Source organism: Chaetodon auriga, chromosome 9, assembly GCF_051107435.1.
Source record: "Chaetodon auriga isolate fChaAug3 chromosome 9, fChaAug3.hap1, whole genome shotgun sequence".
Taxonomy (NCBI): domain Eukaryota; kingdom Metazoa; phylum Chordata; class Actinopteri; order Chaetodontiformes; family Chaetodontidae; genus Chaetodon; species Chaetodon auriga.
The window spans coordinates 380,446-524,624 of record NC_135082.1 but is presented as its reverse complement, the minus strand read 5'-3'; the positions used below and the strand labels follow the sequence as shown (position 1 = coordinate 524,624).

General features: G+C 42.4%; 3 protein-coding genes and 1 pseudogene across 5 annotated transcripts; 3 read left to right on the top strand and 1 right to left on the bottom strand.

The window, feature by feature from the left end:
* Positions 1-76: 76 nt before the first annotated feature.
* tmem129 (transmembrane protein 129, E3 ubiquitin protein ligase) lies at positions 77-18,187 on the top strand. Its single transcript, XM_076738796.1, has 7 exons — positions 77-336; positions 10,145-10,203; positions 11,982-12,239; positions 13,740-13,900; positions 15,696-15,855; positions 15,952-16,024; positions 16,237-18,187. The coding sequence occupies exons 1-7, from the start codon at positions 132-134 to the stop codon at positions 16,419-16,421; spliced, it is 1,101 nt and encodes a 366-aa protein (XP_076594911.1). The 5' UTR covers positions 77-131; the 3' UTR covers positions 16,422-18,187.
* A 19,329-nt stretch (positions 18,188-37,516) lies between these two features.
* atoh8 (atonal bHLH transcription factor 8) lies at positions 37,517-74,078 on the top strand. 3 transcript variants are annotated; one of them, XM_076738802.1, is made up of 5 exons: positions 37,517-37,744; positions 39,198-39,639; positions 41,795-41,947; positions 45,599-45,790; positions 70,453-74,078. In XM_076738802.1, the coding sequence occupies exons 1-5, from the start codon at positions 37,722-37,724 to the stop codon at positions 70,456-70,458; spliced, it is 816 nt and encodes a 271-aa protein (XP_076594917.1). In that variant the 5' UTR covers positions 37,517-37,721; the 3' UTR covers positions 70,459-74,078. The 3 variants fall into 3 exon arrangements, with proteins under 3 accessions (XP_076594917.1, XP_076594916.1, XP_076594915.1); XM_076738801.1 differs by having other exon boundaries at positions 37,517-39,630; positions 41,792-41,947; XM_076738800.1 differs by having other exon boundaries at positions 37,517-39,639.
* Positions 74,079-106,167: 32,089 nt separating this feature from the next.
* LOC143326067 (fibroblast growth factor 4A-like) lies at positions 106,168-139,578 on the top strand. The gene is made up of 3 exons (XM_076739538.1): positions 106,168-106,459; positions 112,091-112,194; positions 139,394-139,578. The coding sequence occupies exons 1-3, from the start codon at positions 106,168-106,170 to the stop codon at positions 139,568-139,570; spliced, it is 573 nt and encodes a 190-aa protein (XP_076595653.1). The 3' UTR covers positions 139,571-139,578.
* On the bottom strand, positions 107,427-110,842 carry LOC143325667 (uncharacterized; annotated as a pseudogene).
* Positions 139,579-144,179: the final 4,601 nt, after the last annotated feature.

The window sequence follows — 144,179 nt, the reverse complement described above, 5'->3', positions numbered from 1 at the left end:
TCCAGTCCAGAAGGTGGCGGTAATGCGCACCTAACAGTTTGCCAACCGCCATAAAACAACGGAAGAAGCAGAAGCAGAAGAAGAAGAAGAAGAAGAAGAAGAAAAAGAAGAAGAAGAATCGTGGACGTAGTATGGAGAGCCCAGAGTTAACTTTTACTTTGGCCTACTTGGTGTTCTCTTTCTGCTTCGTGTTTACGCCCAGCGAGTTTCAATCGGCCGGTTTAACCATCCAGAATCTGTTTTCATCCTGGCTGGGGAGTGAGGATGTTGGCTTCGCCCAGTACCATATCAGGAGGACCAGCATTACTATACTGGTCCACTCCGCACTGCCTTTAGGTAAAACCTGACATTCTGACGCATATGAGGGCAGGGATATGATCAACATTAAGTCAGTATTCATTAATTAATGGTGAGTTGAATTGTGAGATCTTTGTGTTGCCGATTGCTGCGTTAGTATCGCGAGATCCAGACGACGGAGGTGAGGCGTCATACCCCCAAGGTGTAGACTGCAAGTTCAGCCAGACATTAAAGGAACTCGCATTAAAATAAAACTAGAACGACAGGACTACATGTTTGTTTTTCTATGTCTTTCTAGTGTTTTATGCGGAACGGATTACGCTCACAATGAATCATTTAGTGGACTTTTATCTACCACTACTACTTCAAACAGGACAAGGTGGACACTTATACCAGTAGCTCATCCACCAAATCCATTCAAATAGAGAAACAGGATTCATCAATTGACACAGACCTACAAACCGAGGTATAGGTTATTGTTCTGGACAGTATAAAAAAACTCGGTCTTCTCATTTCTATGCACGAGCCTGTGATTCACCCGTTCGTGGTAAATTAACTTCACATTGACGGCCACCTCCTCGGAAACAGAAAGTTAACCCCACGGCTCTTCAAAACACACCATAGACATAATGATAAACGTAATGCACACTTAAACCTCTCGACGGTTCTCAGATTCCCTCTGGTTTCCCCCGAGTTGGAGTTATATTGTTTGATTTTTTTTTTTCTCTTTCTCTTCTCACTCGCCTATGTTCGCACCGGCTCCGCCGCATACAAGCACACAGCCGCGTGCGCGACAACAGACAGACTGCCGCCCCTCATACAGATGAACAAAAATACACACAAGGATGCACCTTTGTATCATGCGTGTGCACTTACGTGTCACACACACACACACACACACACACAGAGCTCAACATCGGATTCAGAAATGCATAATCTCAAATCTCAAATTACAGGCGTGTCTATTTTAGTAAACAAAATAATCCCTCTAATACACCACTCTAACTGCTGATGCCATCAGCCATCTCTGACAAAGTAAGTCTCAATTATCAACCTGTAAGGTCCCAACAATGATGATCTTTGACACATTTTTCTCTACATCACAAGAACACGGTAAAACTGAAAAATGAAAGCAAAAATTGAAGAAAATAAAAGCCAAACAAAAGCACCCCTGCTGCCCTGCCCCGTACTTTTGCTCCATATAAATTTTATATCATTACTATAATGGTTATTAACATGTAATAATGATGATGACAGTATTATGCTATCTCATATTGCATAATTGTTTTAAGTATATTGCTATTACATCATATATTTATTATCATTATGGCAACACACTAGTTTTTTGCATATTTTTATTTGAAAAAAAGCAATATTGTTTTTATATGTATTTGCAGGAATTTAACAACAAACATTGTCCTTTTTTTCTTCTGTCCCTCCTTCCCCCACTCCTGGCTGCATACACAACATAATAAATCAGAGCTTATCAATATGGGGAGTAATAGTACAAAATACAAGGTAATTAAATAAAACACACATAGATACAAATATGTGTATATATTGAAATAAGTATAAAAAATAATAATGAATTGAAATAAAATATATGTATACACATATTAGGCAATATAAATAAGAGAATCTGTGGACATTTAAGTATAACATGGGCTAATTTACCTCAGTTCTAATCACATTAATTCACACATTTATTTTCTGCCACATACGCCACACTCTTTACACACTAAGCTGTCCAGAATCACCAAACCTGTCATTGTCTCTCATACAAACATCCAAATTTCCACACACACCAACAGACATTACCCACACATACCCTACTTAATGTAGTGTACTCTCTAATTTGGAACTAAAATATTGTCACATACATCATTGTAACTGTTTGGCGTAATTGTGTGTGTGTCTGTCCATTATGTCTATGTTATTTATCTTCTGTGTCATTAATAAGTTAGCTAGTGTACACAGTTTACCAGCAATAGCTATGTTTGGCAATCTAGCATGAAATAATTTGTGTTAAAGTTGAACATTAATTGACGTCCCCAAGTTCCTGGGGATTTGGCTGAACTGTAACAAATCTTTATCCTTCTGTCAGACTGTGGGGCTTGTCTGACTTCCTCATGGACCTGTAACATTAGCATAATGCTCTCAGGGGCATACTACACATGTGTCTAGGTCTTTTCAGGACACTGAGAAAAAGTACAGGGTCAGATCATTGAAACTGCACATACTGTCTGTCATCTGTCTTCCAATTTAGCAAAACTTCAAGGTTTACTTACTCATCCTCGTAATTTTGGACAAAGGGTGAAACCGTTGTCCCATTTGCTGGTTGTTGTAGGTGAAAGTGCATCAATTATATTTATTTGTGCTAAATCTTGCAGGCATCAGAAAAAACATGCCATTGTCAGTAGCATAGGCTATAGCACCAACCTATAGGATCTAAATCTGTGGAATCCAGTACCTTTGACGCAATTTGGACAACATGTAATTGCGTCCTCCATGACCAACTTGTTGATGTATGTGCCTTAGGAGAAGGTCTGAGATGTGGAGCTCTTTGGTCAAGATAGCGGGGTGTTTTGCATCTCCAGGTAGATCCGCCCTACTTAATTGTCCACCAACCCTCAGGATACCATCCTCCAGCACAGGAGGGAGCTTGAAGATGCAACTATTCTTTTTCACACTTCTGCCACTCTGCAGACTGGAGAGTTCATCAGGAAATCTCTTCTTCTGGCAAAATCTGATGATTTCCTTTTCAGCATCCAGCAATTCATCTACTGTGAGCAAACCTCTCAATGTCACATCTTTGACCACTCCATTTTCCTGCTTCGAAGAAGATCTTTGTTATTCCCGTGAGTCAGACTGGGTGGAGGCTGTGTCAGACCATTTCCTTCTTTGACTGAGACACCGCAGCAAGTTCTTTAGCCTGATAACCCAAGCCATAGCCCTTCTCAAACGGGTCCAAGAGGAAAAATGATGGATCAGCCGAGTGGTTGCGTCCACATCCTCTGAGGTCTGCACCGCATTCACTGCAACACTGACCTTGACTTCTGGATCGTTTGGCAGAAGTTTGCCCAAACAATCTGGACTCACAGGCCAGTCCTGTTCAGGCTGCAAAAGATATGCAGGTCCTGACAACCAGGTCTCACTCCTCAGAAACACATAAACCTTCAGCCCTCTGGAGGCCACATCTGCAGGATTGTTTAGGGTGTTTACATACCTCCACTGAGATGGATGCGATACTTTGAGTATTTCTGAGACCCTGTTGGCAACAAAGGTACGGAACCTTGAAGTCTCATTCTTAATGTACTTTAGTACAGAGGTGCTGTCTGTCCAAAACGTTGACTCTGTTAATAACATGTGCAACTCTTTTTTCCAAAAGGTGTCCAAGCGACTCGCCATGGTAGCAGCTGTAAGATCCATGCGAGGTATTGAGATCGACTTCAAAGGCGACACCCTGGATTTTCCCATGACGAAGCTGCTATGCACCCGTGAGTGTGCATTCTGCAGGAGTAGGTAGGTCACTACACCATAACCATTTTCACTTGCGTCTGTAAAGTGGTGCAATTGCGCTGCGGTGACTTCTCCGAAATCTGGGGGCTTTAAGCACCGAGCAACTTGGAAGTGCTCTAGCTGATAGAGCTCCTTTAACCAGTTTGTCCATTTCTGTGCAGCTGATGGTGGTATGGGGTCATCCCAGCTGAGTTGCTGCCTGCACAGCTCCTGCAAGATGATCTTAGCAGAGAGGACAATGGGACTCAGGATTCCTAGGGGATCGTATATTGAACTGATGGCCGAGAGGATCCCCCTTCTTGTCAAAGGCCTGTCCTGCACCATGATCTTAAACTTGAAAGCATCAGACAGAATGCACCATTGCACCCCGGGCACTCTCTCCACAGGCAGTATGTCGTGGTCCAGATCCAAATCTTTTATGCCCTTTGCTCTTTGGTCTTCTGGGATTGCTGCCATCACTGCACGCCTGTTGCTCATCCATTTTGTCAGCTTAAAGCCTCCTTTCGTACATATGCAGACCAGGTCATGGTAAAGCACCACCGCTTCTTCCTCACTGGCTGTTGATACCAGACAGTCGTCCACGTAGAAGCAGTGCAGAATCTTCTCAATGGTCTCCGGACAGAACTGTTCTTCATTGTCCTTAGCACATTTCCTCAATGCAAAGTTAGCACAACTTGGTGAGGAAGTCGCACCAAACGGATGTACCAACATTTTAAAGTCCACCAAGTCTTGGGTGCAATCACCGTCAGGCCACCAGAGAAACCTCAGCAGGTCAGCGTCTTCCCTTGGTACCCTTACTTGGTGAAACATAGACTCTATATCTGCCATGATCACCACCGGTTCCTTCATGAATCTGGCCAGGATGCCAATCAGTGAGCTAGTGAGATCCGGTCCTTGTAGCAGTTGAACATTGAGAGATGTGGACTGGAAAGTGGCTGCACAGTCAAAAACCACACGGATTTTTCCTTTCTGAGGGTGGTCAACACCATGGTGTGGGATATACCACAGTCTCCCATCACTACGTGTCAGCTCACCTGAAGGTACTTGCTCTACGTATCCCTTGGCGATCATGTCATTCATGAAATCTGTGTACTGTTGTTGAAATAATGAGTCTCTTTTGAACCTCCTCTTTAGGTTTAGGGCGCGCTGCTCTGCAACCTTCCTGTTGTTCGGCATGTTCACACAACTGCTCCTCAGAGGCAATGCAATCTGGTAATGGCCACCAATAAGTCGGGCTGAATCCTGGACCAGCTTCATAAAACTCTGATCTTCTCTCGACTGACCAGGTTGTTCATCATAACTACATTCTGGGAAATCCGTTCTGAACTGCTGCTGCCAGAGCTCCTCTAAGTTCAGGACTGAGATTCTGTTAACTGTTGCAACATCCATTCCATCACCACTGCCTTCTCCCAGTGGTCCATTAACAATCCAACCCAGAATAGTCTTAATGGCATAGGGTCCATCGTCCACACTACGGATGACCTGTAGTGGTTCCAGTGCCTTTGGTACATTTGTTCCAATCAACAGCTCAACTTTGGAGTCGATCTCAGGCAAGTGAACATCTCCCAAGTGAGGCCACTTCTGAAGATCCCTTTGACGTGGAATATTTCCCCTATGCACTGGCATACACTCCTGGGTATAGGTATTGGGCAAATCACAGTTGGTCTCCCCATCTAAACCAGCCACCTCCAGTCCTGTAATTACATTGCTATTAACAACCTTTTCTTGACCCATTGTCCGTAAAAGAATTCGTGTCCTTTTCCCTGAGAGGTTGAGCTTGTTCATGAGGTTAACTGTGCAGAAAACAGCCGTACTACCCGGATCCAAGAAGGCATAAGTAACCACTGTGTGGTTACTTTTCTTCGATTTAATCTGTACTGGAACTATAGGAAGCTTGCAGTCACGATCACCAGCCCCAGCAAGCCCACTGGACATCAGAGCACAGCCCACTGCAGTGCTCGGTTCTCCCTCTGTCACTGGATCCTTTTCCTTTGAAGGGATGTGAAGCATTGTGGGGTGTTTCAAACTACACACTTTGCATGAAAGACGCTTTTGACAATCCTTGCTGATGTGTCCTATACACAAACAGCCGAAGCACACTCCCTTTTCCCTTAAGAAGGTGATCTTCTCAGTGTGGGCCCTTTTCTCCAATCGAGGGCAAAACTCCAAAGTGTGTCCACCCTCACAAAACAGACAGACTTTCTTGACTGGTGAGATCGTGTCTGGTCTTCTTCCCTTTGTTGCAATTTTGTTGTTCTCTACAGTAGTCACAGTTGTAGCAAAACTACTGCCCTTTGGCCTAGATCTAGGTTTTAAGCTGGTTCGATTCATGCCTCTGTTTAATGCTGGTGATGCATCTTGAATGTCCCCAAATACTGGGTCTGTTAGAATCCTTGCTTGCCTTTCAATGAAATGAATTCATTCATTGAATGTAGCCCTTTGGTTACGCCTCTCTTGTATTTCACAAGCAGTTGTCCTCCAGCAATCCCTGAGCTTATAAGGCAGCTTCTTTACTACTGTCAGCATATTAGCAGGCACATCCATTTCAAACATGTACTGCACTTCGTTCATTGCGTTCGAGCAGGTTCTGAGAAATAAGCTGTAATTTTGGAGCGCCTTAACATCCTCTGATTTAATCGGGGCCCATGACAATGCCTTGTCCATATAAGCTGCTGCAACCCTTTGTTCATCTCCAAAATGTTCCTGTAGTAGGATTTTAGCCTGAGCGTAGCCCCTTTCTGGGTCCATATGTTGGCAGCTTCTTACAAGATCCCTTGGGCAACCTCTGGTGAATTGCTCGAGGAAGTACAGGCAATCACTATAACTATCGGACTTACTTTCAACACCATTTTCAAAGGCTCTCATAAATGTATGAAACTGCAATGGATCACCATCAAAGACCTGAATCTCTCTTTTGGGCAAGGATGCACATTGCTGTTGTTGTATCAGTAGTGTTGTTATTTCATTCTGTCTTTTCATGATATCAAGAACATTGTTTTGCTCCCCATTGCCTACTGAAACTTCAGTGTTGAGAGCGGTTCCATGTCGCATCTGTTTATTATGAGCACTGGACTGAGGATTGGGCTCAGATAGGTGATGCTTTAAAGCAGGAGGCTGAAAGTGAGCAGCATGGGTCAGCCTATCTGATTTAAGCCTTGTCACCTGATCACTGACCATGATTTTCGATTGTTGTTTAAGTGTTTCCAGCCTCTGAGGAATGAAAGGAGTGGCATCGATATTGAACTTTGTTTTTCCTTGTTCATTCTTAAGGTAAGAATTCATTGCATTTGACCGGTCTGTTCCAGTGTTTTTTGAACCAGAAGTGCTAGCAGCCCTTAGCACATTCACTTTAGCCAAGTGTGCAGCAATTTCTTCATCCAACTTGAGCCTTTCCTTGCGTTTCCGTATTTGCTGCTCTTCCTCTTCCAGTGCATGTTTATCTTGTAAAAGTTTTTGCCGTGCCATCAATGCAACTAGATCAGCTTCTGCTTTAATGCGAGCAGAGGAGGTACTTGATACAGAGGACCATTTACCACTTCCAGAACTTTTTTCACTTGCAGCGCTTTGTGCAGATCATCTACTTTGCACATTTGATACGCTATCACTTGGTTTCACGTCATCCTGTGGACATTCATGAAGTGTCATGTAGCCTGTGTCCTGTGCTGCTGCCTGTGAGGCATCATCCATTTGAAAGTGACACACATCCCTTGTAGCTGTAACCAAATCATTTCCAACAGGATTGGGAACATGTTCTTTTCCATCCAACCACTGAATCACGTCATTCTTGAATGTACAGCTGTACTTTTCAGTACTTGAGAACCAGTCATTCTGTCTTTCCTTTTCATCCTCAGGTAACAGTGGAATTATTGTTTGATGCAAGTTAACAGCAGCCTCAAGGAGTTGAGTGAGAGTTTGCAACTGGCATTTCAACTCTTTTGCATTTTCATTTCGTTTCATAAGCTCTTTCATTGCAGGTATTAAGCCTTTTATTTTATTCACATGTGTTTTACGTTCCTTTTGCAGACTTTCAACTTTATTTGCCCAGGCTTTTGCAGTAAGTTTAACATTTCGTTTAGCAACCACTGCTTCAGACCCATTGTTTTCCACTCGTTCCTTAATTTCGCTCATACTGCCTTTTAAAGTTCAGCAACTCAGTGATTTGCGCAGTGAATCAACAATACACCCAGCATAGTTTTCGTACTTTCCACAGATCGTTTATTTCACATCCATAAGTATTGGAAAACGCCACAGATGATCCCCTCAACGAGCAGGACAGCATGTCTCAGCGGACTTTCGCATACAGGCAGCGCTCCCCAATAGATGCGCTGTCAATCAAACCGCGTTCAATCCAACATACACAGCGTGAATGAATGCAAGTGATACAGGCCTACTGGTCTGAAGTCCGCGTTGCCATCAGTCTCTGGCGTTGCAGTTGTGCACCATTTAGCGTGATCCGTGTGTCCACATATGCCGTTTGGGTGTAGATTTTTTGTTGACAAAGTATAGTGACTCCAAACAAAAGTCGGTGTCACTGAGAGGCTGAGCGAAGGAGCATGGCACTGCTGACTCGCTACACAAACGACAAAGACATTTCCGTATTTGCGAGTGTGGCCGTATTTATTTTTAACGCCAATCCTAACTTGTAGCATAGCAGAATGACGGTGAGAAACTCAGCTAAGAGCCTCTACCAAGCATTGCCACCCAAACGAAACATAATTCATACAGCAGTAAATTATACGCGCATGTAACAAAAGATGAAAAGTGTTGATGAAAAGATTGTCTGCTCATTTCACCACTTCACACAAGCCTGGAATCATATGAAAGCAGAGAGTCTGCTGATCACGAAGATGTCTGCCTCCTCACTGTGCGACGAAAACTCGGCGAGCTAGCAGCCAAACAGTAGCAGAAAAAAACTTCACAAAATCATAAAGTATGTCTTACCTTCGCTGTTTTGTGGTCAAAATTTTATATTCCAGCTTGACAAAATGCTGCTAATGTCTCCTCCTGTGACTCTGCGTTGGTTTGAGATCAAGGTCCTGGTTGTTTACATAAAGAGGAGGGGGTTTCTACAGTGGAGGGAGTGCACTTCATGCGATAACCTATCTCTCGGGTTACTTCTCTCTGAATTGTCATTGGTGTAACTATGGTGAATTTGGGTGCTGCTCCTCGATTCCCTTGACTCTGACTGGTTGATAGAGGTGTCAGTCATCAAAATTGACCAATGGGTTTCTGAGCAATTGACCGGTGAAACTGCGCAGTTAATTTCACCGCTCGGTCTCATTTACACATGAATGAGCAGAGCGCTCACATAGGACACTGAGCAGGGGGAGGTGTTATTGTACTGTTTTATTTTTTTTATCATTTTGTCCTTTTATGAAAGCTAGGAACAATAGCAAGCAGAAAAAAAGGCTGAAAAAGTGTTTTCAACAGAGGAGTTTCTCCGTACGCTAGGACGAGATAACGCTACTCTGCCCAAATAAGCACCTGGACACACCTGTGTTAAAACATCTGTCTTCCAGATGAAAGAAAAAAAAAAATACCGTCATATACCGTGAAACCATTATAATTTTGAAAAATACCGTGATATACATTTTTGGTCATACCGTCCAGCACTAGAAGCAGACCTTATTTTACAATCACTGATGTTGCAAGGTAACATTTGCATTTTGGAAAATTAAACAGCAAACTTAACAAACTCCTCAGTCCTGCATAGCATGATGGGAAATGTGGGCTGTCCGCTGGTGCGGACAGCTATATAGATTAAAATCAGAACATATCTTTTGCATGAGCTGTGCGAGTAGGAAAGATGCATGTGATAAAATGAGAAGATAACATTGGCATAAAGACCAGGTTATGCTGAGCCTATAGTAGATAGTGTTGTTATTACGAACCATAATATCACCGTACATAGCCAAATATAATGCTAGTCATACCTCTGCAGTTATTTTGGTGAAAGCATTGCTAAAGTAATGTAATCAGTGACACTACAGATACTAATAAAGTAATTTATTTCAAATTTAATATGTCGTATATTACATTTTCAAAGTAACTTGTAACAACACTGGTTATCCACATCAGTGTTGTATTACAAATCCAATGTGTTGAAGTACAGACAACAAAAATTATACAACAAAATTATCAGCAAATGTTATCACTGGTTGTATTGTACATTTTTGGTTCCATGTTTGTGTATGGGGCAGGGTGGTGTAGGTTTGTTGTGTGCCTAACATGGGGCTATAGTCGATGTAATCTATTTATGATGGGTCATTTGGTGCTGTCGTTCATATTATGTGAATTTTTATTATGACCATGTTGTTCATCTTTCTAGGTTACTACATAGGAATGTGTATTGCTGCTCCAGAGAAAAACCTGGGATACATTCACAAGGTCAGCCTGTCTATCTGTCGAAGTACAGATTTATTTAACACTTCTCTTGTCCCTTGTCACTCTGCACACAAGCAATTATATCATTTGACACTGCAACTGCAGACTTCACGCTGATGCTGATGGTACTCCTCACATACTCTTAAATAGCCATCTCCATCTCCACAGCTTCAGTGCCGGTGTGTTTCATCTCTCAGTTTATCAGGTTTTCATGTTCAATCATGTGCATACATTTAACTTTAAAAAATAAAGTGATCAATTTGTTAATGTTGATATGGTGACTGATAGCTGAAGTATCAATAAACATCACAATCTTATGATCTTATTCTATAATGACAAGCATCCCCCGTTTCCCAGTTACACCAGTAAAAATGCCTGAAGTCATAGCCTATGGGATTTTAATAAATAGAGGTAAAAGCTTTGTCATTTAAATTAGTCACTCTTTCCTAACCCGGTCATTGCACATCAGTATAAATTAAGTAATTAATCTGGGGCTCACATCGGTGCAGAACTGTGGGGGATGTACGGGTCATGGATCAACAATGTTCTATTACACTACTACTACTATTTTTTTTTATTATTTCTACCTCAGAAATTATATGTATAGTCTTTTACTTATGTAGGGGAATTAGGTCATTAAACCTTTGGTTTTAATGTTTGCACTCGTTAATATAAAAGCTTTAGCTCAGAGGGATTTTATTCATTCATTCATGAAGAAAAATGAGCATGCGAATGTAGTGTTTATTTCTTGAATGAATGACTAAGCGAGTCTAATGAAAATTGAGATTGTTATAGCCTACGACACCAACTCTTATTCAATGCAGCATGAAAAATGCCTTCTTCTGTGCTTCTCACTATGGTCAAATGATTCATTTTCAATCACTTTTCAACATTGTTCACAACATATATGTTGACACTGATATACGTGCATCAGATACATTTCGATGATTAATGGCAACATTCTTCAATACTAATACTAACTTATATGACAACTAATAGTATAACTAACTAATAGAACAAAGAAACAAGGAAATGCAGATTATATTGGCCGAATTAGCATTACTAATTATAATTGTCTAATGTCAAGTATCTAAAACCTAACAGCTAATAGTCTCTAGATGGCAGTATGGTTCCATGGTAGAAACCTGGACAAACATGCTCATGAGATTTAAGATCATAGTTTTGTAAACATTGATACCATACAAATTATGAGTTTAGTGCTGTGGGAATATCCAAAGTTGAATTAAACATATTGTGGTACAAAAGAAGGCATACAGACACACAAAACAGTTTGCTCCAGGAATGTCTGATTTGCAACTTGTCAGTGCCGTGTGGTCCTTGAGGCCTCTTTAGGCCTGTTGATTGTCCATCCTGACTGTTTTAACGTCTTCCTTTGGTGTGGACCTGTAAGAAAAGATTAGTATCTATATGGCAACAGTTTAAATAATAGGTGACCCTTTGTAGTTGACGTGTTCTTCCTCCCAGCAGTCCTGAAGGAATGAGTGGGAAAAGGTGTTAAGGCCAGACATCTCTCTCTACATTAACACCTTCCTGGAAACAGTTTAAATGATAAGTAACTCTTTGTAGTTGGAATGTTTTTCCACTCCAACTCTCCTGAAGGAATGTGGGGGAAAAAGGTCAGTTACAGGGCTTGTTCTCCTACACTTACATATGTCCTTCTCCTGGTGATTTATGTTGCATTTCAGGTGTTCTCCACTACCTTGTTAGCAGTAGTTAAATGTTCCATATGTCTTAGCTGTGCTGTCATGTTGTTTCACCAGGTGAGTGACAGCTGGAGAGCATTTCTCCTCCTCTCCCTCTGCCTCCAGCTGGCCAGCTGGACGCTCATTATCTACTGGTCCCGCCATCACTGGTTCAACCATCCAATCAGTCGGGCACTGCAGGCCCATGTACAGCCTCCTCACTTCAGCTGGGGCTCTGTGGCTACCAGCATCAACAGTGAGTTCAGGCGCATAGATAAGTTTGCAACAGGAGCGCCCGGAGCCAGAGTTATCATTACTGACAGCTGGGTGTTAAAGGTGAGTAACAAGCCATTGCATTCACATTGTTTTGGTGAAATTAATAATGTCCAGACTATGGGCTGAGGGCCATGTGCTGCCCAACACCTTGATTCATATGGCCCTTATACATCAGGAAACACCTGGGTGATGTGATGAATCCTGTGGTGATCTGTTCTAATCAAGAGTGCTTAATCGGCAGGAAATTTTCAGCTTTCACGACCAAAACTGATACACAAGATGGGGACATAATCTGCTTCCAAAATATGTGTTGGCTTGGCTGTGAGATACATCTGGAGCAGTGCTATTCAATGAGATTTTTGAAGAAAAAGGTCAGCCATGGCTTCTGTTGCTCACACAAACAATTTGTAAAACTCCTATTTTTTGAAAGGCAAATCAGTGAAGCAACTCTGGGAAATCCTTTTTTTTTCTTATTCATATACGGTTTCCTTTTTACATGGCAGAGTTTCAACTTGCATTTGTTGATGCAGTGGCAAACTGTATTCACAGACAATAGTTTTTGGAAATGTTCCTGAGCGCACCACAGAATTGTGTCTGTTTTTAATGCAAAGCCATCTGAGGGCCTGAAGATCATGGCCATCCCACCTTGGTTTTCAGCCTTGTCCCTTGTGTACAGAGATTTCTTCAGATTCTCTGAATCTTTTAATGACGTTATGTACTGTAGACAATGAAATCCCCAAATTCTTTTTATTTTTATTCTATATGCCAGTGCAGTCAGTGACAGAATTGTGAAGCATTCCCCATTTTCACCTCAGAAAGACTGAGCCACCTGCTCTTTTGATACTCAATCATGGAAGCCATTTTGTATATTGCCACTCAGAAAAGCTCAAATCACAAAAACATACTGAAAGAAAATGCTTCAGCCAGGCCAAAGGAGCCCGAAGGAAGCACCTTGAGCCCTGCTTCCTCATAACAGTCCAAGAGCTGAAGAAACAACAAGTTACATCGGTGGATATATAGCCAAAGACTTAAGGCCATTTTCTGTGGTTGACAATAGTGGATTTCAGAGGTTAGTAAACACGTTGGAGCCAAAGTGTGCAATTCCATCTTAGACTTTGAGGTCTTGCCATTTCAGAATGAGGTGGCATGTTTTTCTTGTTCGGGTCCAAGACAATAACTCGCTCCTGCTCCAGCACCCGCTCTATTGGAGGATTTTCTGGTGTGCAGGGACACTCAGCTCTGTCCAGAGCTGTGCCCAGGTCTCTTCTGTGCATTCAACTAAAAAGAATCTTATTAAGAAACTGCTCACAACCTAACTTTATAAGGTTTGCTGCTTTAAGGCTCCATGAGAAGGAGTGCACACATAGCAAGGGGCAGACCAGTGCAAGTGCAAGTACATTGAAATTATAACTCTTCACCAGTTAACCACGTTAAACATTTTTGACTATCTTGCCTTCATCAGGGTGGTTGCATCCTGTTTACTGTGTTTTAATTTTGAAGGTATTCTAAGTCTTAAAACGATTTACATTCATCCACATACCTACCTTTGTCTGTCTCTAGGTGACCACTTATCACATCTATATGGCCTTACAGAGTGACTGTCATGTGACAGTGACTGAGTCTAGACAACACCAGCTGAGTTCAGTCTCGGCCTCCCCTGCACAGATCTTGACCTTGAGAGTGGAAAGCATCAACCCTGCTGTCAGACCCTTTGACATCAGGTACGAGTATGTGTTTGTGTTAAGACCAGTTTGGTTAGATTAGATTTAGATTTAGATTGAGATGTATTTGTCCCTCTGCAAGGAGAATTGTTTCCACCTTCCGTACAGCCTCAGAGTACACAAATGCATCAAACACCTTCTCCTTCAATGTTTTTTCTTTATTTTTTTAATTTTCTAAATTGCAGATTAATGCTGAAGACATCCAAACTATGAAGAACACACATGGAATGATGTAGGGAAAAAAAGTGTTAAACAAACCAGAATATGTTTTTATTTAGCTCATTCAAAGTAGCCACCATTTGCTTTGATGACAGCTGTGCATACTCTTGGCATTCTCTCTATCAGCTTCATGAGGTAGTCACCTGGAATGGTTTTCAATTAACAGGTGTGCCTTGTCAAGAGTTATTTTCTGGAATTTCTTGCCTTCTTAATGTGTTTGAGACCATCAGTTGTGAGGTAGGGTTGGTACATATAGTGAATATATAGTGAATAGCTCTATTTAACCACTGTTCTAATCTATATTATGGCAAGAACCACTCAACTAAGTAAAGAAAAACGAAAATCTTTGCTGCAAAGAAACCACTTCTGAGGTAGAATAAGAAGAAGAATGCTTGGGCCAAGAAACACAAGGAATGGACATTAGACCAGTGGAAAACTGTCCTTTGGTCTGATAAGTCCAAATTTGAGATTTTTGGCACCACCCGCCCTGTCTTTGTGAGATGCAGAAAAGATGAGCGGATCGTTTCTATATGTGTGGTTCCCACCGTGAAGCATGGAAGAGAAGGTGTGATGGTGTGGGGGTGCTTTGCAGGTGACACTGTTGGTGATTTATTCACAATTCAAGGCACACAACCAGCATCCTACCACAGCATATGCCATCCCATCTGGTTTGCACTTTCCTTGAGGCTGTGCATGATATGTTGACTAATCCAAGTTTTGAGGATATTTCTTGAAAAATTTAACTGGGATAGTAATGGAAATACAGAAGACCTCATTCAGACTACCATCCAAGAAAATGTCCTAGTCGGTTCGGGTGAGTGAGCCCTGCAATTTCACGATGCTATCCTCTGTCCACTGATAGACGCTGTAGGTGTGGGGTTTGTGATGCTTCAGTTCCGTTCTGTAGTACGGAAGCAGGAAGACAACATTGTGGTCAGAGAAACCAAGCCATGACTGGGCACGAGAGATGTACTCATCTCGCTAATGGTGTTAGCTCGGTGGAACATACACACAGCTGAAGATAACAGTGGGAAATTCCCATGGAAGGTAAAAGGGGCGGAAGGATAGTGTCAACATCTCCACATGTGGAGTGCAGATCTTGCTCTGGATCTTAATATGGGTACACCACCTGTTGTTGACATACATGCAGATCCCTCCACATCTGGGACAGTTTCCACTTCGTTCTGGAGAGACTGCACATTGGATATGATGATGGAGGGAATAGGGGGTTTAGAGGGCCTCAGCCTAGTGTGAACCCCTCCCTGCTTCCTTCTTTTCCTCCGTTGGATTCTTGCCGCAAGACTCCGGTAGTGGCGCCCAACTATTTCTTGTGGTCATTCATAGAATGATTAACATGATCCAAACTGCTTTGTGCTGGTCGATCGAAATAGTGACAACAAACTAACTAGACGATTGACAAAACTAACTTTGACATTTTTGCACAAAAATAACCCCAACAGTCACTCAAGGTAAACAAACATACGGCATATGAGTTGGTATGCAGGTTATTGAGCTGTCAGGACAAAACAGCATTTGACATGTCCAAAAAACCAAGTCAATTTTCCATTGTGTCCAGGCTCAGCTCGACAGAATATGCAGAGCTCCGAGAGAAGGTCCACGCTCCCATAAGAAGTTCTGCCAATGTAGTGATCCACCAAACCATCAGTGAACTCTTCCTGGAAACATTTAGAGCTCAGGTGGACCTAAATCAACCATACACACTGCTGAGTGCACAGGTACCCTACTCTATGTGTTTTTATGCAGCTGCTATGTTTAAAAGGTAAACTTAAGTACCAGAACAAAATGAATCTGAAGAATCTTGCCATACACAGGAGATGGAGCCCTGCATTGGCTGTATGCAGGTTCCAGCAAGCACCAAGCTGGTCAGACTCTGCCACACAGAAGGTAACTCTGTGTGTGTGTGTGTGTGTGTGTGTGTGTGTGTGTGTGTGTGTGTGTGTGTGTGTGTGTGTGTGTGTGTGTGTGTGTGCGCGTGCGTGCGTGCGTGCGTGCGTGCGTGCGTGCGTGCGTGCGTGTGTGTGCATGTGCGTGCGTGTGTGCGCGCGTGTGTCTGCCAACTAATGTGGCTGTGCCTCTCTGACAAATGTGTGTTATAGGAGTTGATAATGAGTCAGACTGCCAGAAGTGTTTCTGCAGACCCATGTGGTGTCTGTCCTGTCTGGGCCGATGGTTTGCCAGCCGCCAAGACCAGCAAAGACCTGACACCTGGTTGTCCAGCACAGTCCCCTGCCCCACCTGTAGAGCCAAATTCTGTATACTGGACATCTGTGTGGTCCGCTGACAAGACCCCCATACTGATCCAGATGAATTTTCTTCTGGTAATAATGTGGAAGTGTGTTTTTACACAACATTCAGCAGAAAGTTTCAGGAAGAGAAGGAGTTGACAGAATTCTATGCCCTCAATAAGGAGCAATGATTAAGAGTAATGATATAACATTGATAAATATTTGGTTTGAACCTCAACATGGTGTTAAGTGCCATGATCAATGTGACATCTTGGGAGATTTGCTACCCAGAAAATCTAATTTGAAAAAATATGCCTTCCAGCAATTATATGATCAGGGCTTAAATCACTGTACATACATAAAGAGCCAACATCACAGGTCAGTCACTCCTGTTCACATCAAAATATAAATGTACCTGATTATTTGCATGTATGCTCTGAGCAGGAATAGTCAATCATACACAAGAATTTAACTTAGACATGCTATGTTGATTATTCTTTCAAAGGTGATAATAGCACTCTGCAAAAGCGACCAAGGTGCTCTGATTTTAAGTTAAATTTGTATCTGTGAATCTTCACTCCAGTCCAAAATGATACTTTTAGCAGTCTGATAAGTGCAGTTGCTCCACTTTCCTCCCACAAGTCCTAAGACATGCAAGTGAGGTAAATTGGAAATGTGTTGGATTTTGTATTAGTAGTGACTGAGACCTGTCCCCATTGTGTGCTGGGAGAGGCTCAAAGCTCAGCAACAGAGTTGTTGAAACGTGTAATTATTAAAGGCATTATAAGCATTTTCACTTAGACTTGTGCTGAGTTTGTAGTTGAACAGAGCTATGGTGGGAATTATGTGAAGTGATCAGACTCCATGTATAAATAAGAATAATGAAAGGTGTTATCAAGCAAAGTCTGTACACAGCTACACAGCCTGGTCAAAAGAATTAAAATCCTCTGTGTGTTTTTTATGGATGTGCATGGCCTCTAACTTTTGCTTTATGTATGCCAGCAGTTCCTGCTGTCTCCAATCTCTGCTAAATTATGCAAACACATCTCAGGCTTACAGTGTCCTTGTACAGGATGCACACATATGAAACTGATATTTGATCCTGTCCTCTGGACCTACATAAGATGGCAAACAAGCACATTTCCCTGAATTTCAGTCTGTGTGTAATCTGAATGTAAACAGTGAAACTCATCTCCTCCTTAAGGGCTGAAGATGCTGTGTAGCATTTTCCCATCAATGGATCATCCCCACATAAGCATCAAGACATTAGCAAGATTGCTGTGAAAAAGTGAAAGTACCACCAAGATAAATAAGCACAGACATAAATTCAGTGGCCACTTTATTCGGTACACCTTTATAACACTGGATAGGAACCCCATTTTGCTTCCATTCCTGTGCTTCTCTTTGTTGACATGACAGCATTTTGGAGTGATTGATTGAAATGTGGTGACTGTGAATGTCATTGGAACTTGTTATCATGTTGATGAAAACAGCTTGAGATGACATGGCACTATCAGAGTTATCCTGCTGGAAGTAGCCATTAGATGATGTGTAGACTGTGGCTATAAAGGGATGCACATGATTAGATTAGATTTAGATTTGTCCTTCTTGCATATGAGTATGGTAAATGTATGACACTATTCTTCGGTATACAGTGCATGTGAAACAAAGCACAAAAATCTTTAAGGGGGTTAGTGGAGATGATGTGCATGGATGTTTTAAGTCTTGGCAACAAACAGCTTTTAATTTTTGAAAAGTGTTGTAATTTCCAATCATGGACAAAAGCGGTCATAACAAATTAAAAGTATACCTGGTAACAATTTGTCTTTGTGCATGAGGTGTTATTCCTTCAGACAATGAAAGAGATTTCAGTTCTTTATACTTTCCAACCTACAGCATATACATGGGTCTACAGTATAGGAGCCATGACAGCAGAGGTGCTGATAGGGACATGATCATATTGCCTCCTCTAGGCAAAGTAATAGCTGTTAATTTAAGTTACATCACGACCTAGTGACAGAATATCCAGCTACCTTAACCAAATATTTAAAGTGAAAGAAAACAAAATCTGTTTAAACCATTTGTCATGTAATTATGTCATTAGCATTAGAAGCTGATTCCAGCTGTTTCCCAAATTGTCTTGCTGTTCACGATTGTGCTCTTAGACTGTGAAAAGACTAAAAATAAGTTGTTGTGATTTTGTAGGATTATAGTCAGGTGTGTGATCAACCAATTATACCAAACAGATGCTAATAATCATCTATTTTACATGTAGTCATTAACTGAAACAGAAACAGCTGTGTAGCAGGCTTAAAACTGGGTGAGGAACAGCCAAACTCTGCTACAAAGGTGAGGTTGTGGAAGACAGTTTCATGTCGGAGGTCAACAAAACACAAGGTAGTTATACTGTATCAGCAACGTCTCTCCCAGACAAAGATTTCAAAGCAGATTGGAGTTTTAAGATGTGCTGTTCAAGCTCTTTTGAAGAAGCAAAAAGAAACGGGCAATGTTGAGGATTGAAGACTTAGATTGTTTCTGTAGCTGTAGGTGTCTGTAGCTTTAAATGTAAATTACACTTTATTGATCCCAATTTGGGAAATGATTCCATTGCAGCAGCAGTTTTAACATACAGACAAACACAAAATAAAAGACTAAGGATGAGAATGAAAAACTAAGAGAAAAAGAATGTTCTCAAGGAATATAATGAAGTGTATAAACATGGAAAAACAGCAATTCTTAAAAATAATAAAAATATAACTAAGTATATGTATTATAGTGTATAATACATATTATATAATATTATAATAATATAATAAAAATACAACATAACTAAATATATAAACACGTATTTACAGTAGTTCCAAAGAGAGACAGTGAGCCAGAGCTATAAACTATATACCAGACAAAAATTGTGCAGATGAAAAATAAATGTAAACGACTGACAGTGTGTGCAATATTGCAGTAGTGCGGATAATATGTAACACTGAAATATTGGAGTTGGTGAGGTTGGTAGATTAACTGTTTAAGTTACTATTGTACAATGTGATGGTTCGTGGCAGGAATGATTTCCTGAAGCGATCTTTGTGACAGCGGAGCTGGAGCAGTCTATTGGAAAAGGAGCTCCACTGTCTGTCCACAAGGTGGTAAAGAGGATGTTCAGGGTTATCCATGATGGATTGCAGCCAATAATGGAACCGGCCTTCCTGATCAGTTTGTTCAGTCTGTTGGTGTCGCCAGCTCTGATTCTGTTTCCCCAGCAAACTACAGCAAAGAGTGCACTGGCAACAACAGACTGGATGGTTGGGATCACCAGGGGGGGTTGAGGGTTGAGAGGAGAAAGCTTGGGCAGAGGGGAGTTATGGAGACCATTGTGGATAGTGGTGAGGTGTGAAGGGGTGGGGGAATGTGAGGCCATTCCTGGCTGTGAGCTAAACCTGTTGAAAAAGTACTTTCGCTCATTGGCCCTCTCAAGGCTGCCGGCTGCCTTCAGAGGGCCAATGAGCGAAAGAGTCCTGTGATCTCCTTAATTCCTGTCTACACATCCTTCACTCTATTCTGCTGGAGTTTGGCCTCCAGCTTCCTCCTGTAGGCATCTCTGCTCTGCCTCAGCTTCTCCCTCAGCTCGTGCTGAACACTCTTCAGTTATTTTTTGTCCCCTGAAAGCTTATTTCTTCCTGTTAAGCAGACTTTCCAGTTCACTGGTGATCCAGGGCTTGTTGGGAAAGCAGAGTACAGTCCTGGTTGGCAGTATGGTCTGTTCTCAGAATTTGATGTACTCTGTGATACACTCTGTCAAGCTGTTGATGTCCTCCCCATGTGGCTCACACAACACATTCCAGTCTGTTGTCTCAAAGCAGTCCTGCAGTGACTAGCCTCCTGAGTCCACCTCCTCCCTGTTCTTGTGGACACAGGCTGCCTCTGGACAAGAGGGACATACTGAGGTGTTAACATCAGGCTGTGATCAGCTATGCCTAGGGGGGGAAGGGCTGTGGCACTGTATGCATCCTTTGCATTAGCACACAGTAGATCTAGTGTGGCATTGTCTCTGGTGGGACACTTAAAGGTCCCATATTATGAAGCTTTTTCAATGAGTTACATAGGTCTATGAGTTCCATAAAACATGTTTTTGAAGCCGTTTGCTGGAAATAGCTTTTAGGAAAAGATTCTTGCCTCCCTCTATTTCCCTGTTTCAGTCCCTTTCTGAATGTGCTGTTTCTGGTGTCTGTAGCTTTAAATGTAAATGAGCTGCTGCTGCCCAACCCATAAAGTGTTACCGTGGTAACGAGGCAGAGCTTAGACTGTAACATAGCACTACCTATATGAAAGTAGCGGACATGGTGGCAATGAACAGACCAAGTGCTTCAGTAGTTCAAATGTGCATGTTAGAATCTGAATCGGATCCTGAAGGGAGGGGAGGCTCCTACAGAACCTCAGACTCAGAGGATTCGGCAGAATGCTTCTGAATGGTTAGTCAAAAAATGTCTTTCTATTTTTTTTTTCTCTTCAACACAAGACCCCCCAGGAGGGTGTTTCTAGAGTGGGGGGAGCACTCTTTATGCGATATATTGTTTGTGGGCTTACTTCCTTCTGGATCGTCATTGGTGTTTCTATGGCAAACTTGGGTGCTGGCCCTCAAACCTCTGGACTCTGACTGGTCGATGGAGGTGTAGATCATCAAATTCGAACTGGTAACATTATCTTTACCTACACTTATGATCGCAGTGTATGATTGCAGATAACATGCCACTGCAGATACTCACCTTATGTTATGCATAATAGGTTACAAGATGGCTGTGGCAGCTGGATGAAAGGCCTCCATGCATGATCAAGCATCCAGGTTTAGAACCTGTTTGCCTAAATGTGTTCTCGCTGCAGAGCACATACAATACTTACAGGGCAAACTATGGTCCTTTACAGCTTTGGGGGACAGAACAGTGACTTTTATCTATAATAACCTACTTAACTTCACTGTTCATACACCATAATGAAACTAAATATCGTCAGCCTATGCCACAAATTCAGATCATATTTTTTCTTGAACATACAGCCAAGTTCTTCCTTAGCAAACACTGTATATTACACATTTAGTCACATGAAACTTTTTACAGATATACAATAAAAATTTATTGACAGCAGTCATTAATATTTGGATTCACTGAATCCAAATTAGAAAAATGTGAACATAGATGTTGACATTATAGAACTACAAACAATCTGTGTGTGTGTGTGTGTGTGTGTGTGTGTGTGTGTGTGTGTGTGTGTGTTGTCTTAGACGTGGATCTAATGCAACAGATGTCACTAACAAACAAGAGAAGAGTCATCACAGAGGTGTCATCTATCTCCTGTTATCCTGACTGGTTTTTGCCAGTTCTGTTATCTTACAACGCTGACTGGTGCAAGGACATTCATGGGTTACACAAGTGCAATAAAAGATCACAGGATGAGAACAAATAAAATCACTTGAAAGGACCAAATCATTACAGAATCTGTTGACTAACATAATGTTCAATTTTCTCAGTTGTTACAGGAGTTTTGTGAGCTGGTGCTGGGGCTTACTTGGCTGAAGATACGTGTAGTCATCCCATCATGCGTTGTACCCGTTGTAATGTCCTGTGACCCATTGTTGTAATGCAGTGCATTACAATATTAGTCCTTCAAGGACACAGTAGCCTGGACAGCTGTAACAAAAGTATATTTTTATGATAACAGGGCATACTTAGGAGTAAAACATGACAGCACTGTTACAGTATCAATTCAAACAGTGCAGCAGTTTGGCTCCAGTTCTGCAGTCCCAATGTCATCTCTTCAGCTTGTCTGGGACAACAATCCTCTCTCTGGGCAGCAGCGTGGGTTTACACAACGCGATCAGTTGCTTGCGTGTGTAGACAATGCCCCCACTCCCCTCTGTACGGCCCTCCATTACTAAGAGTGCAAAAAGTAATAGAAAGGCCACCAAATAAGTTGTAAAACTGCGATAGCATCGCACACAGTTACCAAAAACACAGTTAAGAAACACACAATTATTTTCAAAATAATTTGTGTAATTGCGAACCACAACAGGGCAATATGTATTGAGTCCAATTAAATTTTATATATATAACGGCAGTCACAACAGAAGTTGACTCACAACACTTTTCTGACCATACAGACCATACAGACCATACTTTTTATTTACAATTCCTAACAATTCCCCATGAGCAACCACTTGGCAACAGTGGCACGGAAAAATGTCTTGTAACAGGCAGAAACCTCAAGCAGAACCAGGCTCTGGGTGGGCAGCCATCTGCTCTGACTGGTTGGCATAGGGAGAGAAAGAGAGAGAAGGAGAAAGAGGGGCAGTGGTGGGGGTATGGACAGAAATGCAAGGATCGTAACAATGCTAGCTCTAATTATAGACATTTAACTAATAATAAAATAGAACATGATATATTTTTACATACAGTATAATATGTATAGCATAGTTTGTGTATATATGATATATTTATGCATGTGATATATGTACATATTAGTAAAAGATGGAATATGTACATAATGACACAATGAATGTAAGAGACATAGCCATAATCACAATCCAGGTTCAACCACTATTCACAGGAACCTACTGAAACCACAAAAACTCCAGCAGAGAAGCTAAGTTCATAACATACCTTAGTAGGACATGAATGCATACAGATGGAGAGGGAGAGAAGAATAGAGGATCTTAGATTATCATGGGAAGTCCCCTGGTGCCTAATCCTAGTCCAAAGCAAGCTTGAGCCAGCCCTAACTGTAAGTTTTGTTGAACTGCTGAACAAAATTGACATTATTAAACATTTATACCGTTGCTATTATTTTTCCTAACAAAAAGTTTAACTGAACTCTGACTCCAATTTATGATTAATGACATGTTCATAAACAAAAAAATATATGATTACCATAGTTAAAAAAAACAATATCAACAATATTTGACTTACCTTTTCCTGGCATTTACATTTTGCTGCTGTCTCCATTTTGTGTCAGCATGAAAACAAAGTTCCCCTCATCCCACCCAAACATATATCACTGCAAAGGCCAGAATGTGCTCTACTGAGCACACCAGGACTTAGTAGGGCACACCAGGACTTAGTAGGGCAGCTCAAACAAGTCAAAAGATAAAGACCAAACCAAATGTCCACTACAGAGGACACAAATGAACAGGCTGGGTCTCAAGAGGATATAATAAAATAAAACTTCACTTTCAGTTTGTACGATAACAAAAGACAAAAAATGAAACAAAACATTCTTAAAAGACATTTAAAATCTTAATTTCTCTCAACAGTGAAAAATGTGTTTGTAGTGCCATTTCAGAGGACTATATTGCATTCAGCTCCAAATCGTTACTTTCATCATCTAACTTAACTGCAGGGGGACGATTTGTCCTCTCAGTGTAGCCATAGTTAAATGCCTGTATTCTACCGGCCAGTTGTTTAGCAGTTAAAAAGTTCTTCTGCAATTACTCCAACACAAGTTTTACCTCAAACTGTGCAACTCTTTCTAAAATGTTGTGCATGGTATCGACAGAAAAATTCTCAGCAGTTTTGCAAAGCAAAAGCAATATTGCAAAGAGTTCAATAAACATGAACGCTTGACACCATACACATGAGGTAGTTGTGGAGTGGTTCTATAGTATGGCAATGTTCTGCATGCATGTCTTTGGTTTGTAATATCACACTCATCTTCAGAGAATACAGTTTGAAAATCACTTTTCTCTGTGAGACAAAAACGGCAGCAATTCTGAGCACTGAACGATTCTACAAATCCAAACAGTCCGTGTATACCAAGATTATCCCCAGTGACTTGCACAATGCTACCTTGAACAGGACTTGAGGACATGGGAACTTTAATACCATCAGTTTCAAGCACTTTGAGGTCACTGACAATTGGCTGAAGGATGGTGTCAAACCCATAGGTTTTAATGTCCTGGGCATGAAAAAGTGCACATAAATGTATACTGACTAAAGATGAATTTAACTTTGGTGGAAAATTTCTCAATGTAAAATATATAGCCCCCAATTTATGTATACCTCTTTTGGATCCCAATAGATTAGCAGTCTCAAAATCATCATAAAATAATTGAATTTGCATTGCATTCTTTTCTTTAGCAAATAGAGGATGTGCCTTCATATACAACCCATCTTTAATATTAAAATATACACCGTCCTTGGGCAAGTGGCTAGATGTAAACATTTCTCTGAGGTTTGGATTTATGATAGACTTCAGTGTTTCTAGAATTGGAACATAGGAAAATTTGTCAATTATAACCACTTGATTGTAAGTTCCAGTACTTCTGTTTCTTCTGTTTTCTAATCTAAGACCAAGTACTTTTCAGGTTCAACAGTTTTCAATTTCTGTTCAAAATATTCATTTGGTTTTGACTCTGAATCCAATAAAGTAAAAGGATTTTCAAGTTTTTCAAAGCTTTGTTCAATTTTAGCTTTAACACCTGTATTCTGAGAAGATAAACATTTCAAAGCTGCATCTTTAGCTTGACTCTATACCTCCAGTACTACTTCTTTCACGGATGATATAAAACCATTTAAAGCAAACTGGGCCATACCAGCAACTTTAAGTTGTGCAATAGCAGATGCTCACATATTACAAGCACTTGTGTTGGATACAGGCAGAACTTGAGAACTACTGGTTGCTGCTTCAAAATCTTGCGACTGAGAATTGTCTGTCTACCTCATCATCAGTTTTGTCTTCATGCTCAATTTGCTCAGCATGTTTTGTGTTTAAATGTTTCCTGAAGCCTGAAAATGTACCAAAAACATAACAACATCGTGCCAGAGCACATTTCAAGCAAAGTGGCTTACCAGGCCAGAAACCATGGATCAATCGCATATGCCTTACAGGCATGTTAGTACTCACAAAGTGAGCCTAGCAAACAAAACAAATCATGCCCCTTGTTTTGCAAGACTGGGTGGACAATTACCCCCCCCCCCCCCCCCCCCCCCAAAAAAAAAAAAAAAAAAAAAACGGAAACAAATACAGAACAATGCCATTGCACTGACTGATAAATTGACAAATGGCAAATATGTTGCCCATCCTGTGTGTCAATGTAGCCTTTAACTACTGTAGCAGTCTAACCCTGAGCTCAGCAATACATGGGCTCTCCTGGACTTTGCCACCATCTATATTGTACACAGTTGTCTGTATGAAGGTGTACACGTTGTGGAGCATCTGATTGTAAATGGTACTAAATACAAAGTGTGCCTGGAAGAGTTCATCGAACACTCCAAGAGAACTGGTTGAGTGACAATGGTATAACCTGCGTGTCCAGAACGATGAAGAATGCATGGATGGCACTCCTCTTCATCCCAGTGGCAAGTCGATAGGGTTGAGCTGTATTGTTGATGGCATCAACGTGTTCCTTGATGCACTCTGAGGATAGAAGAAGGAAATAAAATTGAAACATGAAATTCAAAGTTTAAAATGAATTAACAGTTTAAATGGTTCAAGATCATAAATTAATACTTTAGGTATATTAAAAGAAACTTGTTCCAAATCTCTATGGTGTCCTGTATAGAAGATGATTTCTGGGGTGCCTAAGAGTTTAACCAATTTTATTTATTTGGAGGGTCGACCCATCCTTTTCAAGACTTCTGCAATTGGCCCTGGCATGATGTCAATTAACTTCTGGGCCACTTTCGGACTGATGGCAGCCCATTCTTGTATAATCAATGCTTTGCTTGGAGTTTGTCAGAATTTGTGGGTTTTTGTTTGTCCACCCGCCACTTGAGGATTGACCACAAATTCTCAATGGGATTAAGGTCTGGGGAGTTTCCTGGTCATGGACCCAAAATTTCGATGTTTTGTTCCCCGAGCCACTTAGTTATCACTTTTGCCTTATGGCAAGGTGCTCCTTCATGTTGGAAAAGGCATTGTTCGTCCCCGAGCTGTTCTTGGATGGTTGGGAGAAGTTGCTCTCGGAGGACGTTTTGGTACCATTCCTTATTAATGGCTGTGTTCTTAGGCAAAATTGTGAGTGAGGCCACTCCCTTGGCTGAGAAGCAACCCCACACATGAATGGTCTCAGGATGCTTTCCTTTTGGCATGACACAGGACTGGTGGTAGCGCTCACCTTTTTTCCAGATGCCCCAAATAATCGGAGAGGGGATTCATCAGAGAAAATGACTTTACCCCAGTCCTCAGCAGTCCAATCCCTGTACCTTTTGCAAAAATGCAGTGTAAATGTTTTTTTTTTGTGGATTGGGTTCATTTTCATGGCAAGGAGGGACTTTGCAATCATTGCAATTCATCTGATCACTCTTCATAACATTCTGGAGTATATGTAAATTGCCATCATAAAAACTGATGCAGCAGACTTTGTGAAAATGAATATTTGTGTCACTCTCAAAAGAGATACTGTTTTAGTTAAACAAAGAAAGTCCAACACCAGTAGCTGAAATAACACACAAAAGATGGTTAATGTATCAGTGATGAGATTAATAAAAATCCTGTGTCTCTAGAATCAAGACTCGCTACCTTGTCACCAACTTGTGAACAAATTGCATTATATAAACACTGCTAGATCCTGGAGTTTCCTATATGAAGTCCAGATGTGATACAGACAATTAGAATACAACAAAAGTACCAAATGCAACATACTGGGTTTCTGGGCTAGAAGTAATCTGTAGTTGGGACTAACCTCCCCCAAAAACCTGGCATCCTCTCCAAACAGCAGAATGAAATCTTGCTCAATCTGCAACAGATAAATGACATACCATAACCATCAGGTAAGTAAACTACGACAACGTGTGTTTTAGGAGCTGATATGTTTGACAGTCCAGGAAAATTTTCAACTTTTAGGTCTAGCTGTTGACTAAAAATTTTTAAACATTGAATGCTACACAGAAATCATGTCTACAAAATCATATTAGCCCTGAGGCCTTACAAACTGTGTAACTGTCTCAGATTTCTAAAAATAAAGGCAACAGAATATAAAAGTCTCTGTCCTTTTTCTTAAAATGTACCAGGATATATAGAGATACTCTGCAGTCAGAGCAAGTCTGGCTCATTGTCTGAGTTGCCTTATGAAATGTGTACATTCATTTTGGCACAACAAGCAAGTTAAAAATGTATCTATACAGATGCAGTTTACTTCCCATTCAACTGCAAAATATTAAAATGAACTTCAGAAACTGCTATCTTTATGTCGTTATGTTAGCCACAGAAATTTGTGTGTGAGAAATTTTATCTTTGCCTAGCCTTTTTAGGAATGCATTTTTGACTTCCGGAATACACCAAGTGATTTAAGTGACTCAGCATCAACACTTCACATTCACTAATACAGTACCTTTTAATACTCCATATGATTAAGTCATGCATCCACAAATGTCTATGGATTTACATTACTACAATAAGTTTGAAATCTCTGTGTGTAATTTTGAATTTGGCTGGAGTTGAATGGTAATTAAACAGCATACAGACTACATCACTTACCAGGCCTTTGACATCTTTGAAGCGTGGAATTTCAGTCAAGACATCTGTGGATTTCTCTTCATCAAGGACTGTGTAGGTGCGATATTGGAATGTCAGCTTTATCTTATGCCTGATAGCAGCTTCATCAGAGGAACGCTTCATGAAAGATATGGCCTCCCTGGATTGGTCTTCACTCAAGGTCATCTCAGGACTGAATGAGGCTTCTCTCCTCCACCAGTCTGCTGATGTGATGAAGCTCTGCTCTCTGATGAAGCACTCTTCCTCTGGATGGTAACCACTGCCACTCCCAGGATCATAAAAATGTTCCTTAAAATTATAACTGGATAATTAGTCAGAAAAACAGCAGCTGCTAGGTAAAATTAGGAAGTTTGATAAATGTAATAAACTGTATGTTGTGTGATCTAAAATCTTTAGACATCGCAGTATCCAGAAATGGCAATTCATTATTTTCACAGTATGAATCATTCATCAGGTCTCTGACATGAAACCACTTTAGCAACATCTGATCAAATCTGAGGTGATCAAATATGTGAACAAATTTTAAGTCTTAAGTTGTACAACCCAAGAACAATGCTAAATATAAAATGCTTACATATCTATTTTTGGAATATGGATCCTTCAGCTTAGGGAACAAGGACACAATGCCTGGGCATACTTCTCTCTCACATAGTGTGATGATGCCATTCTGAAGATAGCAAAGTGAAAGAGCAATGAGAAGTTAAGTTAATGCCACCTAACTTTACATATATGTGTGTGTGTGTGTGTGTTTTCCACACAGGCAAGAAATGTCACATTATCACAAGCATGGAAGAAAAGTTCTGCTGGCAAAAAAAATTCAAATTACCCATAACTTTCAGTCATGTCAGTATATATGCATGTCAGTTTGACCTTTCATTTGGTTGTACTCCTTGACTATACGGTCTCCACGAGGCTTCATTATAAGTGCAAATTCAACCAGCTGTGAAAGGAAAAATAAGTCGATATAAATTAAAACAAAATTGACAGTAAATTTACTTACAAAATGAACAATGTGCATATAGGACGTTGTCACAACTTACAAATCTGGCATCCTTTTTAGCCTTCTGCTGTTTTCTGGAAGGGCTGTATTCATCATCCATGAGGATTGTATCATCAGAGTTGCAGGCAGAAATTTCCAGCGCTGAACTCGTTACATCAAGCAGTGGTGGACTGGTGGATGAATATGTACCCAGGGAACAGCTGGAAGAAGTATTTCCGGGGAACCTAAGAGTAGTTCAGAGAAAAGATGAAAAACACAGAGAAAAATATGGAAATGAACACCTGTCACTTCCCTTTTTTTTCTCCTGTGTTTTAGTCAACATTCCATGAACTATGCTGAAAGAAATAAGAATCAACGAGTTTACCATTGTCAAATCAAATAGTAAATATGGCTACACTGGGGTGCTGCACAACTTCTTCAAAGACATCTGCATCCACCTCAGTTCCAGTCTCATCATAAACTAGATAAATAGAGTCACCAAATAACCTAATGAGCATGTTTTTGGTCTGTGGGAGGAAGCCGGAGTGCCCGGAGAGAACATGCAAACTTCATACAGAAAGGCCCTGTCCGACCCGGGGATCGAACCAGCGACTTTCTTGCTGTGAGACACGCGCACTACCTGCTGCGCCACCGTGCCACCCTTAAAGGTAATTATTTTCTCCAAAAAAATCTACTCAAGAGTAAAAAGTATCCCACATTAAAACTATTTTGACAAGTGTAATTAACTCAAGTGACTTCAGTACATGAAACATGTTAAATGTAACACGTTACTACCCATCTCTTCTACCATCACACATTAAGATAAATAAGATTAATAAGCAATGGTGAGACACTTAGCATGACATCTCCTTATCATAACTGAACACTCTGGAGTTTGTAAGACATGAGAGCAAATTAAAATATCTCTTTCTAAATGTGAGCATGTTTATGCTTGTTTTAGCATTATTGATAAAGTATTGGCTCTTTACTTATGGAGGTTTAACGCTAGTGAAAGTGGAGAAGCACAGCCCTGAGAGCATGTAATGCAGCTTTCAAGTCTGGGGACAAGGACGCCCTTAGAATTGCTAGGGCCAATTTGAACCTGGGCGTGAGAACAGCCAAACATGCCTATGGACAGAAAATTCAGGCACACTTCACTGACACTATGGACCCCAAGCGCCTGTGGCAAGGCATCCAGTCTGTCACCGACTACAGGCCAACACCCCCACCGTGTGAGGACAACACAGACTTTCTCAACACCCTTAACACATTCTTCGGCTGGTTTGATGAAGACAACACCACCACACCAACAAAAGCTCCTCTCTGCCCGGACCACAAAACACTTCACCTGGACCCAGCTGATGTGCGGAGGACCCTACTCAAGGTGAACCCCAGCAAAGCTGCAGGTCCAGACAACATACTGGGGCATGTGCTCAGAGACTGTGCTGACCAACTCGCTGATGTTCACATGGACATCTACAACATCTCTCTGAGCCAAGCCATTGTACCAGCATGCTTTAAAGCCACCACCATCATACCGCTACCCAAGAAATCCCCAGCCTCAACACCGAATGACTACCGGCCCATAGCACTCACGCCCATCATCATGAAGTGCTTTGAAAGGTTGGTCAAGGCCCACATAACTTCCAGTCTCCCCTCCACACTTGACCCACTCCAGTTTGCATACCATCCAAAACGCTCCACTGATGATGCCATAGCAACAGCACTCCACCTAAGCCTGGCTCACCTGGAAAACAATAACAGTTACGTGCGGATGCTGTTCATCGACTTCAGCTCCACCTTCAACACGGTCATCTCCCAACACCTGGTGAACAAACTCGGTGAAATAGGCATCAGCACCCCACTATGCAACTGGTTACTGGACTTTCTCACTGACAGACCATAGACAGTTAGAGTTGGTAACAACTCTTCAGAGACCACCATCATGAACACCGGGGTCCCCCAGGGATGTGTGCTGAGCCCTCTGTTGTTCACGCTGATGACTCATGACTGTTGTGCCAAACACAATTTGAACCACATCATCAAGTTCGCAGATGACACAACAGTGGTGGGCTTCATCAGCCACAATGACGACTCAGCATACGGAGAGGAAGTACAACAACTCATCAACTGGTGTGACATCAATAACCTTCAACAAAAGAAATAACTATGGACTTTAGGAAGAAACAGACACCATACATCCCACTCACCATCAATGGCAGTGCAGTGGAGTCTGTGAAAAGCACTGAGTTCCTGGGAGTGCACATCACAGATGACCTGACATGGACCACCAACACCACATCCATAGTCAAGAAGGCACAGCAATGCCTCCGCTTCCTTCGCTGGATGAGGAGAGCTGAAAAACGAAAAACAACTTTTTCCATCAGGCCATCAGACTACTCAACTCACTCAAGAAAATCCCATGATCATTACACAAACAAAGACCACCTGTCAAAATAACTTAATGTTTGCACTATGCTCTCTATATGCACAATATCATAAATGTTTACAATTACATCCCCATGCTGCTTCTGCACTTGCACTTTCTATATTGCATCCTTTATTATTGCACCTCAGTAACATACCTCAAAATCTGACTATACTCTTGCACACTGTGAATATTGTATATAAATAATATGTCCATTGTCCGTCTGTATACATTGTGTCCAGTGCTGTTGTCTCTTTGCACTATTATGTTATATGTTGTATGTTATACAACAGGTAGAACCCAGCACCCAGAGATCTGTGATGCAACAGGCTGGCCTGCGTTATCATCCTCCTCAACACCTGTGCAGAGTAAGACACAGCTGTGGATAAAAGCTAAAAGGAAGATGAGCAACAAAGCTCCCAAACCAGCTAGTGTGCAGTTACAAAATCGGTTTGCTCCACTACTGCAGGACCGTGGATCTCCAACTGAAAACCTGGATAACTTCTCGGACTCACAGAGAAGGGTAGGGCCTGACAGGAAGTCAGAACCTAGAAAGCTACAAGGAAAGCTGGTCCTGAGACTCTGGTTGTTGGTGATTCTGCTATTAAAGATGTGGGAAGCATGTACAGCAGAAACACAAAAGTGTTGTGCTTTCCTGATGATACAGTCTCCAACATGACCGACAGAATCCTCGGTATTGTTGCAGAAATTCCAACTTTGAAATACCTTGTACTACACACAGGGGCAAATGATATTGCGAAACGACAATCTGAAGTGCTCAAATGAGATTTAGGTTAACTGCTAAATGCAGTGAGCTCTCTGAATGCTGAAGTCTTCTTCAGTGGGCCTTTACCACCAGTCAGAGGAGGAGGACAGAGATTCAGCAGATTGTTGGCGGTAAACAGATGGCATTCAACTGCATGTGATGTCCACTCAGTGCATTTTATTGACAATTTCAACTTTTTCTGGGACTGCGGACATTTTTTCAAAGGAGATGGACTTTCTCTAAATAAGTCGGGAGTAAAACTTTTTGCCTCCAACCTATCTTTCTTCCTGCGTAACACTGTTCCCACTGCCAAGGACAAGAGACAAGAGGAATCTAAACAAAAGCAGCAAACACCAAAACATGAAGGAGAACCAACTCTCCCCCTGCCTGTATGCTCTAACCATGAGAGATGCCATAGCAAAAAAAAGGGATGCCTCATGTCCTCCACCAGGGGCCACTGCTCGTGAGGATTCACCAACTCCAACCACTAAAACTCCACCAAGGTCATCATCTTCACTGGGTATCCCATCACCCTCCTCCCCCCTGCTGGAGTTTACTGACCAAATGAACAAACTTGTCAGGTATCAGGCTTGCTCCTCGCCCATCTGGGATCCTGTCCCCCCAAATTCCACCCCGCCCCCTACAACCACCCTGTCCCCCTCCACCACCACAGCACCGACGGGCACCACCTCCACCCCCTCCACGGCTTGATCTGAACCTACTCCAGACCCCTAGTAAGAGGCCAGCACAGCCACCTATTTGTGTTGGTAACTGATGTGTTCTGGGTCCAGCTTTTAAGGCAAATGTTATGTCTGACTTTTCCTAGGAAAAGCCAGGGCCCATTGTGCCGGAAGCAAACTCACTGATTCATGTCTCAATAGGCAGAAGGAGAAGATCGGCCCATCTCTCCAGAAACATCACATCATCGAATTTAACATGTATTCCATGTCAGCCACAGTATGTTCTAAAACATGGGGATGTTGGACTTTTTAGCACATTTAAGTTAGCTCTTTTAAATGTTAGGTCTTTGGCAGGCAAATTATCCTTAATCAATGACTTTATCATCTAGCACAAGCTTGATTTTATGTTTTTAACTGAAACTTGGTTAGGACAAGATAACAGCGCAGCAGTTGTCAATGAGTCAGCCCCTCCGAATTTCAGTTTCATAAGTGAAGTAAGAATGCATAAGAGAGAAGGTGGAGTCGCCATTTTGTTTAATGATAGCATTCAATTCAATAGAGTCTCTTATGGTCAATTTGAATCTTTTGAATATGTTGCCATTCAATCAAAGTCTCCCTGTCGATCAGTCTTCGTAACCATCTACAAGCCCCCAAAATACAATGCAAAGTTTTCCGATGAGTTTACCAATCAATGTCTGTTGTTTGTATTGATTTTGACTGTGTTGTGTTAGTGGGTGACTTCAACATTCATGTTGATAATCTCAAAGATGGATGTGCTAAAGAACTTTTAAACATCCTGGATCATTTTGGCCTATCTCAGCACGTAACACATTCAACACATAACAAAGGGCATATATTAGATTTGGTTATTTCCAAAGGGCTTAATATCTCTGAGGTTGTGGTGACGGATGTTGCTCTTTCTGATCATTACTGTGTGTCATTTAAAATGGCCACACCTGCTATTCTTAACAAAAGTGGAACAGAGGTAATCAAAAAGCGTTATATTAATGATAACACCTGTGCAGTCTTCACTCAGTCTTTCACACCATCACCAACACTGCCTTCAGCTTCAACTGATGACCTTGTAAATAGTTTCAGTTCCAAAGTTATGACTATTATTGACTCCATAGCCCCAGTTAAGACAAAAGTTTCGTCAGGAAGGAAAAAGACACCTTGGAGAAACACCACACTGGTCAAAGTCCAGAAAAGAGTCTGCAGACAGGCAGAGCGCAGGTGGCGAAAAACCAAACTCCAGGTTCATTATGAGATTTACAAAAACAGTCTCCACACCTATAACCATGAACTAAAGAAGGCAAGGCAAGCATTCTTCTCAGAGATTATCAACAGAAACTGTAATAATGCCTGCACTTTGTTTTCTGTTGTGGATAGACTGACAAACCCCACAGCATCAGTCCCTCCCGAGCTGCTATCCAACAAGTCATGCAATGATTTTGCAGCCTTTTTTACAGATAAAATTTCAAAGATAAGACAAACAGTGTGCAGCTCCAGCTCAGGCAAAATGACAAGTCCATTGGTGCCTTCTTGTCCTCCAGTTAATCTAGCACATTTTAACCTTCTAGATCACACAAGGCTGACAGAAACTGTATCACAGTTAAAATCCACAACATGCTGCCTTGATATTCTGCCAACAAACTTTTTTAAAAATGTCTTTAATTGCATAGCTCCAGATGTGTTGCAGCTAATAAATAATTCTCTGCCTGGCGAAAGTCTGGTCACTTTCCCCAGGCCTTGAAAACTGCAGTAATAAAACCTCTCCTAAAAAAGACTAATCTGGATGCTTCAGTAATAAGTAACTACAGGCCAACATCAAATCTTACCTCTCTAGGAAAAATTATTGAAAGGGTTGTTTTTCAACAAACGCATGCTTTCATGATGCAGAACAATCTTTTTAAATGCATTTCAGTCTGGATTTCGTCCACACCACAGCGCTGAGACTGTACTTATCAAAGTTTTAAATCACATACATCTGAATAATGATGCTTCCAAAACCTCAGTCTTAGTATTATTAGATCTCAGCCTTTGATACAGTTGATCATGACATACTTCTTGACAGACTGGAAAAGTGGGTGGGACTTACTGGCACTATACTACACTGGTTCAAATCTTATTTACAAGATAGAGACTACTTTGCGTCAATTGGTGAGCATGTGTCTGAACGAAAAAATATGATGTGTGGGGTGCCACAAGGGTCCATTCTCTGACCACTTCTTTTCAATATCTACATGTTGCCCCTAGCTCAGATTATGGAGCATCATAATATTTCGTATCATACTTACACAGATGATAAACAACTTTATATTTCTGTGTCATCACATGACTACAGTCCCTTACTTTCACTGAGTGAGTGTATTCATCAAATCAATGAGTGGATGTGCCAGAATTTTCTTCAGCTTAATGCAGGTAAGACAGAAGTGATTGTATTTGGCCCCAAAAATGAAAGGTCAAAGATCAGTGCTCACCTTAATTCCATGTCATTGACAACAACAGATAAAGCCAGAAATCTTGGTGTAATTATTGATTCTGACCTGAATTTTAACAACCATTTAAAGCTCATTACCAAATCAGCCTACTACCACCTGAAAAATATAACCAGAATTAAGGGATGTCTGTCCAAAGAAGACATGGAAAAACTTGTTCATGCATTTATTTTCAGTAGGTTGGACTATTGCAATGGAGTCTTTACTGGCCTAAACAAAAAATCAATTAGGCAACTACAGCTGTTTCAAAATCCTGCAGTACGAGTCCTTACAAACACCAAAAAAATGGATCATATTACACCAGTCCTCAGATTGGCTTCCTGTGAGTCAAAGAATAGACTTTAAAATCTTACTGTTGGTCTACAAAGCATTAAATGGTCTGGGACCAAAATATATTCTAGATTTATTAACTCCATATGAAGTGTCCAGACCTCTCAGGTCATCAGGGACAGATCTATTGTGTGTTCCCAGAATGAGAACCAAACAAAGTGAAGCAGCTTTCAGTTATTGCTCCTCACCTGTGGAACATTCTCCCTGCACACCTGAGGTCTGCACCAACTGTCAGCTCATTTAAATTAGGGTTGAAAACATTATTATTTGCTACAGCTTTTACTTAAAGTAAATATATTTGCTCAATGACTTTAATCATTCTAAATGCTAAATTATTGTCTTTTACTGGCTCCTGTTTTTAATTTTCCTTTAATTGTATTTTATTTTTATTTTTCTATTCTCTTCTAATCTCTTTTCTTTCTTTCTTTCTTTTTCTCATTCTTTGAAATGTATGATTTTAATGTATTTTTATGCTTCTGTAAAGCACTTTGAATTACCTGGTGTATAAATTGTGCTATACAAATAAATTTGCCTTGCCTTGCCTTATATATTACTTGCACATTGGTGTATGGAGAAAACGCAATTTCAATCCTCTGTGTAACCACCTGTTGCATTGTTTGGTTGACAATAAAGTTCACTTTGACTTTGACTGACCAAGAGAGCACAACAGTTCTCAGAATGAATAATGTTTATGTACTAAAGTTAATTAAAGAACTGGAATGTGGGAGCTCATCAGTTATGTGGTAGTTAATATCAAGGACACAGTTAATAACATAACAGAGTTTTCATCAGAAACATAGCGGCGTTTAGCAACATCACATTTTATTCAAGTCACCTTATCTTAATGTTACTGAGACACATTGTAAATTTAACTAAAGTTGTATTATCATATTAACCTTACTACCAAACACACATATTTCAAGGGCTGTGAAAATAAATAAACAGTAACTTAACGTTATTTGTCAGTTTAATGTAACTTGTACACATCCCTCATGTAACTTTACTTAAACAATCTAAAACATAATCCAATTACACGCAGTAACTAATTCATGTTAACCAAATATGAACACCACGTCACCATTAACGTTACATTGCAGTGCCCCAAATCGCCCCAAAAACTGACTTGAAAATATGGTTAATATCAGTTATTTTAAGATGCTGCTTCTGTTGCAATGAAAAATAAATTGGTTTAATAGGTATTTTAGGAGACATTTACCACAGGCATTGACAACTACAAAATGATGTCTCCAAAAATTCTGTCGATTTGAAACGGGTAGGAGAGGTGGGCGGAGCCTTCCATAGTACTTTGGCTACAGAAATTTTCACCAACACTAGGGGGCGTATGACTCCAGCTGCTGTTATTGTTGTAACTGTCAGAGTCCAAAAACTTTGACAATGGATATTTAACACTGAGAAATGAGCTACTAATTTGATCATATTAGCTAATTGCATTTTGACCAGTTTTCGAGACCACACAGTCATACTGTCATATTACTGGAAAAGAAAGTCCCCTGCTGAATATCTGTGTTCATAATTCCCAATTACACTGCTGTCAGAGTTTTGCTCATTCATTTGTTATACAAAAAGATTTCCATGCCAGGTTAAACAATTTTGAAGATAAGCTGTTGTTCCAAAAATTATGTTAGTTCTGAACAACTGTTTATTGAACAGTTTTAGTTATGTTGCTTAAAATGTATAGAATGACTACAGAGATAAAAATAAAAAAACTTGTTTTTTATTACATAAAATATAGAAAGATTTTCAGTAAGATTAATTATATCATTAATGTTGAATAGATTAATTTCCATTTATCACTTTTACTGTCATAATAAGCCTTGAGTCTCTCACCAGAGCCATGGACCATCGGTTCCACTAAACTACTGAACCAAATGAATGCCAGCACGGGTCCGACCCCGCGTTAATATAAGGCCTAACGCCGCTAAAACCAAACGAATTTTGAACCATTTCGCATTCCATAACTTACAGCAGAGTCAGAGGAACGCCAGACCCCTCTGCCTTGTAACCATTCAGCTATCGGTTCTGTCTTTTGACTGCAGGCTGAGCGCTGCACGCACTGCTGCGTTTCCAGAGAAGCTGGATTATGAGAAAGACGGAGGACCGAATCCGACGCTCAGAAGATACATTAGTAGAGTAATTAACGATTACTGTATGGATAACAAGTAATTTACTGTAGCCAATGCGCACCGTGAAGCCAACTCAGTGAGTACCAAATATCCCGTTGTACAGACTGAAGTGGTAGCGCGATACCAGAGCTCTCTTAAAGAACGGACCTTGAGCGTCAGTGATGGATGTATCGGTACCGGGGCAGCATGTAGATGACATTATCAACTTTGATTAGTTGCCAGCGCCAGTGCTCCCGCTAATGCTGTCACCCGAACCCTGACCTGCTATCGTGACACTTTTTCACAGAGCTGCTGTCGAGTTTGGAAACTTGGAAACGTTACTCTGTGGGTAGATTATGTTTGTATGCGTTTGGAATGTGTTGACACTCATGGGTGTTACCCACGACAAGCCTTTTTTGTTTAACTCTGTAAATAACCGGAAAGATTCTGTCACCTCTGCTTGTTTTGAAATCGTGTGTAAAAACTGTGACTGTCAGAGCTGTTTCTTTGCCATTCTATATGAGTGGTGAGTGTGCCTGACAGCAGAGTTGCCAACAGAGTTGCCATCCTGTTGGTATACTGTTCACTTTATTTTGTCTAGCAGCACTGCAGCCTAGCTGTGCTCAGTGTGCGTATGAGTGTGGGTTATTCTCAGTGCTGCTATGCAGACTGACCGGAGCCACGCTTAGACAGCTTGACTGTAATTCCGATTCTGAGGCATAGGCCTGGTCTTCTATCACAGAGAGAAACCTTTACAGCCGAGTAAAAGTGCTCTGAAAGTCTCCATCCAGAGGGACAACTCATGTGGAATAGCAGATGTTACACAGCTTTGTGTTCTGATGTGGATTGTTCAGGATGCTGCTATGCAGACAGAGTGGAGCCACAGAAAACCTGCTGGTAAAGTTAAAGTAACACAACTGTGCAGCTTCTGTCAGCGCAGTTGAACAGCTTGTGTTACACAGTTGGCAGCTGAATGTTTGTCAGGAAGGTAGGGTTTTTTTTTTTTTGCAGGGTATAGATTTTGTATTCTTGAACCATATGAGTTTTACTGGTTAGGTACGTTCTAAGTTGGAAAGTTTGACATACACTGAGACCAAAACTGGGTCCCCTTTGACTTTTTTATGTTAATGAAGCAAATGCCTCCATCAGCTGAAAGTTCTGAAAGATTACACTCACAAACTTTGTAGAATTAAAACATTTTGTTGGACAGTTTCGTTGGCTCTGATACACGTAGTTCAGTTTTATTTGCTTTTGTTGTTGACAGTTGAAATGACATAAGTTAAATTTATTTCACTTTTGCTTGTTAGTTTGACTAATTGTTGGAACATGAAGAACCCTCATCCACTGAGTAATACCTGGGATAGATCCATTAACAATGACCCAGTAGTGATGACTGTGCCAGGCACTAAAAAGAGGTTCAAGAGGAAGTCCCGGCAGCCTAAAAGGCTCTTCAGCGACCCTGAGCCTGAGAGGATGAAAGCTTACCCAGCAGACATGTCTGATGTGGACTTGGTAGATGACATTCAGACTAAAGCATTTAATGTCAGCAGGTTGGCTCCACTACAGAGACAGCTGATGATGTCACAGGAGGCAATGGCCAGTACTACAGGGATTCTGTCAGGACTACCAGAAGACAGCATGGCTCCAGATCAGAGTGGTGCCTTAGACATGAGAATTGGCATTAACATGTCTGCCATCACTTCCACACTGTCCCAGTTACCTGCCTCTCCATTCCCTAATCCGGAGATCTCCCACTGGCCCACTGCCATCTCCCAGCCTCTGTCCAACAGACTCAAACTGGGCCTCTGCTCCAATTTCCCTCTATCGACATCAACCAGCAGCAGCCACAGCCACTCACCCAGCCACCAGGCCTTCTCGCCGGAGACCTCTCAGTCAGGCCAAACTGCATCTCTGCCTGTCCCTCGAGCCTCCCAGACCTCCCAGTGTCATGAACACATGGAGCCCCAGATCCAGTCACCAAAGGTGTGGTGTGTAACCTGTTGTGAGATTTACATATGAAATATTTATGCATTTTTAAAATAATCTATTAATGGTTTAAGTCTAATTTATAAAGTCCCAAAGACTGACATGTTCTAGTTTCTCCAGTGTGATGATTTGCTGCTTTTATCTCTGTCATGAAATTGTAGAATATCTTTCGATTTTGAAGTATTGGTCAGACAAAACAAGACATTTGAAATGGTCATCTATTTCGTTCTGTGGATCAATGACTTAATTGAAAAAATAATCAATAGTATATCGTGGCAAGTGGTGATTCTGAGTTCAGGCCCTTTTGCACTGAATAGAAAGAAGCAGCTCAATGGGCCAAAATAAAAAAAAATCAGGCCATGAGCAGCAACAAGCAAGTTTCAGACTTCTTAAAGGTGAGCAAAGTCACTTCACTTAGTTTAATTCTGTTTAAAGGAGTGAAACCATTTTTTTTTCATCAAAAACCTGTATAATCAGATTACAGTAAAACTCAGTGTGTATGTTGATGGGATGGCATGGGATGTCTCCAGTGAGTCCAACCAATATTGGTCAAAGGTATCTTGAGTTATGAGAAAATATGTGATAGGCCATGCCAACTTGCACCAATAAATACTGGCATTTCAGATTTTCATTCAAATTTACCTGCAGAGCATATACAACTAAACTGTTGAAAGTTTTTGGTATTTGTATTTGGTATACTGGGCTCAAATTGTTTTGATGGGCCTATTCCCAAACATGGCCTGAAGATATCTACCTAGATTTATGATGATTGCACAAATTGTTAACGAGTTATGGCCCTTTTCCTGCTAAGCCCTGCCCCATGTGAAATTTTTTGGTTGATGGCAGAGATGTTTTTCTATATAATAGAAATGTGCATTTCAGTCCCACAATGCTGTATACACATTTTGACGGTGATACAGTCAAAATCCAAAAAGTGAACGTCACATTACTGTTTTTCAATTTATGCTAATTAGCAAAAACAAGTTACAAATTGTGTCCACTTTCAAGTCAGTCAGACTTATGGTGTGAAGGACATTGCCTTTCCAAAACTGAATTTTTGAGCCTTAATTACAGCACTACCATCAGGTTGATTGGGCTCATATTTCTTAGGAAGCACTTGCACCTCATTCCCAATTACTGGATAAGTTTCATGTTTCCAGCTTATTCCATTTCATGCCAATTTGAGTTTGATCTTGGGTTTAGCTCGAACCCTAATTAATCAGTAATGAAAATAATCATTGTGCAGCTGTAGTTAAATGCAGCTTACCGCTATTCAAGATAATTTATTTAATGTGCACTGATTTCAAGTTGGGATGCTGAGCAAAACACAAGTAAAATCAGAATATACTGATTTTCAAGTGCTTTTCGACATGTGGCTAATTACTATTGAATATAGTACAAAGACAAGATGTTTTATGTTCAGACAGATAAACTTTAGTGTCTCTTATAATGATACAATCATTCTGAATTTGATTGATTGGGACAGGGGCATGTATAACCACTGTGTTACATAACATTTTCTTTCAACAACGCTCATTAAGTGGTTTGGAAGTGCATAAGTTTTGAAAGTGAAATTCTTTGATTCATATATGGCTTTCACTTTGCCTGGTAGAGTCTTTATTTGCACATGTTAACGTTTTAGGTGTTTCCAAGCCAATGTAATATTCATTCATTCATTCATCTTCTATACCCGCGTATCCCTTTCGGGGTTGCGGGGGGCTGGAGCCTATCCCAGCTAGCAATGGGCGAGAGGCGGGGTACACCCTGAACCGGTCGCCAGCTGATCGCAGCAATGTAATATTGTTTATACAATCATGACAGTTTTTGATGCAGAGCTTCCTGAGGGAACAAAGGTTTGTCTGAATGGTGTTTGATGATGATGTGAAATCCCGAAGTTCCTTGCATTTTGGCATTGAGAAACACTGTTCTTCAATTGTTGGACTGTTTCAAATCAAATTGGAGCATCCTGATTGGTGTTGGTTCAATGTTTCACTGTTCCATCAGTGTAAACTGAACCCCCCCCATGAGTGAAAATCAATTTTCGAGAGGACAAGTTTCATATGGTGTGCTGTTTTTTTAGTTCAGTAAAACAGAAAAGCAAATGTGAACTTTGTAATTATGTTCTACAAACTGAGCCTCTCCTGTCTTATGCTCTAAGGAGTCTCCCAGGAAGCGGGTTGGGGTGAGCGATGATGGACCTGGGCGCCTTCCAGAGGTCAAAGCCATCCAGCAGACCAGGAGGCTACTAGCCAACGCCAGAGAGAGGACCCGTGTCCACACCATTAGTGCTGCATTCGAGGCCCTGAGGAAGCAGGTCAAACTAGCTGTCCACACTGAAAACACACATAGAAGACAGAATCACTGCACAGATAAGTTGATGGTAGGGCTGGGCGATAAAACGATAACGATATGTCTCGCAATAGACACGTAGCCAATATCAATAAAAAATGCGTTCGATAGAACATTCGATAATTTTTTTCTTCATCGGAAGAAACCACAAGTTGTGAAGCAAGGTTGGTTGCATGAACAAAGGCACTTGCTCTCAGGTAACCCCAGCAACGTAGGGAGTGATCACTGATCAGTGGGAGTGACACGCTAACAACCAATCATTTAGCAGTATCAAGTTTGGTTGCGCCATCTCGTTGTCTCGTGTTTGATTCTTCACGAGGACTGAGATAAGTAGAAAGTGAGCGCTGCAACGAGCGAAGAAATTGTCGATAAAACAGGGAAAGTCAGCTCGCCAGTATGGCAGTTTTTTGGATTTTATAAGTCGGACCGTAGTCAGACCAATGTGGTCTGTAAAGTATGCAAGACCATTGTCCCCACCAAGACTGGTTAATACCACAAACTTGTTTAACCACCTTAGCCGCGCTCACCCTTTGGAGTGCAGCTGTATTCGCCAACGTCCAACAACATCCGTACCGCAGCACCACCGCACAAGCAGCAGACCACCATGCAGAGGTGCTCTGCTTCAGTGCCTTGTGACAAATCATCTAAAAGGCACAAAGACATAACGGAGGCAGTGGCATATCATATAGCTGAAGATGCTCTGGCTGAGCACTGTGGAGAAGCCAGGTCATAAAAATCTCTTACACTTTTTTTTTTTTAGCGCACTTGCAATAAAAATATAATTGATATAATTGAATAGTTCACATATGTTTAGAGTAAAGCTTGGTTTAGGCTTCTGCGTCGCGGCGACGCCGTACCTACGCCGTCGACGCAGACCCCTACGCGGACCCTACGCCGTAGCCTGACGCGCACCTCCAAAAAATCCTGACTACGCGTCGCGTCGACGCGTAGTGACGTGAACGTCGAGGACTGTGATTGGTCCGTTCAGAACGTAATTTTCGGTTCAGTCGCAGCCCTATGGTCGCAGCACAACAACACCGCCATTTTCAAAGTTTCTGTGGTGAGAGCTACAAGAAAAACTGGACCAAGCCGAAGAAAGAATTATCGAGGAGGTACGCAAGTACGACCACCTCTACAACTCCTCTTCGCGGCAGCAAGAGCCCCCCGAAACCATATAAAGACACAGCCGCACCCCCCTAGCGGCTTGGCGGTGAATTGCGGAGCAACGCGTTCCCTCGACGCAGAACTACGAATGCTCAGTGACGGCGTAGGGTGTACGCCGTAGGTACGGCGTCGCCGCGACGCCGAAGTCTAAACCAAGCTTAAGAGTTACTAAAGTTATTCATATGTCTAGGCTGGTTTTATAGTTCAATCAGTGTTACTGCCTATCATGTTTGTTTTGTTGTATGTTACAGATGTCAAGTCTACCTCAGTTTCTGCTTTGTTTACAAAATGCTGCACATATTTGAAAGCATTTTATTCACCAGAAGGTGAATCAGCTCGTGACCTTCCTGGCACTAAACCTGCAGAAAAAAGTTCTCAGGTTTCTCTCTGTTTACATTTTTACACTTTTATTTACATTTATTATTTGAGTGTTTTCCATGGTTGTTTTGACATTTCCTTTCCTTTCTGCCTTGATAGTTGAGGGGATTATAATCAGAGGAAGGTTAAATTTAAAATAAAAATGTTTAAATTTAATGTATTTTTCTCCTGGTCCTTATTTTAAATAGGTCATTAAAAATATCAATAATTATCGATATCGACCGATATAAAATACTTATATCGTGATACAGTTTTCAGCCATATCACCCAGCCCTAGTTGATGGTGGCCTCAATACACAGATGCTCATTCTACACTGCAGGAAATAAAACAAGAAATAACTTTAATCTATAGTAAAGTCTATCATTTTCCATCTTTAATGTTTTTTCCCATTTTTTCTGCACATAAGTTCACTTACCTTATCATTGCAAGCACTGTATGATATTCAAACTGGCCAGGATGGCCACATACAGTGCAGCAGTATAACCAGTGCAAAAGATCTAAGATCCATAGTCACCCCTGTACAGGAAGTACTGGACCAGCTCTAGTCTAAAGGGTCAGATTCTCAGTCCTACAGAGTTTTACCCTAATAGGTTGTTAATGAGAACTATTTAAGGTGGTGGCAAGAGACACACCTAGACTTCTTACTACTTACATCTGGGTGCCTACCCTGTGTCCTCTGACACTGCACCTGACTGAATAGTCCTTGAGTCAGGAACAAGATATCAGTTAATGACAGCTCTCCTCTAAATGATCTGGTATGGGGCTAGGATGAAATTTAGTGGCTAGGGATAAGCTCCTTTTCAGATTTAAATCTTTTAGGGAATAATACTTGAAAATCAATTAGTAGAAAAATCAACAATTAGAATGTTTAAAAAGCTGTAGTTAAATCATTAATCATCTAACTGAGAGGGAGAGAGAGTGGTTATCTGGCCAGTACAACTTCTCTGGCAGTCTCTTCTTGCAGAAGTGTGGAAAAAAGAAGAAACTCCTCTTGAGTTGACTGAAGATTCTCCTTTGCAATGTCAGGCTCCTCACATACTCCTTCCCTTGAGCTGGCTTGAGGTTGTAGAGATGTAGGAAGAAGAAACCTATTCTCTCTTTTTTGACTTTTTCATACCCTTCTCTCTTAATCCCTCCTCTCTACTGCACATGTCCTTTTTTGGTAATTTTTCCATTAAACTTTCGGCCCCTGCCATGGTTTGGTATAGCCCACTATTCACAGCCAACATGACTTCCTCATTTAGGTGCATATTTGACTTCCTCATTTTTGGGTGTTGCTTAGTCAAAAATTACTCACTTGATTCCACACCCAAGATCGTACATTTTTTTCATGAACTTAGCTCAGCTTGAAAAACCTTGTACTTCACTCTGTCACTCTTATTCCTATGATTTCATTACATTTGGTTATAGTAGCAGCAGCTAAAATTCAATCATTGTTATAACTTAAAATATGACAAAAGGTCATGTGTATTACTTTACCATAGTAGGACAGGGTGATAAAAGTCCTTTTACTCACAGTTCTTATGTGTGTTAGGGGAATTTCTGGAATTTCCCCTCGCGGGACAAATAAAGGAATATTGAATGGAATTGAATTGAACTGAATAGGGATCTCAACCTCTTTTGACACTCTTTATTATCAATTAGTAGACTTGCCTAAGAGTTAAAAAGCCTCGTAAGTCTTCTGCCACCACTCCATAAAACTCTGTTGTGACCCATAACCGACAGAAACATGAAAGAGCCATGCTATTGCACTGGGTGACATATGTTCTTTTCTGTTCCATCCTTTTGTGAGGAAAACAGCTGACAGTTTTTTCTTCCCAGTTTCTCAAAGCAAAGGTGTATAAACACAGAACTACCTCCGACACTTAGTTTATCATGAATAACATGCAGCTGTATTGTACACATATGTTTTTATGTGAAGCACACTGAAATTCCCCTGGAATTAATGAATGAATATAAATAAATAGCCTTATCCTTTTTCACATTCCAGCCAATTGACGGTATGCCAGTCAAGTATGCTAAAAATGTCCTCTGCCCATCTCACTCCCGTCACTCATTTTCTTCTCTCTCCAGGTGCCATGTTACTCCTATGGGCAGAAGCTTTCTAAGCTGGCAATACTACGCATAGCCTGCAACTACATCCTGTCTCTGGCACAGTTGGCTGAGCTGGACTACAGTTCTGACCACAGCAGTCTGAATTTCTCTCAGTGTGTGGAGCAGTGTACCAGGACCCTGCAGGCTGAGGGCAGGAGCAAGAAGAGGAAGGTGAGGCTGCACTCATTCTCTATATGACAAACATTCTCAAATAGTGGCCTTTATTCCTAATTTCCAAACTACTTTATAATTAAATTTGATCAAATTTCAGTAATAAGTCTCCCTGTTTTCTGACGTGTTCCTCTTTTAATTTGCTGTTCATACAAACTCACCACATTCTCTGTCTTTAACTGTTGTCTTGATAAATTAAGTATATTGCTTGTGTACAGCCCCAGTTCAGTTCCATCAGTACAACATCTCTGCTGACAACACTTTCTCTTTTTAGCACAAACACTGTTTTTACCTGCTAATCAATTACAGTCATTTTTATTTTACTGCTGTTTTGTTTGATTTTATGATTTTTTAAATTATTATTGCTCATTATTTTATATCCAACACACATCAAACTTATCGAACAAAAACAATAAAAACTTAAATGGCCTGAGGCATTATGGTTATGAGTTTTCTGTCTATCTGTATGTACGTACGTACATCCTGTTCTTGTGAAAGCAGTATCTCAGGAATGCTGTGACATAATTTCTTCAAATTTGGCACAAATGTTTATTTGGACTCAGGGAATGAACTCTTTAGGTTGTTTGTTGTCAAAAGCCGTGGCCATGTGACCCTCCTCATGAATGCAATATCTCAGGACTGCCTGGAGGAAATTTCTTCAAAATTAGCACAAATCCCGCTTGGACTAATATGAACTGAATAGTTTTTGGCGGACAAAGGTCAGCGGTGAAGGTCACTGTGACCTCTGTTTTATTCTCGTGGCTTGGATTCAAGGATGAACTGATTCGATTTTCGTAGTCAAAAGTCAAGGTTACTGTGAACTCACATTCATCCCATTCTTGTGAACATGACTCAGGGTTAGGGAATTCCGGGAAGGAATTTCAGTACATCTAGTACAAACCTCCACTTGGGCTCATGCCTGGGCTTGTTCACTGTGACCACACACAAAGATCACTGTGACCACACACATAGGTTTGGCCATGACTCAAAAATTCATACACTAATTATGACAGAATTTCACACAAATGTCTCAGAATCAGAATCAGAAAAAGCTTTATTGCCAAGTACGATTTTACACATATGAGGAATTTGTTGTGGTGAAGTTGGTGTATGACACATCTACTAAAAATAAGCTATGAAAGAAGTACAAAATATAACAATATAAATATATATATATATATATACGAGTCTGTTTTTTTTGTTTGTTTTTTCCAGAAACACAGTCTGTTTTTTCAGAAAGAAGTCCAATCTGAGCGTTAATGTAACGCATAGAGTTGTGGATGTCAATGTGAAAGATGAGGCAGAGGTCGAGTGTGAAGAGTGTCGGGGGGGTTCCGGGCCTTGTTGATAAGACTGACAGCAGATGGGAAAAAACTGTTCTTGTGGCGTGAGGTTTTGGTCCTGATGGACCGCAGCCTCCTGCCAGAGGGAAGTGTCTCAAAGAGTTTGTGTCCGGGGTGAGAGGGGTCAGCCACAATCTTTTCTGCACGCCTCAGGGTCCTGGAGGCGTACAGGTCTGGAAGAGATGGGAGATTGCAGCCAATCACCTTCTCTGCAGACCGAATGACATGCTGCAGTCTGCCCTTGTCCTTGGTGGTGGCAGCAGTGTACCAGATGGTGATGGAGGAGGTGAGGATGGAAGTGCACCATCATTGTCTTTGGCAGACTGAATTTATTCAGGTGCCGTACGAAGTACACCCTCTGCTGTGCTTTCTTGATGAGGGATCTGATGTTCGGCTCCCACTTGAGGTCATGGGAGATGATAGTTCCCAGGAAGCGGAAAGACTCCACAGTGTCAATAGTGGAGTCACAGAGGGTGATGGGGCAGGTGAGGCTGAGTTCTTCCTGTTGTCCACAACCATCATCATCCACCAAGTCGTTAAGTCCTGTGGTGCTTGGCTTCTTGGGAACAGGGATGATGGTTGAAGACTTGAATTAGGCTGGCACGTGACATGTCTCCAGTGAGGTGTTAAAAATGTCTGTGAACACTGGAGACAGCTGATCAGCGCAGTGCTTCAAGGCGGATGGGGAGACAGAATCCGGTCCAGCTGCTTTCCGGGGGGTTCTGTCTCCTGAAGAGTTTGTTGACGTCCCTCTCATGGATAGAAAGATTCATCACTGAGGTGGGTGGGGAAGGGGGGGGGACCTTTAAGGTGGGCACTGGTGGAGATGATTGGAGCTGGAGCTGTTGGGAGGTGTCGTGGGGGATGGTTGGTGGACTGTCCCTTTGTCTTTCAAAGCGGCAGTAGAACTTGTTCAGGTCATTGGCTGGCGTCGATCGTTGATGGAGTGGGGGGCTTTAGGCTTGCAGTTGGTGATCTGCCTGAGCCCTTTCCCAACAGACGCAGAGTCGTTAGCTGAGAACTGGTGTTGGAGCTTCTCAGAGTACAGTCATTTAGCCTCTTTCACCGCCTTGCAAAACTTGTACTTCGATTCTTTGAATCTGTGTTTGTCCCCACTCCTGAAGGCCTCTTCCTTTGCCAACCTTAGCTGTCTGAGTTGGGCTGTGAACCAGGGTTTGTCATTGTTCTAACTCACCCTGGTGCATGATGGAACACAGCAGTCCTCACAGAAGCTGATATAGGACGTCACAGCCTCATCCAGACTGTTGGTAGCAGTCCTGAACACATCTCAGTCAGTAGAGTCCAAACATGCCTGGAGATCCTCCACAGCCTCACTGGTCCACTTCCTTGATGTCCTCACTACAGGTTTACAGAGCTTTAGTTTCTGCCTGTACGCAGGAATCAGGTGTATCATGACGTGGTTAGAGTGGCCCAGTGCAGCACAGGGGACGGCATGATAAGCATCCCTGACTGTGGTGTAACAGTGATCCAGAATATTCTCCTCTCTCAGGGCTCTACACTAACTTTTCCACTGGTAGCACTGGTGCGACCAACTTTCTCAGTTGGTCGCACCAGCACATGATTTTCCTATGAACTGGGCACATGCCTTGTCATTGGCATAGGTTGGGTTCACATTCAGCCCGTTTTTTTTTCCATCAGTTGGATCTGGAATTTGAATTGTGTGAACGGGAGTTCCTCTTTCGCTATGTTATAGGCAGTGTTAAACTTAATGACCATTTCGTTCTCTTCTGTTGAGCGATTACTCTCATCCATCCGCTGAAAAAAAGTCGGGAGGGGCTCAGTGTTTCGGGTGATGCATTGGTCCCGACAGGTCGTCTGATTCGGCACCTTTTGCTGGCTCTACCTAACCACCAGTCTCCTCCTCTCTCTCCTTATTTAGTTTTTGGAAAAAAATCAGCAATAGGCCGCTTCATTTTTGAGAATAGCGAAACGCTAGTCTTGGTGTCTTGAAGTTCTGTGCGCTGCGCGTGTACGCGACGGCTTATGTGCACGCGACGGCGCTGTCTCAACAGGAGAGAGTGCAGGTGGAGGCGGCTGACTAAGCTAGTGAAAAAAAAGGACGACTTTCAACCACAATGTCTAACACGGAGCAATAAAACTGATGCGCTCGCACGAACGCGACCAGATGAAATTCTTACTCGCAAACTCTGAAAAAAAGGTCGCATATGCGACCATTTTGGTTGCAGTCTCGAGCCCTGTCTCTGGTCGGCATTTGATAAACTGTCTGTATTTAGGGAGTTCGTGGGTGAGGTTACCTTTGTTAAAGTCGCCAAGGAGAATAACTAAAGAGGTTGGTCCGCTCCACACACAGTATCTGGTCGGCGAGCATACGCTGTGCGTCCTGGATGTTGGCCTGCGGCGGGATGTAAACGCCAACCAGAATGGTGAATAAAAAGGCTTACGGTTAATGATGAAAGATTCCAGGTCAGGAGAACAGTGCTGCTGGATTACTGTCACGCTGTTGCACCAACCACTGTTGATGTAGAAACAGATTCCTCCACCTTTAGTTTTGCCGGAGAGTTCCGTGTCTCTGTTCACGCAGTGGAGTTGGAAGCCAGCTAGCTGCAGCACAGAGTCTGGTATTAATCCACAGAGCCACGTCTCGATGAAGCACAAAACTGCAGATGAAGAAAAGTCCCTGTTTTTACCCAACAGCAGTTGCAATTCCTCCAGTTTGTTGGGCAGTGAACGTACGTTAGAGAGAAATATTCCTGGTAACGGCATGTGTAATCCGTGCTGGCGAAGGCGCACAAGCGCGCCGGCCCGTTTTCCTCTCCTCCGGCGTTCCACTGCATGGGCAAAGGTGAGTGCACCTTTGACCAGTATGTCCAAAATTTCCACTGTTGGGAGCAAAAATTTAGGAAATGAATCCTCTGGTGTTGTTCCCCTGATGTTCATTAGCTCTTCTCTGGTGAAAGAGCTCTGGGTACCGTCACAAAAACAGGTTTAAAACACAAAACAAAACAAAGTGCACTAACACACTGAGGCAGCCGTCCGCGGCGCCATCTTGATGGCGATATGAAGTCTCATTGTATCAAATGATGAGATGACATTTTATATCCAACTGGTCAATGGTCAGCCTCACTGTGACATCATAATATTCTGCAAAAACATTTTTCTGGTCATTATTCAACACCATAACTCAGAAACAGAAGACATTGTGACCCTATTACAAATTTAGTTGGTTATTGAACTGGTGACACTAATCTTGGGTACCCACCATGGAACTGTGGTGATTGAAAAGGTCCTCAGTGCTTTGGGGTTAAAGATGTGTAAGAAGCATCCATATTGACAATTTGTTTTTGCAGTTGCTGGACACAACATCACAAACACCTGTACAAATCCAAAAAACTGATTCACCTAGAGTTCACCTGCATTCTCACGTATCATTTGGTGTCTGGTGTTGTAAAGAAAATATATTGCTACTTTTTGTTATTTGGTCCTCCTTTTGATGATCGACACCTTTATCAACCAGTCAGAGTCAAGAGATTCGAGGGGCAGCACCCAAATTCACCACAGTAACACCAATGACAATCCAGAAGGGAAATAAATCCAGAGATAGGTTATCGCATGGGGAGCGCTCGCTCCACTCTAGAAACCCCCTCCTCTTTATGTAAACAACCAGGACCTTCGTGATTGATCTCAAACTAACGCAGAGACATAGGAGGAGACATTAGCAATGTGTTTTCGAGCTGGAATATAACTTTTGACCACAAAACAGCAAAGGGAAGACTTTATGATTTACAGAAGTTTTTTTTCTGCTCCTCTTTGGCAGCTAGCTTGCCAAGTTTCTGTCGCACAGTGAGGAGACATCTTTGTGATCAGCAGACTCTCTGCTTTCATATGATACCAGGATTGTGTGGTTTGCGTGAAGTGGTGAAATCAGCAGATGATGATGTTATATGAATATGTTTCGTTTGGGTAGCAATACTTGGTAGAAGCTTTTAGCTGAGTTTATTCCTGTCATTCTGATATGCTACAAGTTAGGATTGGTGCTTCCTAGGGTGAGCATTGATCATCTGAACTGCGGGCATCTCACGCTGCCCCCTGTACAGGTGCCGCTGTTATTGAACAGGTTAATTGGTACAAGTTGAGGATTGTAACTTGGCTGAAGTATTTTCTGCTCGGTATTTCATACCTGGGATCCACTGTCTTGATAATTTGCCTGAAGCCTTCTTTTTCTGCAGTGTTAAGTGGGACCACGTCTTTGGCTAGGTGGATAGTAATAGAGTTTGTAATCTCGATCCGCTGTTTGTTTTTTCTGTCGTAGGGAGTCCCTCCAGCAAATGCTGTGGAGGGCGTTGATCTTAACTTCATACATTCTAGATATTCCAAGACATGCTTGCGGCTAAGGTGGTGGAGCAAATTGCTTGTGTTGCTGCCTCTGGCGACAACTTCCCAACAAGACTTGCCTTTTTTTTTTTTTTTTTTTTTTTTTTTTTTTTTTGAAACCAAAAAACCCCAAACAACAGACACAGCTCCTCCTTTTGGCACAAGTTCTTCTGTGTCATCATGTTCTACTTGTTCTGGAGCTTTGATTTCTAAACTTTTCATGTCTATCCCATCCATCTTCACTGTAACGAAACACCAGAGCACTGCATTTTACCCTCACCACGGCCCGCACCATGCATGTTTAGAAGCACAACATTGAAAACGGTTCCGTCTGAAACAGTGTAGTGCTGCGCAGCATTCTGAACGTTGTGCAATCACATACACCGGTGTGGCAATATATTAAAAATTCATATCATAACAAAAATATACACCAGTATTCGGTGTGAACCGGTATACTGGCCAGCCATAACTGATACCAAAACACTGTGAGAGCATGCTTATGACACCATAGGCTCTGCCATATTCCTATTGCTGTCGCCTATTCCATCGCTGCAGTTGCTACCCCCCTTCAGCGCTGGGAAACCAATATTTGCTGGTTTCTGTAAAATGCATCACTACCGGGGGCCAGCACAGGAATCTCTCCACAGGCACTCCAGTAGACAGTGAAATACAGAGATTTACTGCTACCAAGTTTAAACTACTTTGTTAGATTTAGTCACCAAAACTACTCGGTTACATTTAGGCAGCAAAACTGCTTGGTTAAGTGTAGGCATCAAAACTGCTTGGTTAAGTGTAGGCATCAAAACATCAAAACTACTAGGTTAGGTATATGAAAAAATTGTTCACTTTTGGTTTCTTACCAAATACAAACCCTGGTCTCCTGGGTAAGAGTCACTGTTTTGCCCATCCTCCCCCATCCTAAATTGTCACCAATCAGTTGGACTAATATTTCTGACAAGACCATACAGGGGCATGACCAAAAGTGCCCACTGAACACATCCAGCACCCTTGTGGTTAAAATAAATCTATTTACAAAGTTAGTAAACTTGGATGAAAAGCCTCATTTCTAATATTCAGTCGCAGTGTACAGCTCTTACATCCAGCTTCAGGCATATGCAGTTATGTTTCTCTTTTAGATGTAAACTTGCTGGAGGCTTTTTCCCTGTTTCCTTGCTGTTTCTCTCTGTGTGCATATGTGTATGTGTCTGTGTGCCTGTGTGTCTGCGTGTGTTCTCAGAGTCCCAGACACCAGATGTTTAGAGTGGAGGGGAAGTGGAGCTGGCGCCATGAAGGGCAGAGGGCAGAGAGAAGGCACGCGAACTGAAACCACACACACACACACACACACACACACACACACACACACACACACACACACAAAACTCTTGGCACATTCCCCAGCAGCCTCTCCAACACATTCCCCCACTCTGCCTCCTCAGGCCATCTGCTCCAACATACTTTGAAACAAGGAAGGGAAAAAAACAATCATCATCAGCCTGTCAGACAGCAGCAGCAGCTGATGAAAAGACCGAGAGAGAGAGAGAGAGAGAGAGAGAGAGAGAGAGAGAGAGAGAGAAAGGGTTGGAGTGGAGTGTGTGTTTGTGTGTTTGTATGTATGGGGGTGGGTGTCTTGAAGATAAGTTAAAATACATCTTAATTGATCCCACGCCAGGGAAATTATGTTGTTGCATACAGCAATAATAGCAAGAACAAAAAGAATAAAGAATAAAGAATAAAGGAGGAGATGTAGAAAATGAACAAAGGTACAATCAAAAGGAATAAAAAAATAAAGGATGAATCAATAAAAGGATATGGATAATGAAATACAGTGTTTAGTACTTTTGCACAGCAGAAAATATGTAACAGTAGAAATAATACACAGCAATAATAGCACAGTAAAAATGTATGTAATATTGCACAGGATATTTGCACAGATGAAGTGGATATTAGTAAAATGTTAAATCATAAATAACTCAGTAGTGCAAAAACAGTAGGTTTGTGATGTTGTGATGTGAAACAACATAAACACAGTGTTGTGTTAAATGATATTGGAGTTGACAGCTGCGGTTTTCTGAGTCTGAATTTGGCAGTGGGTGGCATTTGTAAACATTAAAAACTACTGGAGAAATGTACAAGAAGTAGTGATTGTAGTGACTTCATTTCAACGAAACAAAAAACCTAAGCCACCTGCTACCGGGATATCTAACTGACACTACGTCATGGCAGCTCCATGTAGTGAATCAAACATCCGCAGACTTGTGCTCAAGATGTATTTATTTACAACACCAACTGGCCATGTACCAATACAGCGTTTATGATCTACACACACTTGTATCAATAACTTGTATGTAAAACAAACAAAAAGGCTTAAAGTTTAGCCACTAAATGGCGGTCAAAAAACTGTGTGCTTCTCCTGGTCAGCAGCACACCTGAAGAGTAATTGCCTCTTCTTCTACGAATGCATTTCCATATGCTCTTGTCCCACCTACTGTGGCAACCAGGGAGTGACTTTGACACACACATAGATACAAATGGCTCTAACACCGATTTATTCATATCCTGGTGCAATAAACACAACTCCATTGGCCAGTTGATAACTGTGATTCTATATTTGGAGCTGAACAAGAGATTTAGGGCTGACAAACAGGCCTAATGTTTACCACTATAAACGGAATGGCTACAGCTATGTGATGACACTCAGAATCAGAAACTGGTTTATTGCCAAGTTTTCACATAATTTGCCTATGTGTTAAATGTATGTGCAATATGCAAAGAGATGGACATTCCCCACAGACACTCAGGGTCACAGTACGTCTAGACCAGCTACAAGAGCATGGTCTCATTCCCAGACCATCAAATACTGACCCTTTGTTACAGCACTGCATGTCTCACACAAATGCACAAGGTAATCTTTAGCATCTGTATGAGATGCACCAGGCATTCAACAAACACCATTTTAAACCCATCTGCAGCAATGTCAGTTGCTCAGAGTAAGGTGATACAGTATAATGACCAAGAAAGTCAGTAAATCGTGAAAGGGTGGATGGATGGTTCAAACAAACAATTTTCACCTGGGAGACTGGGGTTTGTGTCCCATGAGAAACCAAAAGTGAACAATCTCTTCCTATACTGAACCAAGTAGTTTTGATGCCTAAACCTAACTAAGTAGTTTTGGTGCGTACACTTAGCCAAATAGTTTTGGTGCCCAAACCTTAACAAACTGCCACAGTTTTACAACAATAACCACCTGTTAGAAAGGCTTTCTTGTAGGAAGGCTTTGTGCGTCACTGGGATGAGAACATGTTGGATGGCTGAAACAGCTCTGGGAGATGGAAGATGTCACAGATGGATTTACATTGGAGTTAACTTAGAGCCTGCTGCATGACAAAGCATCAGTCCTTGACACTCTGGGAATCAGAACGGGTTGGCTACAATACAGGTACCCACGCAGTACCCCTTTTTACAGAGAGATCCCACAATACTGCCATAAATAAGACCCGTCATTACACCAGCTTTTTTACACTGAACCAAACAACACCGGTATTATGCTGCCCTAGTAAGGGATTTAAGATAGCATGCTTGCTTTCTGGAAGCAAAAGAGGCATGACTCTGGAGTCAGACCGGAGACAGCCATGATATGTTAATTCCCGCGCGAGAAGTACATTGGCTTCTCTGCGCTGGTCTAGAAGTAATTCTGCTCCTCTTCTCTTTAACAATCGCACATAGAGCTGATAACTTCATTAGTTTCTAATGTAAATTTTTTATGGGTTCCTGGATAAACGGTCGTTGCTTCTTCTGCAACAATGAAGTTAAAAGGACCATTAGGGATGGGCTCCTGCCTCTGTGTGTGTGTGTCTGCTCCTCTCTGTCACTCTCTGTTTAGACACAATGGACGAATCAGCCCAGTTTAGTGATACACCCACCAGTAATAGACCCATCGATCCACTCGAAGATAGTCTGTCGGTGTGCCAGTTTGCCTTGCCTATACATGAAAAGTGTAGGCAAGGCATCATAATGTATGAATGTACAGGACTGGCAGGGTACAATAATGACTGCAGTAAAAGAAAAATGTGGTATAGAGGGCAACAACCAAAGTCAGTGTTCATTATTTTAAGTAATGAGTTTTTTAAAGCCAAACCATGATCTTTTCCTGAACCTAACCAAATAGTTTTGGTGCCTTAACCTAACCAAACTACGACTGTCACCTGAAATGTTTCTCAATAAGCTTTATTTGGAATTTGTAACTGGACATTACGTGTTTATTATTGCTAACTTGACCATACAATTAGAAGGTATTGTTGTCATACCTAGTCAACACAAAATGTAACACAGACACCAGCAGTTGTATTACACACTTTGGCCTGATATCTGTTGGACAATTATGTGGAATAAGTACATCATTAAACAAAAAACACACAATCACAAATATCGGTGAATGTGTAATACAACAACATTGCGTGTCCCATCCTGCTGGCTAACCAGTTTTTACACAGACATCAATTTGGCTCTGTTACTACCTTTGCAACCATGCCCCCCCCCCCCCCATTCTGTTTTCCTAAATTTCAAACAGAATGGAGGGTTGGAATAACAGTGCAACAGTGCTCCCCTTGAACAGGCTGTGTGAAACTAGCTCTCTCAAAGGGGAATAGATGCTGTTACTGGCGGGACAGTAACAGAAAGAGAGAATTTCACACGCACTTGATTTATCTATCTCCAACTTCTGAAGTCTCATTTTATCTTAAAAAAGTAACTTTTAACCTAACTTTTGAAAACCTTTGTCCAGAAGAAAGATCATGAATCATGTCTGCCCTCACTTACATTGGAACTGTGTTATGAGGTGATCTTTTTACTCCCAGTGTAGACATGATTGCACAAAGCAAAACCTCTTTAAATTTTGATTTGGGCCTCCTGTTTATTTAAGATGTTGTTGTTGTTGTTTTAAGATGACCTGTAAAAATTGTAAACTTGTCTTTAAAGCAATGTATCATATCAAAGATGTTACTAGTACTGTCAAATCCACAGAGAATTATCACCAACTCTGCAGTTCTCTCATGTGTGTTTAGTATCTTTTAACTTATTGTTTTGGTTTTATGGCCCACAATTTACTGTTTGGTAAGGTTTAGGCACCTAGGTGCTTAAAACTGATTTAACTATTTTGGCTTTGTTTAAATAATAACTTTATTAGATAATTGTATGTCACTGCTCTGTTGATGGCTGGTTGTTGTGCTGCCCCAAGTATTAAAAGTCAAAGTACTAATTTTGCAGAATGACTGTGTAAAAGTAGGATACACCAGCAGATTTTTTCCATATCCATATTAGTAGCCAGTGATTATTGTATAAAACCTTAATAAGTCATTTGATAAATAATATATAAGCATTTAGTTACTACTCACAAACCTTTGTTGAAAGTGGTACCCAGCATTTTAATGATTTAGATGGAGCCTATTTGAACTACTTTATTTGAACTACTAGTTTTCTATCACTGGAGTAATAGAAAATGTCAAATTGCAGCAGACAGCAGGTTCAGTTCCCAGGAGCTGGTTAGGGGCTAGAATAATAACTCCCACAAACCAAGCATCTTCTGTCCCTTAAGGTTTGCATGGTGGATGGGGACATCTTTTGTATGTGCAGGAACAGCCACACCAACTTTACTGGTAACTTGACATGTCTAGGGAATGGTCTGTCCAGATGATGTGTTCTGGTTCAGTTGTCAGGAGATCATTTTTGGCACCAGCCTGGGCCCACAGCATCTGGTTGACTGTATCCAGCTGAGTACCGAGCCTGACTAGCTTTAGAGGCTGCATAACCCAGTCGCTTTAAGGAGATCCTGTGGGGACCTTGCAGGAAGATGGTGACATCTTTGCCCTGCAGTGGCTTGAAGAAGATTAGATTGACAAAGGTTAGCTTGATGAAATGCAATGAAGAAATAGTCATCAATGTTTGACTACCGTTTGGGTCAAAGCGCTCAATGTTCTTAGCAAGGGACTTAATTTGACATATGCAGGCCTTGCTCCCAGGGCAGACATGGCCTGTCCGAGTCATCTGAGGTTTCGTGGTCCCTCAGGTAGCTGTGGTGGTAAGGATGGCTTCTTCTCCCTCGTGATGGAGATGGAGCTTGGCCAGAGGCATGACCATGAACTATGCTATGTGTACAGCTTACTAGTGGATGAGGGTTCAAAGCCACTTCTGCCACTAGGGGCATTGGAAGGTGGTGTGGCTCTGGGGTGCTCAGGTAATTTGGACGAGTACAGGAAATCCAGGTGTGTGCTCTGGAGATTTATTAGCCATGGTCAGAGACAATATATAGATATTTGAGGATGATGGAGGGCACATCTTCTTGAGCACTTTCAATGCTGCAGAAAATATTTGCAGATTATAGCTGGATCAGCAGTGCCTGAGGCAGATTGAACTTCCTGAGGTGGCACAGGAAGTACATCCTCTGCTGGTCCCTTTTGATGACGAGTCTGTGTTGGACACCCACTTAAGGTCCCGAGAAACTGTGGATTCCACAGTGTTTCATAGGTTCCACCGCAGACACAATGTTGTTCAGTAGGGTGATGGGAAGGGGGGGATTTTCCTAAAGTCCACTGTAATCTCCACATTTTTGAGTGTATCTGGTCTGCACCTGAGGACCACCTGTTCAACCTCCTGTCTGTAGACAGAAACCATCCTGGACGAGGTGGATGACCATTATGTCGTCTTCAAACTTAAGGAGTTTAATACATGGGACTCCTAAGAGTCATTTGTCAAGAGGGAGAAGAGCAGGGGAGACAGCACAATTCTCTGGGGTAATCATCCACTCCCCAGTAGGGTCCAGCAAGGGACCTGTGATGTCTGTCAACATCAGTCCTCCAAAGTATTTCATGACCACAGAAGTCAGGGCTATTGGCCTGTAGTCATTTAATCCTATAATAGAGGTTTTACTGGGATTATTGTTGAGTGTTTGAAGCAGGAGCAGACTTCACACAGCTAGAGTGATTTGTAGAAGATTTTTGTCCATGCACCGCCTTGGACTGTCCCACCACCCGTAGCACTATCCACATACCCGTTACAAGGGTACACACAGTGAATTCTAGAATCACCACTAGGCAACCACTTGCTTTAAAATGTCAGTGCAATCAGGATCAGGTTAACTACTGTTAACTCATATTTTCTCTCTTTATGTTTACCCTTTAGGGAGGCACGGTGGCGCAGCAGGTAGTGCGCGTGCCTCACAGCAAGAAGGTTGCTGGTTCGAACCCTGGGTCGGGCAAGGCCTTTCTGTGTGAAGTTTGCATGCGTGGGTTTTCTCCGGGCACTCCGGCTTCCTCCCACAGACCAAAAACATGCTCATTAGGTTAATTGGTCTCTAAATTGTCCGTAGGTGTGAGTGTGTGAGGTGTCTGTGTTTTTTTAATTGTCATAAATACACCACCGTCGCATGTCTCCACCTTCACAGCAGAGTTCAACTTAAATTACTTGCAAGAGCGCGGCCTTGAAAGTGACATCATGTCAATCACCCAGGCACAGTGTGTGCAACTTAGCAACTTTGTTGTCACATTTAACGAGATTTCAGACCCCCCAGCTACCTTTTTTTGGAAAAAGTGACTGGCAACAAATCTAGCTACTTTTTCTGGCGTTCTTGGAGACTTTTGGAGACTCTGACATAGTGGCATGAACTGTCCCTTTTAACGGAGTGAGCAATGACTTCAGCTGTGCTCTGTGCCCTCGCCACTCCTCCCTCGCTACTGTCCCTTCCCCGGCTGCAGTGACAGCTTTGCTCAGCAGTGTTGCCAACTTAGCGAACAAAATCTTGCGACTTTTTCTTCTCAACAAGCAGCCTTGCCACCCCTCTGTCCAAAAGAATTCACAGGCGGCCCAGTTCTCATGCGGCGCAGCAGTCCCTCCCAGCTGCAGTCAGAACAGGAGATGTTCAACCTTCCTCGTCCAGACTTCAAATGAATCAACCATAAGGGTGCTGGGCCATAAGGTTTAAATGAAACCAAATTTAACAAAACTAAACTAAAAACTTAAAAATAAATAAATAAATAAAAAACCAAAAAAACCCTAAATAACTCCACCAGAGTGTCTCTTTTGGATCACTTTTGCCAGTCCCAAGCCCGTATGAAGGAGGAGGGTTGGAATTGCGACATTAAGAAAAAACAAGAATGGGCAGACGAAAGTTCATTTCTACTTCTAAACATATTTAGGGTGTTTTGTCTCTCCCACGACTTTATTCCTCTCTCCTACAGTGTCCACTACAATTACATGCACATGGCAAATTATGCAAATTAGTTGATGACATCATTTAGCGACTTCCAGCGATTTTTAGGACAGCAAATAGCTACTTTCCTTACTGAGGAGTTGGCAACACTGCCCAGGCACCAGGTCAGAGTCAGAGGAGTGTCGTCTTGGAAAATAGGGTAGCGACTTGCCGGAGAAAAGGTAGACTTAGAAGACGTAGTAGATAACTCATAATAGATTTTACAAGTTAAATAGACATTTGCAAAATATTGATGGTCAGCTTACGTTACATAACACATCAGTAGCTTCAGTTAATTGGGCCCGATGCCAACTCAGTGTCGCTAAACTAATTGATAGCATTAAGCTAATATCTACACGCCATGATAACTGGTAACATGGTAACTGCTGACTGCATTTTCAGATGAGCTTGTTTGAATATTTCTCTAAGAAGAGAAAGACAGCTGATGAAGATGACGGTAGTCAGGTATCATTAACCGTTTACTGACTCATAAATGATGATGGTTACGTAAAAAATTGTGTCCACACTTGTAATCAGATGTGATGTGACTGTAAATTATCTAACGTTAATGTTTTATGTAATCGTATAAGACAAGTAACATTAGACAGGGAGGAGCAGTGGAACAACGTGAAGGAGAGTAGAGTACAGCAGGGGGAGAGCCGAATGAAGGAGCGGGAGAGCAGGGTGATGGTGCAGACTCTGAGCCTTAGACCTCTTCTATAAAAAACCCAGAAAAATTAATTGTTCTGAGCCTGGGTGCAAACTTTGCCACTGATTCTACAGCCCCATCAAGAAATTATTATTTATTGTTTTTATTTTTATTTCTTTCATTTTATTGTTTTATTAATATATATTTTTTTACATTCAGCCTTTGAAAAGCAATTTTCAACTGGCCATTCAATAAATAGCTTGGCTGCTGATAAAATCCTAGAGGAAACACTGCCCTAGGAATGCATGTACACATGCGCAGTGTTTTATGTTTAGTTGTTGACTGGTCACAGTGGAAATGGTAGCCACCGAGTTGCTCTGTTCGAGAATGGAATAAAGTCGTTGAAGGTAGCAGAGGATGGCTGGTAGTGACTGAGTTCTGCTAAAGTTTGACAAGACCCGGCCATACGAAAGTTGGAAAAATGGAATCAAGATCTGGACGCGGGTTACAGAACTCAACGAACTTACAGATCTCCTGGCTGAATCCCTGGGGTCAGCTATTATTGACACTGCTTGTACTCGTACTGTATGTGCAGAGAAATTCCTGGAAAACTATGTGAAAGACCTCAGCCCAGACCAAGTGAACCAGGTGCTGCAAACAGAAATCTCCAGTTGCAGGCCATTTCGATTCGGAGGTGGAGACTTAGTATATTTCACCAGAAAAGTGAAACTACCTGCTAAAATAGGACAAACAAAATGTCATGTTGAAGCTGAAGTGGTCAAAGCTGATATCCCACTGCTGCTGAGCAAAACATCTTTGAAGAAAGCAGGAACCATTTTCGACATGGAAGACAACTGAGTTGTGATGTTCAGACAGCCTGTGCCTCTTGAATTCACTAGCTCTGGCCACTACTGTGTAGACATCAGAGACAAAGATACTGAAAAGAGTGAGATTGAAGTTGAGGTCCTCACTCTCACTGAAAACATGTCATCAGATGCAACAAGTCAAGCTGAAGATGAAGTCCTTACAGTGACAGAAAAGATGTCCACTGATGACAAATATAAAGTTCTCCTGATGCTTCACAAACAGTTTGGCCATGCGTCCGCACATCGTCTACAAAAGATCATTCATTGCGCGGGAAATAAGGACAAAGAATGTATTACTGTCTTGCAACAAATAGTGCATGACTGCGATATATGCAAGAGGTACAACAAGACAAAGCCAAAGCCTGCTGCAGGTTTGCCCTTGGCCTCAGAGTATAATGAAATGGTAACAGTGGACCTGCATGAGTTGGAACCAGACATATGGTACCTCCATATCATCGACCATTTCACATTTGTAAGTGTACATGGTCCCCCCCGGAGACTACACAGTGACAACGGTGGAGAACTCAATAATGAGGAAATCAGAGACATGGCAGAAAACTTCAAGATTGAGACAGCAACAGCAGGATACAGCCCCTAGAGCAACGGCCTGCTGGAGAGACACAATCAGACACTCACCAAAATCATCCAGAAAGTGAAACGGGAAAATGGATGTGACTGGCACACTGCTCTTGACTGGGCTCTTATGGCCAAGAACAGTATGCTCAGTGTTCATGGTTACAGCCACATCAACTAGTTTTTGGACAGAATCCTAACCTCCCTTCTATATTAGTTGATAAGCTACCTGCTTTAGAGGGTACCACTGTAAGTGCTAGAGTAGGAGAGCACATATCAGCTTTGCATGCCTCCAGGAAAGCATTCACTGAAGCCGAATGCTCAGAAAGAAATAGGAGGGCACTTTGCAAGCAGCTCAGACCTACAGATGACAAATATGTGACAGAAGACAGAGCATATTACAAACAAGCAAATTGCACTGAGTGGAAGGGACCAGGGGTGATTATTGGTCAGGATGGAGCTGTTGTATTTGTAAGACATGGTGATTTTCTTGTTAGAGTGCGTTACTCCAGGCTTTGTAAGGTGAACACACAGAAGCAGGACAAGCAGACTGCACAAGATAATGCTAACAGAAAAGCAGAAAGTGAGGAAAGCATGACAAACACTGCGATTGATAGCTCAGATAGTGACCAGAATACTGACAATGAACAGGAGAACATCAGTGACATGGAGGTGAATACAGGAGAAGTGTTGCACCTACCCCTGACACAAACTGACACAGAACACAGGGCCTGTGGTAACCCTGCCCCTTTTGCAGGTGTAAAGTTAAGAACAGGTCAGACTGAAACATTTGTGAGCAGAGACGATGGCATTCAACATACAGCCAGAGTTTTAGGCAGAGCAGGAAAAGCCACAGGACAGCACAAAAATTGGTATAACCTACAACATTTTGAACCTGATGGCAGTGAAGGGAAAAAAGGAGTGAGTTGATATGTCACATGGTCGTAGTCTTAACACTGAGCCAGAAGACAGGGAGGCTGACAAAAGACATTTCATTTGATGCAGCAAAACAAGAAGAAATAATGAATTGGCACAATAATGATGTGTTTGAGGAGGGTGAAAATGCAGGCCAAAAATGTGTCTCCAACAGATGGATCTGCAGTCTCAAAGAAACTCCCAAGGGTATTGTGCCTAAAGCACGAATCGTAGCCAGAGGTTTTGAAGAGCTTAACATGCAAGAGTTACAGAAAGATTCTCCAACCTGTGCCTCAGAATCTCTTAGGTTATTGTTATCAGTAATCTGTCAACACCAGTGGCAGTACCATTCTATGGACATCAAATCTGCATTCTTGCAGGGCATGGAGCTGTCCAGGGATATTCATATCAGAAGCAGAATCAGAATCAGAAAAAGCTTTATTGCCAAGTATGATTTTACACGTACGAGGAATTTGTTGTGGTGCAGTTGGTGTATGACACATCTATTAAAAATAAGAGCACAAAAAATCTAACAGTATAAATATATATACACAAGTCTGTTTTTTGTTTGTTTGTTTTTTCCGGAAACACAGTCTGTTTTTTCAGAAGGAAGTCCAATCTGAGCGTTAATGTAACGCATAGAGTTGTATTTATGTCAATGTGGAAAGATGAGGCAGAGGTGGAGTGTGAAGAGTGTCGGGGGGTTCTGGGCCTTGTTGATAAGGCTGACAACAGATGGGAAAAAACTGTTCTTGTGGCATGAGGTTTTGGTCCTGATGGACCGCAGCCTCCTGCCAGAGGGGAGTGACTCAAAGAGTTTGTGTCCAGGGTGAGAGGGATCAGCCAAAATCTTTTCTGCACGAAATATCTGGCCCCCTCCTGAGGCAGGCAGTGAAAATGTTCGGTGGAAACTAAAAAAATGTGTATATGGTCTTGCTGATGCATCTCTGTATTGATATAACAAAGTCAAAGAAATCATGCTCGGCACAGATGGTAAAATGTCGCAGGTGGATCCAGCAATCTTTTATTGGTTAGATGAGCAGTTTAAAGTTACTGGAGTACTTGCATGCCATGTAGATGATTTTCTTTGGGCAGGCTTGCAGGACTTTTCAACAAATGTGATTCCCCTATTGAAGTATGTGTTCCATGTAGGGCGCGAGGAGCATGAGCATTTATGATATGTAGGGATGGATTTTGCTACTGTTGATGGTGTAGTTCAGGTACATCAGCACAGTTACATTGATAATCTACAGTCTCTTCACATGCAACCAACACGTGCTATACAGAGGGATGCCCCCCTTAATGACAGTGAAAAAGAGCAGCTTAGGTCAAAAATAGTTACCAAGCAGACCAGACCAGATGTTATGTCTGACTCATGTACTTTGGCATCTAATATCAAAAATGCTACGGTGCATGGTCTGTACATGAGGTAAACAAAATCATCCGTAAGCTGAAGTCAGAAAAGGTGATCCTCAAGTTTCAGCATTTGGGAAACAATGATGCTCTCGACTTGGTAATCTTCCAGATGGAGGTACATGCTGGCTTCAGGAATAGTTTGGTTTGCCAACCAACAAACAGTCTCACCGATTATCAGGTTCAGAGGGGGCAAGACGAAAGACATAGTCAGGGTCAGTAAGCAGATGTCTTTACCAGGGGATTGGAGAGCAGGCGAGGTCAAAGGGACACTGGGTTGATAAAGGGAAATCTGTCCGAGAGTAATTGCTGGGGAGTCTTGCATCAGGGCTAAGAACAATCTGGCAAGGTATCTTAGTGAATGAATGACAAGTCTTGCACTGAATAGGTGATGAATACCAGGTGTGTGTCCAGTGATTGAGCAGGTGGTCGTCGATAGCTGGTGAAGGTTGCAGGCCGAGCAGGTGAGCAGGTGAAACGGAGAGTGGCAGCAGGAAAGGAGTTGACTGATGTGACAATATTCTTCTTTGTCTTGTTCTTCTTGTTCTTGTTCTTGTTTTATTGGCGGGTGAATGTGTTGTCACTAGATGTTACAGCTAATCTTCTACATACTGCCACCTGCGTTACTGGAGAAGAATATAGCACACACATCAAATAGGTGTGCGGTTCTGCCTCCCATCAATGTTACAGCCAACCTTTGTTTGGATTTGTTTCTTTGTTTAGAAAGGTTACAAACACAGGATATTTACCAAAAAGTAGATTCACAGAATTCATGGCGTTCACCTGTTCAACAAGACTAAGTAGCTAAAATGTATGCTGATCTGGTGTGGTTGGAAGTTCATTGGGTATTGTATTGAATTCCCACAAGGTGGCACTCTTGGTCAGGTGAATCAGGGAAAATAGACATTATCCACTTGACCAAGATACAACAATGAATTATGGTCCACTTACGCCTCACAGCAGCTAAAACATATATGCACACATGATTTGAAATTAATCTTTTGTATCACTAGCGAATGTGGCTACTCGATTTTAAAGGACAATTTTACTAAAACTGTACCCAGGTCCTACTGACAGACATTCTGCTCTGTAATCTACATGCAGAAACCATAATTCTGCAGATCAGGTCAGTAATCTCAGCACAGAACCACACACAATTATAAAATTAAGTACAGTCATATGTCCCTTACCAGGTTCCATAGTGTCAGAGTATGAAACCCAGAGAAGAATGACTGTACTTATTTTTTAATCATGTGTGGCTCTGTGTGATGCAATACTCTGTCTATGTGTTATTGCACAGTTGAAAAAAAATTAACAAATGAATTAAAATTTGCACAAGATGTAATGGTATTGCACCACATGTGGGTACATACTGTATATATTTGCATAGATAACAGTAGTGCAAGAAACAGTAGGTTTATGATGTAGAATTAGGAAAAACAGCATCACACTGCGTTACATGCTGCTGGCATTTAACAGTCTGACAGCTGTTGGGATGAAGGACCTGTGGTAGCATTCTTTCATACACACTGGATGCAGCATTCTCTTACTGAAGGAGGTGCTTAAGCCCCCTACTGTCCCATGCAGGGGGTGGGATGGGTTGTCCATGATCGATGTCAGCTTGGCTAACATCCTCCTCTCAACCACCTCCTTGATGTTAGTCCAGAGACAGCTTTCCTGACCAGTTTATTCAGTCTTTTCCTGTCTCTGTCAGATCTTTCGCAACCCCAGCAGCCCACTGCGTAGAAAACTGCAGATGCCACCATAAAAAGTCATAAAAAGTTTTTAACAGTATCCTACATACTCCAAAGGACTGTTGAGTGAAGTGACAGGAGGGGAACGTTGTCTGTGATGTGGAGCAGAGGGGGGTTAAGTGGTGTGAAGAGGGTGCTGCTGGTGTCAGGGGTGCTGTGAGGGGGAGGAAGGGGATGTGGAGAAGTAATGGCGTCAGGTCTGGGCTCAGGTGGGTGGGGGAACAAATGGGGGTAGAATCAAAAACAGATTCAGTTCATTTGCCCATTCCCGCTCTCCAGATTCTGGGTCCCTCCTGCTGTCACTGCTGTGGCCTGAGATGGACCCTCCATACCTCTCTGGTGTAATTCCCCTGATGGCCCTCCTCCAGCTCCCTCCTGTATTTGTCTTTGCCTCTTCTCTTCTCCTGTTTCAGCTCCCCTTGCACCCTCCTCAGCTCATCTTTGTCCCCTGATCTGAAGACCCTCTTCTTGTCATTCAGTAGGGCTTTCAGTTCCAGGGACACCCAGGGTTTGTTGTTTGGGAAACACTATACCTTCTTTGTAGGCACAGTGTTTTCCACACAGAAGTTCTTGTAGTTCGTGATGCAGATTGTCAAACTGTCATTGTCCTCCCTGTGTGGACTGCACAGCAAAGAGGAAGGGGCAAACAGCTGGCTGTATATGAAAATGTACCTTGTACCAAAAATACCTGAAATTACATTTTAATTGCGGGACAAAACCGGCCATACATATGTGGCCCACAGTTGTAATTTGACATCTGACCCAAATATTACACTTTACAACCGGCTTAAACATGATGCCAACTCTGCCACAACTGGGCTGTGTTCAGTTCATATGCCTTATGCCAGTGCAGACTGAATGCCACTTGGTGTTAGTGTCATGCCAAATCTAGACCAAATGTCTCTGCTGTCTCAGCAGCTGTTAACAGTTCATCTGTCTTAACTGTTCAACTGGAATCTACTTCCTGCTCTCTTACAGTGCAAATGCTTTTCCTACTTGCTCCCTGCTTTGCTTACATTTTTTTGCTGACATCCTTGTTTTATTGTGCCAAAGGTTTGGAAAGTGGATCCTGTGATTTATAAGTATCCAGGATAAGTATCATTTTTATTATTTCTCAGTACTGTGCTAGTATGACTTCGAACCAGCTCAAGCCATTTTGATGTGTCTGTGACTGGAAGCCAGGGATCAGGACAGACACAACATGACAAAATCTGTGAGCTGAGTGTGAGTGACTGACTGACCTCTCTACAAGGTGCTGAATATGGACAGATTTGTATACACATGATTACTTCAGCTGTAGAGCATCCTGCCATAGATTTGGGTAAAGCACTGCCCTGAATGTCTCCCACGTTCCACTGGATCAGCTGTTGGGACTCTCCCAAAACAGCCTTCCCTTGTGATGGTTCTCTCTGGCACAGCATTGGTGCAAGACTGAGAGCATCTCACTCTAGCATGGACTGGCAAATCCAGAAAGAAATTTAACAAGAGGGCACCATCACTCACTCCACCACCTTGTATAAAACAAGGTATGACCCACTGACTATGAATGACAACAGGTGTGATAATACAAAGTATGTTAAAGACAGGTAAACTAATCACACCACTATCATTAAGGCTGACCAAAATCTAAGAAATGTCCCCAAAAACACTGCTAGACTGAGGGCCAGAAGAAATATTTCTAACTCCTCATCTGATAACCTGAGGGCCAGAAGTAATACTGGTAAACCCACACCAGATAGGACCGCCACCATTGTGATTTGGGCACTCTATAGCCAAGTATGTAAGACTGGCAAAGACTGAAAATCTAACTATGAATGACACATCTGTCAGGTAGTGAACAGAGCTGTTGGTAATTATCCTCTCTACACACCCAAATGACTGGATGATTAGTATTTGCACATTGGATATTTTGACATTATCTGAAGGAAAACTGGCTCTGACGTTCTAAAAAAAATTTTTCTTGCTACTAGAAAAACTGAGCCACTGTCAGTCACAACTTGTATTCATGTCAAGCCCCATTCCAACAATGGAGAGGGGAATTCAATCTTTCTGCAGACCCCTTTCCCTGAATACATGGCTGACAGCAGAATGCCTCATTCTGAGAGCTGATTGGTGTTATCCTAGATTCAGATCTAAGCTTCAAGTCCCACATCAGATAAGTATCATTTTTATTATTTCTCAGTACTGTGCTAGTATGACTTCGAACCAGCTCAAGCCATTTTGATGTGTCTGTGACTGGAAGCCAGGGATCAGGACAGACACAACATAACAAAATCTGTGAGCTGAGTGTGAGTGACTGACTGACCTCTCTACAAGGTGCTGAATATGGACAGATTTGTATACACATGATTACTTCAGCTGTAGAGCATCTTGCCATAGATTTGGGTAAAGCACTGCCCTGAATGTCTCCCACGTTCCACTGGATCAGCTGTTGGGACTCTCCCAAAACAGCCTTCCCTTGTGACGGTTCTCTCTGGCACAGCATTGGTGCAAGACTGAGAGCATCTCACTCTAGCATGGACTGGCAATTCCAGAAAGAAATTTAACAAGAGGGACTGAGACTTGACTTCATTGATGACAATTTGGGAAATTCTTTTGTTGCAGCAGCAGCTTAAAGAATACACATAAATATAGAATAAAACTAAGAGAGAAGAGTCTTTTTTAAAAAATAGAACTAAGTATATAAACATAGAATAGCCGTAATTCTTAAATTATAACTAAGTATATAAACTTGAATAGCAGCAATTCTAAAATTATAACTAAGTATATAAAATATAAATAAGTACAGTGCTTAACAAATTTATTAGACCACCACCCAAAGTAAGGTTTATGCCGCAGCTGCCCTAAATTAACAGCACTGGTAATTACCAAAATCATTTTTTATGTTTCTGTAATGGCTAATACGCCAATCTGTAGAAGCTCTTTAATTGAAATGATATTTTTAATGCTAAAATATAATTATTATTGTTATCCATGAATTTTCAAATTTACTGATTTACAAAAAACTGAAAAAATAGTAAAGCACATTATTATTTCTTGACTAACATGTCAAATTATAGTTATTTACTTGCATTCCTGAACAGAAAAATTTGTTTTAGTGGTTGAATGTTATGCTCGATTAATTTCTGAGTTCTCAGAGAAGCCCCGTGAGCCAGCTCAAATTTGGGTATAAAAAGCTAAATAAGTTTGAAATTCCTCATTCCCGTTCAAAATGGTAAAATGTCGAGAGCTCACTGAAAATGAAAGAGTCCGCATTAAAGTACTTCATGATGCTGGATGGTCTCTGAGACAAATAGGGAAAGACATAAAGTGTTCTCACAGTGTGGTCAAGTATGCTTTGGAGTCAATCGCCGGGACTGGTACTTACAGAATGTGCCAAGGAAGAGGCAGGAAATGAAAGTTAATTAAGCAGATGTCAGATACCTCAAGATTTGAAGTACTAGAGACAGAAGGAAGACCACTACTGATCTACAGGCAGAGATGAATGCTTCTAGATCAGAGTCTGAGAAAGTCTCCAGAATGACCATAAGCAGACGACTGACGGAACAAGGCTTAAAGGGAAGAATAGCTGCTAAGAAGCCATAATTGAGGCCTGCAAACATCCAGAAATGCCTCAGATTTGCCAGGGAGCACAAACACTGGACTGTTGATGACTGGAAGAAAGTACTCTGGAAGGACGAGTCCAAGTTTGAATTCTTCGTTCAGCATCGATGTGTTTATGTCCCCAGAAAAACTGGAGAACGTTTTGATGCCAGATGCATTGCACCCACAGTGAAACACGGTGGAGATTCCATACCATATATATACCATTATTAACCATCACAAACTAAACGGCAAAGCCACCAGTCAACCATTCATCAATAATCAACAATGTACACAGTCATGTTTATACTGTGTAATATACTTTTGTGTATTTTAATTTCATTACAACAATGTGTACTATAAATAATGCTCAAATGACCATGCACTGTATGAAGTTATACTACTAATACTGAATAACCAGGATGTGCTCCTTGGCAGTAACTAACATTCCAATGTCACAATATCATGTGTACATGTCATTATCGCGTTTTAATGTGGGATAAGAAAATTTTTGAATTCCTTGAAAACTTTACCAATAGATGTTCAAAACAGAAGCTGTGAGAGGTGCTGTGGGGGATGGCAGGGGATGTAGGAGTTGAGTCCAAGGGAGGGATCACCAGGGGAGGTAAGGGGTTGGAGAGAGAAAGCTTGGGCAGAGGGGGGTTATGGAAGCCGTTGTGGACAGTGGTGAGGTGTGAGAGGGTGGGAGAATGTGAGGTCACTCCTGGCTGTGAGCTAAACCTGTTGAAAAAATGGTTTAGTTCATTGGCCCTCTCGTGGCTGCTGGCTGCTGATCTGTCTCTTGCCTTGAGCCCTGTGATCATCTTCATTCCTGTCCACACATCCTACACTCTGTTCTGCTGGAGTTTGGCCTCCAGCTTCCTCCTGTAGGCATCTGTGCCCTGCCTCACAGTTCTTGAGCTAAGATCGAAGTAGCCTGTTTTAAAGGTCTTGTTCCTCTTTGTGTTTCAGGAGTGATGCTGATAACAGTGGACTGGTCCAACACATAAACCTCTGACACAACTATGAGGATGCAGGACACTGGGAGTGCAAATGATGAGATGAAGATCAGAGAAAAGTTCAGGAAACGGATAAAGTGGACAGGATGATGTCTGCATTTTTTTCATTTTTTATTATGAATTGTTCTCACCACACATTGACAGATGAATTTACATAAATACTTATCTGAAATGGAATTGTAAAAGTTCTGTCAAGGCCCATGAGCAACAACCGACTAAAAGACAGAAGGACTGGTGCAGGACTAAAAGACTGAGCACACGGAATCCGTTAACAATGATCTCAACTATGTGTAAAGCTACACACATCACATTACTATGCTTCAGTCCTGTATTTTCCACTGTTGCCTTGTCAGTGCCATGTTTAAGTATGTACTTCCTGGCAACACTCAACTTTGAGTATGAAACTTGTCTGGCCACAGGTGTGAAAATGCTCAAGAACAAATGTCAGTTTAGTGATGATAAAACATTTCACAATCACAATCGGCTTTTTTGCCAAGTATGTGTGCACAAACAAGGAATTTGACTGCAGTTTAAACATTGCACTCAGTGTAGCACTTACATAGAAAAAAAAGACATGTCAAATCAAGTTAAACTGTAGATATTCAGAAGAGTCACTGCAGTTCAAGCAGCTGTCTTAAATATACTCGATTAGATTAGATTCAACTTTATTGTCATCGTCAGAGTGCAACACAGAGACAATGAAATACAGTACATATACGTTCGCTGTATAGTTATATTTCAGAAAATATAGTTATTCAAACAATATAATATCAACTAATATTAAATATTAAACACTGATTTTTCAACAATGCTCTTGTACAGTATACCTACTATACCTTGCATTTCTCTCTATTAGCATTAATTTATTGCTACAACAATCAGTTAGGATGAACAAAAATATTGAAGGGGCATTATAGTGATTTAGTTTGTCCCTCTATAATGTTAGGAGACTTGTGAGAGACAGATTTGAAAAGAAATGCCAAAATCTGTGCAACAGAGGTTGACAGTTCAGCTTGATTACAGGTGTATGGATATTTTTCTCAACAGATAATTTTCCCCTCCATTTAAAAAAAATTGTCACACATAACCTTTTATTACAAAACATCTCTGTACACAAAAGAATGCAAAAACAATTCCAACTGCTCAAACAAGCTTGCCAGGCAGCGATATATCAATGATATATCAATGCATAGTCAGTTTATTTCCTTAGTGGTAGTAACTTAAAAACACAAATGATCATAGCTCATAATTTACTTATTTATAGTTATTTCACAACTATATCTTCAACTTTATTTATCAAACACCTTTGCATATGGCCTAGCAATACTAACCAAATATAAACAAATCAGTTGTCCGCCATTGTTGTTATTTGTTAATAACAAGTGTATGCTCATTACACAAAGCAACAACAGGCATGCGCTGAGGTGATGATATTGTTGATGTCAGTGTTACATGTTCATACAGATACACAGAAATGCATCTTGGAAAATCTATAATCTATCTATATATATGTGTGTGTGTGTGTGTGTGTGTGTGTGTGTGTGTGTGTATGTATAAGTATATGTAATAATTCATCTTGTCCATCACTGTCAATATAGAGATCTCATCGCCACTACTTTATAGAAATATATTGACAGTGATGGACAAGATGAATTATTACATATACTGGATTGACTGGGGGTGAAAATGGTTTCATAATGAGTCCGCGTTCAAGTAGCACACCAACCACAGTATGCTCTACGTAACATCTCAGCAGTTGCAGGACAACCTTTGAGGACTACCATAACAACAACAAAAATACAGGTCATGTATGAAAAAAAAAAACTTGCTGGAAGGTCCTGAAGCTGACTGGAAATCCAGTGGCTCCAGCTGAGAAACAAACTCTTAGATTTCTACAGCGGTACATTTGAGAACTGGATTAGGTGGTTCTCAAAAGGATGTTGATAATTGTGACATGCTCAGGTGTCATCTGAGTTACAAAATTGGAGCCATGTTTACAGTTTTGGAGGGACTGGCACATTGACCAGTTGTGCAGACCTGTGGATAAGTTTTGGAGTTACCCTGTACATACAATTCCTACCCACAGGTAAACATGGAGATGGAAAATGTACCAACCTGAAAGCAGTACACTGTGGATATTATGTAGTGAGGAAATACATACAGTGTACACACCAGGCAGAGTCCATGTTGCAATTCTGAATATATTAAACTCTTTAATATTTTAAATGTCAGGCAGAAGTAGATTTGAAGAAATATTTCATGTCAGAAATATATAACCAGTATAGCCATTTAACTGAGTGTCACAAGTCGTGCAGCAAAATCTTTTTTTCTTGCAGTCTGCCATGCAGCACTATTTGTTCAAATTGTTAATGCATTTTTTATGGGAAACTGTTAACGAAATAACGAGCCTAACACAGAAACAATTACCATAAAATAAAACCCTGTGGTATTCATAGATCAGCAATCTAATAATATCTGAACAATGTAAACAGACTGCAAGGATCAAAGCCTGTTAAGTTTGCCAATTTCTGGTATTGGTATGGCAGATACAGAGGCCAGATGTTGTGTGGCTGGGTGTTTGACAGTTTGTCTTGTATGACAGAAAATAACACACAGTGTAGTACACTGATTGACTGATCTTGCTGGGTGTAGTTCTTTTTATTAGAAAAGAGCATTATATTCAATGCCTTCCATGTTAATTCATGTTTACTGTTTACATGTTGCCCTATCAGTAGAATCGTGGGGACATTCTCCTTTATTGTCACACACATGCATGGAACACTGCACACGATCTGAAATTTGTCCTCCGCATTTCACCCATCCTGGTCGTCCCTCCTCTGTGGCAGACCAGGAGCGGTGGGCAGCCAGACCGGCACACGGGGACCCATCTCGCCGTCACCATTGGTCAGGTGGTGATCTTCTTGTATGTTTTTAGTGGGGGTATATTTTACGGAGGATACCCCAGGTGAACACAGGGAGAACATGCAAACTCCACACAGAAAGGCCCTTTTTCCTCAAGCAGCAGGCACCGAAGGCATGGTGGAGGACACACCCCCGGTGCCCACAGCGAGAACCCGGGACCTTCTTGCTGTGAGGCGACAGTGTTGCCACCGTGCCACCAGTATGTCTTTAATGTGCCACAGCCCCTCAAACATTGATGTGTTAATTATCAGTTACCCAAAAGTTGAAATTTTCTCATTGTCTTGGTTTCAAAGCTAGCCCCTCGCATCACATCATAGGAGAGTTGACAAAGTATCAGCAGTGCATTCTATGTTTTGAACATTATGTCAGAAGAATTGTTCCTTTGCTAGAACTGAGTTCTATTCCAATTTATGAGCAAAGGAAATAATACTATTCTGGCTGGGTGCAATTTGGGTCCAATTTGGTAGGCTGCCCCAGTAAATTTTTATATTTTGGCTGTGCAAATTTCACAGTTATTGTATTCAATATAAATACTATGGTCATAGTAAAGGCGAACCCTTTACATTTACTGTTGTAAAGTGAGTTAATATGTAATGTACTGATTTTGTACTTCTTTATTGTTGGTTGACTGAAGTGCCATTTAATAAATTGTTTGTTGGAGCTTGTGTGAATTTGCTTTTGAGTTAGGTGCCGGTTTTGGTATCAATATAAATTCACTTAATAACACACAAACTTTCAAAACAGTATTTTTTTTGCTAAACCATAGTTTAACAAACTATTATATATGTATATATGTACTTCAATTGTTATTTTGTCTAAAATCTGATATCAAGCATTCAACAAAATGTCAGACGACTGATTATAGTCTGCATTCATCATTCAGGGTTTTTTTGCACATTTTTTATGTGACACATAATCTTCCAGATTCAGTGTTTTATCAAAGAGTTTTGCACAGTGTTACTACCAGTTGGTCCCTTTATAAATCAGGTAACGTGGTTACAAGTATTGTTGAAAAGTTTAATCAAAGCCATGATTGTGGTGGTTATGAAAACTTGGGCTTCATTATATGCTGTGGCATGGCGTGGGGGTTGTGTTTCTGGTGTTTCCTTTTTTGACAGAGGCTGGGCGTGGTTTTCCAGGTGGCTGAGAGCTGGCTCCTACTCAGCTGGGACTCGTCACAATCATCCATCCATCCATCCATCCATCCATCCATCCATCCATCCATCCATCCACCTTCTCCCGCTTCATCTGGGGCCGGGTCGCAGAGGCAGCAGTCTGAGCAGGGACACCCAAACTTCCCTCTCCCCGGACACTTCCTCTAGCTCTTCCGGGGGGATCCCGAGGTGTTCCCAGGCCAGCCGAGCAACATAATCACTCCAGCGTGTCCTGGGTCTTCCTCAGGGCCTCCTCCCGGTGGGGTATGCCTGGAACATCTCCCTAGGGAGGCGTCCAGGGGGCATCCAATAGAGATGCCCAAGCCACCTCAGCTGACTCCTCTCGATGTGGAGGAGCAGCGACTTTACTCTGAGCTCCTCCCGAGTGACAGAGCTCCTCACCCTATCTCTAAGGGAGCGCCGTGCCACCCTGCGGAGGAAACTCATTTCAGCCGCTTGTATGCGGGACCTCGTTCTTTCGGTTATGACCCAAAGTTCATGACCATAGGTGAGGGTAGGAACGTAGATTGACCGGTAAATCCAGAGCTTCGCCTTTCGGCTCAGCTCCTTCTTCACCACGACAGACCGACACAGTGACCGCATTACTGCTGCTGCTGCACCGATCTGCCTGTCAATCTCATGCTCCATCCTTCCCTCACTCGTGAACAAGATCCGAAGATACTTAAATTCCTCCACTTGAGGCAGGAACTCTCCCCCAACCTGGAGGGAGCAAGGCACCTTTTTCCGGTCAAGAAGCATGGCCTCGGACTTGGAGGTGCTGACTCTCATCCCAGCTGTTTCACACTTGGCTGTGAACCGCCCTAGTGCATGCTGAAGGTCCTGGCTCGAGGGAGTCAACAAGACAACATCATCCACAAAAAGCAGAGACGAAATCTGCCGGCTCCCGAGCCAAACCCCCTCCGGTCCCTGGCTGTGAAATTCTGTCCATAAACATAATGAACAGAACCGGTGACAAAGGGCAGCCCTGCCGGAGTCCAACATGCACCGTGAACAGGTCCAACTTACTGCCAGCAATGCAGATCAAGCTCCTGCTCCGGTTGTACAGGGACTGTACAGCCCTCAGCAGAGGGCCTCCAACCCCATACTCCCGGAGCACCTCCCATAGAATGACGCGAGGGACACGGTTGAATGCCTTCTCCAAGTCCACAAAACACATGTGGACTGGTTGGGCAAACTCCCATGAACCCTCAAGTACCCTGTGGAGGGCTTAGAGCCGGTCCAGTGTTCCACGGCCAGGACGAAAACCGCATTGTTCCTCCTGAATCCAAGGTTCTCCTCTCCAGTACCCTGGAATAGACTTTCCCAGGGAGGCTGAGGAGTGTGATCCCCCGATAGTTGGAACACACCCTCTGGTCCCCCTTTTTAAACAGAGGGACCACCACCCCAGTCTGCCATTCCAGAGGCACTGTCCCCGACTGCCACGCGATGTTGCAGAGGCCTGTCAACCAGGACAGCCCTACAACATCCAGAGGCTTGAGGTACTCAGGGCGGATCTCATCCACCCCCGGTGCCTTGCCACCGGGGAGCTTGCAAACTACCTCAGTGACTTCAGCCCAGGTGATGGATAAATCGACCTCTGAGTCCCCAGTCTCTGCTTCCTCTACAGAAGACATGACAGTGGGATTGAGGAGATCCTCGAAGTATTCCTTCCACGCCCGACAATATCCCCAGTCGAGGTCAACAGCTCCCCACCTCCACTGTAAACAGTGTTGACAGAGAGCTGCTTCCCCTTCCTGAGGCCCCGAATGGTTTGCCAGAATTTCTTCGAGGCCGACCGGTAGTCCTCCTCCATGGCCTCCCCGAACTCCTCCCAGACCCGATTTTTTGCCTCTACAACCGCCCAAGCTGCCGCACGCTTGGCCTGCCGGTACCCGTCAGCTGCCTCAGGAGTCCCATGAGTTCAACCAGGCCCAATAAGACTCCTTCTTCAGCTTGACAGCATCCCTTACTTCCGGTGTCCACCACCGGGTTCGGGGGTTGCCGCCACGACAGGCACCGGCGACTTTACGGCCACAGCTACAGATGGCTGCATCAACAATCGAAACTTGATGTTTCCAACCTCCCTTGGAATCTGGTCGAAGCTCTCCTGGAGGTGGGAGTTGAAGGCCTCCCTGACAGTGGGTTCCGCCAGATGTTCCCAATAGACCCTCACAGTACGTTTGAGTCTGCCAAGTCTGTCCCGCTTCCTCCCCTGCCAGCAGATCCAACTCACCACCAGGTGGTGATCAGTTGACAGCTCAGCCCCTCTCTTTACCCGAGTGTCCAAAGACATACCACCGAAGGTCAGATGATATGACTACAAAGTCGATCATTGACGTCCGGCCTAGGGTGTCTTGGTGCCACGTGCACTGATGGACACCGTTATGCTTGAACATGGTGTTCGTTATTGACAAACTATGACTAGCACAGAAGACCAACAACAGAACACCACTCGGGTTCAGATCGGGGAGGCCGTTCCTCCCAGTCACACCCCTCCAGGTATCACTGTCGCTACCCACGTGGGCATTGAAGCAGAACGATGGAGTCCCCGGTTGGAGCACTTTCCAGTACCCCTCCCAGGGACTCCAAGAAGGCCGGGTACTCTGCACTGCCGTTTGGCCCATAGGCCGAAACAACAGTGAGAGACCTGTCCCCGACCCAAAGGCGCAGGGAAGCGACCCTTTTAGAGTACCCTCTCGCGACTCCAACACATGACGGCTGAGCTGGGGGGCTATAAGCAAGCCCACACCAGCTCGCCGCCTCTCACCGCGGGCAACTCCAGAGTAGAAGAGAGTCCAGCCTCTCTCAAGGAGTTGGGTTCCAGAGCCCAAACTGTGCGTGGAGGTGAGCCCGACTATCTCTAGTCGGAACCACTCAACCTCCCGCACTAGCTCCGGCTCTTTCCCCCCCAGCGAGGTGACATTCCATGTCCCCATAGCCAGAGTCGTTGTCCAGGGTTTGGGTCGTCAGGACCCCCGCCCACGACTGCCACCCAGAACGCAAAGCACCAGCCCCTTCTGGTCCTTCCTGTGGGTGGTGGGCCTACGGGAAGGCGGGTCCACATCGCTCCTTCGGGCTGAGCCCGGCCGGGTCCCGTGGGCAAAGACCCGGCCACCAGGCGCTCGCCTGTGAGCCCCAACCCCAGGCCTGGCTCCAAGGTGGGGCCCCGGTGACGCCAATCCGGGCGACGTGAACATCCTTGTTTTTTCAATATCCATAGAGGCTTCTGAAGACCCACTTTTTTCTTTTCCAACCACCAGCCATACTTCCTCTCCCATACTGATACAGTATGGGAGAGGAAGTATGGTTATTACCAATAACTTGTTTGACTATATTTGACACTTAATGAAAGTCACTATTATTATAACAAACCTTTCTTTTGTGCCGAAAAAGGCTCTCATCGATCACAACAAACTCCCTTCTTCCACCAATCTGCTGGCCTGTACGCCTTCTCATCCTTTCAACTGCTGTGACACAGACCTCCCTTAATTTTTTGACATTTTAGTGAGAGTGGTTGAACTGGCTGCAATGGTGTCATCCATAATATCAATCTGTCATAATCGTAGACCCTGACAAAATCTTAAAAGACAAATGAAAAAAAGGTGTTCTAAATTTAAAATAATTTATTTAAATTTCCCCAAATAATCTGACCCGAACCTGCCGGCATCAACAAAAAAGACAAATCAACACGTAACTGCAAATTCGTTTAAATTTACCTATCTAATATATTTCTCACCAAGCATATAGATCTCCACTGTTCATCCTCTTTCAGTTTCATGTCCTGATGGCATGTTCTGCATTTGACTTTTCTTTTTAGCAGTTTCCTCTTCTGAAGCCACTTATCAGCTTCAGGGCATTTCTTTTCGAGGTTTCGTCATTAATAAGCTTCTTAAGTCAAGTGAATCCACTCATTGTTTTCTGCATTTGAAAAAAATCTTATCTGTATGGGCTTGGGACCACTTTGGAGTGGGATGTGTACGTTGAGCTTGCAATCCCGCTCTCAGCACGTCATCAACGTGATGACGGTGGGAGGCAGCAACACTTTACGTCCGAGGAGCAGACGAGACAGAACCATTAATTCAAGAAGCTGTAGGAATCATATCAATGCATTTAAGACAGATATTATCAGACAAAAATTAACAATGCTTTGGCAGTTATGAGTTTTCCTGACAATGCCATACAATTTAATATTAGTAATCAGTTGCTTCAGTGTCTGCACTGACAAGTTATTCAAAGTGCTGGGGATGTCAGTGATAGTGCCTTCATCCACACTGCCACACACGGTGGTTCGATCCCTGTCCCTGACGAAGTATCCTTGGGCAAGATACTGAACCTCAAAACTTCGACCGATGCTGCGTCATCAGTGTGTGAATTCATATGTACGTCGCTTTGGATAAAACCATCTACCAAACGACTAGTTGTAATTGTAATCACTTGTTAGTGTGATCTCCAATCAGGCTGATCTGAAATTGGATGTTTCTCTGCAGTTCTCTGCTGTCTTTTTAAGAACAACCTGAAACACAATAGAGGACACAGTATTGTTAAACTCTCAACATAAGAACCATAAAAATCTGACTATGTTGCTCATTTAAACTTTTGGCCGCATTTTGGCCGCATGCTCAAGGGTTGTGCAGAACAGCTGGCTGGCGTCTTCACTGATATTTTCAACCTGTCAATGGCCAAGGCACCACCACTATCAGCCGGTACTGAAGCAGTCAGCTGCAGTTGGCCTTAATGACTTCCATCCTGTCGCACTCACCCCCATCATCACCAAGTGCTTTGAGAGGCTGGTCTTGGCCCACCTAAATGCTGTCTTCCCCCCACACTAGACCCCCATCAGTTTGCCTACTGACCAAACGGGTCGACTGAGGATGCCATCTCCGCAGCACTTCTCTCCACACTGATGCACCTGGACAACAACAACACCTACGCGAGGATGCTGCTCATCGACTTCAGCTCAGCATTCAACACAGTCATCCTCTCCAAGCTGCTCAACAAACTTAGTGACCTCAACAACAGCACCTGCCTCTGCAAATGGACTCTGGACCTCCTGACGAACAGACCCCAGTCTGGTAGGTTAGAAAACCACACCTCCACCACCCTGACCCTAAACACCTGCGTCCCACAGGGCTGTGTGCTGAGCCCTCTCCCCTACTCCCTCTTCACCCATGACTGTGTGCCTGAGCATGGCTCCAACTCCATCATCAAGTTCACAGATGACACCACGGTGATAGGCCTGATCAACAACAACGACGAGTCAGCCTACAGGGATGAGATTCAGCAGCTGATGGTGTGGTGCGCCGACAACAACCTGACCGTCAACACCAAGAAGACCAAGGAGCTCATCATAGACTACAGGAAAACCAAAGGCTGCAGTTGCACCCACATTCACATCAACGGGGCAGAGATTGAACATTTGTCCAGCTTCAAGTTCCTGGGCGTCCTCTGAGGACCTCTCCTGGACCGTCAACTCCTCCACCTTGATAAAGAAAACTCAACAGAAGAAAGTTAACCTGGCTCGTCAGATCCCAGTCAACTTCTACTGCTGCACCATTGAGAGCATCCTGACCAACTGCATCTCAGTATGGTACGGCAGCTGCACAGTCTCCGAGTGGAAGACCCTGCAACAGGTGGTGAAAACTGCCCCGTACATCACCAGTGCCCAGCTAACTGCCATCAAGGACCTTCAGCACTAGCGGTGGCTAAGAAAGGCATGCCCCCTATCATCTGGTAGGAGGTTCAGGAGCCTCCGTTCCCACACCAGCGGAGGAGGTTCAGGAGCCTCCGTTCCCACACCAGCAGGCACAGGAACAGTTTCTTCCCCAGAGCTGTTACCCTGCTGAACTCTGTCCACCTGCAGCCCCAGCACCCTCCCATTGACACCGACATCCCCTCTACCACCTCATGGCCCCGCTACAACCCCCGCCATCTTCCCATTGATTTACACTGACACACTCTCTTGCCACCTCGTGCCTCCTCTCCAATCCCCCCACCACCCTCCCATTGACGTTCACAACCGCCTCTTCCACCCCAAGAGACTACACCAAAATGGACATTACAACTCAGCCCATGCCATACTGCACATACTCCACACTGCACATATTACTTTATATTTTATATACACTGTATACCTCATCTGTTCACTTCTACTTTTTACTTTTACTGCACTGCCACTTACTACCTATTGCCTCCCAGTTCACTTTTTAGTGTGCAGAACAAGCCGTTCATACAGGCTGAATCAGCTGTGGACAACAGAACCAATGGATAAATGCAAACTGCTTCAATGCAATGCTCTTGCTTTAATCACATTAAATATTATCATTTGACAGCAATTTAACTATTTAGATATTTAAACATATCTACTGGTTGGATTGTGTCTAATTATTTTAATTCATTTTAATTATTGTTATATTATATAAGTGACATTAGAGTGATCTTTTGCCAGAGAACAGTTGTGATTCTGAGACATTTAGCCTCAGACATTTTCCAGAAAAACACCAACCACACTCCTCACCACTGTGATTGCAATTTCAATTCTTTGTACTTCATCTCCCTGAGATGCCTGACTTCCCTTTATCTCACCAGGATGTCAGGTCTTTTTGTGTTCTAAATTGTGATGTCTAGACCTCTTAACACCAACATACAAAATCCTGCAGGATGCCTCCTGTGTGAGCCACCCCCTAGGGAGTCGGCTCCGATACCCACAGCAGACCAAAAGGTGCGAATACACACCTTTGGGTAGGGGAGGCGTTCCTAAGGTATAAATGTTTAGCTCTCCCCATGCTTGGGGTCTTTCTTCATTCTACCGCTCGGGTGATGATTGACCTTTTCTTTGCAAAGGAAATAAAACCTTGTCGGCCGGCAGAAGTCTCTATTTCATTCTTCACCAGCAGCAGAGAATTTCCACAACACCACTTCATTTGAATGAATCTCCATTTGCTCTCTTCCTCCTACCTGTGCACCCAGCACAAGCAGCTATAGCTGCTGAGGAGCTCAAGTGGACTCAAAGACATTTTTCATTTTGCATCGCTTTTTGGTTGTTTTTGGTTCCTGAAGTTAAATGGATTGTATTTATGTAGTGCTTTTCTTGGCTTAATGTCTACTCACGGTGCTTCTACAAACACAAGGTGCTACCTGTTCAATACGAGCAGTAGTCATTCACTCGCACACTCACGCACCAATGACAACATCCGGAGTAATTTGGGGTTCAGTATCTTGGCCAAGGATACATCAACATGTAGACTGCAGGGTGCAGGGATCGAACCACTGACCTTCTGATAAGTAGATGACTGCTCCACCTCCTCAGGAGCAATTTAGGGTTCAGAGCTTGCCCAAGGATACTTCAGCATGTAAACTGCTGGGCCTAGGGATTGAACTACTGACCTTCTGATAAGTCGACCACCGCTCTCCCTCCTGTATTGTTTGACACGATACAATAGTTTGACACAATATGAAAGATCTGTAATGCTTAATGCAATTGTAATTTCTTTCCCATGTATGATATTTGTTGACTTCTCTGTGTAAATCAGTCTAAACTGTGTTGAATATTTGTGGACTATATATGTGGACTCTCGCTTCAGCAATGGTGAGCGATAGGAGCCCATTAGTGATGTTGAATGACTGTTAAAGAGGAATGACTTAATTCAATTTGCAAGTGGAAGTGAATCCCAAATCCTGCTTCTGTGTGGCGTATGAGCAGTTGTGCATAAGAGTCAGGTTAATTTCTGACTCACACACTCTCAGAGAGTTTTAGTTAACTAGTTCTGCACATACATCCTGAGCCGAAGAATGAGTGAGTCACTCCTCAGTGACAGACTCTTCAACAAGCTATCTCAGTACCAAGAGTCCATCAAAAGCAAAGAGTAACAGTGGGTAAAAACTTTGTAAATTAAGGGTTTATTTCAACCAAACCAGAGTAGGTGATTGTTGGAACAGTTGAAAGTTTAACAAAGATGGTTTTGGTGAATTTTATTTTGTTTCTGCTCAGTTTGAATGAAGTGTGTTATATGATGAGCCATCATGCAGTTAAGCTCATCTTGGTTCGGTAAAGACAGAAACTCGAATTCAGAAGTGTTATTTTATGGTTATGGTTGTACTTTCTCTTTAATAAGTAAAATAGGTGTAAGAATATATAATTTATTGATTCTTGAAATTGCTAATTTGGTAGACCACAAAAGCAGAACAGAACTTGTGGAACAAATAAACTTGCAGCTTGCGCACATCTCCTAGATGAAACTATGAGTTGGCAGGTCCACAAAACTAATTGGATTATTTTAAATGGTCTTCTCTTCACTAGAGCCCCCTTGTCAAATGTGATTAGGGTTACTGAGATGCAGCCTTGTCTTGAAGAAAAAAACACAGAAGGATATTAATGAGAAAATCTATTCATGCATTCTACAGAAAAACAAGTATGAACCCAGACCATCAGAATTTTCTAGGCCTGCCAGTCTCAGTGTCTCCCACAGGGCTTGGGGGAACCTCTGTTGACAAGGTTTGATGTCAGTGCAAATTCTGATAAATGGTTACCCACGTCACAACTACTGTGGGGTTTTCTCCCAGTGAGGGGATTAGTCCTTCACATGTGTACACACATGATCTATCATTGCCTCTCTCTCTCCCTACATGAGCAGTGCTCTGACGCACCACATGTCACATGATATCAACCCAACTCCTCTGCTGCTGTAGTATGTGCGGACAAAGTAGTCCAACATTTGTTGATATGAATCACATTGTTGTTTGCATTGTGTCTTTATGCTTGAGCTATTTGTATGCTTCCTAGTAGCATCGGAATTTACATAGAGAGAGCATTCTACTGGACAACTAGATCATACTAGACTGTATCATAGATGTAATGTGGATAATAAATGTTGTGCCCCATTGAAATAAATTTATTTTAACACTTCCATTTTTCCACAGTAGCTGTTGATATTTGTAACTAAAGGATAATTCATTCTCTTCTGGGCATTGTAAACAGATCTCAGACATCTACTTAAACTCCCTCTAATTAACATTTTTAGTTTTGCTTTTCTTTTTTTCATATAATTCACTTCAGGAAAACACCCAGTAATTTCCCTTGCTTGGTGCCTACAAAAAATGAGAAAACAAAATTTCTGTTGTAACTTTTGTTTTCTGAATTGAATTAAATTATTAAATTAGCCGATAATATGCAGAGCCTATATAAAGTGACTTAGTGTTGCACATTTTCAGTATAAATATCAAACCTCAACAGTTTAGTCAATTGACAATTTGATGCTCTTTCTATTTATATTGGATGTGTAGGTTTTATAGATTTTAATTTTTTTCTGCATCTGTTCTTCAACAGGTGGTAAGTTCTTGTGAAGGATGTATAATCAGGTGATGCTGTCAATCACCATTTTCCATGTTGAGAATGTTCAATATATCAACATAATTATGAACACACTTACAACACACTGACAACAACATAAGGAAAGATATTGACAAATAGCTCGCTTACCCACTGGGATTAAATGACCAGATAAGTGTGGCGAAAATCTTGCCACATCTGTTATATTTATTCTTATCTCTGCCTATAAATATATCATAAATTCAATTTCTTAAATGGGATAAGCTTACATAAAGATTCATATGGGAAGAGTATGTGGCACCACACCAACTACTTAAGTATAAAAAGGGAATGGTGAAGTACTCTAAAGGAATACTTTTATGCAGCTCAAATATGTCAATTTATCTACTGGTATAATGCTGATTATGTAGAATATATGATACAAACCCGTGACAACTCAGAGTTGAGACCAGGTGGCGGAGCTGCAGTACTACACGCTTCTTAACGAGTTAAACATTAAAATCTAATAAAAATTAAAACAACCACTGCAGTAGTATAATAAGATAGGAGAATTAAATGTGGACTCCTTAATATCAGATCTCTGTCCTCTAAAGCTGTTTTAGTAAATGAGTTAATATCAGACCGTAATATTGATTTATTTTGTCTGACTGAAACCTGGCTGTGTCATGAAGTAGGTTAGCCTAAATGAAGCTACTCCTCCAAGTCATATCAATACTCACATTCCTCGAGGCAGCAGCTGAGGAGGTGGAGTTGCAGCACTTTTTGACTCAAGCCTATTAATCAACCCTAAACCTAAACTCAACTGTAACTCATTTGAAAGCCTTGTTCTTACTCTTTCACATCAAAACTGGAAAGCCTAGTTCTTACTCTCACATCAAAACTGGAAAAGTGCAGCCAGTTGTATTTGTTATAGTGTATCGCTCTCCTTGTCCTTATTCCGGATTCTGGAAGTAATTATTGTAGGGGACTTTGATGTACATGTTGACATTGACAATGACAGCCTTAGTACTGCATTTATCTCAGTATTAGACTCAGGTGACGACCGTCAGAATGTACATCTCACTGTTTTCACAACACCCTCGACCTTGTTCTGACATATGGCATTGAAATTGAACACTAGTCTCCTCACAGAATTCTCTTTTATCAAACCTTCATTTAATAACTTTTGAATTCATATTACCAGACTAGGCACGGTGGCGCAGCAGGTAGTGCGCGTGCCTAACAGCAAGAAGGTACCCAGCTACGACATCCTCAGAAGAGACAGACCCCAAAGAAAAGGCGGTGGAGTCGCCCTACTCATAAAAAGTTCAGTTACTTATAATGAAATAACCTTCGCAGTAAACCCACAACATGTCCAGAAAAACGAATTTATAGCTGCAAGAATCAAACTCTCCTCTACTGCCAGCATACTTCTCGTGTCAGTACAACTATAAAACAGCAAATTGGCAAGAATACAAATCCTCCACTGCCAACCAAAGTGCCAGTCTTCTTCTATGTGACCCAGAACCTCTTGCTATTGACCGCAGATCTGTTGTGCTTGGTCAGATACTTCTGACAGCAAGAGAAAGTTCAATGACCCTTATAGGGGAAGGAAAAAACTCTAAGAAACTTCCTCCTTCCCTGATCCAACTCATCAAAACCAAAAGAAAACTAAGAAGAGAGTTCATGAAAACAAGATCTTTGGAGATCAAACAGAGTCAACCAAATACAAACACAAACACGGAAAGCCATCAGAACAGAACGAGAAAAAACATGGAACAAGTTCTACACATACTTAAATAAGGATCCAAATCCTAAAACATTCTGGCAGAAAATCAAACAGCTCAATGGAAAGAAAAACAATCCAAGGACACCAGCCATAAGACAAAATGGAAAAATGATATAGGAGGAAAATGAAAAAGCTCATGTTTTTAGTGAACATCCGAAAGACAACCCTTTGTTTGACCCAGTGTGGAAAGACACAGTACAACGCCAGGTTAGTCTGCCCACCCATTTATCCATTAACAACAGAGAAACAAATCATCCATTAATCCAAACTGTCACAATAACTGAACTACAGCAAGATTTCAAGAACCTCAAAGTCAAAGCACCTGGTGAAGATAAGGTGGATAATCGACTTATGAAAGAAGCTTCACCAGAATTTCTAGAGAAACTTGCAGACTGCCTCCAAGCAGGCTATTTCCCAAAAGCCCGGAAATCAGCCCTGGTATCAATGATGCCCAAGCCAGATAAAGACCCCCACCTGCCAGTCAACTACAGGCCTATCAGTCTCTTGAGCAACCTCAGAAAATTATTCAAAAGAGTGCTGGCTGACAGACTACAACGCCACTTTGATGCCCCTGTATTCTTGGGAGTCCACCAGGCTGGCTTTCGAAAAAAAAAGGAGTACAACTGACAACATCCTAAGGCTGGCAGAAGATGTCCAGCGAAGCTTCAACAAAAAAGATATAACAACTGCTGTGTTCTTTGACATTGAAAAGGCATTTGATAAAATGTGGCATGAGGGACTTATTTACAGACTAATGGACCGCAACCTACAACTCCCCAGACAAACAGTTGTACTTTTAAACAGTTTTCTCAACCAAAGAGAGACTGCAGTGAGAGTGGGAGCATCAACCTCCACCAGATTCACACCAGAGGCTGGCGTGCCCCAAGGTGCAGCTCTCAGTCCACTGCTGTTTTTAATCTATATCAGTGACATCTATTACCCACCCAGAGGAGAGGGACAAGTATCCCAATTTGCAGATAACCTCTGCCACTGGGCCTCATCAAAAAAATTCCAATATGCAGGAAGGAGACTGCAGAAATGCATAAATGAGATAGAGAATTGGGCAAACGTGAAGAATAAAACTAAATCCTTCAAAAATTCAATGTGTGCTCTTTTCTAAACACCCAAATAAGAACAATACTGTAAATCTTAAACTATATGGCAAATCTCTCCAGATCACTCCTACAGCCAAATTTTTGGGTGTAACATTCCAACAAAATATGCAGTGGTCAGTGCACATCACAACAATTGAGAAGGAGGCAAGAAGGAGGCTCAACCACCTGAAAATACTATGTAGAAAACACGGAGGCGCTAATCCTGAAACACCAATACGAGTGTACCAGTCCTACATCAGACTGCTGTTTGAATATGCGGCACCTGCCTGGTGCAACACAACAAAAGCACAACTCCTGAAACTTCAAGTGGTCCAAACCTTGCAATAAAAATGTGCTTCAGACTCCCAAGATACACCAGCAATGAATACACTCACAATCTTTCTGGCCTGATGACACTACAAGAAAGAATTGCTGTTTTGGGAAAAAAGTACCTCCAAAGAGCCGAAACAAATCCGTCACTGAAACCGATCATTGAGGAGGAAAAAACTGATCCACCTAGACATATCGGCAGCACTCCCCTGTCCGTACTATTAAAATTGTGACGTGTAAGATGTGATACCAGCGTGCAGCATTTTAAAAGGACAAAAATGCATTAAATCTTATTCATGTATTTTTACCCTAGTTATTGTTTACATTGCTTTTAACCTGCCACATATTCTCAATGAAAGAAACAAGGACGGAAGGAAAAAAAAAAGAGAAAAAACAGAAAGAAAAAAGGAGGGGGGGGGGGAATAAACAACTTTTTATTTATATTTTTTATTTATTTTATTTTATTTGTATTATTATTTTAACACACACACCTACACATAGCAGGGAAGGAAGAGAAAGAAGTGAAGTGATGATGATGATTGTGAACAACTGGTGACCTTTGTAAAGTGTGCTCTAACCTTCCCACCCTCTTTTCCCACGCCGTCCTTCGGGAACCGCTCAAGCAGAGAACAGGGACTGAAAAGGACTATTAGTCCTGAGCTGTCCCTACAGGAACCATGTTATTTTAGTCTTAGTTAGCGTTTTCATCATTGAATGAAGATGGACATGGAAAAACACATTGCTGAAGAGCTAAATCATGGCTGTTACAGCGCAAATCTTTGGCAGTGCTTCTTCAACAAGACAGATGCTTCTGGTTATGCCGATGCCGATCTCACTTCTGATTCTGAACCCAAACTAGAAGATGAAGCTGAAGAAATCGATGAGAGCAACTGTGACGAAGAATCCCTCGGCCTCGCAGAGGAGGAGCTGGAGTATAAGATAGCAGAAGCTATATCTACTGTAACATTTGAATAGACGTACAGTAGTCCTCTGCGTTGACAGCAATCCATGAGCGCAGTTGAGCGTCCAGGAGAGCTGGCAGGGTGGCAGCGGACCAGTCCAAATGGATGTGCTTTGTGAGGCACACCAGAGCAGGCTATCCAGCCACAGAGTGGCGGGGCAGTAGCAGCAGACAGATAGAGACTATTAACTGCTGTTTTGGTGTTGGAGTGTTAGCTCAAACAAGCCGAATCTAACAGATGGGTTTAAAGTCCAGCATTCATACGATACAATCTTTAAAAAATCGATGTGAACGACAAAATAGCGAAATAGCGAAAACAGCAGAGGAGGCACGGCAGCAGCTTGCCAGTGGTCCCTCACCCCCGGAAAAATATGTTATCTTGTGATGTCATCGAAACCGTGATCAGCAGGCTGCAGACTCAGAAACCACAGGCGCTCTTACTGATCTCCGGGGATTTTAATCATGCCTCTCTGTCCTCCACTCTGCCCAAATTCATCCAATATGTCACATGTGCCACCAGAGACAATAAAACACTGGACTTATTCTATGCCAACACTAAGGAGGCATGCGAATCATCACCACTCCCCCCTCTGGGAAGAGCTGATCACAACCTGGTTCATCTCTTGCCTGTATACAAGTCCCTTGTTAACAGGCAACCAGCTGTGTCCCGCACAGTGAAGAGGTGGTCTGATGAGGCGGAAGAGGCTCTGAAAGACTGCTTTGATACAACAGTGTGGGATATATTCAGTGACTCTCATGAGGAGGACATTGACCATCTGACAGACAGCATCATGGACTACATAAACTTCTGTGTGGAGAACACTGGACCCACCAGGACTGTACGGTGTCACTCCAACAACAAACCCTGGATCAATCCTGACATTAAGGCTCTCTTAAAGGAGAAGAAGAGGGCCTTCAAGTCAGGAAACAAAGAGGAGCTGAAAACTGTTCAGAGGGAGCTAAGAAGGAGTATCAGGGAGGGGAATGACAGATACAGAAAGAGAATGGAGGAACAGCTGCAGGAGAACAACACCAGGGGCGTCTGGAGAGGCCTGAAAACCATCTCAGGTCACCAGAAGCCAAACTCCCAGGCGGCTGGGGATCCAAAGTGGGCAGATGAGCTGAACACCTACTTCTGTAGGTTTGAAGAAACATCTGCCCCTCCCCCAGCTGCACCAGCACTGCAGCAGCCCTCTTTTGATCTGCCAGCACCCTGCCTGAGTACCCCACAGTATTCAGCTCACCGCAATCAACACCACCCCCCACTGCTCCTCCTAGCCCCCCATCCACTTCACAAGACACTCAGCCCCCCTGCTCCAACTTGTCCCTCACACCTCTCCAGTTGAGGAATCAACTCAGGAGGTTAAGTACCAGGAAGGCCGCAGGACCAGATGGCCTCAGTCCCAGGCTCCTCAGATCCTGCTCTGATCAGCTGAGCGGGATCATTGGACATCTGTTTAACCTGAGCCTGAGACTGGGAAGGGTGCCACACCTCTGGAAGACATCCTGCGTGGTACCTGTGCCAAAGACCCCACATCCCAAGGACCCTAGCTGCTACAGGCCGGTGGCCTTAACATCCCACCTCATGAAGGCCCTGGAGCGGCTGGTCCTTGCCCACCTGCGCACCCTGGTGAGCTCGTCCATGGACCCACTGCAGTTCGCGTATCAGCCTGGCATCGGAGTGGACGATGCCCTCATCTTCCTCCTCCATCGAGCTCTATCTCACCTGGAATCACCTGGGAGCTCTGTTCGGGTCCTTTTTCTGGACCTTAGCAGTGCTTTTAACACCATCAGACCAGCCATCCTGAGACACAAGCTGGAGCTTTCAGGGGTGGACCAACACCTCACATGCTGGATAGTGGACTACCTTTCCAACCGCCCACAGTATGTGAGGACACGGGACTGTGTGTCAGGGACTGTCCTCTGCAGTGTGGGGGCCCCCCAGGGAACGGTGCTGGCACCGTTCCTCTTCACCCTCTATATAGCAGACTTTTCCCACCTGTCACCCACTTGCCACCTGCAGAAGTTCTCTGATGACTCTGCCATTGTCGGCCTCATCACAGATGGGGACAACAGGTCATACCAGGATTTTGTGGACTGGTGCCAGCAGAACCACCTCCAGATTAACGCGGGTAAAACCAAGGAGCTGGTTGTGGACTTTCGTCGGCGCCCATACTCTTCACCAACACCAGTGAACATCCAGGGAAGGGACATTGAGATGGTGACATCTTATAAGTACCTGGGTGTTCATCTGAACAACAAACTGGATTGAACTCTTAACACCACTGCACTTTACAAAAAAGGACAGAGCAGACTCTATCTGCTCAGGAGGCTGAGGTCTTTTGGGGTGCGTGGGGCACTCCTAAGGAGGATGACAGCCAAGCTGTCCTCCATGACAGACAATGACTCCCACCCCCTCCAAAACACACTCACTGCAGTGAGGAGCCCCATCAGTGACAGGATGCTACATCCAAAGTGTGTGAAAGAGCGGTATCTCAGGTCATTTCTCCCTGCAGCTGTCAGACTGTACAATAAAAGCTACTCCAAGTAATCAGTGCAATAGTCTGGACAATAAGATGTGCAATAAAAACATGTACATAACAGTCTGTAAATACTATCTACAATTTCTTACAATTTTTTTTACAATTTCTTTCTTTTTATTTTTATTTAAATCCTCACTCTTTTGTATATACTGTTCTTGTTTCTAATTTGCATGCACTTCTCATATTAATCTTTACTGATGCTGCTGTATTCTGGAATTTCCCCTCGCGGGACAAATAAAGGAAGGAGGTTTAGATATGGTAATGTGAGCATCTGCTATTAATTTGAATAACACCAACCTGCTTGAATAATGTGTGAATAACACACCTTTTGGGTGCATGAAAAACACACCCACGGGTGGATAACACACCTTCGGGTGTGACCGACATAACATTGCAAAAATCAGGCACACCCTGTCTCAAAATGATGCAGGAAAAACTAGTTCATGCATTCATAATTTCCAGGTTGGATTATTGCAATTCCTTAATGTCAAGCTGCCCAAATTCGTTGCTGAATATTCTCCAGTTGCTCCAGAATGCTGCAGCACATGTGTAATGATCAGGCCCTTTAAGGTCGTCTCATGTGTTTTCATCCCATGATCTTTAACCTACATGAATGTCTTTCATAGCCTAGATTTTTAAGGATAACATGACTGGTGAGAGCCACTTCTCCACTTCTCATAACAAAAAGGCAGATGGCACTCTGGTTGTTGACACTCTTGTCTCCTCTTCTCTGTTTGTGATGTCTATTGCATTTAGATACATGCTTCACACAACACACACTCATACAGGTTGTTTATCACATGTCCAGAACAAGATATGGTATGCCCAGGCCCTGGGAACTGACCAATTATATTCTGTAACGTATATCTGATTATTGTACTGGGTTTAGTCAAACCCAACATGATAAATGTGAATTTTGTCTGACAACTATGCTCATTCTGGCGGAGATCCTGCGGGAGCTCTGTCAGTCCGAGACCAGCACTGTATTACTTTATACGTGACCTCAATAAATACTTTGACTGTGAACTGAAGATTCCTTCGGACCGTTCTTGGGCTTTCAACAAAGAACCTGTTCTGACAAAAACGACGAAGAGATATCATATTTCTCCAATATTAGTCACTCTGCACTGGCTCCCTCTAAAATTTAGAATGGAATTTAAAATCCTCCTCTTTACGTATGAAGCCATAACTGGTCAGGCACCATCTTATCTTAAAGAACTCATAGTACCTTATTACCCCACTAGAACACTGCGTTCCCAGAATGCAGGTGTCGCACGGCGGAAGTTTTAAGTTATTTTTTTTTATGCAACCATTCTGTTTTATTGCATTTTATTTATTTATTTTCTTGCATGCTTTTATCGTGTTTGTAGTGGTGTTTTTATTATGTTTTATTGCATGGTTTTAGTGTGACGTAATTGAGTTGTTTTACTTCCGGCCGGAGCACCCTTCGTAATTGGACTGGTAACTTGCACCTGTGAGTGCTTTACCTTTGTGTATAGACTGGCCAATGAGACTGCAGGACGGAGCGGTGAGCAGCCAACTGCACACAAGGAGGAGGGACTTAAAGGGACAAGACGGAAAGAAGTGGGTGTGCAGGAGAGCGGGTGTAGAGCGGGGATCGCACGGCGCAGAGACGGCAGCGGCAAACATTTCAGAGGACGACCACGATACCGCCTGGGAGGACTACCCCCGAGGAGGCAGCGGACCAGAGACTGTGACTGGAGGTGGTGATAGCAGCCGAGCCGACGAAGTCCAAAGTGTTACCACGTGACCTTACGGCAGCGGCAGAGCGAGGAGCTCTGCCTAGCGTGTAAGTACCCTTTGGGACCCAGTAACACTCTGGCACGGGAAAGGAAGGCGTCTCGGCTGCACTGTGTCGTGTACCCCCCCACTGCCGCTGTGGTTTCTTTTGTTCCAGGTATCCTGGCCGAAGGTCCGCCCTCCTACGAAGTGAGTCGGAGGAGGAAACAGAGAGTGGCATGGCGACGGCGAGGAGCAGGACGGCCATCATCGGGTTTCGTTTTAAATCGGTTTTAAATTGGGCCTTGTGCTTTGTTTTAGCTAGTCTTTTTAACCGATTTTAGTTTTAGTTTGGCCCGTTTTAGAGACTGTTTTAAGGACACCTCGTTTCAATTTTGATGTTTTAAAGAAAGAGTTATTGGTGTCTGTGCCTGGGACGGGTGAAATAAAATAGGACGATCCTGTCCCTAACGCAAAGCTGTTGTCGTTGTACCTCCTTGGCTAGAACATAGTGCTCACCACTTTATGGTTAAAGGACCAATTCAGAGTTTTACAATAACCCATCATCATTTTTTTTTATTCTCATCACCTCCATCACACAGGCTTACTTATGGTTTCTAAAGTCTCCAATAGCAGAACGGGAGCCAGGCCATTTAGCTATCGAGCTCCTCTCCTGTGGAACAATCTTCCAGTCTTTGTCCGGGAGGCAGACACTGTACATTTAAGAGTTGGCTTAAAACTTTCCTTTTTTTCTTATAGTTAGGGAATCTGGATTGTGGATTACAGCTACCTCTCCTGCCATGGCCCTGCCTAACATCCACTGCAACTGCTACTACCACTATTACATCCACTGATACAGTGATTGCATTTCTGCACTCTCTGACCCAACCGGTCGAGGCAGATGGCCACTCACCCAGAGCCTGGTTCTGCCTGAGGTTTCTGCCTGTTAAAAGGAAGTTTTTCCTTACCACAGTCGCCAAGTGCTTGCTCATGAGGGTATTGTTGGGTCTTTGTAGATAATAGAACTTGGTCTGTAGTACCAGCTCTATATGGAAAGTGTCCTGAGACAACTTCTGTTGTGATTTTGCAATATACAAATAAAATTAAATTGAATAAATTGAATTGGATGAAGTTTTAGAAATGGTCAAAGGATGGCTCATGAAATGGAAATCGATTTTACCCAAAATGTCTTACAGACGTTGTTTTCTGGTAATCAATAATCTGGTTTCTTCTGCTCTGTCACATCGGTTGGCCTGTGTTGATCCCCAAGCATCTCTTCCATCACATATTCAAAGACTTTTAATGGATTTCTTTTGGGACAGGTTGCACTGGGTGTCCTGTTCCTTCCTAAGGAGGAGGGTGGACAGGGTCTGATCCATCACTGGGCCTACAGACCTGGTGTGGAGAGCAGCATCCTGCTGCAACTTCAAGCAGTGTGGTGGTCTGGGACTGGGCCTACCTCTGTTTCTAATGGACTTGAGAAAGCTGAACACCTCATCTCTGCCGGCCTTCTTTAGCAGTGTCTTTTCAGGGTGGTCTTTGCTGAGAAAGCAGAGGCAGGAGCAGGCGGACTCTCTGTGCTGGCTCCTACAAGAACCTGTGCTGTATGGAGGACATTTGGACAGTCCCAGCTGGGGTGGACCAACTCTGTCCAGAACGTGAAGCGTTCTGGACAGAGTGTTCTGGACAGAGCCAGAGCATTTCGCTATCAAGCTCCTCTCTCCTCAGACTTGTCCTGGACCAGCCCCTAGTTATGCTGCTATAGCATTAGACGGTCGGGGGACCTCCAAAGATACACCGAGCTCCCCTGTCCTTCTCTCCCTCTCCATCTGCACGTTTTCATGTCCTACCACGGAGTGTTACTAACTTAGCTTCTTCCCCGGGGTCTCTGTGCTTCGTCGTCTCGCAGGTTCCCATGGATTGTGGATTACAGCTGCGTCTCCTGCCATGGCCCTGCCTGACATTCACTGCAACTGCTACTACTGTTATTACATCCACTGTCATTGTTACTGTGATTACATTTCTGTCTGTTTCTCTCTCTGACTGCATTTCTGTCTGTCTCTCTCTCTCTCTGTCTCACTCTCTCTCTCTTGCTCTCCCTCTCTCACCCAACCGGTCGAGGCAGATGGCCGCGCACCCAGAGCCTGGTTCTGCCTGAGGTTTCTGCCTGTTAAAGGGAAGTTTTTCCTCGCCGCTGTTGCCAAGTGCTTGCTCATGAGGGATTTGTTGGGTCTCTGTAGATAAAAGAGCTTGGTCTGTACCAGCTTCATATCAACCTGTGCACAAGAACCTATCTATCACAGGACTGTTGCCTGGGTTCTGGGGTCATGAAATCTTTCAAAAGACTGGTGTTAACCCACTCAGCCCTGCTGGACCCCCTGCAGTTAGCCTACCAGGCTAAGAGATGCGTGGATGGAGCTGTCAATAGTGGATTACACTACATCCTCAAACAGCTCAACTCTCCAGTGACATATGTAAGGCAATGGAGTTCGAAACCATCGTCTCAAAACTCCTCCACCTTAAACTCATCCAGCTCACTGTGCCAGCCCCCATCTGTTAGTGGATCACAAACTACCTGGCAGACAGTAGTAAGCCTGGGGAAAATCTCGTTCAGCACCTGGCCAGTCTATCCTGGCACCCCCAACAGATGTGTTCTGCTCTTCTCCCTCTTCACAAATGACTGCACCTCAGGAGACCTGTTTCAGAGTATCCCAAAAAGTTCTTGGTTCTTGTAATGGGAATTCTTATTATTCATCATCTCTTTACTCAATCACAAGTATTCACTGTCTTAAAGCCAAATGAACAACCATATCATATGATTAGGTGCGTGTGTCATAATCTGCTGACCATGTAGCCATGTACAGTTTGTTATTATGCACTGATTAAGTGAACCATGTGTCCTGATTGTACAACACATTATGACGTGCCTATTGTGCTGACATTGTTCTGATGATAGAACAAAGTCATCCTGTCTACAAAGATAACATATTGTATATAACCTATCAACTTCTCCTGCTCTGCACTCTTTCTTGTCATCTCACACTCGAGACAACAAGAAGGGAGTCCGTCTGCAGGCGTCAGAATAAACTCACAGAAAGACAACGAACGACTCTGTGCTTTTTAGTACAAAATTGCAAGAACAAACTTGGCGTTGTTGGCAGGATCACCCGTGAGGCGACGTTCGGGACTCAGCGCTGCAGGTTTTAAGTCTGTACAGCTGGAGTCTGGGACTCCAAAACCCTGAACCTCCCTATCAAAGACGGTAGAGAAGCGGGGGACCTGGCACGTGAGGACTGAAGCCCACTCACTGGCATGATCCAGAGAACCTTTTCTGGCACACAACCTTGTCTTTCTGGTGAGTAAACTCGGAAAAGGTAAACGATCCTCACCACCTGGGGTGTGTTGTAATAGACGTATTAACAGGGGAAGCTTCGGGTCAGGGACCCACAGGGGGGCAGGTTTTGGAAACCATTGTAGAGTCTGGGACTCGTAGGTACAGCCCCTGTGCACATTAATAAAGCTTTGAATGTTACCATCAACGATCGTTTAGGTTTAGGTTTGCTGTTCTAAGAATGCAGGGGGTTAGAATAATTTTAAATTACACTCTCACTCAAAAAAAAAAAAAAAAAAAGTGGGGAGTTTAATAAAAACAACGAAATTAAGGTTAAAAAAAAAAAAAAACAGAGAAAACCATAGTAAATATCTACACTTGATTAGTTGAAGTGGTAATAAATAAAAATAAAAATCCAAAGTCCTTACAAATCCACCTAAAGAGAAGAAGAAACTAAAAATCTAAAACATTTTTTTTTCTCTCTCTCTCTTTTTCTCCTTTTCCTTTTCAACAATGGGTTCCAACAGCAGTAAAGAAAAAGTATCTGAAAATGTACCTCTGATGTGTTCTCCCAATATTCGATTTATGATCACAAAATATGGTGAACAAAGTACTGGCCAAATTAAAATCTGGGTTCAGGAGTGTGGGTTCCCATGTACTGGCAGTTTTAGCCTAAACCAATTAGAACACTTGAGAGTCCAACTAACAGCAAAGGAAAAAATCAGTCAGACAAAGCAAAAGAAAAAAAGGAAAACAGTTTAAAGCAAATTGGGAAGCTTTTGATTGTTGGTTCACTGAAGCCAACATCAGGGACAGAAAACAAAAGGCAGGGAAAGCTACACTAACCTCTGCATCTCAGTGTCTCAAACTAGATCCTGATCTGGACTCGGCTCCGCCCAGACGACGGCCAGTACCAGCTGCTGACCGAGGAGGAGCAGCCAGCACTCCGGAAACAACTATAGCCACAGCCCAAGCCACACCATCACGGCCTGAGAAACCAATACCTCACCCAAGAGGGGAAAAAGAGAGACCTCCACCTTATGCTACCAAGTATTGTGCACCGTATACCAAGGGATGTGCACACAACACGACAAAGCACCATTTTCAAGCGAACAGACTCCATTCCTCACTCAGACTCTGTGCTAATTGCACCGATGGTTGAAGTCGCTGGAGGAGACGGAAACTCTCAGCTAATCTTCAGACCATGGACGTACAACGACATGAAAGAAGCTGCCAAACACCTCCCCTCTGTCCAAAATGGGGGAGATGAGTTTGCAACACAACTGGACATCTTCTGTCAACAATTCAGACCCTCGACCAATGAACAAATGGGGAACAAATGGACAAAAGTAGCTGGAAACTTCCCTATAGAAGAGCAAAGATTGACTCACCCAACATGGGCAAATGAAGCGAACATTCAATATAGACAAACAGTGACTGAGCTCTGTGATAGAATCAGAACAGCTTTCCTTCGAAGACTGGATATGGGGAAGATATCAGCTTGCAGACAGGAGGAGAATGAGACTGTGTCTGATTATCTCACTCGACTCACAGAGATCCACGACACACACAGTGGCCTCCAAAGACCAGCTGCCATGGTGGGGACGAACCCAGTTACCCCATGGGAGGCTCACCTGTGAGACCGCTTCACTAATGGCATGAAATCAGAAATCAGTGAGATGGTTAAATGCAACTGTCTGACATGGGACTATGGAAATCTTGAGACAGTTGAAAGACATGCCATACATGCAGAAAGATTCCTGAAAGAAAAAAAAAACCCAAAAAGAAGTGGGCGCATCAGGCACTCACGTTATAGAGAAGTACACAGCCCCACTCTTGTGTCAGGATAACGTTGAGGGAAAGCTTAAACATTCATTTTTGCTGTCAAAACGCTGTCCTGTGAATCTGTTAGGGAGACGTGTCAATGTGTCAACTAGGCATAGTTTTGGTTTCCACTCCCCAAGGTATTGTTGTGACGAAAATTTGTTGAATATGGTGGGGAAGACCTAGTGTATGCTTATCAGTGGAAGATTCCAGACACTACACTCAACTCTGTCAACAACACCCTGATACGGGAGGTCAAGACACTAACTATAGACACACACACTGACATCATGACATCACGAAACCTGCACTGCACTTCTCACATCTCTCGAGCAGCAGACAGTGAGTTTGAGGAAACTTGGTATCAGGCACAACAAGGACACACTTGGGCTAGACTGGTTATACTGGACTCATAATCAATGTGCTGTGTCAGTAACTCTGTCTGATCCATCTCTTCAAGCTCTGTTCAGGGTACCACACTCCTACCCCCATGTTTCACTGGTCAAACCGAAAAATAAAAGGTGGAAGGACTTGGGACCTTGGATAAAAGCATGCAACGAGGCCTCCGGGTGGGGAAAAACATCAGATCCTGATGTGGCTTTCCACCTGCATCTGAAGGTACACCGAAAAAGGTTTTCTACTGAAGTGACTGCGCTATGGACTGTTGAGCTCATTCCAGAAACAGATTTCCAAACAGCAACAGAGGTAAAAGATTTTTTTGATTCATTCTTTGGCAATCACACTTTCATAAAAGATGTCTCAGAAATTCCTGAGTTAAAACAGGTACCATCATGTTTGTGGGCGAAACACAAATATGATGTAGGACTGATTAAAGGCGCCGAACCAGTTGTGATCACACCAAAATCCTCGTATAGACCATGCAAAAATCAGTATCGTTTGAAGAAAGATGCAGTCAAGGGCATCTTTGAAGCAGGAGTGATCATTCCATGTGAAAAACCTCCTGTGCGAACACCAATATTTCCTGTGAAGAAAATCAGAGATGCTGGGCAACCTGATGAGTGGAGATTTGTACAGGATCTGCAAGCAGTAAATGCTGCAGTCCATACACGCACACCAAATGTACCAAATCCACACACAATCCTCTCTCAAGTTCCATCCGACAGTAAATGGTTCTCCGTTGTTGACCTTGCAAATGCATTTTTCAGTATTCCAGTGGATAAAGACAGCCAATTTTGGTTTGCATTTCAATTTGAATCCGAAATGTATACTTTCTCGCGGCTCTGTCAAGGTTACACTGAATCTCCAACCATTTTTAATGCAGCCTTAAAAGACAACCTAGATTCACTCAGTTTACCAGCTGGTAGTGCTCTTTTGCAATATGTGGATGACCTCATGATTTGCTCTCCCACAGAAGAAGCCTGCAAACAAGACACACTTGCTCTTCTGAACCATCTGGCTGATAACAGCCACAAGGCCAGCTTGTCAAAACTTCAGTTTGTTCTCAAAAGTCACTTTTCTGGGTCATGTGATCACAGCAGAGGGAAAAACCCTTCACCCAAACGAATTGAAGCAATCCAAAACATCCCACAGCCTGAAACAAAGAAACAAGTTATGAGTTTTTTAGGAATGACGTCATATTGCAGACAGTGGATCCCAAACTATGCATAAATTGAGGCACTATTAAGCGCTCTTGCTCATGGGAAAGGCCTCACAGCAAAAGACAAAGTCACATGGACACCTCAGGCAGTAAAAGCCTTTGTGGACTTGAAATTGGCATTGCAATCTCCTCCGACATTAGGACTTCCAGATTGCACCAAACCATTCACACAGACTGTTGACGAACGGGGTGGGTACATGACTTCGATACTGACACAAGACCATGGGGGACAACAGAGACCTGTAGCCTATTTCTCATCAAAACTCGACTCAGTTGCTGCAGGACTTTCTACATGCCTTCGAGCTGTGGCAGCTGCTGAAAAAGCTGTGATAGCATCACATGACATTATAGGCTATGCTGATCTCACTCTACTGGTACCACATGCTGTTTCAATGATTTTGCTTGAACAGAAAACTTCTCACCTGTCAACAGCAAGGTGGCTCAGATATAACATGATTCTGCTTGACATGCCTAACATCACTGTTAAAAGATGCAATGTTCTTAACCCTGCAACTTTTCTCTCTACACCAGATGATGGTCAACCACACGACTGCGTGGCAGTCATAAATGAAACCTGTTCTCCCAGGCCCGATCTGCAGGACACACCTTTACAGAATGCTGACCTAGAACTGTTTGTGGACGGTTCAGCCTCGAGAAACTCAACAACTGGTAAAAACCAAGCGGGCTTTGCTATTACAACACTACATGACACAATTGTCACACAGCCACTCCCCTCAAATTATTCTGCACAAGCCACAGAATTGGTTGCACTGACAGAAGCATGCAAACTTGCTTCTAATAAAACAGTTATACATATATACTGTATAACATATATACTGACAGCAGATATGCATGGGGAGTGGTACATGATTTTGGCCGTCTTTGGGCCAACAGGGATGTTTTAACTTCCACGGGCAAACCCATTGCCCATCACACCATGGTTGCTGCACTTCTCGATGCTGTCCTCCTTCCTAAACAGGTCGCTATCTGCAAATGCCAAGCACACACAAACAATGATGATTTTGTTTCACAGGGGAACGCCAGAGTGGATGCTGCAGCTAAGGCAGCAGCACAGCTAGATAACACTAAAAACAACATGCAATGTCTTGCCATTGTTGACTCACCATTGACACCCACAGCTGATTTGCAGGACCTGCAGGCCAGAGCCGGCCATGAAGAGAGGCTGGCTTGGAAAAAAGCAGGCTGCTCTTTTTCTAACAAAGTTTGGTACGGGCCAAATGATAAACCATGTTTGCCCAAATATTTGTTTCCTCATTATGCTAAGTTGACACATGGAAGAGATCATGTGTCAAAAGGGGGTAAGATGAGTGAAATACAGAGATATTGGTTCACAAAGGGTTTCTCTAACTTCTCCCAAAAATTTTGTCAAAGTCGTGTGATCTGTGCTACTAACAATGCAGGCAGAGGCATCCAGATACAACAGAGTGCTCATCCACCACCATGAAAACCGTTTGATCACTTACAAATGGACTTCATTGAGCTAACACCTAGCAAGGGAAAGAAATACTGTTTGGTTTTTGTTGACATGTTTTCCAAGTGGGTGGAGGCTTTTCCCACTTCTAAACAGGATTCAGCAGCAGTAGCAAAAGCTTTAATCAGGGAAATAATACCCGGATGGGGAATTCCAGGTAAGATCGTGTCTGACAATGGTACACCTTTCGTGAGCACAGCCCTGAAGAGCGTGGGTGAGTATTTTGGCATTGACATGAGGCAACATTGTGCCTATCACCCAGCAAGCGGGGGGGCTGTTGAAAGAGAGAATAGTACATTGAAAGGCAAGTTGGCTAAATGCTGTGACAAAACTGGTTTAACTTGGGCAATAGCACTACCGATTGTTTTGATGCACATGAGAGCTAGGGTCAGAAGCAGAAATGGCCTCAGCCCATTTGAAATCCTCTTTGCATGGCCAATGAATACAGGGATTGGACCGGTTAAGAGGCAACTCCCTCATACCAGCCAGTGCGAAGATGAAATGTTACATTATTGTGCAAACCTGTCCTCTGTGCTTTTTGAAATCCACAAACAGGCTAAGGACCCCCTACCGAAAGCCACGGAGCGAAAACTACACAACCTAGAACCAGGAGATTGGGTCGTAGTGAAGGATCTGAGGAGAAAGAACTGGAAGCACACAGGTGGAACGGACCTTTCCAAGTCCTCCTCACCACGGAAACAGCCGTGAAAATCGCAGAACGGGCCACCTGGATACACACCAGCCACTGCAAACGCATTCCTGAGCCGACGGACGAGACAACATGAAGCGTGCGGAGCATCAGTAGGTGAACCAACGCTTTCCCCCGCCTTGTGTCTGCGAAGGAGAGAGGGGTGTGGATAACAATAGGGCCACACCTTTCTCAAACTCACGAAGAGACAGGCACACTGAATATGGGGGTAAGCTGAGGTGCCACGGCTTTTGCGATGATGCCAACGAATATACAGTGGCATTGGAGGGGGTGACGGATGTAGAGGAATTCGCAGCGTATTCCTGCTCACTGCCACCATCGTCCTGCTACTGCTCCTGCAACAAGGCACATCTCAGCCTAATCAACAACAGGGGTGCAAAAACTCAAACAGCAGCTGCAGAGCATCCAACTTCAGAAGGAGGAGAGAATTGCTGCCAGAGTTTACTCGCTCCCCACTGAAGCCTGAGAAAAATTCCTGGTACACTGTAGTACTATCAACAGCCAGAAGGATTATAAACGACAGCTGCTATGTCTGCACACAACTTCCTCACGGAGTGCGGGACGCAATACCTGTGACACCACAACCACTGAACATTTCTGAGACCTTAGGCGTCATGCTAGCCTTCACCCTCCGGGTTTCCCTGCAAAACAGAACTGTGACAGACATGACTAAGAGCATTAACATGTGCAACATCAGCATCACCAATTATGGAGGTTCAACAGCTAGATTCTGGAACATGACACAAGTGACACAACAAGGAGTTCACCAATCTATCATGACAACAAACCCCACAAAACAACAAGGAACTGTCTGTTTCACTAGGAAATGCTTCACTGAGCGGAAGCACTTTCTGGGGATATCACCGTGCAAGCAGACAGTCATGGCCACCTGGGGGGCATCATGGGGAAATGGTAACACAACCTCATGCAAAAACAGAACACCATACATCGCTTCTTTGAATCTGACAGACACTGTCAGCCTAAACCGCCCAGGCAACGACAATCCTGTGCTACTTTTGCCAAATGGGGATGGCTATGGATCACTGAGAGAGCATGTCTGGCTGTGTGGACAACATGTGTACCAGTCTCTTCGTCCCGGATGGTGTGGCACCTGCTATCTTGCAAAGCTGGTGTCATCTGTTACTATTTTACCCACACTAAGCCACTTCCACACTCACTACACACACTACTACATAGCACATAGAGCAAGACGTGACACAGAGAGAGTTCCTCAGTGGCAGAAAGGAATTGGAGGGTTCCTCCCCTGGTGGGGACAACAATGCCTTTAAGATCGACGACCTGGCAGTGGAATTAGAAAACCTGACAGCCTTAGTGTCATCTGGGTTTTCTGCCCTCACCCCCACTGTCCAAGGCATCTGAAATGTGGCACTGCAGAACAGGATGTCAATGGACATGATGTTTGCCAGCCAAGGAGGAGTCTGCCACATTATAGGTACAGACTGTTGCACTTACATTCCAGACATGACAGACAACATGACTCATGTTGTATCACACCTAAATGACCTGCTGCATGAAGAAAAGACCAAAGACTCTGAGAAATGGAGTCTGTGGTCTTGACGGAGGATGGAAAGTGACATTGTTGAAAATACTGACACCCTTGCTCCTTTTCCTGACAGTATTTATGGTTGTAATCTGTTGTGGTATACCTTGCATCAAAGCTTTGATCACTTCACTGGTCAAATCCTCTGTAGGACAGTTCATGATTCAGTCGGAAGATGATCCCTCTCTGGACTGGGTTCCACCCTATGCTAATCTTGATGATTTTTAACACTGTTGTTTAATCTAGCAATATTGCTTATGTTGATTACTCTCTTAATTGTTAATCTAGCAATATTGCTTGCTTTGATCACTTTAGTATGTTTTTTTTTTTTTTTTTTGAGTTTTCATAAATTGCCATAATTGTTAACTGTTAATCTAGACTGTATTTACTTTATTTTTTTCAATTTTCAATTTTCATTTTTCACTTTTTTTTAAATTTTCATAAAATGTGAGTTTCAATGATTAATTCTAGTTTGTTGTGTTAATTTGTAATGTTAAATTGTGAGTGTAATACGCTCAAATGGGGGAATGTAATGGGAATTCTTATTATTCATCTTCTCTTTACTCAATCACAAGTATTCACTGTCTTAAAGCCAAGTGAACAACCATATCATATGATTAGGTGCGTGCGTGTGTCATAATCTGCTGACCATGTAGCCACGTACAGTATGTTATTATGCACTGATTAAGTGAACCTTGTGTCCTGATTGTACAACACATTATGACGTGCCTATTGTGCTGACATTGTTCTGATGATAGAACAAAGTCATCCTGTCTACAAAGATAATATATTGTATATAACCTATGAACTTCTCCTGCTCCGCGCTCTTTCTTGTCATCTCACACTCAAGACAACAAGAAGGGAGTCCGTCTGCAGGCGTCAGAGTAAACTCACAGAAAGACAATGAATGACTCTGTGCTTTTTAGTCCAAAATTGCCAGAACATTCTCTAGGAAGGTTGCTGCAGTGGCAATACCCTTGTAGGTAACTATACATTTACATGTATAATTTATACACAATATAAATGAAATGAGCGCACTTTTACTTTACTGCCAGGATTTTCTCTTACAGCTGCACTGGGATCATCTGAAAATGACACAGCAAACATTGTGTGTTCAATTGAATTAAATGAATATGACCTGGGAATGACAAGCTAGAGGAAGAGGAACAAAGTTGAGGTTGATCAGATCTTTGAGGTGAGGGCAAATTTGCAAATGAGTGAAGCATGATGGGGATCATTAGAATTGTTGGGGGATGATTGGGTTTAACACTTGTGTATTAATAAGGATCACACATTCACTCTTAAAGAAATCCATTTCATATCAGGAGAATGCAAAATATTCAGTAATTTTTCCTCTTAGTTTCACAATTTGAGAATTCCTTCTATGTGGAAGTACACTGAGAGCAATTTTAAAACCACAAACCCTAACCCTAACCCTAACCCTAACCCACAAGAGATGATCTTTTTCTCTATTGTTTTGTCATGTTAATGCTGATATGTTACAGTATGTCACTCTATAGAGTGTGGACTAGGTTTTTTTCTGTGGGTATTATCCTGCCCTCAATAGTTCGGCATGAAACAGCAGACTGTTCTACAATCCTGCATCGTTTGAGGTCGGTTTCATTCATTCCAATAGAAAGATGAGATAAGATAAAATAAGATAGGATAACACTTTATTAATCCCCCACAAGGGAAATGTGGGTGCTACAGGCAGCAGCAGTAGTATCAAAAACTAAAAAAAAGACATAGAAAGGAAAACAGAATAATAAAAATAAATATTAAAACTCTGTATATATACATTCTATACAAGGGAGTACAATATTTTTCAGTTTTGCACATTGGATAAAAAGTATGTAGGAGTATATGAAATTATTGCTACTGGAAAAAACTTGTACAAGGAATGGAGAATTTCACATAGGTTCAGACTTGCACATGGTTCAAGTACAGTGTTTTTCACTATTGCACACAAAATGTGCAGCAGTATATAGAAGAATAACATGTACATGCACAGACTTGATACAAGAGATAGGAATGTAATATTGAAGAAAAAATGTAATGTAATGTAATGTTGCCCTAGATGATGATGGCATGATGATGAAAACACAGAATCACACAGTGCAAAACAGTGCAAAGCAATAAGTAAGTAAAACACAGTGCTGAACTAAACAAAACTAGAGTTGAACAGTCTGACCGCAGTTGGAATGAAGGACCTGCGGTAGCGTTCCTTCTGACAGAGTGGATGCAGCAGTCTGCTGCTGAAGGGCCCCCACTGTCTCATCTGGGGGTGAGATGGGTTGTCCGTGATTGATGTCAGCTTGGCCAATAACTGTCTCTTGTCCTCTGATGGTGTCCAGAGGGCAGTCCAGGACAGTTCACCAGTGTGGTCTGAGGTACCTTTCTTCAGAAATCGATCACCATCTCATTGTGTCTGAAGTCTGACAGGGTGAAGAGGAAAGGGGAGAGCACTGTCCCCTGTGGAGACACTTTGCTGCAAACTACCACATCAGACACACAGTTGCAAAGCCTTGCATACTGTGGTCTGTTGGTGAGGTAGTCATTGGTCCATGCAGCTAGGTAGCAGTCTATGACAGCTCCTTCCAGTTTCCCCCTGAGCAGTGATAGTTGGATTGTCCTGAAAGCATTGGAGAAGTCAAACATCGAACATGACCCTCACCATGCTCCCAGTGTGCTCCAGATGAGAAAGACATTGATGGAGCAGGTAAATGACTGCGTCCTCCTGTTAAGTTGAAGACGTCAAATGTTTTACTGGACCCAAAACTGCAGACCAGTAGGTGGGATGAAAGAACAAAGAAAAATTATTACAACAAGAAGACAGTTATTTGCTTTTCTATATTTGTGTGTACTTGCGTGTTCCTCTTTGTTTTCTGTCACTATGTGTTTTATGTATTTCTCAGTTTGTGTGCTTCTACAGCATCTGTGACTCACAGACAAACAAGACAGCAGGTGGTGTGTGATGTAATATGGGGCACATATAAATATGCTGTCTGTCTGCTGGATACCTGAGGAGGAGGCAAAACTGGGGAAGAGGAGACAAATCACTGGTAAATTTGTACAGTATTTAGAGATGTCTAAATGTGCCTATTGAAACTTTTCTCTGAGTTTTAGAGAGTGCAGAAGTTACAATACTTTGTCCATGGTATTTCTCTGCAAGACTGACACTGGAAAGATTTTATGAGCATTTCTGTTCATGCTCAGAGAACATTTACTTGGGCTTAAAAATACATATATATAATTAGTAGTGTGTCTCTACGGGTGCTGGGACTGGTGAACAGAAGATGTTATCATCAAGGTACAAGCTCCCTCTGCTCCTGTATGGTATCCTCCTATGCAGCTCCTTTGCTCCTCTCCCAGTCATCAGCAGTAAGAGACAAAATATATGTAATAATGGGTCATCGGTTTGGGCCAGCAGCAGCTCCTGTGACAAGATGGTGCTGACAGCTAGAGATGAAGAATACCTGCTGGGGATAAAGAGACTAAGAAGGCTTTACTGTAATGTTGGCATCGGCTTCCACATTCAGGTGTTACCAAACGGGAAGATCAAAGGTGTGCATAATGAAAACAGATACAGTAAGTATTTTGTCTTTTTTTCCCATTTCCTTTTAATCCCTGTAAATCAGTTAAATAACCGTGGCACTGGCCATAACAAGTTAATGCACAAATGTTTTAACTTTTATGTTAGGTGATTTTCGTATTGGATTAAAATAATTACCAGAACTATACATTTCATATATTTTCATTTTCATTCTTGTATCTTGAATACAATACAGAACCTGAATTATTTACTTCTTGGTAACAAGAGGGGGTAGCATGAGGAGTCTGAAAACAACACCTTTATTGACAGAGGGGAAACACAGACACTTTAATTACTGTAACTGAGAGATAATTGAAAGAAATTAAGGATGTAACTTGTGGTTCTTTTTCTTCTCCCATGTAGGTAGTGTTATTTCAAGCATATTGTGACTATTGAATGTTTGTTGTTTTTGAGTTTTTTTTTTTTAATTTTGTACTGTTGACATGCTGACTGGTGGCTAACAGTCAGCCCACTTTAGGCAAACCAATATCATCGCCTTCTTTACTTTTAACATTCATTTTATCACTTATTATTATTTTCTTCTTTATTTTGTCTCACTCCTCTGAACATTTCTACTATGAATGTTTAGAAATGAATGTCAGAAGTAGTGGAAATATTAATGTTTCATGCTTCATTATACCATATAAATTGTCCAGAATATAACAATAATGCACTCATAATATTTAATACTACATTTTCAGGTGGCCTGCGAGCATGCTATTCTTACAAACATAAAATCCAACAATCATTCAGCCTTAATTCTTTTAAGGGATCAATGGTAGAGTGGAAGTCACCCCATTCAAGAGATGAAAGTGTTGGCAGCAACTCTGGAGCGAAGCTAACTCTAACCCAAAAACTAATCTATTAACAAAATTAACAATCACCATGCCACCATTCAATCAAACAGATGCTGAAAAACTGATTTGCCAGCTCGATTGCTGTCACACACTACTCAGTGATCTCTCAAAAGGAAAGTTTTAAGCCCCAGTCCCAGACAAAGATTGGAAGATGGTTCCACAAGAGAGGAGCTTGATAACCAAAGGCTCTGGCTCCCATTCTGCTTTTGGAGACTTTAGGAACCTAAAGTAAGCCTGCACTTTGGGAACACAGTGTTCTAGTGGGGTAATAAGGTATGATGAGCTCTTTAAGATAAGGTGGTGGTTTAGGGCTTTGTAAGGAGAAAGATTTGAAATTCTATTCTGGATTTTACAGGGAGCCAGTGCAGAGTGGCGAATATTGGAGAAATATGATCTCTTTTCCTTGTTTTTGTCAGAACACGTGCTGCAGCATTCTGGATCACCTGGAGAGTGTTTAGCAACAAATTTAGGCAACCTGATAGTAAGGAATTCCAGTAATCCAACCTGGAAGTTACGAATGCATGGACTAGTTTTTCCGCATCATTTTGAGACAGGATGTGCCTGATTTTTGCAATGTTACGTAGGTAAACAAAAAAAAAAAAAAAAAAAAAACAAACAAACAAAAAACGCTTGATTTGTTTGACATGGGAGCTAAAGGATCCTGATCAAAGATAACTTCTTTATAGTTGTGCTGGATGCTAGCTCAATGCTATCCATAATGGCTATATCATCAGAGAGTGAGTTTCTAATGTGTTTAGGGCCCAGTACTCTAACTTCAGTTTTGTCCAAATTTAGCAACAAACAATTGCAGGTCTTCCAGGTCTTTATGTCCTTAGGACACGCTTGTATTCTAGTTAACTGATTGGTTTCTTCTGGCTTCACTGATAAATATAGCTGGGTAGCATCTGCACAGCCATGAAAATTTGTGGAGTGTTTCCTGACAATATTCCCAAAAGGAAGTATATATTGAGTGAATAGAATTCACCCAAGCACAGAACCCTACAGAACTCTGTGACTGGCTTTAGCATGCACAGAGGAATCATCATTAACCTGAACCAAATTGAGATTGATCTGAAAAGTTGGATTTAAACCATCTTAGTGCAGTTTCCTAAATGCCAATGAAGTGTTCCAGTCTCTGCAATATAATACCATGGTCAATGGTAAATGCAGCACTAAGATCTAACAAGACTAGTACAGAGAGTCCTTCGTCTGATGCAATTAGAAGGTCATTTGTAACTTTAACCAGGGTTGTCTCTGTAAAACCCCCGGATCAAGAGTAGACTTTTTAAGAAGAGGTTTTATTACAGCTACTTTAAAGGACTGTGGTATGTAATCTGTTGATAAAGACAGGTTAAAGAAGAGCCAATTGAGGGTAAAACTTCTTTCAGCAGCTTAGTCAGGGTGGGGTCTGAAATACAGGTTGATGATTTTGATGACGAAATTAGTTGGTGAAGGTGAAGGAGAGGGGAGAACAACAAGACAGGAGAAAAACGGTTTAATAATTATTTCTCTGGCTTCTGTGTTTGAAAATAAATCATCAGTACTTATTGAGGGCGTGTAATGAATTCTATCTTGATAGTAATTTTATCATTAAAGAAGATCATGAAGTCATTATTACTGAGGGCAAAGGGAATACATGGTTCAATGAAATTATGACTCTCTGTCAGCCTGGCTACAGTGCTGAAGAGAAACCTGGGATTGTTCTTATTTTCCTCTATCAGTTAAGAGGAATAGGCTGGTCTAGCACTACAGAGGGCTTTCCTGTATGTTTTAAGACTGTCTTGACAGGCAAAATGATATTCTTCCAAGTTCGTGGAATGCCATTTACTTTCTATTTTTTGTGAAGTTTGTTTTAATTTGCGGGTTTGGGGGTTATACCATGGAGCTAACCTTCTCTGTTTTATTATTTTCTTTTTTAGACGGGCAACAGAGTCAAGTGTCATACGCAATGAACCTGTAGCACTATCAACCGGGTAGTCAGTTTAGGAGGGACTAAAGTTAGCATAGGAGCAGTGTCTTTTATTGAGACATGGAATTAAATTAAATGCTAATGGGATCATATCCTTAAATTTAACTACAGCACTATCAGACAGGAGTCTGGTGTAGGAATTTTTGCCTACTGGCAGGTCTAATTTGTGGGTTTGGGGGGACTGCAGCTCTGTCCCCTGGTCTCAACTCTGAGTTGTCACAGCTTTGGTTGGGTCCAAAGTGGGATGGATGCCAACTTTCCTAATCAGACCAGGTCTTCCCCAGAAAGTGTGCTGGTTATCTATGAAGCCCACATTGTTTGCAAGATACCACCTCGACAGCCAGGAATGCATTTGACTATGGTTGCTGGTGTCGCTAACTTCATGTTTATCAAAATGGAGCTGCCAGTAATGAGAGTTGGTTTCTCAGTGTGTCTCAAATGTCTCACTGAGTGGGGAGAACCTCTTCGAAACATGAAGTAGTAGGTGATGAACTGTGGGCTCCAGCTTGGGACAATGTTTCCTTCTAACAGTCACCCAGCCTCCCTGGTTTCCCAGCTGCTCAGGACCTCAGTGTATCATGCCATGATGGACACTAAATCCTGACTGAAAATCCTCAAAGAAACTGTTGTGCAGAAAGTCACACAACTGATTGGCAACTGCTTTCTCAAGAATTTTAGAGAGAAAGGGGAGGTTATATATGGGGTTAAAGTTGGCTAAAACTGTATACTAACAAGAGTAAGCTTTTTAAGAAGAGGTTTAATTACCACTACTTTAAAGGGCTGTAGTACATAACGGGTTGATAACGACAGGTTGATTACATCTAGTAAAGAACAGCCAAAACTAAAACTTCTTTAAGCAGCCTTATATGGATGGGATCTTAAATAAACGTTAATGATTTTGATGAAGAAATTGTGAGGTAGTCAGTAAAGGTTGACAGGAGAAAAGCAATCTAAATATGTATCAGATTTAATAGTTGTTTCTATGGTTTCTATGTTTGAAGATAAATCAGTACCAGTTGAGGGCAGGAAGTGATTAATTTTGTCTTAAATATTAAGAATTATATCAGAAATAAGCTCATGAAGTCATTACTATTGAGGCTGTAGGAATACATGGTTCAATGGAGTTATGACTCTCTGTCAGCCTGGGTCCAGTGCTGAAAAGAAACTAATTTTTCTCTATTAATGATGAGTATAATAGGCTGCCCTGGCATTGTGGAGGGCCTTCCTCTGTGTTTAAAAACTATCTTTCTAAGCTAAACAAAATTCTTGCGAATTGGTGGACTGCCATTTCCTTTCAAGTTTTTGCAATGTCTGCTTTAATATGTGGGTTAAGAGGGTATACCATTGAGCTAACCTTCTCTGTTTTATTGTCTTGTTTGCCAAATTCAACAGAAAAATGGGAAAAGCATGTGGATTTTCAATTTCTGATTCACACAAAAATCTGAAAAACAGAAAGGCATTGTACATTTGTTCATCCTGTTATCAAATGAGTTGAACACAGCTTTCTGTTGTCTGTCAGCAGCAATGCTCCTGAAGTGCTGAAATAACGTCATAGCGACACATAGAGCTTTGATCAATCATCAGAATCCGTTAATATGTTCACAACTTAGAAACAGTCTGCGATTTGTGTGGTTTAAACAGCTACTTGTGGAGATAGCCATGGGCCATGCTACTACCTGTATGTTTCCTTGTGTTTCTCTCTCTTTTCTTCTGCTCCCTTGTCTCCTCTGTCTTCCCTGTATGTCTCTTTGTGTTTGTTTGTGTCTGTGGGAGTGGTCAGATTTAGCCGCTCAAAGGCTCCTGCGGTTGGCATACTCGCAAGTAATTATCTCATCAACTGCAGCAATATATCATCATCGCCTGTCTCTCCATCGCAAGATCATACAGTTACTCACAGTGTTAGCTAGGCTTCAGGCCGAACCTTAAACTCCTGTGCTCTTGTTCTTTGTGATATTCCCTTGGAATATCATTGTGTCTCTCTGTGCTCCACATCTCCTTCAACCACCAGCCTGCTCATGTCAATCTTCTGCTTATCTGCTTATTCTCCACCACCATTCTCATCTCCCCTTTCCCTGCCAACCGGCCATTGGATTGTTCTCATCATCCTTACCTTAAGGTCTACACTCTGCCCAGCCAGTACCATCTCTCCTTGTGGCTATCTCTTTCAGTCCTCCTTCTGTCATTATTCATTCTTAAAATGCATGCATTAAACCTTTGTAAACCACTCCCCGAGTCTCCGTGCGCTTGCTGCATTTGGGTCAACTTTGTTAAGAAAGTAGATTTGTCTTTAGTGTAAATGTGTTCAATTATACTCCACCACAGCAGTAATGGCTGCTTACAAGCACAACACCTAAATAAACCAACAGATTCATCTATAGACTATGTCCATTTAAGATCTATATGTCTTTATGGGATGTCAGAAAACCTAAACTTTCACAAGAAGGCCCCAGGAAAACAGTTAAGGTTCCAAGCCTAAAAAGACTTGTGAGATATCAAGTTTTTTATGTGCTTCCTCAAACCACCATGTGAGTAACAGTTTAAATTGCTACCACATCAATATGTTTTCAAGTAAAGTAGTAAAGCAATATATGAAAACGCATATTCATCACCTGTGCAGTCAAATCTAAACATATTAACATTATTCAGGTGATTTCCCACTTTTCCTGTTCAAATATTTTTGGGACTATAATGCACTTCTAAGGCAATCATTGTCAGGATTATTAGTGTTATTAGTAGTGGTGTGTTACTTTATCTTTTCGATGTATTCTATAACTGCTGAATATTTTCATGTTTCATCCCAGGCCTTCTAGAAATTTCCCCAGTGGAGAGAGGAGTGGTGACTCTGTTTGGGGTGAGAAGTGGTCTCTTCATTGCCATGAGTGACAAAGGGAAACTCTATGGTTCGGTAAGAACTGATCACACTACAAAATACAAAATAATCTCACACACCTCACATACATCAGACTGGTTGGTTATAACCCGGTATTCTTAGGAGATGGTGAGAAATGCAATACTTGATCACCAGGAGTCATTACTCCTGTGCATCACGGCCTCCTTTAAATGTTTCATTTTGTGTTCTTGAAATACATTACGATGCAAATGCTGCTGTGTCACATCAATTACAATATGAGACAGAGTTGTGACTAAAATAGTATTGAATTGATGTAGTCATAAAAAATGCCAAGAATGATGTGTTTCTAGAATAAAGTAGAATCACTGTCAGCACTGTTCTTTGTCCTTGTTCCCTGGATCAGCTAACTCTGATCACATTTCCCACGATTTTGATTTATGTACAAACCAGTTTCATATAATCTTCATCAAATATGACCCAAAAGACTGGAAAGAGGAATGCTGATTATCCCATTTTGCCACAGTTTTTAGTTATGAGGATGCCTATTTTCTGAACATTTGCAATATTGTAACCTCATTTGTGTATGTGCCTCAAAATGTCTGTATCTTGTGAAAAAATATTTTGTGTGATTTATTTATTTATTCATTTATTATTTTTTTTTATATGGTGGGTGGGTTTGTGCAAATTGTGTTGCATATCTGATGTTGCATTGCCCTCTGTCAGAATTGTAACACAATCCACTTCATGTTTGCTTATCATATTAACACAGTTTTTTGTTTGTTTGTTTGTTTGTTTGATATGTCAAGTCAAATCAAGAAATTAAATAGTGCAAATATAAAACAATATGTACAGAGAATGGTGAGACATTAAACAATTTAAATGAAACAATGAAATTACCATTTGTATTAACCATGAGTGGTAAATGCACGTTAAAAACTGTGCATTAATGGATTACAAATGGCCAGTCGGAATGTTTTGGTGCTAGAGGGTTAGTTGTAAGACCAGCTAACTGTTCATCAGAGTGACAGCTGGTGGGAAGAAACCGTTTTTCCTGTTTTTTGTTTGCCACACAATGATCTGTAGTACCTACCAGAGGGAGAAGTTGGAGCAGGTTGTGTCCAGGATGTGAGGGGTCTGCAGTCATGCTTTCTGCCAATTTCCTCAGTCTGGAAGTGTGTAAGTCTTGAGGGCAGGTTGGCACCAGTGATTTTCTCAGCTGTCCTTATAGTTAGTTGCAGTCTGTTCTTGTCCTATTCTGTGGCAGACTCAAACCAGACAATGTGTGTCCATAGAACAGATTGGATTATATCTGTGTAGAACTGAATCAGCAGCTGTTGATGCAGGTTGAATTTCCTGACTGACACAGAAAGTGTATCCTCTGTTACACCTTTCTGATGATTGGGTTAGGGTTAGGCTAAGTATGAAGTCCACTGTAGGTCCTGGGGAATAGTGGATCCCACAGTGGAAACAATGTTGTTGAGGATGGTGATGGGGTGCAGTGTTGAGGGGTTTCTCCTGAAGTCCACTATCCACAACCTGGAGCTCCTTAACTCCAAGTTGTTCTGACTGCATCAGAGGACCAGCTGTTCAACATTTTGCCTGTATGCAGAGGTGTCACCATCTTGGATCAGGCTGATGACTATTGTGTCGTCTGCAAACTTCAGGGAGTTTAACAGACAGATCTCTTGAGCAGCAGTTGTTGGTGTAAAGGGAGAACAGCATCCCTGGGAGGTTCCAGTGCTGATGGTCCAGGTGCTGGATGTGATTTTCTCCAGCCTCACCTACTACTGCCTGTCTGTCAGGACGTTTGTTATCCACTGACAGGTGGAGGCTGACACAGTGAGCTGGCTGAGTTTTGAGTGGAGGATTTCTGGCATGATCCTTGGATATGTCCCTGGCATGTTTCAGGTGCTGCAGGGTGTAGTTCAGTCCCACGTTGACTGCGTCCTCCACCAACCTATTTGCCTGGTAGGCAAATTGCATGGCATCCAGCAAGGCACCTGTGATGTCTTTCAGCTGACTCAACACCCATCTTTCAAAGGATTTCATCACCACAGACGTAAGGATGACTAGTCTGTACTCCTTTAATCTTGACTACAGGATTGTAATAATAACAATAGGAATAACAATGAGAATAAGAAAAATGATGATAATTTTAGCAGTGGGTGTTGAGCATGAAGACAGTAGGTGGCATGTGATCACAAATTCACAAATTCCTGAGGCAGCAATATCTGGAAGACTGGAAGAGAGAGGAGTGAGACAAAAAAAGCTCAAAACTACAGGAGAGAAGATATTGATTTAGTAAGATTCATCAGTGGGATAAGGATAGTTACAGATGGAGATGCAGAAGAGGAGAGTGGCGCATCATTGGAATAGCAGCATAACTAAGGGGATGGTTCAGGGCCCACCGGAGCCAGCCCTAACTATTAGCTTTATCAAAGAGCAAAGTTTTAAGCCTCCTCTTAAATGTGGAGAGGGCATCTGCCTCCTGAACCCAAACTGGGAGCTGGTTCCACTGGAGAGGTGCACAATAGCTAAAGGCTCGGGCTCCCATTCCACTTTTGAAGGCTTAAGACTTTAAGTAACTCTGGGAAGCACTGTGTTCTAGTGGGGTAATAGGATACTATTAGTAGTGTTGTACAAATTCACACTTCACAAGAGCTGGCTCAAATTTCAGTTTACATAGATTAAGTGAACTAGTTCATGTTCATGGTTCACAATTCAAATTCTGAACTAAGTTCACAGTCATGGCTGACATTTGTATTTGTTTTTCAGACCTGTTGGGCACAATTTGCATACATTTTTTTCAGTTGGAATCTGGACTGATTTGTTCATAAAATTCCTTCAAGTATTCATAGCTGTGTTTGATTTGCCATTTGCACTAACCATGCCAGCATGGCGGGTGCCGTTAAAACAGTGTATGAGCATTGTCCTGCGGAAGTTAATGTTCACGTGCAGAACCCTTTCTATGAGCTCTGTAAGGTATGATCTGGTGTCTGGCCATTAAGAGCCAGTGCAGTGAAGGATAATATGGGAGAAACACAATCTCTTCATGGTTTGTGTCTGTACATTTGTCAGATCAGCTAAAGAGTCTTATTGGATGATAAGGAATTGCCATCTAGTAAGTAAGTAAGTAAGAAATGCATGGACTAGATTTTCTGCAGACAGGATGTGCCTGATTTTTGCAATTTTATGTAGATGGAAAAAGTCACTCCCTGAAATTTGTTTGATGTGGCAGGTAGAGGACATATCCGAATAAAAGATAACTCCAATTCCTTAAAGTGGTGCTGGAGAGCAGGGAAACGCCATCCAGGATAACTTTTTCTTTAGATCATGTTGTTTGGAGGTGTTTGGGGCTAAGCACTATAAGTATTTTTTGTCTGACTTTAATGGACAAAAGTTGCAGGGCATCCAGGATTTTATGTCCTTGTAGCATCCTTGATAATACAAGGACTCAAGCTGCTGTAGCATCAGCCAACGGGGGGATTTACACAGTTATCGTGATGACATGCAAGAACTCACTTGGGAGACAATATGGCCGAATGATAACAGCTAGTAGCTGTATGTCTCTTGTGCAGCATTGCTCCTTTAGACTGATGTGTCCTGTGTTACGCCAATCCCCCACCTTTCCTCTTACTCTCCATTGCTCTGCAGTGCTCTCAAAAGTAACATGCGAATCTGGAGTGAGTTTATTCAGCCATGTCTCCTTGAAACACATCATGCTACATTTCCAGTTCTCTCCCTGCAGTCTGACTAATGCCATTATCTCTTCCATCATATTAGGGAGAGATCTCACATTCCCCATAATAAGAGATTTTTATTTATGGTTTATATCGTCTTTTCGTCTCGCAGCACTTCACTCCAGCTCTGCATCCCCCTCTTCCTTCTCCTTATTTCTGCAGGGATCTCCAGTTTTTTCCACAGTGAGTACCTGCTGTGCTGCAGGGTGCTAACAGCTGTTCTCATGTAAAAATGGTGCCATGGCTGAATGGATCTAGATTTGAGTGGTGCCATTGATCATGTCATTTTACTTGATAGGTTGCATCATTGTGTTGCCATTATTGGCGCACCTTTAAAATGGTGTCATTGCTATTTGACAAATAGATATTTTAATTTCTGCATGAACAAGTCATGTGTCCTCCTCACCTCCTCTGCTGTGTGGTGTTCCTCGGGGTTTGGCCCTTGGACAAATGCTTTTTTCATTGTACATGTTTCCTCTGGGTCCTCTGTTTAGCCACTTTCAAAATGTATGATTTCAAGATTACTCTTATGCCGATGATACAGAGATCTATTTTTCTGCTGAATCATGTTTTTGACCAACATGTTACTGAGCCTTTTCAGTCATGTTTTCTTCAACTAAGAAATACTGAAAAAATGATGTTGATGTTAATTCACATATTAATTTTCTTCTGCCTTGATTTTTGTAATTCCTTCTACGCGTTTCTCTTTCTGCTCTAAACTGTTAGCAGTTAGTTCAGAATGCAGCTATTAACATGAACTGGCTAAATGTCCCACATTATCTTTGTCCTTTCTCCCTCCATTGGCTTCCAGCAAAATTCAGAATAAACAACAAGACTATATTAAAAACTTATAAGGTTCTGCATGACCTTGCCCCCAGTTCCATTTCTGATTTCCTTGTTCTGTATTCCAGTTCTTTACCACTTGCAATCTCTGCCTTTTATCCATCGCCCACTTAACTGGACAACAAAAAACGGCCATGCCTTTCCTCCTGTTTTAGCCTAACCCTTTTTATTGCTGTCTTGTCTGTCTTTCATTGTGCTGTGTTTTAAGATAAGACTTCACTGATCTCAGGCCAAGGAAATTCTCTTGGTAAAACAGCAGAATAAAAAGGAGAGGTAGAAAACAGAACATTATATTGTATTTCTACCTTAGTAATTTATAAACTTTTCATCCGTGTGAAGCACTAAAAAGAGCTGTGTCAATAAAACTTTCTTGCTTACTAATAGCCGGCAGTAACTTCATTCATTCATTCATTCATCTTCTTTACCCGCGCATCCCATTTCGGGGTTGCGGGGGGCTGGAGCCTATCCCAGCTAGCAATGGGCGAGAGGCAGGGTACACCCTGAACCGGTCGCCAGCCGATCGCAGGGCTACATACACAGACACACAGACAGACAACTCACACACTCACACTCACACCTACGGACAATTTAGAGACCAATTAACCTAACGAGCATGTTTTTGGTCTGTGGGAGGAAGCCGGAGTGCCCGGAGAGAACCCACGCATGCACGGGAAGAACATGCAAACTTCACACAGAAAGGCCCTGCCCGACCCAGGGTTCGAACCATCAACCTTCTTGCTGTGAGGCACGCGCACTACCTGCTGCGCCACCGTGCCGCCTCCGGGGATTAGTAAGTCATCTAATTCCTACAGTATTGTCAGCATATGAATGGTATGAGAAGCCATGTGAGCGGATGACTGCACCGTGCAAGTGCGGTGGTGTACATTGAAAAGAGAAGTGGTCCAAGCACTGACCCTTGAGGTACCCCTGTGGACAAGCAGTGGGATTTAGACACTTCTCCCCTCCAAGATACTGCAAAGGATCTCCCTGAGAGGTAGGACTCAAACCAGCGGAGAGCAGATCCTGAGATACTGACCTCAGCGAGTGTAAAGAGGAGGATTTAGTGGTTAACTGTGTCAAAGGCAGCCAATAGGTCGAGCAATAGTAGAACAGAGGATTGACCAGTAGCCCTAGCTGATCGTAGTGTTTCCACTACAGATAAGAGCACAGTCTTCATATAGTGTTTGCGTTTGAAACTGGATTGGCTGCGATCATGCAGGTTGTTATCAGAAAGGAATTTAGAGACTGGGTTAAAGATTGTGCACTCAAGAGTCTTGGAAAGGAAAATGAGGAGTGAAACCGGCCTTTAATTTACAAGGTTTTTTCAACGTTTTTCTGAACGAGTAATGGTTCTCAGGATTGTATCACCTTTTATGACCAATGTGTTTTTTTTGCATGACTTCACACAAAAGTGCTGACGCTTCAGCACAGCCTGTGTATTAAATATAGGTAGTGCCACAGCTGTGCCACCTCACAGCTTGTCACCACGGCTGAACCCGCCCCTTCAGGATTTTGCCGGCTAGCGACAAATAGAGGGCGTGACCTGTGTCTGCTGACTCTACTACTGAAACTCAGAAAGTGAGAATGAGTGCTCTGTGACACAATAACAACAATATCAACCAAGTCTGCTAACAGCCTAGCTCCTAGTGTGAGCCAGAAATAATGACAGAAAACACTTACTGATCAATTGCCAACTCCTATCATCCACAGCCTAGCTTGCTCTGATCTCATTAGGCAGTGGGAACTGCAGGACCCCAGCTGTCCAGCAGTCAGGAATTCATATGTAACTTCAAACAAGACCACTCAACTGATTTGAATCCTATAACATGTGAAGGTTTTTTTGTTTGTTTGTTTGTTTGTTTGTTTGTTTACATTTTATTGAATATTGCATGAAACATTCAACAATCTCTGGGTTTTTTCTCAAAAATATCCTGAGATTCAGAATGAATAGCTTGGATTATAGTGGCAAAGACATTTGGGTCCATCTCCTTTGAGCATCCTTGCACATATTGATTATTGTACTATTTCATAAGGGAATTCATGATAAGCTATAACCTCTCCATGGTCGAAACTTGATGGAGAGTTCTGCTACCCACCTATGCGTTGTGGCTTTGACATGCAAAATGGAGGCCCCAGGAATCAAGCCACTTGACCCACTCTACTTCCTGAGCCATAGTACAGCTGTGTATACACATAGAAAATATGTCCAGTATGTGCAATATCAGTATAATATGGGAAATGTAAGTTATAGTGCAAATAAAAGAGTTTGGTTATAGTCGGAATGAGAGTTGTGCAAAATTGTATGGCCAAAACCAGCCATCAGAAATGACCATGTAAAAAAGGTATGTGAGAGAGTATTTTTTTAGTGATGGGGTATGCTGTATGAAGTGGAGTTGAGAAGTCTCACAGCCTGAGGAAAGAAGCTGCTTTGCAGTCTGCTAGTATGGCAGCGGATATGTTTGTGTCACTTGCGAGATAGCAACAGGGTGAACAGGTTGTGGCTGTCTTTTAGTATCCTTTGGGTTTTCCACAGGCACCTCACCTCACCAATATCACTGATACTCAGTGGATGTAGAGTGATGTTGGTTTTAATCAACTGCTGTAGAGCCCTGCACTCCTGGGCAAGGCTCATCCCATCCCATTTTGTGATGTTTCCTGTCAGGATGTTGTCTTCTTAAACCATTGGTCTAATCGATAAGGGGTGAATTCACAGGGTGGTAGTTATCACATTCACTCTCTGCAGGGTTCTTCTTGCATTTACTATGGAAACTATGAGTGGCATTCTTTCAGTACAGAATATGATTTGCCTGTCAAGTGCAAAGGCTTCATCCGGGATGTTATGGTAAAGCTACACTATATTGCCAAAAGTATTCACTCACCCATCCAAATAATTGAAATCAGATGTTCCAATCACTTCCATGGCCACAGGTGTATAAAATCAAGCACCAAGGCATGCAGACTGTTTCTACAAACATTTGTGAAAGAATGGGTTGCTCTCAGGAGCTCAGTGAATTCCAGTGTAGTACTGTGATAGGATGCCACCTGTGCAAAAAGTCCAGTCGTGAAATTTCCTTGCTCCTAACTGTCAGTGGTTTTATATAACAAAGTGGAAGTGGAGTCAAAAAATGACGGAGCGGGATCAGCGAATAGTGCACAGAGGTTGCCAACTTTCTGCAGAGTCAATAGCTACAGACCTCTTAATTCCATGTGGCCTTCAGATTAGCTCAAGAACACTGCGTCGAGAGCTTCTTGGAATGGGTTTCCATGGCCGAGCAGCGACATCCAATCCATACATCACCAAGTGCTAATGCAAAGCGTCGGATACAGTGGTGTAAAGCACGCTGCCACTGGACTCTAGAGAGGTGGAGATGTGTTCTCTGGAGTGATGAATCGTGCTTCACCATCTGGCGATCTGATGGATGAGCCTGGGTCCGGTGGTTGCCAGGAGAATGGTACATGTTTGACTGCATTGTGCCAAGTGTAAAGTTTGGTGGAGGGGGGATTATGGTGTGGGGTTGTTTTTCAGGAGCTGGGCTTGGCCCCTTAGTTCCAGTGAAAGTGGTAACTTAATGATCGATCAAAGGAACCTTTTGCTACTTCTGCTTGCCTGTCTGTCTGCCTCCCTGACCATTTGTTCTCCGTGCTTAGGTGCCTGCCTTGTACTCCAGCTACAACCTGTCTGTCTGCTTCATCAGTTACTGAATCTGGATTCGCTCTCGGACCCATTTCCCCTAGCTTGCCCCTCTGCTCAAGCTGTTGGATCTCTGATTTGACTGTTCCATTCTTTTGAAAGGATGATTAAATTGCTTAAATTATTCATTGTGTCCTGCCTCTCTGTCTTAGTCACAGGATTTGGGTCCATTTCTTGCCAAAACCTATTATTGACTGGATAGTGTAGGGGTCTTAGGCCCAAGCTGGATTAGTTTAGCTCTTAGCCTGGCTCTCTTCCCCCTCTTCCTTGGGCTGCTACACCGCTTGCTATGCCCTTTGGTCCTGCAGGTCTGGCTGGATGTGTCCAGTTCATGTTGGCCTGGTAAGAAGATGTTGTGGCCAGTTACTGTCTCAAGGGGTTGCACCTGATGCAATCCCGGCACTTCCTTTTCTGGTGCTAATAAGTGTGAGTCTGTAACAGGTAGTATGTGCTTTAGTATTGAAGGTGAAGAAAGAACACAGAACCACAACCATAGCAAACATGTAGAGAGGTTAAAGGGAGTTACTGGCTCTTTTGGCTCTGCAGCACCCTTAAGGATAAAGAAAGTTTCTGTGGGGGGAAAAAAAAAAAATCTAGACAATAACAGCAGTGTAGAAACTCACTTTAAAGGTTGACATAAATCCAATACATAGATGTTGGATGTATAGTTCACTGCTGGATTTCTCTCAGTTGCATATTTTTTAAAAACACATGTTGCCTGAGAAGAAGCTAACTATATTCAATACTATATGTCAAAATTAAACAATTTCAAGATTTTCAAAATGCAGCATCTAAATGGATTGTTGAGGCATCTTGGAGCCTGTAAGGTTACCATTGAATTGTCAATTCAAGATGACACTGATGACAGTTAGTTAGGAGCCAGTGTTGGATTGCAGAAACAGGCTACCGTGCAAGAAGGTTATTTGAAGAAACATTTTGAAACAAGCAAGGAATTTCTGTTGCCTACAAGGCAGGTTTGAACTGAAATGTTACCAAAGCTGAAGATAAGAAAGCATGCATTATTTTCTTTTGCATTGTTTTTGAGAAGGGATTGGATCCCTGCTTGCCCTGGTATTTAACCTCTGAGATTCTTGCTCAAACCTTTCCAATATAGAATTCTGAACCTTTCTCAAAACTGATTAAAAGAAAAAGGAAAAGAATCCAACCTTACTGCTGGAGCAACTGAACTGAAAATTGGACCTTCAAAGTCCTCTCCTGATGGACTCTCTTCTCATCTCCCCTAAACACAGTAATCAAGGTGACATTAGTCAAAGTGATGACACCATGACTCGTGTGACCCTTACATGATGGCTGAGTATGACCTCAATGACTTTCAAGTTGTGAACAATCCTGCACAAGGATAAATGCCTGGGACTCCCCAACCAGTCACTTAGAACTGAAGAAGGCTCTTGGATGAGGATCAAAATGTCTTCTAGAACCTCAAGCAAGTCCAGCTGCCTTTTAAACCATTTAAAAGTACCATGACCTGGATGAATGAGAATCTTGACAGGCGTACTTGCAACACTGTTTCATGTGGAACCAACTGGTGTGCCTGAAAATCTATAGCAGAAAATCATTGAGCCATAACAAACTCAAAGCTAGGTACAACAACCTCCGTCTGCTAGAGTTCTATACATATATATATATACTGCCACATGGAAGGACAGGGTTCGAATCCCGCTTAGGACAGTATATCCAGGTGGGTCCTTAGGCAAGACCCTTTGCAGTTAGATGCCTACACCTTGGATGAGAGCAACAGATAAAGCCTCGGCTCAGACGTCACCCAGTCCAACAAGGTCCACTGTTGGGGGACCAGGACACCCTAACGAGAAGTTGGCTACTGGAACATGACATACACGGAGCAGGACAGAGAGCAGGACAGAGAACAAAACACTGCTGGAATGCTACTACACCAGCAACCCCAGTGAGAGAAGGTACCTATGGATGCTTCGAAACCCCAGATCCATGAAGACTGCAAAGCAACTTGTGACCCAGTGCTCTAATATCCGTAAGAACAACCTACTGTTGCAATTAGAGATTGATGAGGTACAATGTGCCTCATCCATGGTACAAAGATGCTACGGCAAGAGGGATGGCATCTGCATCCCCGAATAATGAGATTGGGTAGCAAGCCCCAAGAAGCACAGACACCCTGAACACAAGGGCAGCTGACCTGAGAGAACAGATAACAGAATCCTGGGGGAACACAACTACTTACCTGCCAAGGCTAAGAGACAAAGTACCATATGAATCTCTACTAGAAGACGTGAACATGGAAGGAGAATAAATAGACTGTTCTCCAACAACCCAGCTAAGGTCTGCTCTCAATGGTAGTAAGAAGACCCACCACCAAAAGTCTGAAACTGAGCTCTACTGGAAGAGTATCCGGGAGAAGGAGGCATCGCATAACACGAATCCCCAGTGGTTGCTCGAATTGAAAGCAGACTGCAGTAGCTTCCCAGAACAGGAACCAGTAGAAATTACCGCTGCAGACATCCAAGAAAGAGTGTCTAAGATGAAAAGCTGGACAGCACCTGGGCCCGACATGATCCACGCCTACTGGCTCAAAAAGCTAACCGCACTCCATGAACGACTGGCAGCACAGATGAATCAGCTGCTAAGATCAGGAACCCACCCAGAGTGACTGACCCAAGGCCCTACAGTCCTCATCATGAAGGACCCACAGAAGGGCCCAGTACCATCCAACTACCAGCCTATAACCTGCCTGAGTACAACATGGAAGCTCCTGTCAGGCATCATAGCGGCTAAGATGAGTAGGCACATGGATCGGTACACGAGTAGAGCACAGAAAGGAATTGGCAATAACACCTGAGGAGCCAACCAACTACTGGTTGACAGGGCAGTCACCCAGGACTGTAAGACCAGAAGTACCAACCTGTGCACTGCCTGGATTGACTGCAAGAAGGCCTATGACTCGATGCCACACACATGGATACTGGAGTGCCTAGACCTGTATAAGATCGACAGGACATTTAGAGCCTTCATCAAGAACTCGATGGGGTTGTGGAAGATAACTCTGGAAGCAAACTCACAGCCAATTGCAGAAGTGAGCATGAAATGTGGTATATACCAAGGAGATGCACTGTACCCCCTGCTGTGCTGCATAGGCCTAAACCCCCTCAGCCACATCATCATCAAGAGTGGCTTTGGATACTGATTCCGAAGTGGGACAACAATCAGACACCTCCTCTACATGGATGACATCAAGCTGTATGCCAAGAGTGAGCCTGACATTGATTCCCTCACTCACCTCACCAGGATTTACAGCAATGACATCGGGACTGGATAAGCGTGGTTGGTGTGCAGAAGAGGGAAGATGATCGCCACTGAAGGGGTTGAACTACCTGAAGGCAACATAGCAGATATTCAGGACAGCTACAAAAACCTAGGGATCCCATGGGCAAATGGCAATCATGATGGGCAACATGGAAATCAGCCACAGCCAAATACCTTCAGAGGGTGAGGCAGGTCCTGAAGAGTCAGCTGAATGGCAAGAACCAAGATCCAGGCAATAAACACCTACGCCCTGCCAGTAATCAGATACCCTGCTGGTATAATATCCTGGCCACTGGATGAAATGGAAGCCACGATATCAAGACAAGGAAGCTCCTTACGATGCATGGAGGGTTTCACCCTAAGTCCAGCGTCCTGAGGCTATACACTAAAGCCTGGTTTAGGCTTCTGCGTCGCGTCAACGCCGTACCTACGCCGTCGACGCAGACCCCTACGCGGACCCTACGCCATAGCCTGACGCGCACCTCCAAAAAATCCTGACTACGTGTCGCGTCGACGCGTAGTGACGTGAACGTCGAGGACTGTGATTGGTCCGTTCAGAACGTAATTTTCGGTTCAGTCGCAGCCCTATGGTCGCAGCACAACAACACTGCCATTTTTAAAATTTCTGTGGTGAGAGCTACAAGAAAAACTGGACCAAGCCGAAGAAAGAATTATCGAGGAGGTACGCAAGTATGACCACCTCTACAACTCCTCTTCGCGGCAGCAAGAGCCCCCCGAAACCATACAAAGACACAGCCGCACCCCCCTAGCGGCTTGGCGGTGAATTGCGGAGCAACGCGTTCCCTCGACGCAGAACTACGAATGCTCAGTGACGCCGTAGGTACGGCGTCGCCGCGACGCCGAAGCCTAAACCAAGCTTAAGTGGAAGACAGGAGGTCGCGGACTAGTGAGCGTCAGAGCCGCTATCCAAGAGGAAACAGCAAGCCTCTGGGATGACATACTGAGTGAATGCCTCAGACAGCAGAAGCCCAGTAAGGAGGAGCCAGAAGGGTTGGCATGGACAGACAAGCCCCTGCATGGTATGTACCATCGACAGCTTGAGGAAGTGGCTGACATAGCGAAAACATACCAGTGACTGGAAAAGGCTGGACTGAAAGACAGCACAGTGGCACTGATTATAGTCGCACAAGAGCAAGCCTTGAACACAAGGTCAATAGAGGCCGGGATCTACCACAGCAGACAAGACCCCAGGTGCAGGCTGTGCAAAGATTCCCCTGAGACAATCCAGCACATAACAACAGGGTGTAAGATGCTGGCAGGAAGGCATACATGGAGTGTCATAACCAGGTGGCTAGCATCATACACAGGAACATCAGTACCGAGTATGGGCTGGAGGTCCCAGGATCAAGGTGGAAGATGCCTCCAAAGGTGATCCAGAACGACTGAGCCAAGATCCTGTGGGACTTCCAGTTCTAGACAGGCAAACTGGTGATGGCAAACCAACCAGACATAGTGGTGGTAGACAAAGAATAGAGGACAGTCACAGTGGTGGATGTAGCAATCCCAAGTGACAGTAACATCAGGAAGAAAGAGCACGAGAAGCCGGAGAAATACCAGGGTCTCAAGGAGGAGTTGGAGAAGATGTGGGACATAAAGGCAAAAGTGGTCCCAGTAGTGATTGGAACACTCGGAGTGGTAACCCCCAAGCTGGGAGAATGGCTGCAGCAGATACCAGGAAGAACATCTGAGGTCTCTGTCCAGAGGAGCGCACTCCAGGGAACAGCCAAGATCCTGCGCACAACCCTGAAGCTCCCAGGCCTCTGGTAGAGGATCCAAGCTTGAAGGAGGCACAATACCGAGGGTGAGAAGGGAATATATATATATATATATATATATATATATATATATGTCTTTGTGTGTGTGGGTGTGTGTGGGTGTGTGTGTGGGTGGGTGGGTGTGTGGTTGGGTGTAGGTCCTAAGGATTTTTCCATTCTGAAGAGACATCAACTGAGGTTTGCATCCCTGCTTGGAACAACCTTTGTGTGTATTGTTGTATTGTATGGGGAGGTCTTGTGGGGGAGCAAAGATTGTACTTGCCACCTCTGAGAAAACCATAAGAATTAGTAAATTTGCATAAGGACTAAAGTACACATTCCTTAAGTGATCATATTTTAAGAGAGGGAGAGTGAGAGGGAGATGTGTGTCATTGCCTTGTGGTTTCTCTTTCATAAGGCCATTTAGCAGAAGATGAACAGATGGATTTTTGAGCTGGGAGATCCAAAGAGTGCAGGTTAAATTGAATACCTGCAATAAGTCCTTTAATGGACAATGGTTCCCTTGACTGGAAGATTCAGATTGAACTGAATCAGCTATGTTTGGGTCTGGTTTTAAATGTGTTTGAGAGTAGCTTGGTTAAAGGGTTTGCGTTTGTGTGTGTCTTTGAGAAGAAAAAGAAATAGCACAAAAGCACACTAATAAATGATTAAGTTCAAGAAACAAACAAGTATGTTTATTTCAAAGTTTTATTAAATGTCATTGTAATTTACTGTAGTGACAATCACTTAAATGAGCTAGGAAAAGAAATAATTGAATGAATTCAAATTTCAGAGGTTAATAAAAATGTGATACAGTTGAGTTAATGCAGTTCAAGCTATCATAATTGAACACACAAATTGATTGACACACATCAAACTTAGTTAACCGAAACGCCCACAAGAGGGTGGTATTAGAGCTGGGCAGTATACTGGTTCACACTGAATACCGATGTATATTTTTGTTATGATATGAATTTTTAATATACCACCACACCGGTGTATGTGATTACACAACGTTCAGAACGCTGCGCGGCGCGACACTGTTTCAGACGAGACCATTTTCAGTGTTGCATTTCTAAACATGCATGGTGCAGGGCGTGGTGAGTGTAAACAGTAGGGCTCTGGTGTTACGTTACGTTGAAGATGGATGGGATAGACACTGAAAGTTCCAAAATCGAAGCTGCAGAGCTAGTAGAACATGATGACACAGAAGAATTTGTGCCAAAAAGAGGAGCCGTGTCTTTTTTTTTTTTTTTTTTTTGTTTGGTTTAAAGAACAAGTGTTGTTGGGCTAAAGTTGTCGCCAGAGGCAGCAACATGAGCCATTTGCTCCACCACCTTTGCCACAAGCATGTCTTAGAATATCAAGAATGTATGGAGTTAAGAGCAGCGCACTCCACATCAGCAGGTAACACAGGCTAAAGAAAGCTAAAGAAAAATCGAGCCAAATGGCACTTCAAGGCATGTTTGGGGACTCCCTACGAAAGAAAAAGCAAATGGTGGATCGAGATTACAAACTCTTTCACTATCCACCTAGCCAAAGACATGGCCCCCCTTAACAATCTAGAACAACAAGGCTTCAGGCAGATGATCAACACTGATCCAAGTTATGAAATACTGAGCAGAAAATACTTCAGCAACTTCGCAAAATCATAAAGTATGTCTTACCTTTGCTGTTTTGTGGTCAAAACTTATTTTCCAGCTCGACAAAACACTGCTAATGTCTCCTCCTGTGACTCTGTGTTGGTTCAATCATTAAAGGTCCTGGTTGTTTACATAAAGAGGAGGGGGTTTCTAGAGTGGAGGGAGCACTCTTCATGCGATAACTTATATCTGGGGTTACTTCCTTCTGGATCGTCATTGGTGTTACTATGGTGAATTTGGGCACTGCCCCTTGATTCTCTTGACTCTGACTGGTTGATAGAGGTGTCCATCATCAAAATTGACCAGTGGGTTGCTGATGTATTGACCGGTGAAACTGCGCAGTTAGTTTCACTGCTCGATTTCATTTACACATGAATGAGCAGAGCGCTCACATAGGACACTGAGCAGGCGGATGTGTTATTTTACTGTGTTATTTTTTTTTATCATTTCATCCTTTTATGAGAGCTAACAACAATAGAAAGCAGAAAAAAAGGCTGAAAAAGTGTTCTCAACAGAGGAGTTTCTCTGTACGCTTAGACAAGATAACAGTACTCTGCCCAAATGAGCACCTGAACATACCTGTGTTAAAACGTCTGTCTTCCAGATGAAAGAAAAAAAAATATCGTCATATACCATGAAACCATTATAATTTTGAAAAATACCATGATATACATTTTTGGTCATACCACCCAGCACTAGGTGATATTATGTTTTTGTCTTTCTAAATGGTTAGTCTCAAACAGCCAGCAGTGGCATTGTGGTTGTCTTTACACACAGGAGAAGAAGATAAGGGTTCAATATGCTGAAACTGCCCCGGGGGGCACTGGAGAGTTATAAGGGGATCAATACTCTGAAAGACCAGCAGATGAAGAAGGTGAGGTGTGTCTAGTACCGCCCCCCTGAAAGGCATTTGCCATTTTGGGCTACACATTAGCTGTGTCCCAATTCAGCGGCTGCATCCTTCGGAGGACCCAGCCTACACGGTCTCCGGAGGCTGGGTCCTTCGGAGGATCCTCCGTCGGCCGCATCAACTATCGCTAAATGGGACAGTCTAGCCTTCGGAGCATTTCCTGATTGCGTCACGACGTCATAACTTCTTCCCTCCTAACCCGGGAAAAACACACGTACAGGGTGCAGAGATGCGCCCGTACAGCTCCTATCGCTTGTAAGAGGCGCGAAATGTAGCCTATTATACAACTTAGAAATTTGCGTCGGACGGTTCACGCCTCCGCGTCGTCCATTCATTTCTGATAATGGACACCTCGAAGGGCGTTATCCCGCTTATACCATGGTCACTTACGAAAGAAATAAATATTAAATCAATTATTAATACGTTAATGTTGTTTTTTTACCGTTAAAATCGTAAGATTTTAACAAGAGGCGGCTGAGTGGACTATTTAATATCGCTCGTTGTGACGCGTTGCCAAGGTAACCGGCTCTGGCCACAGAACCTGCCGAACCTGGTCGGCGCAACTGTTATATTAGGCCTAATCAGTGGAGGGAAGTGACATGATTGCTTAACATTATGTTACGTGATACAAAGTATCATTTCAGAGGGCAAGTGCACCTCTTACCGCTTGTGTGTGTCCAGAGGATGATGCCAAATTTTGTTTCAAAGACTCAAAGTCCACAGATAGTTTCCTAAATCATTTTTATTGCAAGAAATATTATCCACCATTCACTCTGATCATTAAATGTGGTTAAAGGAAACTATAAAATCACTCATGTTGTCTACTGTCTTGCCGTTGTGTTAAATAAACTGTGAAATAACGTATGTTCTGAGTTTCTGTTGCCACGGTTACCAACTAGCGTTTGAGCCAGCGCAATAATTTAGAACAATCAGGCTATTTGACCGGAACGTTTTTATAGTTGTCCTACAACACTTTTTAACGGACACCCTGCAGCCAATCACAATCGAGTATTCACCCAAAATAAGATATTAGTTGACATGCGAGCTTGTAACATTTGTAAGTGAAGAGTTTTAATGAGGCTAACTGTTAACTGATCTCCTCATATCAACAGGTCGCCATTATTAAAAAAAACAATCGGTGCGCAAAGCATCTTGGGATATGGGAGGCCGTAAAGGATAGTAGCGACGCAATGGAATGGATATGAATAAAGAATGATACGATGAATAATATGGATTATATGATGTAATACAAACTGGGTGAAGAAGCTATAGCAGGATAATAAAATGAATGGTTTTGGCTATAGTTTTGAAGAGAATGAGGATGCAAATGTAGTGTTAATGTCTTGAATTAATGACTAAGTGCCTAGCCTATGACACCAACTCTTATCAAATGCAGCATGGGAAATGCCTACCTCTGTGCCAGCGGTGCTCTGATAATGGACTGTCACGAACTGACACAAAGGCACCCTGGCTATCGCTCATCGCTCTGATCTGCACTGCGGTCCAACGGGAAGAACCAGTCGAGCCCCGCAATGTTGAGAGCCAAATTGGACAGAGATGCTTCAGGGGTTGGTCCTTTGGTGATGGTAACAGAGGAGGAGCAGCTCTTTCGGTGGCTATTTGACCCAGACAGATGGGTTGAGGCTGGCTGCAGGACATTGGTCCAAAGAGGTCAATGGTCATATGGCAAAACTTCATGGCCAGTGGAAAATATCCACAAAAATATTATTACGTGATTGCCTTAATGGTTAAAGAAAAGATGAGTTCGGCTTTAACTTTGAAAAAGTTATGCAGTTTAATATGGTGAGCAAAAGTAGACAAAAGATTAAAATAACGTACTAACAGGCAGGGAAAAGACAACCAACAAGCAAAAATTGAAGTTACAAGAACTAAAGAAAAACTCTGAAGAAGTGAAGTGAAGTAAAAGTGAAGGGAAGTTAAGAAGTGAGGTAATGAAATGAAAAGTAAAGAAGAAGTAAGCGCTTGCCGCGGGTTGCGGGGAATATACCCTCCGGCGCTCCGGGGCATGTCTGTGACAAACAGGCCTTCACTCGCTTTAGAATGATTTACAGGTGAACGCTGTTATTTCATCCCAAAATAAAAAAACAATAACTAACAGTTGCATGCAATGGACTCATCTCTACTCACTATGGTGAGTTTAAATGATTAATTTTCAATCAAACTTCAACATTGTTTACAACATGTATGTTGGCACCAATATACATGCATCAGACACATTTTGCTGATTAATGGCAACATTCTTCAATATTAATGCTAACCTATATGATAACTAATAGTAAACTAACTAATAGAACAAATAAACAAGGTAAAGCAGATTATATTTGGTGAATTAAGCACTACTAATTATAGCTGTCTCATGTCGTGTATCTGAAACCTAACCACTTCTAGTCTCTAGATGGCAATATGGTTCCATGGTAGAAACCTGGACAAACATGCTTATGAGAATTCAGTTCAGTTTTGTCATTTTACAAGCCAGAAACACAGGAAAAACACTGATACCATTCAAATTATGAGTTTAGTGCTGTGGGAACATATAGAGTCGAATCAACATATAGTGTGCATTATCCTGATGTGGTAGAATAAAAAGCACACAGACACACAAAACAGTTTGTTCCAGGAATGTCTGATTTATAATTTGTCAATGTTGTAGGGTCCTCGAGACCTGTTAACAGTCAATCCTGACAGTTTTAATGCCTTTATCTGGTGTGGAGCTGGAAGAAAGGATTAGCATCTCCATGAAAAACAGTTTAACTGATAGGAAACCCTTTGTAGTTGAAATGTGTTTTCTCTCCAGCTCTCCTGAAGGAATGTGTGTGTTTTGGGGGAGGCCTCTTGTTCTCCAACAGCCCGATCATTAATCCCTTCTTAACCACTTTGCCAATAATGCATCAGTTATCTCAGGCTCCCTTAGCAAGTTATTGCAGATAAATGACAATTCTGGCAACCATGTTAAGCCAGCTGGGAAACCCGCACCAGTCCTGTGATCAAATAATTGACAAAGCAACGATTGGGATGCTTTCTTTGTGCGTTGATGGCTTTATTTTTGATTTGGGATGTGTGTCTCCACAATAGTCTCTCCAGTTTGGGGGCGTGAAGCAGCCTTAAATGGTTGGTCAATGGTTACAGATTTTGGGCACAAATTAGAGGAGTGAGAGAATGAGCCACAGATTGAGCAGGAGAGAGCTTGATGGCTTGTGAAATGTCTGCTTACATTGCAGCTTTTGCAGAGAATCATCAACGACAGTTGTAAAATAATGTTCTTCCATACTTAATGGCCAGGTCTGAAATAATTGCCAAGTAGCTCCAGCTCCACCCTACGGTTGAAATAGACTTCACAGATAATGTCTCTGAATATGGAAAAAGTAGCACAAAATTTGGCCGAGGTTAAAGTTTTAGAAAGCCTTGCTGTTACCTTTCAGCATAACGGATAAGTCCCCACATTTAAAAACAAATTTGTCATTATCTCAGAGCTCAGCAAGATTTTTACCAGATTGATGCCATTACCTGCTAGAATCTGGCTTCTCTGATTGGGGGAAATTACAGCTGCAGAAGGAGAGAATGGCACCCCCGTCAGAATTGGGACTGCACTTCCCAGCGATATCCCACGGGATTGTGATGTCATCGCTGTATGCTGGTGTGACGTCATCATTCTGTGCCACAGGAATCAGCCTCACAGCCAACGAGGAAGGTAATCAGATTGGCTGGAAAAAACAAGCTCGTAGAGGGTGCTGAACCAGACTTCAGGGCTTGAATCATGGAGTTCATGTTGGCGAGCGATGACTGAATGTTGGACAGTACTGACGGGGTCATCCTCCAGGTCGACGGAGCTGGCTGCTGGGGTTTGAGAGTTGTGCTCATTTGGATGGCGGAGCAGTGGCAGGAGCTGGAACTGCAGCGAAGTTGTGTGAGCAGCTCATCCATTTTTCAGCAGCCTTCCTGGTAGGGGTGTGAATCTTTAACCCAGAAACCGATCCGATTCGATCTCGATTCACAGGCTACAATTTGATTCAGGGACGATTCCTAAAAAATATTCAGCGATTCGGTGCGATTCGATCCGATTCGATCCGATCCGATTCGATACAAATTGACAACTTACTGTAACTCCCAGGCACTTTGTTACTAAGAAAAAGAGAAAAACAGAGATGAAACTTCAAAACAACTTTTGTTTATTTTGTATACAAAGAATAAACCAAAATGGGCTTATACACTTGAACAACTTTAAACTCTGCCTGTACTTAAAATAAGGTTACTAAAATTAAAAAATTGAAAAACAGAAAAAAAATGAAGTTGGAAGCTTTACCAACTGAAAAACAAGTGCTACAAATAACTTAGACACATATACTATAATAGAACATCCAACAGGTCTTTGATAGTTGCAATTAGAAAACAGAAATAAACTACTTGTGTGTTCTGACAACATAACATAACAACACAACTGACTTGTGTCATCTGACAACATAACATTTTTGCAGTCTACCTAAGGCAAAAAAAAACAACAAATCTATGCTCCAAAGAGCAATAGTAGTGTTTGTGTGTGTCTGAGTGGATGTGTGTGACGGTGTGTGAATACACTGAAGTAATAAAAGAGCCCAATAGGCCAGAGCGCCTGTGTGAGGAGGAGAGGAGAGCAGAGTCGAGATGGATGAGAGAGGAAAGAGGATCTAAAACATATAAAATATATCACATGACTGCTTTAGTTAGGGTTTTAGAGGAGATGAGTGGAGGACAGAGGAGCGAGAGATGGAGAGACACATGGCAAAGTGTGTGTGGGTTAACCAAATTTAACCTGCTTTAAACTGCTTAGCCAGGGGTATAAAGTAGTAGTTAGGGTTTAAAGGGGGTAAAAAGTTGTGGTAGAAGTGGTAGACGTGCTGTTACTGATGAAATAATACTAGTACACAATCTTACATAATTTATACAAGTAGTTAATCTACTGTGCCAAATGAGGTAGATACACCAAGCCTACAACTCTTTACACCCTATTCATCTTAACACCACACCTGTCTCTGCATCCTGGATCTGGGAACAAATGTGTTCCTGATTGCCTTGCCCAGGGCCTGTCAGCAGATCTGTCTGCCTGTCTCCCTGATCTGGCTGTCCCTGAATGTCTGCATGTGATGCTTCTTCCTACCAATCAACATATACCAATCAAAATAAACACATTAGTTAACACAACATTTTCTTAACTAAAAAAAAAAACATTAACTACTACATCAGCAGTCATCATAAGGCAGATTGCAAGACATGGTGACACAGAACAATAGAAAAAAGATGTAATGCTTCAATTAAAAAAAGAACATTTCTTACCTCGTTGTGAATGAGTGTAGCTTCAATAGAAAGGCTGGTGAAGACCCTCTTCAAAAAGGCACTGCCTTGAAGCGTGGGTCTAGCGCTGATGCTGTGTATAGGAGGTCACTGACATCTGCATATCGCCTCCCAAAATCATTGGTGAATGCCCTCTTCATTTCTGCGATGAGGGGTGTATCATCATCACTGGGCTGAAAGTGATTTTCAAGCTTGGCCTTGAGTGGGGCAATCATTGAGATTGTTGGCTGCTCCTCTTCGCACATGACAGTGGTCACAGCTTTCACTGGAGCCATTAGTTTCATGATATCTTCACAGTTGCAGATGTCTCTTTCTTTTGAAGTGTTCACCTCTTCTCCCTTCCGGAGCTCCCTGGACATGAGAGTGGAAAACACCGCTGGCTGCTGTTCCAAAAACCCCTGTAACATGTCGAGGGAGCTATTCCAGCGGGTGCACACATCGTGTATGAGCTTGTGGTTAGGCAAGGATAGTTGCCGTTGTTTCTCGCGGAGAATTTCTGCACCTCTGGTGTTCCGATGCAGAAACCCGACCACCCTCCTAACTCTCCCCAGCAAACGTGCAGCAGCGTCGATGTGGAAAGCCTTCTGGGAAGCTAGATTTAGTGTATGCGCAAAGCATGGAATGTGCGCGCTCATTTTGCTTTCCATTCCAGCAACGAGCATATTTCTGGCATTGTCGGTAACTAGTGCTGGCTGTTTGTCTGAAATGCCCCAATCAGCGCACGCTTCCTTCAGCAAGGCCCCTATGTTTCGGCCCGTGTGGCTTTCGTTGAAGACGGTGGTTTGCAGGACATGGTTCCTCAATTCCCACTCTGAGGATATGTGGTGTGCTGTAATGGTGACATAGGAGTTTGTGGCACACGAAGTCCACGCATCTGTGGTCAGTGCCACTCTCTCTGCTTTCATTACCTCTTCTTTCACCTTCTTTATTTTGTGGTACATTTTCGGCACACACTTCTCTGAGAAATGTTGTCGTGACGGGATTTTGTATCTCGGCTCGATTGTTTTGATCATGTTGCGGAATCCCCCGCTTTCCACTACGCTATAAGGTCGCAAGTCTTTTGCGATGAAACAAGCAATTGATTCAGTTATGGCCTTCGACCTTGCAGAGTCCTGGCTGAGTCGTCCTTGAAAAAAAGTTGTGAGTTTCCTCTTGCCATTTTGCTGGCTGCTCATCGTATCCATCTTCGTAGCAGTAGACGTGCTAGCCCCAGCTTCATCCTGTTCATCACCCGCCAAACAATGTCGCCTTCTGAGGTGGTTACTGAGGTTCGTCATGCTCCCGGTGTATTTAATTGCAGTTCTGCAAATCTTGCAAATCGCCTGACTTCTGTCAAGCTCCCCATTCTTTTTGAAAAAGCCAAACGACTTCCAAACCTTGGATTTCAGCTTTGGCGAACTGAAAATCTCATCCGACATTGTTGTTGCTCCTTCATTCAAACTGCGTGCAAATCCCGCACTATGTCATGGGTAAAAGGTCAACACTGGAGTCTCGCGAGAGTTCACACACCAGTAACACAACACTACTGGACACATGTATTTGAATGTAAAACCATGTAGAACGGCTGTGGTAAAACTGATGCGCGGCCATAAATCCGGGTCATTGGACCGTTCTTAATGAATCTAAACCGTCCCAGGCCCCATGGACCGATTCACTCGTGTCGTGTATGTTACAAAACGATTTTCGGTCCAAAATCGGTTATCTTTACACCCCTACTTCCTGGGAATGGAGGAATTGAAAAAAAAAATTGCAGATGGTTGTTCATAGTGGATTTTCTCAGGGAAAAATGAGAAAAGCTCTTCATGAGATTCTCCGACTGGAGCCTGTTACTCTTAAACAAGGCCTCCAGGAGTTTGGGCATTGGCCATTCGCTAATTCGGAGTATTGAGAGATTTACTTACCAGACGAGAGCTTTGGCAAATGTGGACAGTGTTCCTCTTTGAAGTTGGCTTCCTCTGCTTTGGATACCTGCTGGGAATCCATGATGCAGTCGAATTGCCATGCATCCTGAGGAGGATATGTCCTTTAACTCCCATATCAAACAAATTTCATGGACTGCATTTTTTCACCTACGTAACATTGCAAAAATCAGGCACATCCTGTCTCAAAACGATGCAGAAAAATGAGTCCATGCATTCGTTACTTCCAGGTTGGATTATTGCAATTCCTTACTATCAGGCTGCCCAAATTCGTTGCTAAATATTCTCCAATTGCTCCAGAATGCTGCAGCATGTGTTCTGAAAAAGATGAGGAAAAGGGATCATATTTCTCCAATATTAGCCATTCTGCACTGGCTCCATGTAACAGTGTAACAGTGTGTAACAGAATTTAAAATTTAAAAATATTTACATAGCGCTTTTCTAGTCTGAAGACCACTCAAAGCGCTTTTACAACTCAAGTCTGCATTCACCTGTTCACACAAACATTCATACAGCAGCTAAGCCACCGGCTCATTACAAGCATTATCCACTCACACACTGATAGCACAGCATTGGCAGTTTTGGGGTTCAGTATCTTGCCCATGTGGACTGCCGAGGCCAGGGATCAAACCACCGACCTTCTGACAGCTGGACAACCACTCTACCTCCTGAGCCACAGCCACCTAGGGATAGAGAATTTTTTTTTGGCACCTGACTCAAGTATGAGGGAACTTCACACAGCTCCAGTTATTTGTTAAAAAACTGTGTGAAGACTGGTGTCAGTTGATCAGCACAGTCAGGAGGACAGGCTCTCTGGGCCTGACACCTTCCTGATCTTCTGTCTCTTGAAGAGGTGACAGGCATCCTGTTTACAGATCCTGAGTGCTGGACGGAGTCATCCTTACTTGGAGATATTAGGGTCATTGATACTGTGCTCTCTGTCAATAGTTTTAGAAAGTTTGAGGTATATCTATTCAAATTTTGCACAGATCCTGTCCTCTGTGCTTATTTATGGTCATTCCATTCTCCATAATACCAACATGACAAGATACTTTTAATATATATTTCAATGATCTCACACACAGTAACTCCTTGCCCTTGAATTCAAAACCTTATTTGAGAACCTAGACTTTACCCAGCATGTCACCTACTATCTTGGGAACATATTTGATCAAGTGATGTTGAAAGGATTGTGCATTGCTAATGTTTCTGCCATTGACTTCATGCTGTCTGATCACCTGTGTTTTTTTTTGTTTGTTTGTTTGTTTGTTTTGATGACCTTTCACTGGCACCCCTAGACACAAAAGACATTTGTGTCTAAAGGTCAAACCCCTTCAGGTCAAATTCTCTGAGCTGGACACTGTACCTTATCTATGTATCTGATATAAACAGCTCAGTAGATGAACTGGTGATTTTTTTCCAGCAGCAAAGCATACTAATATTTTGAATGCAGTTGTGACACAAAGACAGACATCATTTGATAAAATATCACTATGGACGACAGATTCTGTGAGTGAAAGAGATTTTGTAGAACGAGGTGAGAGTCCATTGTCATATTTGCACAATGACATAGTAATATTTTTTAACTTTGTCATGCACTCCACAAGACAATCTTCAGTCCTTCAGTGTTCAGTCCTGCCCCCTGTCATCGATGTCCTGCACAAAATATTTGAGGAATTTGCTCAGTAACAAAATAACCTCCATAAGAATGGCTGTCACTGATGCAGTCAACAACTCCATTGACCTAGCAAAGATATTGCAAACATTTTGTGTGCTGCCTTGAACCAGTCCCCACTGCATTTTCTGATAATTGTTATAAGCTTCACTCTGTCAGAAAGATCATGAACACATCTCTCAAAACTGGATGTTTTCTAAAATCATTCAATAACTACAACTGGGGCTGTAGCTCAGGAGTTAGAGAGGTCGTCTGCCAATCAGGAGGTTGATGGTTCGATCCCTGGCCTTGGCAGTCCACATACAGAAATATCCTTGGGCAAGACGCTGAACCCAAAAACTGCCCCCGATGCTGCACCATCAGTGTGTGAATTCATATTTACGTCACCTTGAATAAAAGCATCTGCCAAATGACTAATTGTAATTGTAACTGTAACTATCTGCCAGATCCTGTTTTTCAGTAAGAAATGGGAAAGGGTTGTTTTTATGCAAATTTCCTGAACAAAAATAATGTTTCAGAAAAGTTTCAGTTACAGTTCAGGGCCAAAAACAGCACTGACACAGACCTCACCAAAGTTTTCAGTGATCTTAGGATTGAGATGCTATTCTAGTCCGATAAGGTGTAAGTGCTGCCTTTGATACAGTTCATCACAATAATCTTATGGAGTGCCTTGAGGGCAGGGCTGGCCCTCTTTGGTGTTGTTCAAGGAAACTGCCTGTACATGCTCTCTTTAGATACCCCCTTTGTACCACCCCCTCCAACACACACTCACTGCACTAAGGAGCTCCATCAGTGACAGGATGCTATATTCAAAGTGTATGAAGGAGTGGTATCGCAGGTCATTCCTCCCTGCAGCTGTCAGACTCTACAACAAAAACTGCTCCAAGTAATCAATGCAATAATCAGTGCAATAATCTGTGCCATACAACCTGTAAATGCAGTCTGCAAATACTATTTACAATTTTATTTTTTAGGATGCCGTTTCTTGTTATATTTCCCACTCTTTTGTATATACTTGTGTTTAATTTTGCACTTGTTACACTATCTACTTTATTGATGCTGCTGTAATTTGGAATTTCCCCTCGTGGGACGAATAAAGGAATATTCAATTGAATTGAATTATCAGAGATCATAAGCTTAATTTGCTGACGTATATTTCATTGGACCCAAGTGATGACCAAACCATTTGCCATTTAACAACTGGTTTAGCTGCAGTAAACAAGTGGATGCAGACCAACTTTCTTCAATCAAACAGAAATTTTATTATTTGTTCCACAAACAAAAAAAGAGCTGTTTCTACCAAACTTGGCAGTTTGACCCCACAGCTTAAATCTGAAGTCACAAGCTTGGGCATTATCCTAGACTCAGACTTAACTTTTAAATGCCACATAAAAATGGTGACCAAAGCGGCTTTCTTTCAGTTAAGACATATTGCAAAGCCCAAATGCCATTCATATCCCAGCAAGATGCTGAAACACTTGTTCATAATTATGTATGTATTGTCAAACCAACAACCATTTTAGTGTAACCTCATACTGTATATTGGAAAGATGCTGATGCATATGCAGTCGATTGAAAGGAAACATGACAGTTGCTACAAGATAATGCACATCACAATAACAATGATGCATGATGGTGAAGTTCACGTATTTCACGTACAACGCTGTCAGGTCCAGTTTAGTGCATCACTATGTTTCCACTTCGTGGGGCAAAAGTTTCAGGCGGTTTGTTTGGTTATGTTTTCCTTCTGGAGTATGCTGGAGTTAATATGGGAAATGCTTGCCCCCTGATTGGACAGTTTGGCCTCCTCTAATTGGATGGCCAGTGGGCAACGTGCAAATTAGTTTGTCAACTCAGATGTAAAAACAAGCATTTGTGTGTCTGCCTCTCAGACTTTGTGAGACCTCACCATTCAAAATATTTGAGCACAAATTTGAATTCTATATCTACAAAATATTCCTACAGCTACAAAAACATTTTGTACATGTGCAAATTAGTTCACACATGCACAAAATGTTTCTAGAACTGCAAAACTTTATTACACATTCACAGACTTTATTTTTTTTTACACAAAAGGTGATATACAACTGTGAGAAATTATTTGTGACCACCATTTGACGAGCTCAAAATATTTATGACCCTTATTTGCTTACATAAAAAACAGTGTCTGACATTCCTTCAGACACCATAAAGGATCAGTTTATATCTAACTGACATAGACCTCAGTGTGAATTATCAGACTAGTTTGTCATGAGCAGAGGTGGAAATAGCGTGACACATCTTACAGTCACAAAACCCAAATAGAGAAAAACTGAAAATTCTCACGTTCAGGAAACTAAAACAATTAGTAATGACCTGATAAATTACTGTCTTCTGCTGTCCCTCTCTCATTATCCTCCTTTTCCCTTCCTCAGGGCTACTACAATGATGAATGCAAGTTCATGGAAAATCTCCTGGCCAACAACTATAATGCCTATGAATCAGCTGCCCACCCTGGCATGTACATTGGCCTCAGCAAGACTGGCAAAACCAAGAGAGGCAACCGGGTCAGACCCACCATGACCATGACACACTTTCTTCCCAGGATATAAAATTTAAGATCATGGTTGTGAATGAACCAGCAAATGGACAAACTTGCAAAATACAAACCAGTATCAGTGTTAACATTGTTATCAGTAAATTTGGCTCTTGGCTAATAATTAGGTGTGGCTCCAGAAAAAACAACAGCAGCAAATGAGTGTCTTCCTCCACAACTCTCAATTTTTAATTTTTGGTTATTTTTGCACATGGAGTTTGGGGCAATCCCAGAACATATGGATTAACGCTACAAATGGAACCAATCAGGATCCAGATCAGGTCATAGTTGTGATAAGGACTTTAGTTCAATATTTTCAAGTCCCCCATCATGTGAAGGATCATAAAGCCATTATATATCGCAGGTAGATTCAGCTACATCTTAGGAAACATGGAAGGAGGCATTTCAACCCCATTATGTAGTTGTCCCTGTGGCTGACACCAATGGACAACTAAAGGCCTGGTCATACCAGATAGTTAATTGCACAATCTAACAAAAATAGGTGGTGCAAGTTGCAGTAGTGGCTATTCATAGGGCTAGTTGGAGATTCACGTGGTAAATAAACTAGCCAGCTGGGAAGATGCAAGCATTAGGCAGTCACAATAACTCTCAGTGAGCAAGCTCGTTCATGCAATCAGTGATGAGACAGTACATTCACAGTACTTTTTCATGTGTTTATTCAAGATGTGTTTTGAGTATTGGTTCCTTTCTCACAACTGTCTACAAGCCTGCTGTGGAGCAGTTTTATGACACTCACACATGATGCAACACAGTTATTCATCTACGATAGCTTCCTATTTTTTGGACTCTCCATCAGAACTGCCAGGACTGTTTGCTATTGTTTTTCTGTACAAATTGACATGTAAAAATTAGGCAAAATGTAACTTTTTGTTTGATTTGCACAGATTTACTTCACACTTTCCCATTACTGCTTGATATATGACTTTAGTTGCTCAGCAGTCTGGGGTCTTTGTTGTCGTATTTTTTGCTTCATAATGCACTACACATTTTGAATGGGAGGCAGGACTGGACAGCGGGTGGGGCGGTCAAGTGCCCTCTCTCTTTATTTTAAGTCATGGTGTTACACATGTAGAATGTGGCTTGGCATTGTCTTGCTGTTGTAAGCAGGTATGTCAATGAAAAAGACATGGTCTGGATAACAGCATATGTTGCTTCAAAACCTGTATGTACCATTCAGCATCAATGGTGCCTTCACAGATGTGCACGTTAACCATGCCATGGGCACTAACACACCCCCATACCATCACTGATGCTGACATTTAAACTTTGCACTGAAAACAATCTGGATGGTCCTCTTCCTCTTTAACCAGGGGATACAACGTCCTTGATTTCTAAAAACATTTTGAAATGTGGGCTTGTCAGACACTTTCCTCTCTGCATTTTACATCGGAGAGCCTTAACTTGTATTTGTAGATGCAATGACAAACTGTGTTTACCAACAATGGTTTTCCAAAGTTTTCCTGAGCCCCTGTAATAATATCTATTATATATATGATTAATTTTGGCCTTGAGATTTTTCCTGTTCCAACTTTTTTGAATAATATTGTAGGCATCAATTCAGAATTCAGAATGAGGGTATATTTTCAAAAAACAATAAAGCTTATCAGTTTGAACATTGAATATCTCATCTTTGCACTCTTAAGTTGGATTTGCAAATTTGTAAATAATTGCTTTTTTCCATTACCCATTGAACACACTCACACCGATAGCAAAGCATCAGGGGCAATTTTGGGATTCAGCATCTTGCCCAAAGATACTTCAGCATGTGGACTGTCAAGGCCAGGGATCGAACCACCATTCTTCTGACAGGTGGACAACCACTCTACCTCCTGAGCCACAGCTGCCACAGCTGATGTTGGCTGTTTGGTTATAATGTTAGGAAACTGGTGGGTGGGATATTTTTTAATGAAGGGGCATATTGTCATGGTTAATTTTTTCAATTTTCTAAAGAAAATACCACGTAAAAATTTCACTCTCAAAAATTCTACTTCGACCAATGCATTTGCACGCCCTCATTTCAGCTGTATGTTACGGCTCAGTTTGGCTCACTTCAGCTGAACACTACTTATTTGAAACTGTTCTCTTAGGTTTTCCACTAACAAAAGTTACAAACAGTACCTGGTCCATGATACTTTATTTGGTGTCACCTCTGAAGGGGTTCCAAGCCAGCTGAGCCAATAGTAAAGGGTGGTGTTAAAACACTGCAGACCACCAATTGGTCAGATTGAAGCATCACTAGAATTGCCACTTGCATGACACACAATATTCTCCATTGTTTCTGTGTCTGTGTTGCAGTGAAGATGACGCCAGTTTCATGCAGCATTGCTATGATGAACAGCTAAAAATCCCACCTTTGGTTAGGAAGTACTATCTGCAGTGTAAAAGGACATCAAGAAATGTACCTAAGTACCAAAAGCAAGTTGAGTAGAGTCAATCAAGTCGAACCGAGCTGTTATCATGCAGTCGAAATGAGGCTTAAGTCAGCAAATTGCCAAATAAATCTCTTCCCTTTTCACGCAAATATACAACTCCTTACATTATACTGATACCAGGGGATGTATCACTATGACACAATATCAGTTTTAAAAAGGGATCTACTTAAACACAATACTGAATGAAAGAAATATTGTAATTGACAATATTCAACAACATTTGGAAAGCAAGATCACCATGGCCTACATAGTTGTATAACTTGTGTCATAAAAATGATGTATTTTAAGTACCTACATTCTTTGATAGGGCTGGAAATCTCTAATGCAACACTGAGAATGGACTTTTCATTAAAGAAGGAGACATGTCCTATGAAATAATAACATTTTTGAAATGACACATATTTGCATAATCATAGCATCAATTCAATTTAATTCAATTTCAATTCAATTTTATTTGTATAGCGTCAAATCACAACAGAAGTTGTCTCAGGGCACTTTTCATATAGAGCTGGTACAGGCCAAGAATTTTTCAAAGTGAAAACTCCCTCTAGCATTTCCAAGGGGTTTCCAAGTTACTTTTGCCACTGCTGACAAACTGATCGATTTCTGTTTTCCTAAAAGCCCAGGAAATACCAAAACACAGGGTAAACCACATTTGTTTGCAAATTTCTGTGAAAATTGATCAACACCACTTTGGAAATGAGAGACAATTAAAAAATACTGAAGAGGGAAATGATATTGTCATAATTTTATATGGAGTAATGAAATACTTTGAGTATGAAAGCAGATAGATGGTGCCAGTCTGACTGGATCACCAGTCAGTCTTGATTTTCATAGAAGATTGTTCCCAGTGGCAGACATAATTGTGCAGTGAAAGCAAAGGGATTCAATATACATTACATTGTGCAATTAACATTTACTTCATAATGATATCTTAAAGCAGAAAAGTATTATTGCCAGTTCAATGTGGGAGAAGTAGATGTAATTTGTAAACCCTACCAAACCATTAAGTCAAAGTGCAGTGTTTTAAATACATCTTAAAACATGTCTGACAGGGATCTTTAAAGCTGCAGTAGGTAACTTGTATAAAAGTAATTTTTTGTCATATTTGTTAAAACTGTCCCTATGCCCAGACAGCAGTACATGAAACATGTAATCTGTGAAAAAAAAAAAAAAAAAAACTGGCTCCATTGGTCCCATCTACTGCTCCTACCATGATTTGTAAGAATCTACCGCGCCCAACACAGAACAACTAATCAGAGCCAGAGGAGCGTCTGAGGGAGCATCTGACATCTGTCAATCACTACTCACACACACTGTGAACCACCGCGTCCCTCCGCTCATGCTGCCTGCTGCCGCTCCGTCAAACAGCTCTGAGTGGCGTCAGGAGGCTAGTGAAAGCTATGGCAGAGCAACAGCCACCCGCAAAGGTGAAACTGCCCATACCCCCGCTGCCAACAACAGCATATATGGCTAAGACAACAAATAACCATAAAGCTAATATGGTGATTGTTACAGTAACACTCCACAGCGCGTGCGGCATGTTAGCGACTGTGATGTAGCAGCTGGGCAGAGTTAGCTTGTTTCCGATGCTAAGGCTAACGTTACTGGTTGTCAAGGCAGCCGTGCAGACGCAGCAGGGAGGAGGGGCTTGGAGGCAGGGCATGAGTGCAGTGGAGAGGGAGGGAGAGTGACGTGGAACTTGTGTTGGTTCAAATTTTCAGGCTAAGTCTGTTCTCTTCTTGATCTTACCTACTGCAGCTTTAAGACTTTTTAATATGAAATTCAAAGTTTTGTAAAGAATTTTCAAGACCTGTAAATGATTGTGGATGACACTATATTGATGTCATCATCCACTGCTAACTAAACTAAAATAAAGCAGATTACTTAGCTTAATATTCAGTTAAATGTTTTTTATTCAATTTCATTGATTTCATTGATTGTGTGGTGAAAATAGTGAGTGCGTTTACGTACACTGACAAAAACAAATCTAATTATGACATAAACTCAGAACTAAGGTTCATTAATGACGTCCACATGAATATGGAAAAATATCTACAATAATTACTTTATCTTTTAAAAGACTAAACTTGATAAACTTGACAATAGATAAACACATTCACATTTTAGGCATAAAAAACACACAGGCTGGCCTCACTGGAGTTATAGGTA

Coding starts and splice junctions, on each gene's coding strand:
- tmem129 (XM_076738796.1), top strand. CDS start 132: ATGGAGAGCCCAGAGTTAACTTTTACTTTGGCCTACTTGGTGTTCTCT. Junction 12,240..13,739: donor CTGACAGCTGGGTGTTAAAG/GTGAGTAACAAG, acceptor GTCTGTCTCTAG/GTGACCACTTATCACATCTA. Junction 15,856..15,951: donor ACACACTGCTGAGTGCACAG/GTACCCTACTCT, acceptor TGCCATACACAG/GAGATGGAGCCCTGCATTGG.
- atoh8 (XM_076738800.1), top strand. CDS start 38,974: ATGAAGAACCCTCATCCACTGAGTAATACCTGGGATAGATCCATTAAC. Junction 39,640..41,794: donor AGTCACCAAAGGTGTGGTGT/GTAACCTGTTGT, acceptor TGCTCTAAGGAG/TCTCCCAGGAAGCGGGTTGG. Junction 41,948..45,598: donor TCGAGGCCCTGAGGAAGCAG/GTCAAACTAGCT, acceptor TTCTCTCTCCAG/GTGCCATGTTACTCCTATGG.
- LOC143326067 (XM_076739538.1), top strand. CDS start 106,168: ATGTTATCATCAAGGTACAAGCTCCCTCTGCTCCTGTATGGTATCCTC. Junction 106,460..112,090: donor GCATAATGAAAACAGATACA/GTAAGTATTTTG, acceptor GTTTCATCCCAG/GCCTTCTAGAAATTTCCCCA. Junction 112,195..139,393: donor AAGGGAAACTCTATGGTTCG/GTAAGAACTGAT, acceptor TCCCTTCCTCAG/GGCTACTACAATGATGAATG.